This window comes from Tasmannia lanceolata, unplaced genomic scaffold (assembly GCF_043159265.1).
Source record: "Tasmannia lanceolata isolate RefF3 unplaced genomic scaffold, GAP_Taslan_0.1 ptg000012l, whole genome shotgun sequence".
Lineage (NCBI taxonomy): Eukaryota > Viridiplantae > Streptophyta > Magnoliopsida > Canellales > Winteraceae > Tasmannia > Tasmannia lanceolata.
This window is the reverse complement of record NW_027518689.1, coordinates 47,961,289-48,105,467: the sequence shown is the minus strand read 5'-3', so window position 1 is coordinate 48,105,467 and position 144,179 is coordinate 47,961,289. Positions and strand designations below refer to the sequence as shown.

The 144,179-nt window shown below is 37.9% G+C and overlaps 3 protein-coding genes across 3 annotated transcripts in view; all 3 read right to left on the bottom strand.

Annotated features, from left to right (window-relative positions):
* Nucleotides 1-70,198: 70,198 nt before the first annotated feature.
* Nucleotides 70,199-73,906, bottom strand: LOC143888395 (non-specific lipid transfer protein GPI-anchored 11-like). Its single transcript, XM_077392789.1, has 5 exons — nucleotides 73,442-73,906; nucleotides 72,354-72,398; nucleotides 71,611-71,649; nucleotides 71,449-71,487; nucleotides 70,199-70,488 (listed from the first exon to the last, which is right to left on the bottom strand). Exons 1-5 carry the CDS (start codon nucleotides 73,782-73,784, stop codon nucleotides 70,355-70,357), a joined length of 600 nt encoding a protein of 199 aa, XP_077248904.1. The 5' UTR covers nucleotides 73,785-73,906; the 3' UTR covers nucleotides 70,199-70,354.
* A 14,298-nt stretch (nucleotides 73,907-88,204) lies between these two features.
* Nucleotides 88,205-139,607, bottom strand: LOC143888394 (mitochondrial import receptor subunit TOM40-1-like). Its single transcript, XM_077392788.1, has 11 exons — nucleotides 139,140-139,607; nucleotides 134,463-134,544; nucleotides 134,279-134,378; nucleotides 134,060-134,155; nucleotides 133,885-133,935; nucleotides 129,493-129,558; nucleotides 123,290-123,391; nucleotides 110,231-110,299; nucleotides 110,002-110,085; nucleotides 89,065-89,160; nucleotides 88,205-88,708 (listed from the first exon to the last, which is right to left on the bottom strand). Exons 1-11 carry the CDS (start codon nucleotides 139,315-139,317, stop codon nucleotides 88,652-88,654), a joined length of 981 nt encoding a protein of 326 aa, XP_077248903.1. The 5' UTR covers nucleotides 139,318-139,607; the 3' UTR covers nucleotides 88,205-88,651.
* Nucleotides 139,608-143,783: 4,176 nt separating this feature from the next.
* Nucleotides 143,784-144,179, bottom strand: part of LOC143888898 (chaperone protein dnaJ 20, chloroplastic-like) — a 435-nt gene continuing 39 nt past the window's right edge. The window contains exon 1 of the mRNA XM_077393283.1: nucleotides 143,784-144,179. This exon is cut by the window's right edge and continues 39 nt beyond it. Coding sequence (XP_077249398.1) covers nucleotides 143,784-144,179 — 396 coding nt within the window.

Genomic DNA, 144,179 nt, shown 5'->3' with positions numbered 1-144,179 from the left:
CATTCTTTGCTAAACCTCAAAAGGGCGAACTACGCGGATCTGATCCCCCATATTTGAGGTACGTAGGCAGTCTGGCTAGACTAGATTCGGTCCAAATCGTGTAAACTTTTGATACTTAGCCCTTTTGAACCCAAGCCCAGTTAGAAAGTCCTTCTGGTGAAACAAACAAAGGTTCAAGGCAAATGAAAGCAAAAACAGAAACAAAAAAGAAAAGAACGAGAGTCTCAAGACCTACTAGGTTGAAAACCTGAAAGGGCGATCTAGAGTTATGCACTTGCTAATTCAATAACTAAAGAGGATTGGCTTATGCAAAATTGAGGGTAGCGGTCTGATGGGTTAAAAATTTGAAGAGGCAATCCAGTCAAAGGACAAAGATTTTTCATAAAGAGTGAGTTGATGAGATATAGAAGGAGTTTCTCAGTTAAGAAGAATTTTAAAGTTTGAGCAGTATGAAAAATCCAGACAAAGTTGAGACAAGTGGTCTACTAGACTAGAGACCTGGAAGACATTAGTTGTAACTTTCTACAAAGAGGAGACTCGAAGAGATGGAGAAACAATCACCACATAGGGCATTAAGATTGAGCAATCCGAAAGGGGTAATAACCATGATAGAAATCCTGATGGAGGAAATTAGATCCACTTGATATGGTCTTCGAGATTACTCCGAGGGTGATTAACCTTACCATAAAAAAATAACACATTTGATCTAAGGGTGAATAAAAATTAAGTCAAATCCTTTGAATATCGTAAGTCTTCTTTGAAAAAGCCTTTAGGAGTTTGTCCCTTGTCACTGGAGAGAATGGGTGTATACCTTCCAAAGTAAAAAAAAAATCCATAATAGATCCAGGTTTAGGATTCAAAGAAGGGCAAGTGGCATATTTTTCAGACCTACCCGAGTCATCAAAGCCTTAAGCATTGAGCGGCTGAAAGAATTCCCAGATTCAGCCTTTGTGGAGATGATTTTACCATATACCAAAGAAAGAACCTATGCAAACTCAAATTTTTCACGTTGGTTCTCCTTTCTTAAGACTTTGTCATGGAAGCATATCATACTAGGGGCATCTTTTATGACTTACGTCATAAAAGATATCAAACACAAGGATAACTGGGGTAACTATTCTTAGTAAATAGAAATAAGAGAAGCTTGAACACACTCTTTGAGTTGAATTCCTTGATCAAATTGTCTCTTTGGAGTCAAAGTTTTATAAACTTTAATTCCCAGCGGAGTTTAGAGCCTACTCCTGCAATTTTCAAACCTCAACAAAATGCTTCTCACATGTTAAAGAGAGTCAATACCTAAAAATCTCGTCAATCTACTTGAGTTTTGCTTTCAGCAACGATCATACCCCCTAATAACTCTTGGCCAGAGATAACTAATCCCTTAGTGAAATCAATAAAAGTTGTAGATTTTTCTTTAATCATTTCTTTAGAGTTTTAATAAGGATAGAAATTGACAGCTCTGTGCTTCAGAGTCTGGTCTTTTCATCCATCAATTGAGTTTTTAATAAGGATAGAAATTGACAGCTCTATGCTTCAGAGTCTAGTCTTTTCATCCATCATTTTGAGTTTTTAATAAGGATAGAAATTGACAGCTCTGTGCTTCAGAGTCTGGTCTTTTCATCCATCATTTTGAGTTTTTAATAAGGATAGAAATTGGCAACTTTGTGCTTCAGAGTTTAGTCTTTTGTTCCACCATTTTGAAAAGTTTTTTAATAAGGACGGAAATTGATGGTTCCATGTTTCACGGTTTGGTTTTTCTTCCATAGTTTTAAAAAGATTTCAATGAAAGAAGAAATTATTATATTCTGTGTTACACAGTTTTATCCTTTCTTCCATCATTTAAAAAAAACACCCTTTGGTTTACATTTGTTTTGACGAAATTTAAAAATACAACTATAAAAAAAAAACTCTTTGAGTGATTAGTGTGTACTTATTTGATTTGTACTCTCAGAGTGTTTGGTTTTTGTTTGCTTTGGCAAGTTTTAATACAATAATAAATATAAAAAAACTCTTTGAGTGTTTTTAAAAAGTAAGGGATTACTGGATTTAGTGTTGCACAATCCGGTTTTTTCCTCATTCATTTTGGAGAAGAGTTTTAATATAGAAGGAAATTACCGGGTTTAGTGTTGCATGATCTGGTCTTTTCCTCAATCATTTTGAAAAGAGTTTTAATAGAGTAGGAAATTATCGGATTTAGTGTTGCACGATCTAGTCTTTTCTTCAATCATTTGGAAAGGGTTTATACCCGAAAATTTTAATGAATCATTTGAAATTTTCAGCAAAGATCATGTTTATTTTAGTTATTCTCGATATGAGATGACTAACCCTTTTTCCCCTCTCCCTGACCGCTAATTAGGCTATGTCAGGTGTGTTCCGGCTGTCGATTCCAGGATAAAAACTCGATATATCATCATTCCATCCAATTTATGTGACTTCTAGCTATGCTATGTTACAACCATTTTCCTCCTCTCCCTGACCGCTAACTAGGTTATGTCAGGTGTGTTCTGGCTGTCGATTCCAGGATAAAAACTCGATAGTAAAAAAACAAATTAACTCTTTGAGTGTTATGGTTTCGTTGTGTGTTTGAGACTCTTTGAGTAGTTGAGACCCCTTTGAGTCTCGCAGACTCTTTGGATAGTTGAGAATCTTTGAGTGTCATGGTTTCATTGTGTGTTTGAGACTCTTTGAGTAGTTGAGACCCTTTGAGTGTTACAGACTCCTTGGGTAGTTAAGATTCTTTGAGCGTTATGGTTTCGTTGTGTGTTTGAGACTCTTTAAGAAGTTGATTTGAAATTCTCTGAGTGATTGATTTGTATTTATGACTGGTTTGTTCTTGTTTGAGTACTTAGTTCGTTTTGTTTGGTTGGTGCTCTTTGAGCAATTATTGAGTCTACTTTAGCGTAATAAAAAAAAGGAAAAGCCTTTGGTTTATATACTTGTTTTGGGAAAAATTTTAGCGCCAAATATATATATATATATATATATATATATATATATATATATATATATATATATACTCTTTGAGTGATTGATGTTTCCTTATTTGAGTGATTAGTTTGTTCTGTTTGGTTTATGCTCTTTGAGCGATTGTTGTGTTTGTTTTGGTATAGCCTTGATTTAGAAATAAAAGAGTGTTTGTGTTTTGTGCTTGTTTGCTCTAATAAGTGTCCTCGTGGACTGGTTTAAATAGTTGAGTCATGAGTGTTAGAGAGAGACTGAAATACAATGTGACAACCCAAGAGGGGGGTGAATTGGCTACTTAAAATTTTGGGGCTTAATTAATTGGATTACTAAAATCCATTTACAAATTAAGCCTTAACAAGTTAACCCTTGATTAATCAATAAAGATATTAAGATCTAGGGTTTGGATGTTACTTTAAGCATGCATTCACTAACCCTTGTTCGTTTAAAACATAGACACAAGTTGGGTTAGATATTACCAATCACCACAATGTGCAAATGAGAAGGAGAAGAAGAAAGCATCCACAAGGCACAAGTTTTATAGTGGTTCGGTCACAACTTGACCTACTCCACTCTTCCAAGTTTTCCTCCTTGGGATTCTTCACTAACCAATAAGATTCTTCAAAGGGCGAATCTCAAAGCCTTAACCAACTCCTTCTTGAAAGGGATCACACCCTTTTCTGAACGAAGCCTTTCCGAGGACACCTTCCTCGACAATTGATTTACCTTCTTTCCGGGCCAAATCGGAGACCCTCAACTATAGAATGAAGAAATAAAATAAAATAACTCTTAACATCTCTTGATAGCCTGATTACAACTTTCAAAGCTCACAAACTCTCCAAGGAATATATACAAATGTAAAGCCTATGGAGATCCTCTTAATAGAATGTAAAAATACAAGTTCAAAGAGGTTTAACCATTCATATAAAAGTTTAGGTTCAAGAAGATGGGATTTGATCTTACAATAGGTTATGTAGAAAGGTTTAGATAGTGTATATATAGCCCACAAGAAAATATGACCGTTTGGGGGTAAAACTGTAATTTACAGGGTTGAAAAAGTCAACATGCGAAAACCCCAACGGATCTATTTTCCAATCGTGGCGATTGACCGAGGCACGGCGGTCGCCTGTCCTTATCGGGCTCATCTTTTGAAATTCAAAATTCATACCGGCGTGGTCGACCGGCCCAATGGCGGTCGCCCGGCGAGGGCTTACTATTTGAATTAAATTTTTGCTCAAAACACTATCTCGGTCGACCGGACCCATGGAGGTCAACCGCCCATACCATACTGAATTGTTTCTGTCTTAAAAACAGAAATGCATCCGCGGTCGCCCGCCTTACCCCGGTTGACCGGCCCAATAGAATTCGAGATGGCCTGGATTTCCAGGTTCCATCCCGCGGTCGCCCGGCCTAGCCTGGTCGACCGACCCTGAGTGAAATTCCATTTTAACTTTAAAATCCAGGGGCTTTAAGCTATGGTCTTTGGGCTTTAGTCCAAGGCTTTCAAACACATTTTTGGGTGTGTTGATGGTTTTCAAAGATGTAAAATATTAAGTATAAAAACCATTTTGAAAACCTTTTGAAAGTGCATTTTATATAAAATCAAGAGGACTCCAAATACATTCTAAAAATAAGAACCTTGAGTCTTCTATTAATGTCTTGGCTCCTTTGCACTTTCTTGGACTTGTTTGGCTTGAGTGAACATCTTGACCTTGTCTTGGTTCTTGTGACATCCTCCAATTTTCACTGCATGTTGTGAGGTGCATGAGGTGTCACCAATGACTTGTTCAACTTCAAGCTTCTTCTTGACACTTGCTTAGGAACTTGTGGGATCTTCATGATGAGCATCTTTACTTGAGCATCATTAAATGAGGATGACTCCAATGTAGGTGCAAGCTCTTGGTTCCTTTGATTCTTGATCCACAGGTCATGTGTTGTGAAGAGTGTGTGATGGCAATTATGACATGAAATTTCTGTATACAGCACAACATCTCAAAGCAACACATTAGTCTGACAATGCTAATCAATTTGTGTTTGCTAGCATCAAAACAAGAAGGTAAGGTGAATGATTGAACCCATGTGCACCCTTGGGCTTACAGAGACCATCTAATTCAGGATGTCATGGTTGCCATGATAGGAGGTGGTGAGACGCTATCTCCTTATTGACTTTGAGTTTTGTAGTGTCATTTTGTGGCTTTACCCTTGTGAATGCCATTTTATAATTAAAAACCAAAAAATTTGCTTGCTTTATTTTCGAGTCGATCAAAATGTGTTGTCTGTTCAGCTTTGGCATTTGCGCGTCAAGCACGCTCTACCAAAGAGGGGCATCTGTAGACACCCCATTTTGATCGAACCCCTAATAACTTAGTTTGAGCTAAAACCCTACCAGGTTAGCGTTCTAGAGTCCCAAAATCATCCCTAGCGTAGGTTAGGATCCCAAGTAGGTACCTTTAAAATTTCATCAAAATCCGTTGAGTTTTGCCTAATAAACGAGCGTAGGTCTTAGTATAGTGTAGCGTGGTGTAATAAGGAGGGTGGAATATCCTATAAGAGAGTGTCAATCCCAATCCCATATCACATGGCAACATGAGTCAAATGTTTTTTTTTTATGCTAAATGAATGGAACTCGTACTACATGTTAACCTAGACATCTAAACTTCTAGGATCACTTCTAAATCATGTCTAGATCTTTCAAATTCCATGATTTTCCCATTTTAGTAGGCTGCTTGGCCTCATTTATAGAACCCTTCTTAAGTTGTACCCCCTACTAGTTGGAGACCAACTTGGTCTGTTAGTTGCCTTAGCCCTACTTATTCATTACAAGGGCAATGATAAGGTTACTTGGAGTCCACCTCTATATCTAGGAGACTTGCCTAGTCTCGCTAGCACCCTTGTATATCTTATTTGCATTTAGGAGTCATTCTTTGACTTATTTGAACCCCCTCATAGAGTGTTAGTCATAATTTTACTTATTTACCCTCATTTTGGTAGTGTTATTGGAGAGTCTTTGATTTGTTAGAACCCCCTCCTTAGTGGTTGTTGGTTAGGACTTTGTCTTTTAGAGTTGTTGCTACTCCTCTTTATATGGACTATCTCAATCTTATTAGAGCCTTACCTACTTGGGATCTTATCATATTTTTTTCATAGTTGGGACACTAGTTTACTCGTTTTGGAATCATTTCACTTTTAGTGAGTTTGTTTGTTTGGGATTTTTCTTTACCCTAAAGGTTTTGCCCTAGGGTGTTGCTTTGTTTGTTCCCTTTGGCCTTTGACTAAAAGGGTGAACACATTTTAAAAATCTAAAAACCATTGAAACATTTTAAAAATTCAAAAAACACTAGAAAAATTTAAAATCCAAAAATATTAGAAATTTGAAACTCAAAAACATTTGAAAACTTTAAAAACATAAAAAATATTGGAATATCGGAGATGTCAAAAAGTGAAATCCCACTAGGCAACCCAAGACGGGGGTGAATTGGGTTTCTTTAAAAAACTTATTCTCTTTAAAAACTCTTTACCAAAATTATCCTAGTTTTCACTTTTCTCAATTAAGTTAGTTTGATTAATTAAGCTTAATAGTAATGATTTAAACTTTATTCCCTAGTTGATTTTATAACTTGATTAGAATGATAAGAGGCTTAATTAGCAAGAGATGAATATGCAATTTCAACTTAAGTGCTAATCACTCACTCAAGCAAGGATATGAATATTAAAGCACCTACACGAGAGAGTAAGAGAGATGTATACCAATCACCAATCAAGAGGAGGTAGAGAGACAAGAGGCTTTGACAAAATGGCTTTTATAGTGGTTCGGTCTTAAACCCAAGACCTACTCCACTCTTCTCAAGTTTGCTCTCCTTGAGGTATCTACTATCTTCCAAGGAACTTAAATACGGCGTTCCTTTCGCCTTGTACAATCCGAGTGTCCAAGCTCCGAGGGTCTTAAATACGACGCCCTTTGTTGCCAAATACAATGAAGAGAAGAAGATGTTGCTCACTTGCCTCTAGATAGGCTAATACAAAGTAAAGCTCACAATGCACTCTCAAAGATGATTACAAGTAATGCCTAAACCAATCTCAAATGATTTTCTCAAATCAAGGCATAAGAGGTTGGTGAGAGAAAATTAACCCAAAAATAGTTTCAAGTAGTTTTCTAGGGTTCTTTAGAGTTGGAGCATATTCTTATATTGTTTTGGACCCTTTGAATGGATATATATGAAGTCCCAACTCCATGTGACCGTTTGGGGGGTAAAACATTCAAAACTGGGTCAAATAGTCAACTAGCCGTTGGCTCTCCAACGGCTATATTTTTTTGAACAAATACACTGCTCGGAGATCCGAGGGTATTCTCGGAATTCCGAGCTCGGAGCTCCGAGGGTATTCTCGAAGTTCCGAGAAACCAAACAGAGATTTAATTTTAAGAGCCTGGAGCATTTCTCGGAGCCCCGAGAATATTGTCGGAGTTCCGAGACTGGATTTCCAGCAATCAGTGTCCAACTTCAAAAATTCATATCTCATTCGTTTCTCGTCGGATTTCGACGTTCTTATACTCTACAGATATGAGAAAAATGAGACTTATCTGTTAAAAATATTTTCAAAAATATTTGAAAATGTTTTAAATAAGTTATGATAGGATTTAGTTGCTGGTCCAGGTTGTTCACTTGGAACTCTGTTTTGTTCAATATTGTGTTGAATGCCATATGGGATCCAACATGTTGGTGCACCACCATGGCCATTCACTTATCCATTTAAGTTCTTAAAGGGTGTGTTAGTCTCTTTGAAAAATATATTTTTAGGAGTTTTAGGTGTGCCTTGATCAAGAAAAAATACAAAAGAGAAAGGTGATACATACTACCATTCTAAGTACTCTCTTGTTCTCTTGAGCCAATCTTCATTTGATCTTCAATGGTGTGCTTGGCTTGCTTTGGGATCTTCAAGGTTGAGCTTCTTTGCTTGACACCTTCAAAGGATGATGCCACCATTTGGTTCAAGCTCCTTTGCAGGTTGTTGATCCACAAGCTTTGGCCTTCATTTATCTTCCTTTGTTTGTTCAATGCTTTGAGATGGTTGTGTGGAACTTCTCCTTGGTTGATCCTCCAAGGTATGGTTTGTCCAAATATGCTCTAGCTCCTTTGTCCTTTGTTTGGTTCATCTTCAAGCATATGCCATCAATGGTGTGTGCTAGCATGGATTGACATGTGAATTCCCTATGTATAGCACAACACTCAAGGCAAACAATTAGTCCATAAAAGACTAATCAATTTGTGTTTGTTAATCATCAAAACAAAGTGATTGAATGAACCCATGGGGAACCCTTGGGCTAACAATCTCCCCCCTTTTAATGATGACAAACCAAATTGATCAGAGAGGTGGGAGGATCCTCTTATGAGGATTAGATAAACAATATAAGCATAACTACTCCCCCTCAACATATGATGAGTTATATTTAACAAATTATAATACAAGAATGGATATGATTATGGATTTAATCAATTACACAAATTATAGTACAAGAATGCATATGATTATGGATCTAATCAATTACACAAATTCTCCCCCTTTTGACATTAGCAAAAAGGAAGGATTAAACATTTAAGCATAATACAAAAAGCATCAAAGATATTCTGTGAGACTAGATGCTCCCCTAGCTTCTTATCATGATTAGCCAATGAAATCAATGTATATATGGCATGATAAGAGACAACCAACCTAGGAAAGGAATAACACAAAACAAATCAAGCCTATGTTGAAAAAACAAAGAGACATTCTAATTTTAGCTTAAATTTTTAGGGTATATCATAGTATATAAATAAAACCAATATAAATTTACCCTATGACCTATAATACATTGATAGATTAGCAAGTTAAAGCTTATATTTTACTTATCATGAAAGAAAATAAGCAAGTTTAAAGTTTAGCATGATAAGCCCCCAATTTGTTTGAATTCATATTAGAATCTTATCATGAAGTGGTGTGTAGTTATTATATCAAGTAAAACCTGTCATGATAAGCAAGAATAGGTATAATGAAAGTTAAGAACTCCCCTTTTTGAATTGTCATGCATATGGTTAACTTTTAACACATTTCATGACAAGATAGTGAGGTATATCATGGGTATATGAGTGAAAAATTAAAAACACACATGATAACCATTCAACTTCATAGAAATTAGGATGAACAAGTGTAATATACTTCTATGAATGAGAATCAATAGTGATATTAAGGTTTTAGCAAAAAATTCAAAACGTTGATCATGAAATTCTTCTTTTTTTTTTTTGTTAAAGATATGCAAGTTAAAGCACAAAAATGTGGGAAATATCAAAATGGACAATCCACACAAGTCATTATGGTACATACGATTCTAAATATAACACTAGTAAGCTTTCCCCCTTTGTCTTTGTCATTGGCCTTAGGTGAAACCTATATGACAAGGCATGACATGCCTCAATAGGCTAAAGGTATGAAAGTGAATATATGGCCAACAAAGAAACTTATCATGATTATATATACTAAATAACTTTAGAAACACATGATAAGGATGTCTAATTATAGAAAATAAGATAAACAACTCTAAGAAAGATCTTATGAAAGAGATTCTAGGGAATACACAAGGTAGACTACTAGAATAGAAACTTATCCTTTGAATGACAATTACCACATATTAATACCAAAATGATACCAAATGAAATCAAATAGATGATCCAAGATAAGTATGAGGCCTAATGGTTATGACCTTAAAATCTAGGCTATGAGCTTACTTGTCTTAAACTCAAAAAACACAAACAAGCACAAGACAATGCCAAAAGACACATATGGAGCAACCATACTCCAAATGAGTGAACTTTTCATATAAGAGATGATATACACATTAGAATTCATATGATAAGCCTCTAGGGACAAGATCTAACTTTTAAGCTCCCCCTTGAAAAAGAATCATACAATGTATGACTCCAAAGGGTGTCCTAACATAGACTCCAAGAGATTTTGGATATTTTTCTTTGATACCAAATAAGACTCAATCCTTGGGCAACAATTGACACTTACACTTTTAGTGTCGGTTTATCATGATAAGAATAAAGCCATAGTCTAGCTCATCATAATAAACAATCTTAGCACAAAAGAATTGCAATTTAAGCTCATGCTCCCCCTAAATGTGATACAAATTTCTACAATTTCAAAATTTTCTTGCCTTAAGTATATATTACATAAACTAGATAGGAAGATCACACAAGAACATATACCTATCCATGTTTGAGATGGTGGCATAAGGCCATATGATTAAGTGTTTTAATTAGATGAAGGTACCGTCTCCATCTTAGGAACTAAGAAGGCTAAGGGTACCAATTGAGTGGCTTTTAAGCTTAATGTTTGACATCTCATACATATGGGTACCATACAAAACAAGGGATGATAACTATAGATTACTTATTTATACCAATCAATGCTCAAATCTATAAAACTTAGACATATGGACCATTAAGGAATCAAGTCTAAAAGATATCCATGGCTCATGAGTGGGAGTGTATCTCATGAGGAAGGTATGATCAAAATCAAGGCTTCCATGGATAGACAACAAGGTTTGGACACAAAGAAGACATTACAAGGAAAATACAAGGTCCAAACACCTACATCATACATCCACAACCATTTATGTAATGACAAGGCATTTAATTTCTTTGTTTTGCTATAAATGATATATAAATGACTTTAAGTACCAAATAATCTAGCAAAAGCCAATTTTGTCCAAACTATAGTTCAAATATGAAAGATATACTCTTATGGGTTTAACTTGAACTCATGGGCAATGAAGAAGTTGATATTCATGTAAGATCAATCATGGTTTTCACATCAAGTGTTCTATTGTGATTTTACATGTGGATGACTGCTAAGTGCAAAAGGATCTAAGTCTTAGTGAGTGCACTTAGAGTAGTATATATAGATACATAAGAATCAGACACTATAAGTCTATAGTATCTATATGTGTTTCTTTTGAAAAAGATGTGATCATTAAAACACATATGAGGCTAGATACAAGGAAATAATAATGTGACATCTAGCATCCAAATAAACACAATTGATATAGCATTTAATCTTAAGGCTAACTAGATACATGAGAATCAAGCATATTGTATCTAGAAGCATAGTTTTAATACAATTGAACAATTTTAGCACAACATAGACTAGATATCAAATGGGATATCTAGGGAACCTTTTCTAATAGATTTTACACTTAAATATAACATGTCAAAGTCTTGTTGTAAATAAGTTAAAGTACATAGACTTTGAATTCTAAGAAGAGATTTTTCATTTAAGTACAAGCATGTATAGATACATGGAATGAAAACAAGAATAAGCACATTGTATCTATTCAACCAAATTTCTCAAATGATATTTAAGTTATAGCACATACCCCAAAATCTACGAAGCATGTATAATGCCTCAAGTAGGGGGTTTTGGAACCCAAACCATCTTGGGCCCAACTAAGTTTGTGTGATGTAATGAGTCTTTTCTAACCCACACAAACTTAGAGCTTTTTACAAATCTAAATCTACATCTAGATTTGTAATGTCCTAATCTACCACAATAATCACAAGACATGGAAGAATAGGTAGAAGGACTAGATGAACATGATGAACTACAAGAATGCATATGGTGACGATTATGTTTAGCTTTTTCTTCTTGTAGGCAATAGTTTTCCAACTCAAATTTCTCATTCTCGATTTTCAAATCAGTTATTTCCCCTTTTAAGTTTATTGATTCAAGAGATGAGAAAACTCTATTTCTATCTTCTTCTTCATTGATAACTTTAAGTTTTTCGAATAAATCAAGATTTTTCTTTTCAAGTTCAATGTTATATTCAATTAATTTCTTTTCTTCATTTTGTAAATTTACATATTCATTTTGAAGATTTTCAAGTTCATTTGAAATTGATTTGAGAGATTTTTTAAGTGATTGATTCTTTGAGGTTTGTAGTTCAAATTGATCATTAAGTTTAACATAGTTATTCACAAGATCTTCATTTTTAAGAGGCACAAAACCATCTAACTCATCATCACTTAAATCACCATTTTCTTCATTTTGATTTTCAAGAGCCATCAAGCAAATATTTTCTTTGAAATTGTTTTCTAATTAAATCCAAATTTATTTAGCATTTTTGCATGAAGAAACTTTTTCAAATAAATATGAGGGCAAGGAGCAACATAAGGAAATCATGGCTTTTGAGTTAAGAGAAAATAATATTTTATCATAATCACTAATTCTCTTAGATTTGGAATTTAAAACAAAGCCATTTTCAATTGATTTAAGCAAGTCTTTATCTAGACTCTTTAGATAAGACCTCATATGGATCGACCAAGATCCATAGTTGGTTCCATCAAAATAAGGAAGTCTAGAAGCCATTAGGTTGCCAATATAGACCTTTTCTCTTGAAGAAATTTGAAAGTTCAAAAATCTATATAAGAGCCTTTAGCTCTGATACCAAATGAAATCCCACTAGGCAACCCAAGAGGGGGTGAATTGGGTTTCTTTAAAAAACTTATTCTCTTTAAAAACTCTTTACCAAAATTATCCTAGTTTTCACTTTTCTCAATTAAGTTAGTCTGATTAATTAAGCTTAATAGTAATGATGTAAACCTTATTCCCTAGTTGATTTTATAACTTGATTAGAATTATGAGAGGCTTAATTAGCAAGAGATGAATATGCAATTTCAACTTAAGTGCTAATCACTCACTCAAGCAAGGATATGAATATTAAAGAACCTACAAGAGAGAGTAAGAGAGATGTGTACCAATCACCAATCAAGAGGAGGTAGAGAGATAAGAGGCTTTGACAGAATGACTTTTATAGTGGTTCGGTCTTAAACCCAAGACCTACTCCACTCTTCTCAAGTTTGCTCTCCTTGAGGTATCCACTATCTTCCAAGGAACTTAAATACGGCGTTCCTTTCACCTTGTACAATTCGAGCGTCCAAGCTCCGAGGGTCTTAAATACGGCGCCCTTTGTTGCCAAATACAATGAAGAGAAGAAGATGTTGTTCACTTGCCTCTAGATAGGCTAATACAAAGTAAAGCTCATAATGCACTCTCAAAGATGATTACAAGTAATGCCTAAACCAATCTCAAATGATTTTCTCAAATCAAGGCACAAGAGATTGGTGAGAGAAAATTAACCCAAAAATAGTTTCAAGTAGTTTTCTAGGGTTCTTTAGAGTTGGAGCATATTCTTATATTGTTTTGGACCCTTTGAATGGGTATATATGAAATCCCAACTCCATGTGACCGTTTGGAGAGCAAAACAGTCAAAACTGGGTCAAATAGTCAACTAGCCATTGGCTCTCCAACGGCTATATTTTTTTGAACAAATACACTGCTCGGAGTTCCGAGGGTATTCTCGGAGTTCCGAGCTCGGAGCTCCGAGGGTATTCTCGGAGTTCCGAGAAACCAAACAGAGATTTAATTTTAAGAGCTTGGAGGATTTCTCTGAGCTCCGAGAATTTTCTCGGAGTTCCGAGCTCGGAGCTCCGAGAATAATTCTCGGAGTTCCGAGACTGGATTTCCAACAATCAGTGTCCAACTTCAAAAATTCATATCTCATTTGTTTCTCGTCGGATTTTGACGTTCTTATACTCTACGGATATAAGAAAAATGAGACCTATCTGTTAAAAATATTTTTAAAAATATTTGACAATTTTTTAAACAAGTTATGTTAGGATTTAGTCGCTGGTCCAAGTTGTTAACTTGGAACTCTGTTTTGTTCAATGTTGTGTTGAATGCCATATGGGACCCAACATGTTGGTGCACCACCATGGCCATTCACTTATCCATTTAAGTCCTTAAAGGGTGTGTTAGTCTCTTTGAAAAATATATTTTTAGGGGTTTTAAGGTATGCCTTGATCAAGAAAAAATACAAGAGAAAAAGGTGATACATACTACCATTTTAAGTAGTTTCTTGTTCTCTTGAGCCAATCTTCATTTGATCTTCAATGGTGTGCTTGGCTTGCTTTGGGATCTTCAAGGTTGAGCTTCTTTGCTTGACATCTTCAAACGATGATGCCACCATTTGGTTCAAGCTCCTTTGCAAGTTGTTGATCCACAAGCTTTGGCCTTCATTTATCTTTCTTTGTTTGTTCAATGCTTTGAGATGGTTGTGTGGAACTTCTCCTTGGTTGATCCTCCAAGGTATGGTTTGTCCAAATATGCTCTAGCTCCTTTGTCCTTTGTTTGGTTCATCTTCAAGCATAGGCCATCAATGGTGTGTTCTAGCATGGATTGACATGTGAATTTCCTGTGTATAGCACAACACTCAAGGCAAACAATTAGTCCATAAAAGACTAATCAATTTGTGTTTGTTAATCATCAAAATAAGGTGATTGAATGAACCCATGGGGAACCCTTGGGCTAACAAAAAGATTTTAGGAACATAGTAGGAGAGCGCGTGTTTCCGAACTACATTGACTTGATCCTTTCCCATGAGGTACGTTGGCAGCATGGGATTCTCGTTCTAAGTTCAATCAAACCTTTCAAAATAAACATTTCAAACTTTGTAAATAAATCATTTAAACTCTTTAAAAACTATAAAAATCATCCAAAACTTTGTTTTCGAAAAGCTCATCCTCTAGAGTTAGGAATTTGTCCTAGATAGAGAGTTTTAGGTTTAGGAGTTTGTCCTAGATAGAGGTTTTTTAGAGTTAGGAGTTCGTCCTTGATGTGCTGTATGTTTTGGTTGTTGTATGTTTGTGTTAGAGTTAGGAGTTTATCCTAGCTACGAGCGCCTCCGTCTGGTCCGTTGGCGGTTCACATCGCCAATTAATGACTAGAATAGGATGCGATTAGTCTGCCCATTATTTTTCTTATGGCATAGAGCCTAGTTATATATAGGATATAGGAACCACCTGCATTAGCTTAGGGCTAAAATTTGTATTTAGTTAGGGCATATAGGGTGTCCTAAAATTCACAATTCACTTTAACCTAAATAACGTTCCAAAAACTTTAAAAATCAATCTCGTCTTTTAGGTTGAGTCTAGTTTAGTGGTATAGATGTCTTAGGCATCATAGTTTAGAATAAGCGCGAAGAACTACGTTACTTTGATTCTCGTGGAGGCGGGGATACATAGGCGGCTTTGAATGAATACCAGACCATCCAAAGAATCGGGCAAAAAACGTTTAGAGTCTAGGGTTTATTGTGTTGTGTTGTGGGTGGTATCGAGTCGTGTTGTATGTTTTGTTGTGTTTTCTTACTTTCCTGTACAGACCTCATACCTTTAGCTGTAGTATGCATGTGCTTGTCCACCAGAACTTAGACACCTATTAGGCATGACACTCATAACTTAGCCATGATTAGGTGACACTTCTTTTATTTATTTTGTACGTGCTTATTATCCCCGGATCATGCATGTTTAAGTAGACGTTCGCTCGGGGATATTTGTTCCCATTTCACCTGATCTTCACCCAAAACTCTTCAAAGCTAATAAATAAATGGAATAAGAGACCAAGTGCTCGCACTCGGACGGATTGAGATGCTCTTAGGACCTTCCTCATCCGTAATCAAGCACGGACCCATATATATTTCTGGTTATCCATTGTACAGAAGATTTATTTTTTGGGTTCCATGGTCTATCCATGGATGGTGACTCTGAGTTATTTTAGGTACGTCTTGGTTTCGAGCCCTGGCTCCGAATCAAGAGGTATCTCTTTCATTTATAGTCACTCGTGCTATACAGTGAGAGTGGCACCTGTTTTGAGAGTTCTTTGGTAGAGCTCTCCTTCACGTGGATGATCCAAAAGGATCGACCGGGGACTCGTTTCCTCACCGCCTCCTCTCGGATCGGGGTCCACACCGGGGTGGTCTGGACATATCTAAGGGAAGATAGACTTATCCGAGCAGAGCTTCGCCGTCTTGACTATAATGATAGTTAAGACGGGTCGAGACATGAAAAGCAGTAGAGCCTAACGAGGCTGAGACCAAGACGGTTTGGACAAGCTTGTCTGAAAAGACGGATTCGATTGGGCAGAGCTTCGCTGCTTTGACCATAATGATGGTCAGGGAGAGATGACTGAGGGGTTAGAACTTCAAAGAGAAATAATAACTTTCGAAAGATGGGACTAGAATGAGGGTCTTGAAATTCCAAGGGTAGGCCCGAGTACTTACTCTATTGGCAACTAATGAGGAGTAAAAAAATTAGGTTGTTAACAAGTTTTAATCTTTTGGAAACTCAAACCCAATTTTGAAGATAAAGAGATCAAGAATGAAATTTAAGCGCACAAGTTAAATCCTAAGTGCAACGCAAATGTAAAGCAAGAGATAAGAGAGAGTGCACTCGAGATTTAAAGTGGTTCGGTCCTCCTAACGCGAGGCCTACTCCACTCCACCAACCAAACCCGTTGATGGCTTCACTATTTGATCTTCTTAACTTCGGCGAAGATCGGTGCCGATTACAATTCCAGTTGCCTTTAACCTTGGTGGCAATCCTCACCACGGAGAGTGGGCTCCGCTTCTCCGAACACTCGCCCAAATACAATCGTCTTGATAAAGAAAGAAAGAACAAAAAAATCCCTCACAAGGGTTTACAAGGTTTGTAGAAGATGTACAAATTTAAGCCTATGATCCAAATCATAATCTTAGAGGATGAGAGGCATAAACAAGCTTGATTCACTCTTAGGATATTCCAATAGGTTTTTTGAGTGTTAGGATTGATGATTGGGAAGTATAGAATACCCATATATATAAAAAAACCCAAATATGACCGTTTGGTGGCATAGTGGTAATTCTGGCAAAAACACCGACGGCTCTTTTTTTCTTCCCGAAGTAGTGGTCTCGGAGTTCCGAGAAATTCCTCGGAGTTCCGAGAATTTCTCTCGGAGTTCTGGGAATACAAACAGAAGTTCAGAAAATGTTACTGGACCATTTCTCGGAGCTCCGAGGAATGTCTCGGAGTTCCGAGAAGCCTATTTCCAGCAGATTTTCAATTCTGTTTATTGGGCTTCCAACTTTACACCAAGTTGGGATTGTTATGAGGGTTCCAAAGTGTTGGAACACCACAAGGACAATCTCTTAAACATTTTTAGGGTGTGTGAGATTACTTTATTTATGCCTCTAAACACCTAAACTAGGATTGGATCTTTACATTCTAAAACGACTTCGATCTTCAATTGCGATGCTTCAAGTCTTCATGCGTCTTGGATCTCCGATGTCTTGGCCTTCCGAATGTGGTCCAATGAGAGCTTCTTGGCCTCAATCCAAGCAATCTTGTCTTAGCACAATTATGATCTACAACTTAGACATTCAAACACATTAGTGACCTTAAATCACTTGTGTATTGGAATCATCAAAAGAAGATGGGAATGCCAAGGTGGAAACCATTGGGCTTACAGGTCTTTTGGTTAAGCGTGTTAACCGTAAGACGAACGTTCTTCCAGGGTACAATGGTTGCTTATCGAAGGAATATGATGATATGAGTTTCCAAACACAACTCTGGACAAAATGAAAGGTTTATAACAACCCCCTAGTTTTGGGTGAAATGACCTGCGACTGATTGCGCAGCGAGCTAGGGTAATGCATCCCTAACAAGAAAAGGCAACCCGGGGACACCTTTCTAGACTCGCTCGACGTGCCCTAAGTGCGCCAAAGGTTTGGAGTATTCCTATTTGGGAAAACGCTCACATCTCTCGAGAGTAACTGGTTTTGGCGTTGCCTAACTCTAAGCTCAGGATGCCCTATGCAGGCATGGTCACATCTACGTCCGTATGCTGGGCTTATGCATTGTGATGAAGGCTTGAAGGCCCCTCTTGCCGAAGTGATCAAACAACCCTTGACAGGTGGTCCCCAGCGTGGCGGGAAGTTCAATACATCATCGTTTTAACGCCACCACAAGGGCGACATGCAAAGAGGTGGTGCTTTCACATCAAATGGATGCGTGATCAGCGGCAATCCGAATGATGAAATCTCAAATATTACCCATCCGTTCCAAGTACTAGTCACTCCCAAGGTTAATAGGTATGCAAAATATGGTGTGTGAATGTGTTTGCATAAAAATAGGTAAGCCTAGGTGCCTCCCAGGGCATTTCCGCGCAATTGGCGGCAATTTTGAACATTGGCTCTTGCAATCCCTGCAGAACAAGCGTATGTTCTTGTTTTATTCCGCACGTTAGGAGCATCCGCAACTTGCGAAGTGTTCGCAGCTTGCGGATGCCTTTAAAGGCTACATCGAGTTAAGGATAATCCTAATAACGGCGAAAAAAGCCAAATTATTTGGTTGAATTTTTCAAAAATACCAAGTTAAGTCAATATAGAGCTATAACCTTTTTTATTTTCAATAAACAAGTCTACTGAAAGAAATTATCATGTTAAACCCCAGCCGAGTCGCCAGTTTGTGGGAGCCAGTTTTTTTCCGCGCGCGTGAAGTGGCTAGGGATCACCACATCAGATACTCTGGGAGTGTTAATTTGATCTGCGTTTCTTACGGACTCGGAACCGGGGTCCTAACTTCGCAAGAAAGAGTAACTCAGAGTCGCCACCTAGGTTAAGGCCTAGGACCCGTGCCTATTCTTCCAATGAAATGAGTAGCGGTACTCGAATTTCGTTGGAAGGATAGTAACCAAAGGGGTTCTTTTGCTCTGGGCCTAGAACCTTATATTTTTGCTCTGTTTGTTTAAGGCATGGCCTTTACAGATATCTGGGTAAGGGTTATGGTTACAATCGGGGAAGGTGTTAGGCACCCCTCTTGCCCGGACGAATCCGGGTTTTGCTGAGATTTCGGCAGAACAACGGTGCTATTTAGATAATAGGGCTGTGAGTTCTCTGAAATTCGGCAGCGCAACGGCGCTGTGTTGACAAAGAGGTTTAGGGTTTGTCGGAGAATCGGCGGCGTAACAGCGCTATTCTGAAAATGGGGCTTCGGGTTTACAAAGATTTGGGCAGAACAACAGCGCTATTATTGAAAAATAGCTCGCGGTTCTGATAATTTAAGGATGTCACTCCGAACCTTTGAAATTTTGACAGAATGCCGACGCTCAGTGTGAGCTACGTAGAGTTTCTCTACTTTCTCTCTTCTAGAAACAAGTAAAGTAGGTTTTTCACTAGAAATTTAGCAGATATTTGGACTGGGCTGGCTAGAAGGGGCGTGAAATATCAAAGAGAGGGAGAGGGAGAGAGAGAGAGAGAGAGAGAGAGAGAGAGAGAGAGAGAGAGAGAGAGGGATTTTTCAACAAAAAAAACTCACCCTTTACTCTTAACCCCCCCCCCCATTTATAGTTTAGCGGGGATAAAATTTGGTAATTTCTGCCAAATTTTGCTTGGGGCAAAATTGAATTTCGCCCCCAACAATATTTGGTGTCCCCAGGTGACATCATATTTCAGTTGGAACGTGTAAACACCCCATTTTGCTCCACTCTAATCAACAAAGAAATTAATGTTTTGTTATCAGTCTTTTTCAGTGTTTTCCATTCCCGTGTCCGCTCCTCTTGTTTTCTCGATCTTTTCGGATATTTCTGTCATGTTTTGAGTCGTCCTGATAATTGTTGAGAGGGGTTGTTCACAAGAATTAAAGCAAGAGAGAATTTAGACCCGTTTGGTGGGCCCGCATTGAACATCTGTTTTGATTCGGATCAAACAAGGGGCCCGCATATTGTTTTAATGAAAAATGAGTTTCGAGCCTACTTCGATCCAGTGCATAAAAATGCCCATCAGGGGAATAATCAGAATTTCAAGGAGGTTATTTTGACAACCGAATTCTGTTGTGATCATCAAGTTGAATTATTCGGATAATTCTCGAAAATGATTTTGAGGCACAACTTCATAAATTAATGGTTTGGATCATCTCGTGAAACTGATTTAGCGTGGCATATCCCATATATATATTGAGGCCTACAAATTGGACAAATTTGATCATCTTACGGACATGATCTGAGAGATACGGTTGATTTACATCAAATGAAAGGCTTGGATCAGCCCACTAAAATGTACGGTTTGGATCATCTAGAGGATCGTCATGTTTGGGGCAATGTGAACCATTAACAGGAGGTTCGGATAAGCCTACAGAAATGATTTAGAGGGGCGCAACCAATTTGCATTATGTTGCATCAACGGGACAGTTCAGACCATTCTATGGAAGTGATTTGGGGCGTCCAATCTATTTGAGCCGTGACCCATAAATTGGACGGCTGAGATCATACAATGGAAGGGATTTGAATGCGAGTAGTGCAGTGCAAGAAGAATTCACTCGAAGTGGGGCCCACCATTAGTTGAAATTTTCAACTTTCCATTTATCCCGAACGATTTTTTAGTCTGGCATGTAGCAAATGGTATTGCCAATTCCTTTCACTTGCTACTTATGTCTTTGCCCTGCTTTGAGAATATTTCTTTCTTGGGTGTATCAGCGGTGAAGGCAAATAACTCAATCGTGTGGATGAGGTCATCCCAACGTTTTTTTGAGGAGGTGCTTCTATTAGTTTTTATTAAAAAAAAGAAGGAAACAGCATCTTTGGGATGTTAATTGAAGCTCAAAACGTCAATTACTTGATTTAGAGGGGTTGCAAAAGAAGGCAAGAGAAGAAATCCTGGAAAGGTAGGAAAGATATCAACCTTTCCTTGATAAATAAGGTGACGGCAATGAAAACGGGGGGACTTTTTTGGTTAAGAAAAGAAGGAAGAACGACGCTCTGTGCTCGCTGGCTCATCCCTCCCCATGCTCCGCGGCTCTCTCTCTACTCTCTCTCTGATCTCACAGCCCTCCTGAGTCCTCTACCTCCACCACCTCTCAAGCCCTCAAGAGCCCACTCACTCTCATCTCCCTCACCTATCTGCAACTCCCTCAACAGGAGCTTGGTGAAAAAAAAATAAAAATAAAAAAAATACAGAGAACAGAGTCTCGGTTCCCATTTCTGGTTTGGTGTAGAATCGAGCCATTCCTCGATCTCTACTCTGCCAACAATCATCTTCGATTATCCTCTAATCCATAGAGCTTGGCTAAGTTGTGTGTCTTGGTCCTTCCCATCTCCTTGGATTAGACCAACGAACATTCTAAAAAAAAAAGAGAAAGAAACAGAGTATCAATCTAACCTCCATTACCAGTCAACTCTCCCTCTTGTTATATCTCTACAAACCACCCAGAGCAGCAGAGCTTCTCACCTTTCAATTTCTCTGCCTCTGTCTCTCGTCTCTCTGCTCTCAGCCTCTCGTCTCTCTATCTCTCTGCCTCTCTATCTTACTCTATCTCTATCTATCTGTGTCTCTCTTAATCTCACTATCTTTGTCTCTCAACCTCTGTCTCATCCTCTCTCGATCACTCTCCCTGATTGTCTGTTCCTCTCGCTCACCCTCTCTTTCACTCTCTCAATCTCTCAATCTCTCTAACTCTCTCTCAATCTCTCTAAATCTCGATACCTCTCTAAATATCACTCTCACTATTTCTCTCTATCTCTCAAACCCTCACTCTCACCCTATCTCTCTATCTCTCACTCTCCCTCCTTATCTCCCTCTCCCATCCGCCGTGAGGAAAAATAAAGAACAGCAAAAACAAAGAAAAAAGAAGAAGAATAAAAGCGGAGCGGATTGCACGTCGGCGAGATTTTTCGGAATTTTTGGCTTTTGGATTCGGCGAGGAACTCTATCATAGGTTGGTACACTATCCTCAGATTTTTCCAATATTATTTAGTATTTTTTTAGATTTTTGCATGATTTTTAAGCATTTAAATGATTTTAATTCAATATTAAATGTGTGTGCTTAAAATCATGATCTGTGTGAGTGTTTCAATTCCATTTCGTCTCGAAATTTAATACAATGATCCATCTAAATAGAGTAAAATAACTATCGGATCGGATCGGGCATTGGATCAAAGGTTTTTTAGAATTTGAGTGAAGAGTGGAATTTTATTTAAAATAATGGCTGAGAAATTACGAAATTCGAAAAAATAGCCATCTCAGGATGATCTATTTTTTGGAATTTTAAATTTTTCTGGTGTTCATCACATCAGAACAAGATTAAAGGAAGTTTTCCGGAGTCGTAATTTTCTCGAAAATCGTGTTTTAAAAATAGAAAACTCTTCAAAAATATCTTTTTGACGAAGAAAAATAAATTATATACTAAACGGATTTCAAAATTAATGAAAATTCGTAGGTAAATAATATGATACTTCTACATTCGACTATGAATTTTTAAAGATTTTTGGATTCTGTTTGATATATTATTTAATGCTTTCTTTGAAAATTTCCAGATTTTGTAAGAATTTTTACTGACATCAGATCAGCATTAAAATTCGTACAATTTTTACAGTAGTCTTATATTTCATATTTCTTGCTGCTGTAAAATGTTCAATTCATTTGAATCTTGTTTCCTATGGGATGTAGTGTTAATTCATAATCTGGTTTTAAAATTGAAAAATCCGAAACTGGTAGTAAATAGTCTTTAAAATTCATGAAAATCTTACAGAATGCTATGTTTACTCATATCTTTCTACTGTAGAAATTTCATTGAATTTTGATTTCTATTTCTAGTAGTTTCTGTGTTATTTTTGCAATGTGGTCTTATTATTGTTAAATCGCAATTAAATATGAGCTTAATGTAAAAATCTGCAAAACTCTTTCAATAAGCTACATCCCATCATGTATTGTTGCTGTAGAAGTTTCAATTCATTTCGAATTCGGTTGCAACAATTTCACTTGTAAAATCACTCATATGTTTAAAATTGATAAATTCCATTGAAATTCGAAATTAATTAAAAATCATTATCAAAATTTCTAAAGAACCTTAAATTTTTGTCACATATTTACTCATCAATCCATTGAAACAGAAATCTTAGGATCTTTAGATTTTCCTGAAAAAATGACCAATGCATCCATAATCGTATCCCAATTGCAACCGATCTTTGACAATTTGAATATTTAAGCTATAGTATGTTGTTGGCTCCGAGGTTACTGTCCACGGAAATCTTATGGCAGGCAATAAGATGCTATAACCTAAGTATTAAATTGCACAAGGAAAGAGCACACGATTCCCTTCCGTGGATGCTATTCTGGGCCGAAATTGGTGAACCCTAGAACCATTGGTAATCCTTGAATGTCCAGAAACTAAAAATCCTTGAAATCTGAAATTCATTAACCTCGAGAATTTAAATCGATTTGTCTTGTGTCTTTCGGAACCGTTGGATAGCGGTTTCCATCGTAAGAACCATTAGAGCCCAATTTAGGAACACTTACGTCATGTCGTGTCCTAGGTTTTAGGGAGTCTTAGGTTTTAGGGAGTCCTAGAGTTAGGAGTCCAGCCTCATCACGGACGCTTGCTATGGATAGCAACCATGCCATAGGTCTAGTTACACTAGTCACCCAATATTTTCTTAGGACAAGCCTAGTAAACTAGGATGTAGGCTAACTTGCATTAGTCTAAGGAACAACTTGCATTTAGATAAGAATCATATAGCATCTTAGATGAAATCCTAGGATAATAAAATCCTCAACTTGAATTAAATAACTTCTTTTAAAACTGTTGAAACAGTCAATCCCGTCTAGGTCGGTGTCTTGGTTGAGTTAGGCATAAGTAGCTTAGCTTAGGTGCACCGAACTACGTCGACTCTGATCCCAGTGAGGCTTGGGTACGTAAGCAGCTTGGATGTCTGATGGCATACCAACCGTGAGTCGGCTCCACAACAAATGTGGGGTTTTGTATATTTATTTTATTATGAATTCTTAATTAAAATATGTAGGATTTCCTTAAAATTAGAATTTTAGGAGAACTTTCACTTAGATTGAATACAGACAAATTAAGAAATCAAGATACACATTTAGGATTCACATTGAAATTAGATATTAGGATGCATGTCACCTAGTTCGCACATTAACAGAGAGTTGAATGAGCCATTTAAAATAAATTTAAAAGAGTTAACTTTCGGAATTGAAGACCGATTATCGAGCAGGAATGGTTGATGTGGTGGATAACTCCCCATACCTTCCATTCTTGTAACCAGGTAACGAGTCTAGATTTCTGGTTAATTATGGGTCCTAGATCCCACATCTAGGTGGCGACTCTGTCAGTCTCTTTTGTGTGGAATTCGGATTACCTTAGTGATCTCAAGTTCACATAAAAGATGAATTAAAATTAACGATAAAAATGCACACGCCAATCGCGTGGGTACGAGAGACTAAGAGAGAGCATGGCGGCTCGCGCCCCCACCCCTCTCGCGGGATCGGGTCCCACAGAACGCAATTTCGTCCTTTGCCCGTCTCGAAAAATATGATTTTTCGTCTTTTATCGGTGAGTTTCGAATGTCCGTAACTCCTCCGATTGAATTCAGAATCACACGCGATCAGATCCATTGGATTCCTCATTCTGGGGAGTTTTCAATGAACCTAATATTGCTTGATTTCGGAAAAAATGAAGTGTCCTTTGGGTAAAAACGGAAGTTTCTGACCCAAAGTTAACTTACCGATTGGAATGCCGTGTGAAAACTGGTTTACTGGTTTATGCCGTAAATAGCGGATGTTGTGTAAAAACAGGTTTCGGTTGCCAAAAAAGTAGGTGATGTGTAAAAATAGGCTTTCTGGTTGTGAAAAATGGCTTTCGGAAATCGTTTCTTCAGTAAATACCCTAAAGAGAGATTGAGAGAAACCAACCTAGTGCTCTGGAACTCGTCATAAGGTTCTTCCTCGCGACACCTATCATTAGTACCACCTTGACAAAATTGGGTGTCTACATCCGATCGACCGATGGAGTCTGGTCGGCCGCTCCATCGGTCGGTCTGCAAAAAACTGGTTTTTCCTGTTTTTAGCTACAGCCTTAAAAATTCATCTCTCTCTTATTTCTTGTCTGATTTTGACGTTCTTGTGCTCTATGAACATTTGAAGAATGAGACATATCTGTTAAAAATATTTTCAAAAATATTTGAAAATTATTTGGACCAGTTATGATAAAATTAAGGACATCGGTCCACCATGTGCGTGCCAATTTGATGCCTTTTCATGTTTGAGCTCACTTTGGCATTTGGGCTTTGGTCCACTTGGTATGTGGTCTATTTTGAAATATTTTGGAAAAAAATTTAATGTGCCTTGATCTAGGAAAAAGTCTAAGAGAGAAAGGACATACATTCTGCCATTCTAAGCACTCCCTTATACCTCTTGAACCAATCTTCATTTGATCTTCCTTTCGTTGCTCGGCTAGCTTGTGGGATCTTTACATCGAGCTCTTTGCTTTGACATTTTCAAGGATGATGCCTCTAATATGTTCAAGCTCCTTTCATCTTTGTGGATGTTGATCCTCAAGCTTTGGCCTTCAATGATGTTCTTTGAATGTCAACTTGCTTGGGATGCATGAATTTGAGCTCCACCATGATTGAACCTCCAAGGCATGATGATAGAAGTTTGTTCTAGATCCTTGATAGTTAAATAATTCATCCTCAAACATTGGTCATGTGTGGTGGTGTGATAGCATTGGTTGACATGTGAATAACCTGTCTATAGCACAACACTCAAGGCAACTCATCAGTCCCTAAAGGACTAATCAATTTGGGTTTGTTAGTATCAAAACAACAAGGTAATTAGTTGAACCCATGGGAACCCTTGGGCTAGTAGGTACTTTTGTTGAGAAGAGATACATGTATGAAGGAATATTCAAACTTAATATCAATAAAGTGAATGTCTTTGCTTATGTTCTTGACTCATCTTTATCTTTATGGCATAGTCATTTAAGACATGTAAATACTAGAAAAATGAATGATATAGTTAAGTTAAATGTAATTCCTAAATATGAAAATGACTTAGTAGATAGATGTAAATATGCATGCAAACTAAGATAGCTCCAACATCATTTCCTATAGTGGATAGAAATACTAACTTATTAGCCTCAACACAGAGTGATGTTTGTGATATACAGTGTCCCCACAAAGGGAGGTAAAAGTACTTTGTTATGTTTATTGATGTCTATTCAAATTTTATGTATGTATATCTACTTAGTCATAAATATGAAGTTTTAGAAAAGTTTAAGATTTATAAAACTGATCTAGAATACAAATGTGAAACAAAGATTAAGTGCCTTAGATCAGATAGGGGTGGTGAATACCACTTTCCTCATTTCTGTAAATCTGTAGGCATAGTGAATGAAACTTTCACCCCTTATACACCACAACAAAATGGTTCAGTGGAAAGGAAGAATACGACTCTTACTGAAACGATTAATGCTATGCTTTTTAATTCTGGTTTAAATAAGAGTTTTTGGGATGAATCTCTTCTTATAGCTTGTCACATATTGAATAGGATACCAAGTAAGAAATCGAATATAACCCCTTATGAGTTAAGGAAGAAAAGGAAACCCCTTAAAGTTTGAGGCTGTAGGGCAATAGTTAGAGTTCATAAACCTAAGTTAAGGAAATTAGGTGAAAAGAGTATAGAATGTATCTTCTTAAGATATGCTAGCCATAGTAAGGCTTATAGGTTTCTAGTTACAGAACCTAATGATTTTATAGATTTTAATATTGTTATTGAATCTAGAGATGCTATTTTCTATGAAAATAGATCTACCCCAATTCCAAAAGAAGTTCAACCTAGTACTTCCATAGAACCCTCTCTAGAACCTCAAATAGAACTTAATGAACATAGTGAATTACGAAGAAGTAAAAGAGATAGAATGGAAAGGAGTTTTGGCCCTGACTTTGTTACCTATATAGTAGAAGGGACAAGAGAAAAACTCCATACTTCAATCATATTAGATTTGAATGTTGAAAGCGACCCACAATCCTATGAAAAAAGGCATAAAATCACAAGATGCGGCTTTTTGGAAAGAAGCTATCAATGATGAAAATGATTCCATCATGGGCAATAAGACTTTGATTTTGGTTAACCTACTACCTTGATCTAAACATATAGGTTGACCTACTACCTTGATTTTGGTTGACCTACTACCTTGCAAATGGATCTTTAAGAAGAAGATCAAAGTGAATGGAACCATAGAAAAGTTTAAGGCAAGGTTAGTTGCTAAAGTGTTTACTCAAAGCCCTGGTATTGATTACTTTGGCACTTATGCACAAGTTGCTAGGATTTCTACCATTAGAATGTTGATTGTACTTGCTTCCATATATGATCTTCACATTCACCAGATGGATGTTAAAACTACATTCTTAAATGGTGAACTTGTATACGGAACAACCTGAAGGTTTTATCTTGCCAGGACAAGCAAAAAAGATTTGTAAATTAGTCAAATCTTTCTATGGAATTTAACAACCTCCAAATCTATGGCATGAAAGATTTGATAAAGTCTTAGTGTCAAATGGTTATAGAATACACAAGTCAGATAAATGTGTATATAATAACTTTAAGAGTGATAAAGGTGTTATTATATGTTTATATGTTGATGATATGCTAATATTTAGTACTGATATTGAAGGTATTCGAAACACTAAACTATTTTTATGTCAAAATTTAAATATGAAATAGGTAAAGCAGATGTAATCTTATGTCATAAGAAATGATAATGGTTTGATTCTAACCCAATAACATTACATAGAGAAAGTTCTCAAAAAGTTTAATCACTTTGACTGTTCACCTATTTCAACACCTTTTGATCCTAGTGGGAGGTTAGATCCTAATACTGGTAGGACCATTTCCCAACTAGAGTATGCTAGTGCTAATGGTTGTCTTATGTATGTTGTAACTTTTACTAGGCCTGATATTGCATTCGCAGTAAGTAAACTTAGTAGGTTTACCGGTAGTTCTAGTCTTTCTCATTAGAATGCAGTATATAGAGTATTGAGATACTTAAAGAAAACTATAGACTATGGTTTATGTTATAGTGGGTATTCCTCAGTAATAGAAGGATACACTATTGCCAGGTAGATAACTGAGTGTATAGACCATACATCGACCAGTGGGTGAATTTTCACTCGTGGTGGTGGAGTAGTCTCTTGGGCCTTTAAAAAGCAAATATGCATAACAACTTCTGCTATGGAAGTAGAATTTACTGCTTTGGCTTCATTTTGTGAAGAGGCGGAATAGTTTCAAAATTTGTTATTGGAAAATCCGTTATGGCCTAAACCAATGCCATATATTTATGTCCATTGTGTTAATCAGGCCACACTATCAAGGGTTATAATCATGTTTACAATTGTAAGTTTAGACATATAGGAGTTAGACACAGTCCTATAAGGGAGTTACTGACTAATGGAATAATGACTATTGATTTTGTGAGATTGAGCCCAAATTTGGCTGATCCACTGACTAAAGCTCCTGCAAGAGAACGGGTGTGTAAAACATCAATAAGGATGGGGTTAAAGCCATTAACCGATAGTCACCATAATGGAACCTCAAATCAATGCTTGAATAAACATCAAGCCTTGAGTTCAATGACTCCAAGTACATCATATGTAAGTGTTGCTAGCACTTTAATAAATTTTATATTTTATTTGCCATCCCAAGGTAAAGTGCTTGGTAGCTGTAATGTATAAAGGGAAAGGTTGAGCATTTGGGCTTTTAATACGCTTATAACATGGTGTTAGAGTGTTTTAGTTATAGGGGCACTCTTTATAAGTCTACCTATGTGAGTGTGGAAGTAGTGCCGCTTCCTATGAGACCTGGCTAGTATCTAGAGCATTCATGAAACCAAGATATAGACATAGGGCCAATATATATGTCCAGCTAGATGAATAGAATCGTCAGTTCCAAGATACGTATACTATGCAATTCTAGTTAACTTTGATATGTTTTCACTAAGTGAAGATTCAAATTGATAGATACCTTCATTTATGCATAAGGTTTCCAAGCCTGAAGAGAATACTTTATGTGATTTTTAAATGGTGGGGGATTGTTAGAGATTTTCAAAATCTAGTATTTTGAATCAAATCATAGTATTTGGAAAATGTTTTCTAAGTATTTTTTGAAAAGGAAAAGTTCAACCTTTTGGGCTAGTTCCGATCGATCGCGGATTGGTTCTAGAATTTCCAATTTCTTTCCATCATGGTAGTGCTGGGCTCGGTCGACCGCTTGACAGTGGTTGGTCGAAAAGTAAATTAAAAAAAGTTGAAGCAACATTCGGCGGTCGATCGACCCAACCACGGTCGACGGAGTCTGTGCGAAAATAGATCCGTTAAGGCTAAAACGGATAGTTTTTTCTTCAGCCAATTTATAACTTTCTTCCTTCCCTTTTTGCTCCCCAGCGGTCATGAATGTTTTCACAACCCAATAGATACTCCATGATTGATCCTAATAGATTGAATCACGAAAAGGTGCGATCTAACGGTCATAATTCAAACTAATTTGGAAAGGTTCTATGTAGAGGTGTTTTTCACACTGAAAAGACACCAAAGGCTCCATAAAAAGAGCAGAAATTTGTTATTTGATAAGAAGAAGAAATTCTACACTCACTCTATCCCCAGTCTGTTATTTTAAAAAAAGCTCTTATCTATTGTGTTCTAGACACTGTTATTCTGCAAAAATAGTGTTTGGAAATTTCTCTAGTGCTTGAAATTCACAAAGGGCATTTCGGGTTTGATTCCACTTGTGCGAGGTGTAGTCAAACATTTGTTGGATTTTCTTACAAGGCTTCATTGTATCTTGGAGGGAATTTGCAGATCCCCTTTGCACAGTTCTGGTGGGTGTGAAATTTGTCTTAAGGAAAACATCATGCCTTGAAGAAACTCTATTTACTGTTTTTCTACCACGCAGTACCATCCTTTTTCTTTCAACATGACCTAGCTTACTCATTAGTTTAGCATTAGCATAACTTTAATTTGTTTCACTAGCACTAAGCATATGGGGTAGCTTGGTCATTTGCGTATTTCCATTCCCTTTTTGGACTTTCCCTTAAAATAGGGGTTGTTTTGGTTGTTTTTTCATTGTAAGGGTACTATATAAACCCACCACCTTCCTCACTTTAAATTTAGACTTAGAAAATTGTAATTTGAAATTTTGAAAGGAGAGAGACGTTTGTAAAGGGGAAATTCCTTCCAGATTGGAAGAACCTTTCTTGTGATTGGAAGAGCCTTTCTTGTGATTGGAATCATGTAAGAAAAAGAGGAATTTTAAGCTTAGGTTACAAGCTATCCTCCTTGCTGAATTCTACTCCTTGTTCTGTCAAGGATCTTCAATTACATTGTATTCGATTCCTGCATAGACTTGCTGGAGTCTTCATTTTACTTGAAGGAGTTTCATTCGATGTTGAAAAACAGATTTTTGCCCAAATCTACATCATCATCTTGTTGTTTGGCATGAAGAAAGCTCAAATTCAGATCCTTTGAATTTGTTTCAATCGTGAAATGGTCTAAGCATATCAAATTGCCGCATGTACATTATTGTTACTGTACTTGGACACTTTGATTGGTTGTTGAAGATGATCTTGGAGAATTTCATTTCCAATAGCAATTGTTGCCTTCAGGAGGTAAAATTCTACTGCCCTGAGTTTGAAATCCATTTGAGGGAAATTTAAGGCAAGAATTCCACATCGGCCCACAGTTAGCATGAGTCGTAGCTGCTCTTGGGTTATTGCACAAGAAGGTTGTGAAGAAACGATCCAAAACAATATCATACGAGTTTCTTTTTTAATCTGGTTGTGCAAATCAATTATTCATCCTCCTGGTCTAGATCTACACTAGAAGATAACTAATTATCCAAAGGAATTCCTGTTTTTAATAACAGAAACATCACAACTATTCCATAGTGTGTTGGAGTGTTATTCTCGGCCAGATCTGAATCCATTTGTTGATTCTACCATATATCTGTTGTTGTCACACACACCCTTTGTTGATTCTACCATAGATATATTGTTGTCTCACACAGATTTGAGTCAACTCCCAGGCTATTGAGGAGAATATCCTAATAGCTCAAAATTTTCACTACTTGGGAAATTCAAAGAGTATATTCACTCTCGGTGGGATATTTGATCTCTACATATACAAAACTAGAAAAAAAGGTTCAGTTTTAATGGCTACACCTTTATATGTCTGGTCTCAGTTTCCTTATGTTTGCACTTAATTCATTTGAAAAGTTATACTGCATGTTGAGTCTCCAATCTTCTGAACCCTCAGCCTAAGCAGAAGCTATTGTTTGGATTTCCATTCAAGGACCTATTCTAATATAATGGGTCCTTAAGAACAACAACCATCAATCTTGTGGCTGCTCTGTATGGACTAACTTCATTTGTGCAGAACTAGAAACTGGTTGTAACGTTCACCGTACATGTGAATTTGTTGAGTTTGAATCCTAAATGCATGTATCTAAGTTTATCCATGTAGCGATACATATGGACTAGGTGATCTTACATGCTTGTAGAATTGACAAAACAAAACCGAGAGTCCCTGTTCCATAGTAGAGTTATACAAGAAATTATATGATGAAATGGTGTACAAACACATTCTCATCATCCCATCCTTGATATTTGATCCAACAGCATGTCACTTTTTTATAAGTAGTTGGATCAAAATCAAGGGTGGTACTTCCATTGTACCACCGTTATATGTCTGTACGCCCACTTACCATATAATTTCTGAGAGTCAAATATACTGAAGGTTGCTTTGGTGGAAAACAGTAATTAAATTTATTTTCTACTAAATCCCATTAACAAGGCAAACTATTCCAACATCTAAGAATCAGTGAGCAACAGGTCACCCATTGATGACATTAGGACATAAATCAAGGCCTTTTTAATGTCATTTTTGTGTCCTCTTATTGACTGAACAGCATGCATCCTTTACTGCACTTGTGAGTTTGCTGAGAATTGTTTACAAGAGCTGATATTACCTTGTTTAATCGACCAGATCCAGAATGGAGCTATTGTTTGAATACCTTGTACTCACAATTCCAGCTTTCTTGAGCAATCTGAGTCTAATATTCCTAGCCAGACCTAGTTAAGAGACGCCTCTAACAATTGAGTTGGTGAGGGCTTTGTTAAACTGTTGAAGGCTATTCAATTGCTTGTATTGAGATTTCAGCTTGGGGTCCAGACAAGCCAACCACTATTAGGCCTGATAACTTCGGGATTTTTATCCCAAAATTCTTATTCTCAGCCACCGTTACACTTCTTTTTTTAGCAGCCCTTGCATCTTACGCTTCCGTGAGTTTGCTTCCATCAAAAGTGGTGTCAGAGCAGGCTAGTGAGTCTACTTAGTTTTGCTCATCCTTGACGTCTAGGTGTGAAGGTCTGTTTGAGCAGATTTTCAGTGTCGTTAATGTGTCTATGCTGCCTTGGGTTGTTTGACAATCGTTTCAGCTTCTGTGATTTTGTTCCGGCTTTTGCTTAATTGTTGTCTATGGCTCACAGGATTGTTTCGACAAAGATTTTTGTGGTGGTTGTTCGTATTTGGTTTTCTCATTATATCTAAGCTTGGTTATGTTGATTAGTTGCTACTTTTGAGGTTGTTTCATAATGGCTTCACTTGTGGTGATTTGTGTCTGGAGTACATAGTGCTTCTGTTGCATGTCCGCTTCATTTCCATAGTGCTTGGCTGATATTGGTTATGGTTGAGTGCTGTTTTGCCAGGCTCTTGGGAATTGCAATCCGCTTCTAGATCAACTCTTGGAGTACGAGAAAAGGTAAGATGCCATGTTGGAAGAAATTAATCAGTGATGGGATAAAATGTCTACCCGACACAACCAGTCCCTTCCATAAGTAGACTAACTTTTCAAGAAGGGGAGTGGGTTGAGATTTCAAGGAGATCCATTCCATTGCTAGCTCACACTCATCCTATGACCGACGTTGAGACTTCAACATTGATGCCAACATTCTTGAGTTTTATTGGGGAATGGGGGCTATGGAAATAGTGGGGTGGGTGCATGAAGTGGAAGAAGAGTTTAGTTTTATGAGTACCGGTAAGGGAACAAGTGCCTAAGGTTTTGGCAAGATTTAGAGACTGGATCAAGACTTGGCAATAATCATTGAATCACCGTCGACAGGAGCTAGATGAACTTCAAATTTAGACTTGGGAAGAATTGAAGAAGGAAGTAACGTGGGAAGAATTGAAGAAGGAAGTGACAGGACAATTTCTTCATTATGGATATCACCATAGGTTGAAATCATTGCCGAGGGTTTCCAGACCTTTACCTCCACCTACGTCTCCACCACTACTACCTACGGTACTTTCTTACCCTTTTCCTTTGATTTTTGCAACTTCCACTTGCTACATGTATGATCGTTACGAGCAACACTTCAAATTTGCCGTGCAAATTCATGAAAAGGAAAATAAAGAAGATTAAATTGATGAGGAAAGTGAACATGACAATCCTTCCTAAATTGAAAGACAAGAGGAGGCCGAAGATGTCATTGTTTTGGAATTGGATTATGAAGGCATCGAGCTAGATGACGTTAGTGATGAGTTTGATGAGCCGGAACTCGGAAGTGGATTTTACTCATGTCAGTGAGGAAAATATTGAGGACAGCATAGGGCAGCAAGTTCACTAGGAACTTGAACATAGCCAAGCTACTTCTGAGATTGTTATTGAAGATGGGTTTATCAAGCATGTTGAGCTTGATGACAATGTTGGTGTTGAAATGTACACTTATACTATTGAGTATGGGGATGGATGTCAAAATGAAGACAATAAATTTGAAGACGGGATTGCACTTGGAAGATGTCAATGAGCAGGAAAGCATTAGAAATCAGCCATGGTTTCCACATTCAGGAGCAAAATTGCAGCCATGAGTTGAGAGCCAAAATTGTACGGGACCTTGTGGTGTTTCACAAGGTTAATTTTGCATATTTTGACCAATGAGATTTACCAGATTGGCACTACACAGGGATTGTTTGCTACCTATTCTCTACAACATTAAGTTGTCCATCGCCACCATTCTGGCATGAGAACTTCGATGTTAAAGAGAGAGTCAAAGAAGGGCAATTGCTACAAAGATACCATCCTGAATCGTGCATGGATCTTTTCATTTTTTTGCTGGTGGAGTTTGATGATGACGTGGCCGGTGGGAAACTCGAGAGGAGTTCTTTCAAGAGGGGGAGTTTGAAGCAGGAGCATCCCTAGGGATTTCCGACATCAGCCTATCTTCTCATTAGTCTAGCATTAGCATAACTTTCTTTTGTGAGGTAGCTTAGTCATTTGCTTTTATTCATGCACTTTTGGCCTTTTCCTTCAAATAGGGGTGGTTTTGATCTTTTCTCCACTGTAAGGGTACTTTATAAACTCACTTTCGTCTGTTTTTCATTTAGACCTTGGAAATTATTATTTGCAAATTTAAAAAGAGAGAGGTTTTATAAAGGGGAAGCTCCTTCCATCTTGGAAGAGCCTATCTTGCTATTGAAATAGTGTAAGCAAAAGAGAAATTTCGAGATTTAGGTTCCAAGCTGTCCTCCTTGCTGAATTCTACACCTTTTTCTATCAAGGGTCTTCAATTTCATTGTAATTGATTTCTGCTTCCCCTTAATGGAGTCTTCACTTAAAGAAGTTTCATCTGGTGTTGGAAAACATATTTCTGCCCAGATCAACATCATCATCTTGTTGTTTGGCATGAGGGAATCTCAAAATTGGATCATTTGAATTCGTTTCAATCAGTAAATGTTCTAGCATCAATTTTTTGGAAGTAGATTGTTGTTACAGTGCTTAGGCATGTCGATTGGTTGTTGAAGATTGTCTTGTGAAATTTCATTTCCAATTACAATTGCTTCCTTCAGGAGGTAAGGATTCTACTTCCTTGAGTTTGAAATCCATTTAGGGCCCGTTTGGATACCTCAGATTTTGTATTTGGATTTGGAATTGAGTTTTCAATACAAAATGAATAGATCTACCAGCTCATGTTGAGGGAGATGGAGAGGGCGAAGGAAACTGCCAGATCTGTGGATTTCCAATTTCTTCTTTCCACAGCTTATTTGGAAATCTAATTTTTTTCACTGTCAGTCGCTCAATTTGAAATTCAAGGATTTGATCGGGATCCAAATGACAACGCAAAAAGGGCTGCCAATGTGAGAATTCCAAATCAAAATCTTCTCGGCATCCAAAAGGGCCCTTAAGGTAGATTTAAGGCAAGAATTCCAAATCTGCCTATAGTTTGCATGATTCAGAAATGTATGAGTTTCTTTTATTTAATATGGTTGTTCAAATAGATCATCTGTCCTCCTGGACTAGATCTACAGTAGAAGATAACTAATTCACCAAAGGAATTCCTATTTTTAATAACAAAAATGTCACCACAGTTACATAGTTCCTGTAATTGTTATTCTCAGCCTCCTCTGAATCCCTTTGTTGATTCTACCATAGATCTGTTGTTGTCACACACAGATCTATGTCCAACTCCCAGGATATTGAGGAGAATCTCCTAACAGCCCAGATTTTTCACTACGTGCTAAATTAGAAGAGTAACTTTACTCTCGGTAGCATATTTGATCTCTGCCTATATAAAACAAAAATAAAAGGGTGAGTTTTAGTGGCTTCACCTTTATATGTATGGTCTCGGTTTCCTTATGTTTGCACCTAATTCATTGGGAAAGTTATACTACAGATTGAGTCTCCAATCTCCTGAACCCTTAGCCTAAGTAGAAGTTATTGTTTGGATTTCCACTGAAGGAACTGTATTATACTATAATGGATCCTTGAGAACAACAACCATCAAGCTTGTGGCTGATCTATATGGACTGACTTCAATTATGTAGAACTAGAAGTTGTTGTAACTTTTACCATATGATGGGGGTAAAAATAACGGCCTAAATACAGGCTGACACGTCGTAGAGGGTAATTAAGTAATCTCACCTAATCTGAAAGTTCTAGAGTGCGCCCTTCCCCAATCGCAAGGCGAGACCTGTCCAGGGGCGTTAAGGTAATCTCATCCCTAATCCCCCTTTAGCCTCCAACTATAAATAGCCTTTTAAGGCAGAAAGGTAAAGGTTCCAATTCTCAAGATTAACTATTCTTGTGCAAATTTCTATTATTTGTTGTTGGTTACTGGCTTAAGCATCGGAGAGCCTTCCCGAAGCACAAACTCCGGGTTGGTCTTCTGAACGTTCGTTCACATGTGCAGACAAATTCCAACTCTTCCAACGCCACATCAGCAGATCATCGATTTTAGCCGCCACACCATACATTTGCGTTTGCCGTGTCAGTTCCTATTTATCCATGGAGTGATGCATACGGATTAGGCGATGTTACTTTCTTGTGCAATTGTCTAAACAAAACCCAGAGTCTCTGTTCCATGGCAGAGATATACTATATGGACTATTGCTAAACCAGGAACTGACATTGTTCCGACTTTGGTAATTTATAATCTCTTATTTCCAATACTTAATAAAGAAAAATAGAAAACTCTAAGAAAAATAGAAAAATCTAAGTGATATAAAAAATAAGAGAGTACCTTCCTAGAAATTGTTGTTCAAAGTACATATATTTTACTAAATTTTGGTACATAATAGGTGAAGGAAGAGAAAAGATGGCGGTAAAAGAGGATTAACAGTACACTCATCACTCTCTCAAGTGTAAAATCATTAAATTCTATGGGTAGTCACCAATCATCTAAACAAGAAATGACATTTGACGCAGGGAGTGTGGAGCAGCAACACCAAGATGGAGATCGACACAACCAACACTAAAATAATCTCATGGGGGCTTGAAAACCCATGCCACTGTTTGGAGAAAAACTCTAATATAACACATGAAAGGAGCAAAGCTCCTTCACCCATGTGAAAGAGCCAATGCTCTCTTCACAAGAGATGTCCCAAAAATAACTTTATTCAATCTATCTTTCTTTCCTCATGCCATTACATAATATAAAGATCTAAAACCTAAGAATAGCAACCCTAAATTCTTGCCTAACTATTATTCTCAATCTTCTAACTAAAGCAACATAAATAAAAAGAAGAAACATGACTAAAACTTTCCTAAAATAGCAATCCCGCAATACAACTATACCATATCCTAAAACTACCTATAACTTAGCCAAATCAACTCCAAATAGCATAATCTTGGGCTCTTTAGATAGGTAATCGAAAAACCTTTCTAAAAACACCAAAATCATGCTAAAAGAACAAGATTTGACGTCCCAAAAAAACTCCAGAAATAAAATGACGAAAATAAGAAATAAAAAAGAAAAGATTTGATCAACGCCGCACGTTCTGCATCAACATGTGTAAGGCCCATCCCTCTCTTCCCCCCACACACACAGACTCTCTCTCTCTCTCTCTCTCTCTCTCTCTCTCTCTCTCTCTTCTCTCTCTCTCTCTCTCTTTCTCTCTCAACATTAAAAGCATTAAATTTTTAAAATGGAATAAATGCAAAGTGTGGTGATAAAGGGCGGTGAAAATTTGAGAAAATTTGGATGATAGAATTTTTTTTCTAATACTTTATAGATTCTAATATTTTATATAAAAATAATCCACCAAAAATATTAATTATATGAAATACCCCAAATACGCCCATTGAAAATATCGTTCCCCTTAGGATATGCGAGGCGTTTTTGTCCGTTGAGAAATGTTAGTGGTTAGGGATTTTAAGAAAGCATATAAATACTCTTTTTCATGGATTTTGGGACATTAACAGAAACCCAAACATTTTCTGCAGCCCCTAATCGTGTAGTGCGTGTGGAAGAGAGAGAGAGAGAGAGAGAGAGAGAGAGAGAGAGAGGTTTTGGAAGCCTTTTTTTAAGGAACTCAAAAAAACTGAAAAAAGTTAAAAAAAAATATTTTGAGTTTTCATAATTTTAAAAGAAAGATCAAAATGTTGTCTAAAGGTCTCAAAAGAAAAAATAAGATCAACTGTTTGACAACATGAAAAAACCAAAAGCTCTGCCCTCCCTCTCTATCGATCCAAGGGATGGAAGGGCAGAGGCCTCAAGACAGAGTGGACGAAGAGAGGAGATTCTCGAATGAGGAAAATGATCCAATTACTTCAAAAGAATTGGTTCGCGATCCATGGTAAGGACCTTCTCCTAGTCAATTTTGTTCTTGAGAAACCCAAAAAGTTGTGTTTAATTAAAGAGTTGTGAATTTTGGGTCTTCGATCATGTTTGGAGGAGTTCCTATGATGGATCTAGAGTTTCTTGGGTTTGATGGTGTCATTGGATCCCCAAAAACCCGAGATCATCATGTTTTGATCATGGAAAACGAATATTTGTAAGTTTTTACCTAAACTTGGATTTTGGTTTTCATCTCCATCCGGCAAGTTTTCGGTGTTTGGATAGGGTTTAATGGGTTCCTTTTGTCATAAGGAATCCAACAAATCGAACCTCAGACGAATCAGAGGTGTAGAGATCAAGTTTGGACCTCCCCACATTGTAAAAACTCGGAAAAGCAGAATCTGTGTCCTAGATAGTTGACTAAGGGGCGACAGTCGACTATCCAGCACTCTAAAATATCAGTGGATAGTCGACTAAGGCCGGATAGTCGACTAAGCAGTGCCCAAACGCACTGTTTTGCATTTTTGGTTCTGAATTCTTGACTTTTTGTTATTTCTTTGCATTTCTTTGTTCCCTATCTATATATAAGTAAAGCAGAATCCTCTAAGCTGTGGCTGGGCCACGTGTCAGCCCCTCCTCTATCCCGCAATTTTTAAAGATATTTTTGTTTTCATACCAATTATCTTACGAGAGAAAGAGATTTGTATTTTCATTAAAAGCGATTAAATCTCCTATTATATCTCTGTTCTCTCTCTTCGCCCTCTATCATGCCAATTAAATCTCTTATAATCTCTCTCCCTCTTTATCAAGTTTTATTAAAAGTATATCTAACGGAATTGCAAAGTTGGAATTCTAAAAGTCTTCCATTTAGGAGAGGAAATAGCTCTCTCTCTCTCTCTCTCTCTCTCTCTCTCTCTCTCTCTCTCTCTCTCACACACACACACACACACACACACACACACGTTTTAACTATTAAGCGATGGACACTAGCAATTCCCTAATAATATATAATAATGTATAATAATTAATGAATTAATGAACTAATTAACAATGTAATTAATTAATAACTCGCATCCAATGCAAGTTATTTCGGCTCCAATTTGTCTTCGAAAAATTCTCTAGTTGTATCTTGTTAACTATTAACAAAGATATGTGTATGTATATATATATATATATATATATATATATATATATATATATATATATATATATATATAATGGATCATATCCGTCCGTGCAATTACATAAAATGCGGAACCCTGATCCGTTTGGATGTTACCGGGTTATTTGAGTTATGAGTGGGATCATCTCAGGGATCTGACGGTCGATCCTGCAGAACCCTATGGTGGGCCCCACTGTGATCTCGCTTTGTAGTTAAACTACACTCGTATTAGGTCAGTGACCTCCATTGAGACGTAACCCTGAAGATGACCGTCAGATCTTGTATGTGGAAGTCCTTTCTTCTTGACTACATCTACTGAGTTGAGTGGTACAAGGAGTGGACACCTCTTACCCCCTTGGCCCACTCTTGGTATACCATTCTGGTCAAGCGGTGTTCAGCCTTCAAATGCATTTGTAAAATCCTTTGAAAAATATTTCAGTGTTTCATAAAATATTTTGATAAACCTTTTATCAAGTCCGCCAGGCCATGCTATTCAATAGGCCTACCGCTCTGACAAAATTGTAGATATAAATCCCTAAATTTTAGGGCGAATAATCCCTTGTTGAGTATCACTATTGGTCTCGAGGGTTTGCTCTAAGATATACCTCTATCCGAATTCTAAACTAGAATCACTATGAGATAGACTAAGACCATAGAATGGGTCGACAAACCAATAAGATCCCTCAGGTCTAAGGACATGTGAAGGCCCTGTCTGGAAGAACAACTTTATACTCTCTTGTCCACAAGTTGTTCTTTGTTTGATCCGATTCGATTGCGTGATCCAATCGTCGCACCCACTCTTCTTGCTTAAGGTCCTATACCCAGATGACCAAGATAAGCCACCTCATGACATGTGCATGTATGCAAGACTGGTGATAGTTGTATACAGAAAGAGATGTCCGGTGTATTTCCCAACTGCGAACTATTAAGGCTTGCATAGAACCGAGATGCCATATCTCCTTGTTCCCTTGGATCTGTGAATCCTTTGGGCATGGCATTTCTACTACGCTACCTAAGGACGAAGATGTATCATAAAATAAGCACATCACACACATTCATTAATATAATTACCCATTCATGTCATGAAATAAATATTTATTGATTAATAAATACCATTCTACTGGCTTTTCAGGGCATATACTCTAACATTATTCCCTTGAATGAAGTACGCAAGCTTGTCGAAAATTTACAGCAGCATATGCAACAACAAACCAACAATTTGACTAGAGAAGTTGAACTTCTACGTGCTGAAGCAAACAATCCTCCCCCTCATTCTAGATCCGGAGGAACCAATGTTGATTCATCTTCTACATAAAGTGTTCAATCTTTTCCACAAAGAAGGCTCCATCCATTCCACACACATGGTGTTTGAGAACCGGATTCGGAATCACCACTAATCTATGATGAATATTCAGAAGATGGATATCTATTCTTTCCTAAAATTTTCATTGGTGAGTCATTGACTTTTGAGGGTGATAAAATGATCAACTATTCACTTAAAGAAATGATTGAGGTGCCGTATAGAATATTGAATTAAGAACTCAAAGAAATTGGATTGGACAACACATCGGGTGAACCAATGGAGATTGAAGAGATAGGTTGGTGGAAACATAATATATCTATTTCTTCACCCATTTATATTGATCCATTTTGATTCGATCCGACATTGAAGCCTATAGTGTATATTCATAAATTCAAGCATGTTCAAGAAGGAGATGGATTCTATTTTTGTCTTTGGAATAATGCAATAAGATTTGATCCTCAAGAGTTTAAGATGATTAACATTTTTTGACACTTCAAAACTAGAGGACAAGTATTCTTGAACAATAGTTTGACAAACTTCAAGATCGTGCGGATGGTCTTTCACTTGACACCTTATGTTGGAAATTCAACCGATGATGAAGACTTAAATTCAGAGGCGAATTCTTTCAAACAAGTGGGGAATGATGCAGCCCCTATCCATGTGAGAGACAAGCTGGACCATCCAACAGCGTTAAGGAGTTAGCTCACATTCAAGCCAAACACAAGGCCCAAGTCCAACTTGAATCCACCAAGCATAAAAGTCAGCCCCAGCCCAAGATCATGGACACACCAATTCGGGTCTGATCCAGTTGCATTTCCCATCATAATGATTCTTGTCATTTTTGAAGGACTATTTTGGACCTTTATATGGACAAATAATGGAAAATAGCAAACTAAAAAGTTTTAGATCACTGAATTTTGTTTCCAACGGATATCTAAGATCTTCATTTGGCCAAGCAGTTGGAAAGTTATGATCATTTTAGTAGACTGTGTCGGTAGGATTTTAACTAGTCAATGTGTTTGAGTTCCTAAGTCATTTATGAGTTTTGTAAGTCCCTAAAATAGTTGGTGGGCTAGCTTGAATGTCTTTTCTATTGTATTTTCTCTATAAAAGTTCAGCAAACATCTGTAATGAAGTTTTGAAGTTGAATATTGAATGAAAATTTGCCTAGAGCATTTCCCTTGAACCTCGAAAAGTTCATCCTTGAAACCTAGAAGAGTTTCACTCCTTCCTTGAAGAGTAGGAGATTTTCCCTATCATTTGCATCCTTGAAGAGTTGCAACCATCGATCTAGAAGAATTGATGCTACCTATTTTCCTTGGCAATCTTGAAGAGTAGCCATTGAAGTTGTTATCCTACCCAGAATTTTATCTTTGCTGGACAGCACACTTCCATCATACTTTTGAGTACTTTACAATATTTTTCTAAGAAAACTTTCTTCATCAAAGTTTTAGATCTGTGAGTCCTTGAAATTTTGGCTTTGGAATCAGGTCGGAGGTCACTCCGACCTGTATCTAAGGAGATACGCTCATTTTACTGAACTTGTGCAAATCTGTTTTCCTGTATTAAGCAATTAAGTGTGTATCTGTCATTCTCCCGATCCTTAGTCCAAGAAGCCTAGGAGAGGCTTGCATCATTATTTTAAGAAAAATTATATTTTAAAGCTTCTATGAGTCACCCTAAACAAAACAATCATCAACTATCAACAAGTAAACAATTAATTGACCAATTAAAGAGAATTCATCTCAATCTGTAAATACACTCTTGGCTTACTCTTGCTAAAAAAGGTTCAACAGAGATCTAACCTTCAACAGGGTCACCTTTTAGCTTGATTTCCCAAAATTAAAATCATTACAAGTGTTGTAACACAGTTCAGCAATAAACAGTTAGAGGCTTGATCTTAATGATAGAGATTTGGTTTCTCGGTTCATTGATACTGAGATTGACAGGTAGATTGTACAAAAATTTTGGGAATTTCTTTTTCTAAATATCAATAATAGTGTCTGTGTATGAATCTTTCTAAAATAGATTCAACTTTTTGGACCAGCTCTTATATGATATAGAATCTGACAGTGGAACTCAGCTCAAGCAGGATCTGTAATGGAGCTAGGGTCTTGGATCTAGACGAAAATATGTAGGAAACAAAGTCCCTAATTCCAAATCTAATAGCAGTTCTTAGGCAAATTCTTTGGATTCCTCAGAGGAGGGAGTTTGGCGCAGATCTGCACATTTCTTCTTGGATTTGGTAATTCTTTTTGCTAACTCTGAACTTAGGTGAAGGGATCTAATGCCAGGACATCTAAAGGATCAAGTTTGATATCAGTAACGAAAAGAAATTCAACAGAATTCCAGATCGAGACTACCAAACCCAAATGAACGGCTAAACTCCAAATCATGCAATGATCAGATCCTTCTATAACTTGTTCTTGCCAACATTTTCCATTACCAATTCAATATAATTGAATTCCAACTAATAGAAGTTCATGAAGCTTACCAAACAAGAAGAATTTTTTTTCGAAATATGGTGAAAGATCTAGGAAATTACAATCAACAGTAGTAAAGCAGTACAAAACCAGCAGGTGGACTGTTTTCTGCTTCTTTATTGATGTTCTTCAATTTCCATAAAATACAATGATCCTCCAGATGAATCTAGGCGAGGGGACGCTGGGGGGATTTCGCAATGGAAGGAAATGAATTTAATGACAACATGCCTTGATCTTGGATCTCACAAGATCTCAACACCAAAACAGGTTGAAAAGCTAGATGTCCTAGCTTGCAACAACCGGTTATGGAGATTGTCTTAAGGGAATACTGGTTAACGATTGCCTTAAGGAGGAATACTTACTTGCAGAGGAATTAAAAGTGTGTTGATACACTATACCAGATGATGAACATATTAAATTAACTTTCACCTTCTCAAGAAGCGTTCACCATTTCTTTTTTCCACTGAAAACCAAATTTAACTCTCCTTAATCTGAGATATAACCTCTAGATGAAAAGAATAAGAGAAACCAGTGAAATAAAGGCAAAGGCCAGGTTAACATTTATGAGATTAAGAATAAGGGAAAGAGACAAAAAAGTTAGGGAAAGATGAATGGGAACAATATGGAATGCACTATGAAATCTGATGCGAAAGATTTATTAAGAACAGTATCAATACCATTAACTTTGGTAGGATTGGACTCTTTGGATCTGAATATGCTTAGAAGATGAATATGAAATTTGGTTTGAGCATGATGCATGGAAGATTAGAGCCTACTCTTGTGTGTTCACAGAATTACTTGTATTCTTGAGCCACCGAATGCTTCGTGGATTGAGTTAGTGGGCACTCATAACGTGTCTTGCACAAAGAGGACCTTCTCGAGTTGTGGAGTAGAAGGAATACTCATACAAATGATGCAGCTTTATGAATATGACATAGCTTGTATGGAAATAAGCATACAGAGGATGTACTTTATGAACTTTCTTGGTCAATGAGAGTGAAAGAATACATTTTAGCCGAAGTGAAAGGGAACATTGTCCTAGTGAGGATTTTTACCTTGTGGATGGAAACCTTGTTGGAAGTAATAAAGTCCATTATAGAAAATGAAGTTTGGGAATTACTTGAATCATTTCTAATAGGAACCCAAAGGTATATCCTCATTCAATAGAACCATGGACGTTTTCAATTTTGTTATGACTGATATAAATCATTGTATATACACAATGCTAAGTAAGAGGAATATTATAGTTCTAGTACTTTATGTGGGCAACAACTTGATTGCTAGAAGAGACTTTGATCTATTCGCAGAATTGTAGATGCTTTTATCACAGAATTTTGAAATACAAGACCTAGGTGGGGCTACATACATCTTAGGCATTAAGATATACAGAGATAGAACCAAAAGGTTGCCAGCACTTTCATAGAAAATGTATTTTGGTACTGTAATAAAGTGCGGGAAGACTTAGTGATGAGTTATTTTGTGCTAAAACTCTTAAGATGTTCCATGTGCCTCAGTTGCGAGAAGCTTGATGAACGCTATGGTATGTATGCGACCTGATCTCTACTTTGTAGATGGAATGTTCAATAAGTACCAGCAAAAACACAGGAGCATTACATTGGAAGTTTTTGATACAGGTATTTAGAAATCTCTGAGATTAAGAATAAGGGAAAGAAACAAAAAAGTGTAGGAGCAGACAGAAAACAACTTGGGTAGAAAGAGTGAGGAAAGACTTGATAGCTAGGAACATAATAGAGAACATGACTTTGGATAGGACAGAATGGAAGAAAATGATCAACGTAGAAGAATCGAACTAGAGCCAGGATTAGAGCCGGGTAGATTCCTTTCACCTTCTTCATGAAATATTTCTTAAGGATTCATTTAGCCGACCCCAACTAGTTTGGGACAAAGGCTTTGTTGAGTTGAGTTGAGTTGAGTTGAGGTACCTAGAAATCTCAAAGGTACTAAGAAATACACACCAGTTTACAAGAGTGTGGAAATAATACAGTTGTAAACAGTCAAAGGGAAATTAAATATTGTGGAATCAATTACGCTATGTTGTAATAATCAATCGACGATAATTTTTACTAATAACTAAGTTTTAAAGTGAAAGCATTTGAAACACATGCTAGGAAAGTGGGTAAGAAATTAGAGGAAATCGGACCTTTAGGCCAAGTGGGATAGGTTGGGATTTATGGCAATTTATGTGACCTTACGTGATCATTTCACTTCTAATAATCTAGTGCTCTGCTACTGTAGTCTAAGATACATCATGTGATTGATGAAATCTTGAAAAAATCTTCTTAGTTGATTTGGACCTATATTTCCATCCTGAGCGAGATGTCAAGAATTTGTATTGACCTAATTAGTGTCAGGACAGTTCCATGGAATACATCGGATAGTGATGTGATGATAGAATATGCACATGTATGAGGGATCCGAAAGTGATTCGAAGGAATTAGGCTAATATACATTTTTTCTGAAATGCATTGAATTATGTGCATTAAAATACGATAGTGTGTACGCAATACACTTAACTAGAGAAGCCGTTGTGGTGAACTCTTTGGTATGAGACACAGGACGCTATACAGTACAGAGTGACAGCTAGTAAGGCTTTTCACCCCCGGACAATATCGCTATGTGCAGCAGAAAACAAAATTGCATAGAACAAAATTTTTACGATCAATCTTGCCCTAATCCCAAGATCCTAGGGTATAGATGATCTGATGGTGATTAAATAAATATAAAGGAAAACAATTTACCTTACTGTTGGAAATGATATGAATATCAGCTTGATCTACTCCTTGAACGGTTACGATCTTTCTCAATGGCACAGTCCCGCAAGTTGAACCGTTGGATTCTTTTTGACGGTACAAAGGGATGAAGAACAACTATTGTTCTTCAAATTGAAGACACCCCATTTTGGTCGGGCCCTAAAACCTCCTTGTTTGAGCAAAACCATTCCAAATCAATGACTTATAGCCCCAAATTGAACCCTAGACTAGGTAAGGATCTCAGGTAAGTACCTTTAAAATTTTGTTGGAATTCGTCGTGGTTTGCCTAGCAAACGAGCGTAGTTCATAAGATAGTGTATATGTAGTGTAGCAGAAGGGGAGTGATTTATCCTGTTCGGGGGTTGTCTAGTTAGTGTCTTTTGCAGTAAGGGGGTTGTCCCAGACAATTAAAAGAGCACGAATTTATTCCTTAATTTTTCATTAATCATTTTTTTAGGGACCACCTAATCCATCCAAAACCAAGTGTAATAATACCATTTTAGGGGCTGTCCAAAGTAATTTGAAGGGCCAAAAATTAAGAGATTCATCTATAAATAGAGCATCAAGGCTCTTATGTTCAGGATCTTCCTCAAGAAGCTAGATTTTTTTTAGAGATTTGCCGAGGGAGAAAAAAACTGTGCGAAACCGTAGCTTGCCTTTGTCTTCTCTGGTGAAAGTTACTGGATTCCGACTAAACTTCCGGCCAGAAGCTCTGGCCGAGTTCATTTTCTCTTCTTTCTTCTTCTTCTTCTCCTATACACCTTTACATCTCATCTCCTTTGCTGAATTATCTTTTCTAACCATAGCTCCTTGATTTTCAAAGAAAAAACGTACCTAATTGGTTGACAATCTTAGTTCTTTCCCTCGTGTTACCTTATTTTCCACAAAATCTCTTCTTCTATTATTCATCTCTGATCCTTATTCTTCATATCAGCCATGTTAAGCCCTATATTCTTTTGCTCAAACCCTAGCTTCTTTTGCTCAAACCCTAGCTGAGTTTATAAAACCTCAGATTTTATCTTCAAGCTTTAAGATTTTTCATTTTAGATCAGGTTACAGCTTTTAATAGCAAAATTTTCTACAATTTCTTTTTTCTGATTGAGCATCGAGGATTTTTGGAGATAAAAAAAGAGAATTTAATTTGAGTTTGTGAAGAAAAAGAAGGAAGAAGGAGAAGGAACACTGTAATCTTTGCAAATTTTGGTTACATTTTTCCTTTCAGCCGAGAGACTCCTATCAGGATCTGCAACACACCGTCATTAAAGAGCTTAGGAGGAAGAAGAGGCTGTAAGGTGAAGCTCGGATTCATGAGTTTCGCTGTAATTCTATCCTCGAATTTCTCTATTAAGGTCAGTTCAAGAGCACTCATTCAGGCAATACAACCTCCATCATCATTTTTACCTCAATCTCCGGCAATCACCAACTATTCCGGCAAGGTCTGCCATCTCCGGGTATTATGTCCTGTAGGGATATACTACTTTTACCTACGGAATAATCCGTAGGGGAACTGTTGAACATTCCCTACGTAAATTCATAACTTCGTAGGTAAAGGTGTGGTTATGCTTACTAAATATCCAGAAAATCCGTAGGGATAATGTATTTTTCCCTATGGTGTTTCATAAAATCTGTAGTTAAAATGGTGTTTCTCCATACGGAATGTCTAAAAACCGTAAGTAAAAGGTTTTTTCCAATTAGCTTTCCTTACTAAATGTTAAAAAATAGTAGGGAAAAGAGGCATTTACCTACATCAAAAACAAGTAGGCAAAAGGTGTTTTTCCCTACATATTTTCAGAAAAAAAGTAGTAAAAAGCAATTTTAGCATCCACAAGAAAATCCACAATAGAAAATTCAAATGTGAGAACTATATATGTGCTTTCATAAAAATTAACCATCTTTTTTGCCCTTGAGTTCAAGTTGATTCTTCAAGTTCATTTCTTTCATTCTTGAACTCTATTTAGGACAATTTTGGTAGTTGCTAGATCTTTGTATATTCAACTTAGGAAAAATATCATTTCCAGCAAAATTATGTGTTAAAAGCCATGTCTAAGGAAATTCACTCAAATCCTTTCTTAGACATATCTTGCCCTAGGTGAGTAAGTGAAATACTCAAGAGGGGGGGTGAATTGAATTTAACTCAATATTAGGCCTTTTGAAAATTACCTATGAACTCTAATTGGAATTTTTCTTCACTTAATTAAATATTTGGTTAGTGCAAATATAATTGAAAGAACAAAGTGAAATGCCAAGCCAAACAATAATGGAAATGCAAGAGTGAGAAATGACACACCGATATATAGTGGTTCGGCCAACGGCCTACTCCACTCTACTCAAGGTCGCACTTGAGGGATTCCACTATTGGAGACCTCCACGATGCCCGGCTCCGAGGCGGTTACAATTCCAAGGGATATTAAACAAGGATGCCCTTACACCTTTACAAAGACTCTCCTTCTCCGCCGAGTTCTAAGCGGTTGCTCTCTAGGGAATTAAAAACGGAATGCCCTAGCCACTTATACAAGATATGAAGATTGAATAGCTTGGCTTCTTCTTGAAAGCTTGATGCTCTTTGTAGATCCTTGATTGCTCTTCAATAAAGATTTGCAAGTGATAGCTCTAAAATATCCAAACTCAATAGGTTCACAAGTGAAAGGCAAGTTTGGGAAAAACCAAAAATCTTAAGCTTGAAGGGGTTGCAAGTTAGCTTGAGTGCTTAAGAGGGTTTTTCAAAAATCAAGAGAGAGGAAATAATCCTCTAGATGTTGTATAAATAGTCTCTCCTCAAAATATGATCGTTTGGGGGTGTAGATAACAAAAATCAAATTTTAAATCAAAACCCAACGGCTCTTTTTTGAGCTGTTGCAAGGTTCTCGGAGTTCCGAGAATTCTCGGAGTTCCGAGAAATATTCTCGGAGTTCCGAGACAACGGCCAGAAGAAATAAAATTTCTACTAGACCATTTCTCGGAGTTCCGAGAAATTTTCTCGGAGTTCCGAGAAAATGTCCAGACGCTACTGGACCTTTTCTCGGAGTTCCGAGCTCGGAGCTCCGAGAAAAATCTCGGAGTTCCGAGAAGCCTAAAAATCTGCAGTTTTTGATTTTTATTGCTTGTTTGATTTTTAGCTTTTGGAACTCAACTCCTATGATTATTTTGGAATGTTTATGAGGGTCCCAACATGTTGGTCCACCACATAACCATTCACTAATCCATTTTAAGTTCTTAAGTGTTCTTTGAAAAATAATTTGAAAACACTTTGAAAACGTTTTGCCTTGACTTGAAAATCTAAAGAGAAAGGATGTACAATGATACCTATGCAATCTTCGATTCCTCTTTAGCTTTGGTCTTCAAATGATCTTCCATCTTTGGATGCTTGCTTGAGTGATGATGTGAGCTACACTTAGCTCCTTTGGCTCTTGTTTGGTACACCTTTAAGCATGACCAAGTTGAGTGTTGGTTTCTTCAACGATCAATCCTATCTTAAACACAACACTTCAAAGCAAATTGATTAGTATTCAAAAACACAATCAATTATGTTTAGAATCATCAAAACAAGATAAGAGAGTAGACCCTTGGGCTTACAATCTCCCCCTTTTTGATGATGACAAACAAAATTGATTATGAGGTGTGTGTGGAGTGACATAGTAGGCAAGTGAATACTGGAACTCCCCCTCATTATATGCACACATATAAATGATACAAGTTATAAGCAAGTGGTGCATATAGTCAATTGAATAGATAATCAATTTCAAACTTCTCCCCCTTTTGTCATCGACAGAAAGGTGTAAAAAAAAAATTAGGAGAGGATAACTCCCCCTAAATCAATGCTTATGGTATAAAAATATATAACCAAGTAATGCACATATACCTGTTCATGATCGAGATGTTGACATATGTCAAGATGTTAGGTATTTTAATTAAAGTGAAGATACCTCTCCAACTTAGAAAAACTAAGAAGGCTAAGAATATCAATTGAGTGATTTTTAAGATTAAAAATTTGACATCTCATTCATGCAGATACTACCAACCAAAGATTATATATATAAATACTATATAGATAAGCTGGTTAAAGGCATAAAGTATTTATTTGGCAATTTCTTTGATTTGATCCGTACTCCATATGTTTAAGGCACTTCGGATATAACAAATTCTATCATCACTAAGGGGTTTTGTAAAGATATCCGCTAATTGATCTTCAGTGTTGATATATTTTAAGCAAATATCCCCTTTTTGTGAGTGATCTCTGATGAAGTGGTGCCTAATCTCAATGTGTTTTGTTCTTGAGTGTTGTATGGGGTTCTTTGTTAAGCTTATAGCACTAGTATTATCACATTGGATGAGAATATTTTCCATTTTGATTGCATAGTCCATCAATGTGCTTTTCAGCCATAGGACTTGAGCACAGCAAGCTCCAGCTGCCACATATTCTGCTTCTGTTGTGGACAGAGCTACTGAATTTTGCTTCTTGCTAAACCATGAAACAAGTGATTTACCCAAGAATTGGCAAGTCCCACTAGTGCTTTTCCTATCTACTCTACATCCAGCAAAGTCTGCGTCTGAATATCCGATGAGAGTGAAGGAAGATGATCTTTCATACCACAGTCCTAGACTTTGGGTTCCTCTTAAGTACTTGAAGATCTTCTTAACTGCTGATAGGTGAGATTCTTTAGGATCCGATTGAAATCGAGCACAGAGACAGACAGTAAACATAATGTCTGGTCTGCTGGCTGTCAAATAGAGCAAACTACCTATCATACCCCTATACAATTTCTGATCCACAGATTTGCCAAATTCATCTTTTTCTAGCTTAGCAGAAGTACTCATGGGAATTCTTGATGTCTTACTGCTATCCATGCCATACTTCTTTAATAACTCCTTTGTATATTTTTCTTGACTTAAAAATATTCCATTTTTGTAATGTTTAATTTGGAGTCCTAAGAAGTAGGTTAACTCTCCCATCATGCTCATTTCAAATTCATTTTTCATTAAGGTTGCAAATTCATCACACAATTTTTGATTAGTTGAGCCACAGATGGTATCATCCACATAGATTTGGACAAGGAGGATATCATGATTTTCTCTTTTGATAAACAAGGTTTTATCCACCTTTCCCATCTCGAATCCCTTTTCAACTAAGAAAGTGCAAAGCCTCTCATACCAAGCTCTAGGAGCTTGCTTTAATCCATATAAAGCTTTATCAAGCCTGAAGACATGATTTGGATGTTTGAAGTCTTCAAAACCTGGAGGTTGCTCAACATACACTTCCTCTTGGATATAGCCATTTAGGAAGGCACTTTTGACATCCATTTGATATAGTTTAAATCCTTTATGAGATGCATATGCCAAAAGTATCCTAATAGCCTCCATACGGGCAACAAGAGCAAATGTCTCATCATAATCTATCCCTTCCTCCTGATTGTACCCTTGGGCTACAAGCCTAGCTTTATTTCTAGTGATAATTCCATTTTCATCCAATTTATTTCTATACACCCATCTCGTGCCAATGACTGGATGATCACTAGGTCTAGGTACTAGCCTCCACACTTTGTTCCTTTCGAATTGACTTAGCTCTTCTTGCATGGCCATCAACCAATATTCATCCTTTTCAGCTTCCTTGATGGATTTTGGTTCTAATTCGGATAGGAACGCCAAATTGTTACTCACACTACGATAGTATGATCTAGTTCTTACTGGCAATGTGGCATCACCTAAAATTTGGGATTCAGGATGATCTACCAATGTTCTCCTATCCCTAGGCAATGAGTCATCATTTTCATTTTCTACTCCCTCACTAGGTAATGTATGACTTGTTGATGCATGAGGAGGAGCACTCAATTTTGGAAAAAGATGTTCAATGGGTTCATCCTCATCATATGGCATTTCTTGAGGTGTTGGCTCTCTTTCATCAAATGTCACATGCATGGATTCTTCTACAACTAGGGTTCTTCGATTAAATACTCTATATGCCTTGCTATGTGACGAATACCCTAAGAATACTCCATCATCCGACTTCTTATCAAATTTGTGTAAATTTTCTTTAATGTTTAAAATGAAGCATTTACATCCAAACACTCTAAAATAGCTTATATTTGGTTTCAAGTTTTTCCAAAGCTCATAAGGTGTTTTCTTAGAAATTGGCCTTAAATATACCCTGTTTATAATATAGCAAGCGGTGCTAACCGCTTCCGCCCAAAAATATCTAGGGAGATCATTTTCATGCAACATAGTTCTAGCCATTTCTTGGAGAGTTCGATTCTTTCTTTCTACTACTCCATTTTGTTGAGGTGTTCTAGGTGCGGAAAAATTATGTTTTATGCCATGTTCATTACAATAAGTGTCAAAATGTACATTTTCAAATTCCGTTCCATGATCACTTCTAATGTGGGAGATGGCAATACCTTTTTTCATTTTGAATTTGATTGCACAATGTAAGAAAGTTTTCATAAGTTTCATCTTTATGTCCTAGAAATATGACCCATGTGAATCGTGAGTAGTCATCCACAACTACAAACACGTACCTCTTTCCACCTAGGCTACTAGTCTTCATTGGTCCAAAAAGATCCATATGAAGTAGCTCCAAGGGGTAGGAAGTTGAAATCATATTTTTAGGTGCAAATGAGCTTTTCAATTGTTTTCCTAATTGACAAGTTCTACAAATGTGATCTTTGATGTATTTGAACTTAGGCAATCCTCTAACACTTTCTTTTGAGGAGAGGGTCGAAATGAGATCCATTCCGGCGTGACCCAACCTCCTATGCCATAGCCAAGAATCCCCACTAATGGCATTTAGACAAGTCACATTTTGGAGTCTAAGATCATCTAGTCCAATTGTATAAATGTTATTGTCTCTAGACCCTATGAATTTTACTTCTCCATTTATCTTATTTTTATTAAAGACAACTTCAAAACCATTATCACATAATTGACTAATGCTAATAAGATTATGGGACAAGCCATCAACAAATAGTACATCATGTATGGGAGAGGTAGAGTTACCTATGGTGCCTTCACCTTTGACTTTTCCTTTCTTATCATCTCCAAAGGTAACGTCTCCACCATCCTTGAGCGATAGGGATGCGAATTGAGTAAGGTCTCCGGTCATATGTCTAGAGCATCCACTATCAAGGTACCATGTGTTCTTCTTGTTATGGCTTTTAAGGCATACCTACATATGAATAGGCAAGTGAGATCCCTTAGGTACCCAAATCTTCCTAATTTTGCTATGTTCATTTGTTTTCACATTAGAGTTCAACTTAATCTTATCTTGTTTAGCATGTAAGCAAGCAACCTTGTAATGACCTTCTAGACCACAATAAAAGCAAATTTTGGTACCGCTAGAAGAAACCTTTTCAAGTTTAGTTTTATAGTTGGATATTGTGGTGTTCCATTTATGTCCAAGTCCACTTTTGTCACTTGACATTCTTTGAAGATTTACAAGCCTATCCAATTTTAATGAACTATTTTCAAATTTTTCAAAAAGTTTCTTTAGTTCATTATACTCAAAAGATAATCTACCATTTTCATGCTTTAGATTGTTGTTTTCATTTGAGAGTTCTTGTCGGTTTTTATTTAAGATTTTGATAGAAGCATTTAACTCATGAATTTCTACTTTGTATTTTTCATTCTTATCATCTAAAAATTCATGATCCTTTTTTAACCAACCAAATTCTTTTGTCATGTTAGCAAGAGAATTTTCAAGTGATGCAATTTTATCAAATTGAATTTCAAGTTCATCATTTGCATTTTGTAGGGAATCAAGAACTTCTTTTAAAACAATAACATCATTTAAAGTGTTTACCTCATTGTTGTCGTTTGTTGAGGCCATGAAGCATACGTTCCTTGCTATCAAGCAATCTTCGCCATCATTTTGTTCGCCTTCGCTTTCAATTTCTTCATCCCACGTGGCGGTCATTCCTTTCTTGCCTTCTCTTCTCTTGAAGCGGTTGTTTGAAGTGGGTTCATTGTTGAGTGGACAATCCGGGCGAATGTGTCCAAGCTTCTTGCAACCGTAACATCGTGGTTGAGAAGATCCATCACCGAGTTCTTCTTTCTTCTTGAATGGAGGGTTTGTCCTTCTATTTCTCATCCCTCCCATGTTCCTTTGCAAGAATTTGATCCTTCTTGTTAGGAGGGCAACTTCATCTTCCATGTCTTCTTTTGCATCTTCATTTTCACCTACATTACAAGCAAAAGCAATTCCTTTTCCTTTTTCGATTTTAGTTTCGATTTCGGGTGCTTTTGTTTTGAAAAACATTTCATGGGTGATCAAGGACCCTATTAGTTCATCTAGGTTCAATGTGTTCATGTCCTTGGCTTCGGTGATTGCGGAGGTTTTGGATTCCCAAGACAAAGGTAGGGACCTAAGGATTTTAGTCACTAAATCTCTATTGGAAAATTGTTTTCCAAGACCCCTTAATCCATTTACAAGATTGGTGAATCTAGTGTACATGTCGGCAATTGTTTCATCGGGTGTCATTTGAAAGAGTTCGTATTGCCGAAAAAGATGGTCCATTTTAGATTCTTTTACTTGATTGGTTCCCTCATGGGTGACTTCTAAAGTGTCCCAAATTTCCTTAGCCGAATTCAAATTTGATACTCTATTGAATTCTCCGGGAGATAGAGCACAAATAAGAGAATTCATGGCTTTGGCATTATAATTCGAAGCTTGTTGTTCGGCTTCGGTCCAATCATTTAAATTTCTTGTGGGTAAGATGTATTCATTATTAATTGCTCTTCACATTTGATAGTCTTGGGTTAAAAAGATTTTCATTTTGGTTTTCCAAAAACCATAGTTTGTTCCATCAAAATAGGGTGGCCTAGTGTTTGAATAACCTTCATGGTGTTGAGGGTAGTTTGCCATTTTAGAATCTTTACTCTAGACCGGTTAGGGTTTTCTAAAAATTAGAGACGAGGCTCTGATACCAATTGAAATACTCAAGAGGGGGGGTGAATTGAATTTAACTCAATATTAGGCCTTTTGAAAATTACCTATGAACTCTAATTGGAATTTTTCTTCACTTAATTAAATATTTGGTTAGTGCAAATATAATTGAAAGAACAAAGTGAAATGCCAAGCCAAACAATAATGGAAATGCAAGAGTGAGAAATGACACACCGATATATAGTGGTTCGGCCAATGGCCTACTCCACTCTACTCAAGGTCGCACTTGAGGGATTCCACTATTGGAGACCTCCACGATGCCCGGCTCCGAGGCGGTTACAATTCCAAGGGATATTAAACAAGGATGCCCTTACACCTTTACAAAGACTCTCCTTCTCCGTCGAGTTCTAAGCGGTTGCTCTCTAGGGAATTAAAAACGGAATGCCCTAGCTACTTATACAAGATATGAAGATTGAATAGCTTGGCTTCTTCTTGAAAGCTTGATGCTCTTTGTAGATCCTTGATTGCTCTTCAATAAAGATTTGCAAGTGATAGCTCTAAAATATCCAAACTCAATAGGTTCACAAGTGAAAGGCAAGTTTGGGAAAAACCAAAAATCTTAAGCTTGAAGGGGTTGCAAGTTAGCTTGAGTGCTTAAGAGGGTTTTTCAAAAATCAAGAGAGAGGAAATAATCCTCTAGATGTTGTATAAATAGTCTCTCCTCAAAATATGACCGTTTGGGGGTGTAGATAACAAAAATCAAATTTTAAATCAAAACCCAACGGCTCTTTTTTGAGCTGTCGCAAGGTTCTCGGAGTTCCGAGAATCATTCTCGGAGTTCCGAGAATTCTCGGAGTTCCGAGAAATATTCTCGGAGTTCCGAGACAACGGCCAGAAGAAATAAAATTTCTACTGGACCATTTCTCGGAGTTCCGAGAAAATGTCCAGACGCTACTGGACCTTTTCTCGGAGTTCCGAGGGAACTCTCGGAGTTCCGAGCTCGGAGCTCCGAGAAAAATCTCGGAGTTCCGAGAAGCCTAAAAATCTTGCAGTTTTTTATTTTTATTGCTTGTTTGATTTTTAGCTTTTGGAACTCAACTCCTATGATTATTTTGGAATGTTTATGATGGTCCCAACATGTTGGTCCACCACATAACCATTCACTAATCCATTTTAAGTTCTTAAGTGTTCTTTGAAAAACAATTTGAAAACACTTTGAAAACATTTTGCCTTGACTTGAAAATCTAAAGAGAAAGGATGTACAATGATACCTATGCAATCTTCGATTCCTCTTTAGCTTTGGTCTTCAAATGATCTTCCATCTTTGGATGCTTGCTTGAGTGATGATGTGAGCTACACTTAGCTCCTTTGGCTCTTGTTTGGTACACCTTTAAGCAAGACCAAGTTGAGTGTTGGTTTCTTCAATGATCAATCATATCTTAAACACAACACTTCAAAGCAAATTGATTAGTATTCAAAAACACAATCAATTATGTTTAGAATCATCAAAACAAGATAGGAGAGTAGACCCTTGGGCTTACAGTAAGTATGTTTATACACCTAGTTATCCTTTAAACCCATTCTTATGTGCTTAATGATTATCATTAAATGCATAAGAAATTTTGATGGGTTAAATTGATGTATTCCAAAAAGCGTAAAATGAATATCCTCTCATGACTAAGATAAAACTATCTAGTCATAGTACTTTATTTTGGAATGCATGTCTCCAAGGTGTTCATCACTTGACATTCTCTAGAAGTCCTTGGATTATTCTCTATAGTCCTGCATGAATATCTTTGTTTGTGTAAAGAATTGAAAATGAGTCTAGATTCAATGTATGAAACTCAATTGAGTAAAATTAAAAATATCATAGGAATCTAGTACCATTGTTGGGCAGTTTCTCATTGTAGTAGTTATCATGTAACACATGGTGATGGGAACACTTGTATCCCACACATCTTGGTTTTTTAGGAGCCGTTTGCACTCTGTGCTTAAATCACCTATCTTATATATAGTGGTTTGTGGATGTAGGCATAGATGTTTGGACCGTAATCCTTGTGTCCAAACATGGTAGACTATCCATGAAAGCTCTCACTTGCATGAGCCATGGATGTCTCTTTTAGACATGGGATTCTATTGATCCCTCTTATAATGTCTAAGTTCTATAGATTTAGGCTTAATTGATAATCTATATAATCTATAGTTATTTTCCCTTGTATGCTATTAGGTACATGGTAAAGATGGTAAACTTAAATTTAAAAGCTAATCAATTGGTATTATTAGTCCTCTTACCTAATAAGTTGGAGAGTGTACACTCATCTTTAATTAAAACATCTAATTACTTTGGCTTTTAGCCAGCATCTTAACCATAATAAGCCATATGTGTCTTGTGTGTTATAGATACATATATATTATTTGCACATATTTAGGGAGAGTATGGTTTGCTAGGTTGTCACTTCTTTTGGTATCATATGACTACCTATAGCAATCATGCTTCAGTAGCCCAAGAGTGGTTTGAAAATCATTCACCTTTAAATCCCTTGGTGTCTATGTGGTTGGACAGCCCTTTGGATTCATACATTGTATGAGTCACTTACAAAGGGAGAGCTATACATGCTCAATGTCTGTCCATCCACCTTATCATATGATGTGTGATGTGCATCACATATGATAAGTACACTCATGTGGAGCGACATTGCTCTATGTGTGTTGTAGTTGGGTCTTGTCCTATTTTTTAAATTTGAGATCATCTCTCATCTTTTGACAAGATCCCTTTTGCCTGTACCTCAGTGTCATTTCTTCTAAGGCCTTATACTTATCTTGGATAGACTTATATGTTTCTATCTCTGCCAATGATAAGTATCTTTTTCTAGAGTTTGAAAAATCTCCAAAACTCTTCTTCATAGAATAGTGATTGAGATGATCATCCTATTTTCTATGAAGTAATCTCTTATCATGTGCTCTTAAAGATAAGAACATCTTTAATCATGATAAGATCCAATGGATGTGCTTTTACATTCTTATCTATAGCCATTGTGTATTGTCAGGTCTTGCATTATAAGAATTATCTAAGGCCAATGACAATTTCTTAGAAGAGGGATGATTTAAATATTTTTGAGTTTGTCATGTCCCATCACCTCCTCCAAGATTTTAGCTTCGGAGGACCCCACTCAGATCTTGCCCTTCACAGCTTGTCTGTGGTACTTGTCTCCTTCCATCGTGCCAGATGTAATAAGATGGTAAATGTACTTAATTTTTCTCTGTCCATCTCTACATTCTTCCACAGTGAAGGATGAACAGAGACTAAGAAAATTGAAGACTCTGTCTAAAGGCTGACATATGCACTTCATGATCATCCTCTCAAGGATGACCCTTTGATGAAGGAGAAGAGTTAAAACAAGTACCCAATCTCTCATCCGGAATGATTTGTCAAAAGATGCTCCCTTACATAGAAGAAAGAGTCAAGCATTGATCTAAGCTCTTCTAAATATTCATCAGTAGAAGAGTCCCGAATCGAAGAAAAGAAGTTCAATTTTACTTCTTTCGAGAGATTTTCAAATTCCACTTTTATCATTTCTTGAAGTGATAAAAGAAATGTGGTATTAATCTTCCATCTTGATCATGTATATTGAGCTTTATGGTCCTCATCTATGTATATATGATCTTTTGGTTGCCATGGATATGTACCTCATTGATTTCATTCTCTTATCCATGTGTTTATTAGACCATCTACCTTAAACTCATATTCTATGTCTAATAATCATCCATTCATATTCAAAATGTGATTAGTTTATGAATGGAGCAATCCGAATGGTTAAAGGTGATTAATTAAATCATGGATTCTATGTGCCTTGATCTATTACATTTAAATTAGATGCACCATGTCAGGGGGAGCTTTCACTTTGATATGTGTAAATCTCTATGAGCAAGAAACAAGTCATCTAAAAAATGTTATATTATTGTTCAGAGCATATCAATGCTCTGGAAGAAATTTGTTTGCTTATTGTCAAGAGATCCCCTACACAATGCAACTTGTGAACTTGAAAGTTTGTCTAATACTTGAGTATATCCTTGCTAAGGTAGTGACTTATCTTCTTACAAGTTGCAAATGAAGCCCAAGTGTTTAAATCGTTCACCTTTTAAACCATTATGCCTGGTCATGCCCTATCACATAGGTTTCACCTAGGGCAAATGACAAATAAAGAAGGGAGAGCCAAATGGTTGCTTTTTCATGTTTATATAGACCATTGTGATATGCTCACATAGTCTATTGCCCCCATAATTGTGCTTAACTTACATATCTTCTTTTTTTAATCTGCTTATCATGCATTTCACTTTGTTTTCATTTTGATAAGCATCATACGAGCTTCATTGACACATCATATACACTTTGAATAACTCTTATGAGTTGTTCTTCATCTTGACACCCCACTTGCACTCACACTTGCATATCTCTACATTTTTGCTGTTGCCAAAAGGGGGAGAATTTTGGAAATTGATTAGGTAGTGTAATTGTATATGCACCACATGCTTTATATTCTTTATTATACTAGTGCATATAGTGAGGAGGAGCATTGCCTCATTGTTTATAGTGTTTAAATGCTCATTCATATATTTGTTTAATATCTCCTGCCTCCCTAATCAATTTGTTTGCCATCATAAAAATAGGGAGAATGTAAGCCAAATGGTTCCCAAGGGTCAATCATTCATCTTACCTTCTAGTTTTGTTGCTAGAAAACTAAATTGATTAGCATTTATGGACTGATGTGTTGCTTTGAGGTGTTGTGTTGTATACAGGATTTTCATGTCATAATCGCCATTACACAACTCTTCACAACACATGACTTGTGGATCAAGGATCAAATGAACCAAGAGCTTACACCTACATTGGAGTCATCCTCATTTGAAGATGCTCAAGTAAAGTAACTCAACATGAAGATCCCACAAGTTCCTAAATAAGTGTCAAGAAGGAGCTTGGAGTTGAACATGCCATGGTGACACCTCATGTACCTCAACATGCATTGAAGATTGGAGGACAAGTCACAAGATCCAAGACAAGGACAAGATGTTCACCCAAGCTGAAGAAGTCCAAGAAAGTGCAAAGGAGCCAAGACATTCCAAGAAAACTCAAGGTTCTTATTTTTAGAATGTATTTGGAGTCCTCTTGATTTTATGTTTAAATGCACTTTCAAAATGGTTTTTATAGTTAACATTTTACATCTTTGAAAACCATCAACACACCCAAAAATGTGTTTGAAAACCTTGGACTTAAGCCCAAAGACCATAGCCCAAAAGCCCGTGGATTTTAAAGTTAAAATAGAATTTCACTCAGGGCCGGTCGACCAGGCTAGGCCGGACGACCGCGGGATGAAACCTGGAACTCCAGGCCATCTTGACTTTTATCGGGTCGGTCAACTGGGATGATCCGGGCGACCGCAGAGGCGCTTCTGTTTCTACAGAAGCAATCCAATTGGGTCTAGGGCGGACGACCGCCATGGGTCGGTGGATCGGGATAGGTTTTATGAGCCAAATTTTTTAGCAAACAGTTAGCCCTCGCCGGGCGACCGCCATGTGGCCGGTCGACTACGACGGTAAGAAATTTGAAAATAGAATAGGGCGCTTGATAGGGACTGGCGACCGTCGTAGCCCGGTCGACCGCCGCGATCGAGCAAACTAGCCGTTGGGGCATTTTCTGCTTGACTTTTTCAAGCCATTTATTTACAGTTTTACCCCAAACGGTCATATTTTCAAGTACACTATATATACATCATTAAAACCTATCTCTACAAGCTTTTGAACATTTGAGAAAGATCAAATCTCATTTCTCTTTGAGCTTCAACATTTTATTTCAAAAGCTAAAAACCTCTTTGATCTTCCATTTCTAGATGTTATCAAGAGGCACTCCATAGGGCTTTTATTTGTTTATTTCTTAGAGTGAATGTGAGCTTCCAATTTTGTAATCCGCCTATTAAGAGGCATTAAGAGTTTTACAATTTTATTTGTTCTTCATGAGAGAGTCTTCTCTTCGGCCCGTAAAGAAATGTGAAGAAAATGGTCTCCTATTCGGCCCGTGAAGAAAGGTGAATCATGTGTGAGGGTTTGATTCCCTTGCTAAGGCTTCATGCGACGGGCTTCACTTTGGCCCTTGAGAATGGAAAAGCTTATTGTAAGAGCTTCGAGATTAGGCTTAAAATCTCACCATAGTGGAGTACCCAAGGAGCCAAACTTGGAAGAGTGGAGTAGGTCAAGTTGTGACCGAACCACTATAAAATCTTGGTGTCCTCATTGTGGTGTGCATTATCTCTCTCTCTCTTCCTTTCCTTCTCTTGCACGTGTGTAGACACCCCATTTTGACCTGACCCCAATTTCCCAAAAATTGAATAAATCCCGAAATTTGAGTCCCGAGACCAAATTCGAAGTCCTTCAGTATCAAGTTTCAAGTTTGCGAATCAATTCCGAAACCAATTCCCGAGATCGAATGAAAGTTCTAAAAACCGACCTCTAATTGCGAAAGAACCTGGAAAATCCGAAAATGCCCATTTGGAGACCATTTTTTCGAAATATTCTGAAAGCCTGAGTGATCCCCAAGCCCCATTGATATCATCCATTCAATTGCCCTTGATCTTGTCCCTTTAGTTTTTCTGAGAACTTGAAAAAATTTCTCCGAGCTTTGATATTAACACTCCTTCGTTTACATCCCTAAGCTCCAATTCTTACCCGCAACTTCACTTTGATATTTTTACTGACTCGCATTGTCCGTTTGTACACAAAAATGTTGCCCAAAAGGTTGTTACCGTTCTCAAGAACGTGCCTGTAAATTTTCAGCAAGGGGGTGAGATCTCCAGCAAAGAAGTACCAATACCAATTCTCATATGTAATTAAGTAAAGAGGAAAAGACCAAACAAGAGTGTGACTATCAAAATGAGGATGTGTGGAAATTGACACACCCTTTTGCTAATAAAAGACCCGAATTAGGGTTTGTAGAGGAAGGAGGGGAGGTTCTTTATGTTGGCTTCTCCCAACAAGGGAGCCAGATAGGGGCAGCCACCAAGAGGAGAAACAGAGAGAGAGAGAGAGAGAGAGAGAGAGAGAGAGAGAGAGAGAGGGGGGGGGAGACCAATAGAGAGAGGGAGAAGAGAAAGGGGGAGCCGTCATCTTCGTCTCCTCCGGCCGGAATCCGGCAAACCCATTTCTGCAACTCCGGTAACTTCGCCGGAATCCAGCCTTTGCCTCTAACCATCCCCCATCCATTGCCATCATCGCCTCTACCTCCTTCTCCACCCTCTCTACACCACCATCCTCAGCCACCTCCATTTCTACAGCCACCACCCTCAAACCCATTTCATTCATCTTCCCCGACGATCCTCGCCGGAATCCGGCAAGCCCCATCACTTCCGACCACCATCTCCCTTTTCTACCATCACCCAAACCCACTTCATTTTCCCACCATCTCTGTAAACCACCACCACCTGTACACCATTCACCTCCACCACTGTCTCCTCCTTCAAAAGCCTATCCATTAAACCCCCCAAATCCAGCAAGCCTACGGCCATAGGTGCCGACCAACTCCTCCCCACCCAGATTTATCCCCCTCTAATCCAAACCCTCTCCATACCGCCAGCCACCATCCGAACCACCACCAAACCCTTTTCTACTTCCACCTCCATCTCTTATCCACCATCTTTTTCACCCACTAAACCCACTTGGATTTTCTTCCATTTGCAGCCACTTCCCCTTTATCTCAAAACCCATTTTAAAACCCATAATCAACCCCAATTTCCTTTTTCACCACCATTTTTTCTAAACCCATTTCTATCCTTTCCAAAACCCATCATTATCGAACATTTTCATTTAGTCTTGGTTGCCATCGCTCGCATCATCAAATCGAAGGAAAGAAGAGACAAAGAAAGGGGAAGCACAAGTTTCTATCCTCTCAAGTATTTTTCCCAATTTTCTCCTGTTTTGCCATTGCTTGTTTGACTGCTCATCTTTGTTTTAGTTTCTATTCAAATGAAATGGTGTTTTGTTTATGGTACTTTTTAACTCGGTCTTGGTTTCGATCCTCCGATCATATTATACCCACCGATTCTGGGCTGTGATTTCAACCTTGATTCTCGTTTTAGTGTTCCATGTTACCAATGGATTTCAATTTTGACACTCTGTCATTCTAAACAAATTTGGTCATACTTTGAGTCATAAACTGATTTTAGTTTTAATGCTTTATGATTACAAAGGAATTTGGTAATGCTTTATGTCATAAGCTGACTTGGAATTTGGTAATGCTTTGTGTCATAAGCTGATTTCAGTTTTGATCCCATGTGACTACAAACAAACAATTCAGTCTTGTGTCTTAGTTTGCATTGATTTTGTGAGTTAATGTGCCTATATTCCAATAGCAAATGCATATTTACAAGACACAATGATATAATTTGATTATCAACTCTAATTTCACCCTTTCTGTCGGTTATTATTCATGTTGTGTCTGTTTGGAACCACGAGCAGCATAAGATAAGACTCAAAATTGTTGGTATAACCCCTTGCCCTTCTTGTCCTCATTCTTATGCTAGGATTTCTCATCAGGTTTAGGGATTCTCCTTTTGTGGGGCCTTTGCTTCTTATAGGGTTCAAGGGTTCAACCTTGTCTCCATCTTCTGTTCTTTTCACGTTCCTTTAGATATTCATTTCATTTTGGGACCCCATCGATTTTGGGAACACTTCGTCATTTTTCTCGGGTTTAGGCGACGATGGACGGAAACCTCCTGAGCCAAAACCCCCTTTCAATCAAAGGGATAAAAAACAACAAAAATCTAAAAACGTCAAAAACATCAAAAGCATTTTTCGAAAAAGCTGTTTCGAACTACGTTGGCTTGATTCCTTTTCACAGGGTACGTAGGTAGCTTGGGTCCACCCAAGTTCAGTCAAAGCTTTTTAATAAATATTTTCAAACATTTTCAAACCTTTCAAAACAAAAATGGACAAGGATGATGATCGCCAGGTCACTCGGAGTCCCCTTTTCATTCCATTTCCGATTTCGATATTGGTTTTCCGGTTTTCTGACGTTTTATTAGGTTTTGGGACGGGCGATGACGTAGCCTGGTCCCTTCACAAGGATTGTCCTCGCTGAGCCCGACGATAGGTCATGACGATCGCGAGACTTGTCCGATCTTTAGAAGATTAGGATCGCTGGGCTTGATTCCTTTTGAATCGCCCTCTGAGCCTATCGTGTGTTCCACTTTCTTTTTCCTGGCAGTTTTCGGTTCTCGCATACCGATGGTTTTCTGATTCTTTTCTTTTCTTGCATCTTTTAGCTTGTCGTGTACTTGCCTCATATTTCTCATGCGTCGTTTCTAGTTTGTTTGCTCCTCAAGCATGTGATTGATTGTTATTTTCTTAACCTTCTCTCGCATAGGTTTGCATGTTAGTGTGATTATTTCACTACTTTCCTTATCTCATTATATCTATCATTGTCTATTTAGTTATAGCTCTGCATGTGGTTGTTTACTGTTTTCTTAGATGTGATGAGTTAGGATTTGTTTGCTTTCTTTGCTCATCCCCGAGTCATGCATGTTTAGATAGATGTTTTCTCAGGGATGATTGTTCCCATTTCACATGATTTTCGCCCAAAACTCTTCAAAGTTAATTTAAAATGGCATAAGAGACCAAGTGCTTGCACTTAGGCGAATTGTGGGTGCTCTTCGGATCTTTCTCATTCATCACCAGGCACGAACCTTTGCATCTCTGGTTATCCGTTGCAACAGAGTATTTTATGGGGTTCCAGGGCCAGCTCCCCTGGATGGCGACTCTGAGTTATTTTAGGTGCGTCTTGGTTTCGAGGCTCCTGTCTCAGGATCAAGAGGTATCTCATACATATACATCGCCACCCATGCTATGAGTGGCATCATTTCGAGAGTTCCTTGGTAGAGCTCTCCTTCACATTATGGAGGTCTCAGAGGATTGACTGGGGGATCTCGCGTCCCTCGCTCACCGTCCTCTCGGGATCGGGGTCCACAACGTGTGGTGATTGGTAATCTCTAACCTTACTTGCCTTAATTGAATAAGGGTTAGTAAATACACTTGTGTTAAATGTTGTAAACCCTAATTGCATTCTGATATCCATTTGAATAAGGGTTAGTAAATGTGCATGATTAGAAAGTCTAAATTCTAGCTTTTATTGATATACATATTTGAACAAGGGTTAGACTAATTAGTGCTTAATTAGAAGATTAATTTTTAATCTCCCTTAATTAAGCCTAAAATTTCTAATTGACCAATTCACCCCCCCTCTTGGATTGTCACACCTGTATTTCAGCAGTCATATAGGTTCCCTTTAGCTAAAATGGTGAAAATGTATTGAAAATTCAAAAACATTTGAAAAATAAAAAACATCTGAAAGTCAAGAGTCATTAGGAGAGTAGTTAGAAAAGTCTGTTTCCGAAGTACATTGGCTTGATCCTCTTCCACGAAGTACGTAGGCAGCTTCGGATCCTTATCCCAGGTCCAGTCCAACCTTCAAAAACAAATCATTTAAATCCTTTCAAAAATATAAAAATTCTTCAATCGAATTTTTTACACATGTTTTTTTGAAAAGATCTTCCTCTAGAGTTAGGAGTTTATCCTTGATGTCTTAAGTGCTTTAGAGTTAGGAGTCTGTCCTAGCTAGGAGTATGTTACGCCTCTGTCCGGTCCTTTGGCGATACTATTCGCTAACTGATGACTAGACTAGGATGCATTAGTTAACCCATTGTTTTCCTTAGGACACACAGTCTAGCCGCACATAGGATATAAGAACCACCTGCATTATTTTAGGGCTAAAAACTTGCATTAGTTAGGACATATAGGGAGTCCTAAAATCCACAATCCACTTGAACTTAAGTAATCGTACAAGAAGCTTTAAAAACTAGTCGAGTCTAGTTGATCGAGTCTAGGATAGCAGTCCTAGATGTGTTAGGCATCGTAGTTTAGAATAGGCGCGAGAACTACGTGGCCTTGATTCTCGTAGAGGCGGAGATACGTAGGTGGCTTTGGATGAACATCAAACCATCCAAAGATTCGGGCCCAAAAAAATCGTTAGAGTTTAGGGTTTGTCGTGTCGTATCGCGTGTGGAGTCGAGTCTTGTTATGTATTTTGTTGTGTTTTCTTACTTTCATGTATAGATCTTATATTTTTTAGTTGTAGCATGCATGTGTTTGCCCACCAAAACTTAGACATCAATTAGGCATGACACTCATAATATAGCTATGCTTAGGTGATATTTCTTTCCTTTATTTTGTGGGCTTATTATTTCCATCATTGGGTCATGCATGCTTAGATAGACATTTTCTCGGGGATATCTGTTCCCATTTTACATAATTTTTACCCAAAATTCTTCAAAATTAAGGAAAATGGCATAAGAGACTGAGTGCTTGCACTCGGGCGGATGGGGGTGCTCTTCGAACCTTCGTCATTCGTCACCAGGCACAGACCCTATATATACCTTTAGATTTATCCATTGCACAGAGTACTTTTTTTTTGTTCCATGGCCTATCCATGGATGGCGACTCTTTCTTATTGTAGGTACGTCTTGGTTCCGGGCTCGTCCCCGAATCAAGTGGTATTTCACATCATCGTCACTCATGCTGTGAAATGCACTCTTTTGAGAGTTCCTTGGTAGAGCTCTCCTTCACATGTGGAGATCTCAGAGGCCTCTGGGGGCTTATCCCTCACCTTCCTCGGGATCGGGGTCCACACAAATACTTCTGATATAGATCAAAAGCAAAGGCTAAAATGAAAATAATAAGGAGCTTTTTTCGTTCTCTTGAAGAAGAAAAAATAAGAACTAGAAGTTCGAAGTGATTTAGAGAGACAGAGAGAGATTGGTTTTGCAATTTGGGTCACACGAAAATTCAAAACTTATATTTATATTTGTTTAGAGTTTTGTGTTATCAACCCAATCTATCTCCTATAAAATCTCAAACTTGTATCACTTAAGCACACTTGTTTCAAATTGTGACTAAATACAAAGAACCTAGATGAGCGATTAAGTTGGACTTTTTTGCCCTATAAAAACTCATCTTTCTTGTTGTATTTTTTATTTTAAATCAAACTCAAATTCCTATTCTTTCTCTCTTTCTCTTTATCAAGTCAAACTTTCCTAGTTTTTCTCTAACTGGATTTTATCTTTCTTTATTTAATTAAATTCAAAAATTGAATTGAGTTATACGAGTTGGGGGGATATTGGTTGGTCATGCAACACCAACTCTTTCCCTAAAAAATCTCCAATTTGCATTTTTACTCAATACCAATTTCAATTTTGAAAATTAAATAAAAACTATTTATTTATTGCATCACATAAATACCTCCCATTCAATAGGATAAAAGCTCCATTTATATTTTCCAAAATTCCCACAATACCCTTTAGTTAATGTTTAACTAATTTGGTATTCCATATATGTCATAAGGTATATATACGAAAAGAACTACGTATATCCTTTCCCTTATATCCAATACAACAGATCCGATCTGTTCGTGCAATCTAGTAAATAGGGACCCTAATCTTAGAAGGAAGTAAACAAGTCATATGAGTAGTGAGTGGGATTGTCACAGGGATCTGACGGTCGATCCTGCAGAACTCAAAGTGGGCCCCACTGCGATATCGCTCTATAGTCAAACTATGATCGTATTAGATCAATGGCGTCCATCAAGACTTAACCCTGAAGATGACCATCAGAACATCAATATCCTTAACCACATGTAATGTGCAAGTCCCTACTCTGATCCATATCTACTGAGTTTTGTCCTCGAGGGGTGGACACCTACCACCTCCTGGGACAACTCTTGGTATACCTTCCAGTCATGCAGTTTGGGCTCACAAATGCAAGCAAAACCATATCAAAAACATAAAAGTGTTTTAGAAAAATATTTGATAAACCATTTATCAAATCCGCCTGGCCATGCTATTTTATAGGCCGACTGCTTTGACCGAAATTGTAAATGATATCCTCTACAATTTAGAGGTGGAGAATTCCATTTCGGGTATCCATATTGGCCTCGTGGGTTTGTCCTAAGATCCAATACTACCTTAATGTGATCCCGAATGAGAACCATTATAAAGACCAAAACCCTAGAACCTACCCAGAGACCCTTAATGGCCTCATGTCAAAGGACATGTAAAGGTCATGTCTGGTAGAACAGGCTTACAAACTCCTGTCAACAAGCTATTCTAATATTATCATGTTGAGTTCGTTATCTAATCGTTGCACCTGCTCTTCTTGCTTAGTTTCCACTACCCGAGTGACTGAGATAAGCCACCCCACGACACGTGCATGTAGGCAAGACTGGTGTTGGTTGTGTACACGAGGAGATATTCAACCAGAAACTTTTAGAGGCCGTTCAGATACTTGGATTTCCTCAAAATCCTGGATGAGAGACGAGAGAAGGAGACCGTCTGTCATTTTCTGATGTCTCACCCTTCTTTCTGTCAGCAAGATGGGGGAGAGATTTCTAAAACCCGGATTTCTTACTTAAGAACCAGGATTCTAAAGTGAAGCGAAACATAGAGTCTTCTTCTTCTCTTGTCTCCCACCCCTATTTTGAGGAAATCCAAGATTTTAAAATCCGTGTATCCAAACACCCCCTTAAGGTCTGCAAAGAACTGGAATACCATATCTCCCTACTCCCTAGGATCTATGAATCCCTCAGTATGGTATTCCTACTTTGCTACCTAGGGATGAATAGTTGTCAGAAAATAAGCACATCACACACATTCGAATATACAATTCCCAATAGATTTCATGAAATGAAACTTTTATTTGTACATAAAATACATGATATATACATGTATTGGCCTTTGGGGCACATACTTCAACAGTGACGAATGCTTATATTCGTTAATCGATCAGACCAAATTGGAATTTTTATTATCAAAATATTTTTGAAAAAAAAATAGTGATACATTTTTTGCAAAATTATAAATATTTATTTTCTCAATTATTTGTGTCATGAGAATTTGAAAATTGATTTACAATTTGGTTGATAATGTCGGAGACCATTTTGAATCGAAGGAATCAATAAATAAATGGATGACTAGAAAAATGGAAAAATCTCATGTTTAAACTCGATTCAGAATGGAAATTTAATAAATGTAATTTATTGGGAAACTATCTTATAGTTATGTAAAATATGGCTTTATTGTAATTATCGATTGATATTATTGTATTGGAAATTATGCGTCTGGTAATCACCCCTCATAAATTGGGAATTGATCAATGAGGCCTACATTTAGGGTATTAGGGTTTTAGGGAAGCCTATAAAATCCATTAAGATCTAACTCTTTGGAAACATCATGAGGCGATCGATCCACATGGTCTTAGTCTCATCCCAAACTAATATCCAATGCCTAAGATAAAAGACTACAAAAATCAACGGCTTAGACTTTCTTAGCAGAATCCTAATTTCGGAATGTTGGATCAAGGGCTTGAGGTTATCCCCTCCAGTGTATTTATGACAGTTCTTTTTCCACTAAAAGTGGATGGCCGGGGTAAGAAGAGGGGGCGATTTCCCATTTCCAAATGGACTAATTTTGCATATATGGTGCCAAAGTGGCTGTTATGAAAGATTCCAAAGGCCACCGTCATCTTAGCATATTCAATTAAAGTGGCCCGGCCACTTCTCTTATGCGGTGGGCATGTTACCTCAGTGCTCATCTTTAAATGACAAAAGGTAGGTGAAAACAGTCGGGAAATTTAATTTGCTCTTCAATACTTTGGCTGGTAACATGTGATGGTTGCCTCCGGAATTAAATTCCACCTCCCCATTCCACCTACACGCCTACAAATCTACAATTGACACCGTGAACCAATTTAATGTGGCCATGCTTTATCCCTATTCCTTTAATGCTTCCATAAACAAGGATCTGTTTGCAAAGCTAGCTGAAGTTAGGGTTCTGCTAACGTGCACCACAGGACATCGCAGAGTAGTGGTAGTGTGTGTGTGAGAGAGAGAGAGAAAGAAAGAGAGCATCATTCTCGTGAAATCCATACAAAACTCAACCGAGCAAAAATTTCAACTTTTTCGTGGCATTTGGCATGGATTTCTTTGGAAGGAGACAAGGGTGAGTGGGTGACACATCATCAGACATGCGATTATTGCATTTGGCATGGATTTCTTTGGAAGGAGACGAGGATGAGTGGGTAGCACATCATCAGACATGCAATTATTAAGCAAGAGAGATCGATCCATGGTAGTCTCTACGGATTTCAGTGCTATATTGGCAACCAAACAAGGGGTTTTGGTGATGTAGCACCCAAATGCCAAGCAAAACCCCTAAGCCATCCTGGATTCTGTGCAACCAAGCACACCTTGGTTGTACAATTTCTGTGGTTTTGATTCAAACTGCTAAGAGACTTCTTCTCTTGTCACTCTCTTTTCTACCCATGTGTGATAACTTTGTCGAATTTAGCACTCTTCTTTCTCTTCTCTCACATAGATAGGATGTGCCCAAAAACTAAGCTCTATACGATCATTCTAACCCTTCGAACTATGAAGACAAAATATGGAACTATGAAGACAAAATATGGACAGATTTGTAAAGGTTTATACACGTCTATTTTTACCTCGTAGGATTGAGATGATCGTATGGAGCTGATTGTTTGGGCACACCCTATCTACGTAAGGGTCCATCAAATGAATGCTTTCGATCATCCCAAAAGGCATTTCACGGATGGGCTGTTGCACGTGAGAGCAGCCAGCTCATGAATGAAGACAAAATCTGCTGAATAGTGAGCCTGTGTGGCAATACAAAAAAGTAGTATAAAATGATGAAAATTCCCTCTCCGGAGGATTAAATTATTAAATGAATGCCATCATTATAAACGTGCTGTGTAAGATCAAATCCACCAGAACCTCATGAGATTATTAATTTTACAATCAGTGTCAAGGCAATCACACATGTAAAAATGTAGAAATTAGGCAATCCTCTAGACTATATTCCTAAATAAAATGGCCTAAATGGAAATCCATGAATCAGCCCTTTATAGTCTAGAAGATGATAGCAATGGCACCCAATAAACCAAGGAGGAAGACGAGGCTAGAGACCTTGAAGCTTGAAGCTCCTTCATTATTCGTGGGCGAAGGGGCGGCCGGAGAACCAGGCGCCATTGATGATGTTGTCCCTATTTTTATCAAAGTTAGTTTCATAAGATATAAAAAATAATGAAGGAGAAATCACTAACTATCTTTAATTTTGCATAAATTGTATGATGCCTAATTTTCCTCTTTTTCAATGAAATTTGCAAACATACTGGAATTTTTTCCATAGAATATTATTTTTCATGTAAAATTCTTTCCCCATAATTTTTTTCCCGAGATCCAAACACCACCTAAGTTTTGCCTTCAGATGTTCTGGAATATCCTGAAATTGGCCATGCGTTATCCTTGTGGAAATGGCAAAATTACCCTGGCTCAATAAATAGAAATTATTCTTATTGGAAATATGTAAGATGGATTTTACTAACTCATTTCTCATGACATGTTGTAAACTTGTAATAAGGCCTAAACGCTTTATATCAGCATGATCAAGACCGTTCATCTAGTAGACCCATCATGGAATGGTAGAGCAAAACAAATTAACAATCAGTCTGATTCGGACAATCCTAGAGAATTGATTGGAGGAATTTTTATTTTTTTTTTGCCATTTGAATCTTGACCTTCCATTTGTATCGCATTGATCAAATGATTAGGATTGTCGCACTAGAGGGTTATTCGATTTCCAGTGGGGCCCACAATGGAAATCATGCTGAGAAGATGTTGGTGGGCCCAACTTAACCTGAACTAAAAACTAAGGCCCTGTTTGGATTGATGAAAAACATTTCCGTAGGAAAAAATTTTCTTTCCTGAATTTATAGGGAAATGATATGATTGTGGTTAATTTAGAAGAATACTGTCTATAGATTGAAGGTCAATCTTAAGTTTAAAAAAAAATGTTTGGTTCAAGTTATCTTTTTTCATGTGTAAAAAATAAGAAAATTTAGAAATATTTTTCGTTTCCAAACTTTTCCCAAACATTCCTGCAATCCTAAAAAGAGCAAGAGGACATGAAAAATAACTAATTATTCTAATAATTATGACATTACCAGGAGTCATTCCGCTAGCTGATGGAGAAATTCCGCTAGCTGCAAAAAATAAATTAAAAAAAAATTAGAAAATTTTAATATATGGATATAATAAACACAAGAAATACATAAGATAGAAAGATAAATGAAATTCCATAATTATTCTCATAATTACGGCATTACCGGGAGTCATTCCGCTAGCCGATGGGGAAATTCCGCTAGCTGCAAAAGATAAATTTAAAAAGTTAGAAAATTCGAATATATGGATATAATAAACACAAGAAATATATAAGAGAGAAAGATAAGTGAAATAATTTAGGCTTGACTATTTAATAAAATAATTAAAACGGAAATTAGGAGCAAAAAAATAGAGGCAAAAGCTGCATAGAGACAGATATGCCCTTCCCATACCATAAAGGATTTTGTTAGAAGAGATCAGTGGTGTTTCAATCATTTTCTTCATATACAGTGGGAAATGATAAATGCGCCCCTTTTCATCACTATGTATAAATGACTGCAGAGGGCTGATGTACTTCACTTCAGAAAGATTCAACAGATTTGATTGCCATGTACAATGCTGCAGGGTGTCCCTAGTGATGAAAAGGGGCGCATTTATGATAGCCTCATATTGACATATTCCTTGTAAATTAATAGTTGATTAAGGGCATAATTGTAATTTCATGTTTATTTTTATTTTTATTAATAACTAGGTTTGAAATGATATCCAGACACTGTTGGTTTAATAATGGCACCTCTCTTTATGTACAATTTTTTAACCAGTTGTTAAATTTTATCATAATTTTACAATTGGAAATAGTATTTCCAGTAGTTTCATCCCTTTTGTTCTTTACTAAATCCTATAATCGTGGTTTTTAATCAATGCTTAATCAAGGGCTAGGATCATTCAATCCTATGAAATTCATTACCTGGGCCTGGACTTAAGGTCGGACTGCTGATTGGAACTCCCAAAACTGCAATGAATCATTTTAAAAAGACAAATATTAGAAGATAATTTGACATGTAAATGAAAGAAAAACTAACATGATTACCAAAATTTCGGGAAAATATTAAATAATTAAATTGTTGAATTTCCTTAAATTTCGGACAAAACCTCCGAAATTTCGGCCAGGAGCCATGAATTATAATAAATAAAACAAATTCCCTACAAAATGAATGGCGTGAGATATAAGAAATGCCTTTCTCCCACCCATGAGCAGGTATTCTGAATGTGCCCCAGTCGGAATGAAAAAAAAATTCTGGATACAAGGGTTTTAAAATCCAGATCTAGATCTTAGAAGCTAAAACTTGGATTTTATAAGCTAAAACCTTTTGATTGTAGAGTAAAATCCAGGATTTTTTACAAGGGACCATCCTGGATTACAAAATCGATGTATCCAAACGGCCTATAAAAAAGAGAGAATCGGAATAAGAATCAGAATATGATGTGGATTAGGATTCGGATTTCCGATTCCGGCAATCCAAACTCAGGTTTACAAGCATTCAACCCTTGATGACCATCCTAGCAGCGCATTAGAAAACAACATTAAAAATCTAACTAGTACCCCCAAACAAGTACTAGCTCTGGTGGTCCAAACGCAAAACCAAACAATCACCCCCACATATTTTATCATGCAGAGGCAACCGATCTGGCCTATAGCGTACTTTAGAGCATGGTTTTAAATTTCGACCGGAATTTCAGGTTTGGTCAACACCGAAACCGAAATTGGCAAAATTGGATAAATTTCGGTTTTTTATATTTCGTCCGAAATTTGGAGAAATTCAACCTCAAATTCTCAAATTTATTAATTATATAGCATTTTTCCTGAAATTTGTTATTAAATAATATATTATCTTGAAATGGTATACCCAATTTCGGCAGAAATTTTGATTTCGGTGAGGGCAGAAACGCATTCCGAAACCAAAATTTAAAACCATGCTTTAGAGAAAGACTATGTGATGAATTAATATGCACTAAGAAAGAGAGATAGAGAGAGTTGAGATTAAGAAAACTAACGTGAGCAGAGGCTAAGAGGAGGGGTCGAGACCCGGCAAACGTTAGGAAGGCCGAGAGCTCTGGTGAGGTTGACGCTAAAGCCTAAGCCGCTGGAATTGCCAAGAAGCTGACACAAACAGAACGGAGAATTAGCGACAAGGCCGGCGAGGCTGGGGCAGCAACCCTTGTCCGGCCTAGTCTCATTGCTCCCGGGCGTAACATAGGTCAAACAATCCGACAAGTTGAGGAGAACCGAAAAGCAGTCCGGCGCTGGCGCCGGAGCTTGCGCGCTTACGCCGGAAAATGTCATAAAAAAGGCAAATACCATGGTTACAAAGATCAAAACCATCTTTTGAGCACTCATAATTTGATGGTTTTTGTACAAAAAAAGAGAACTATTACAAAGGCAACTAAGATTCTTCTCCTTTATCTTGTTTTCTGTAAGGAGTTACAGAGTGGCTAGTATTACTATCAAGATAGTTATTATATAATGAAAATGAGAAATAGCCCACCTAACTTATGTTGTTCAAGATTGGAATTTACTAAAAGGCCCCTGGTTCAAAATAGAATGATGATTCTAAAGTGGCTAGACATTGACTAAAAATAGGAGTTTTCTCACTAGAGCGCACTTGAGTTTCTCTTTCACAGGGTTTTATGGTTGTATAGTCCTGGACCCCAACGGCGCATGTTAGTACAACCCACCCTTCATTGAATGCTTTTCTTTATTTCTGCAGTTACTTGTAGGATTCAATTCGTGTAATGAAGAAGGGGACGTCTTGGTCAGAACTGTCGACCTCCATAGCTGTAAAGGCAGTCACGAAACTAGTTGTTCTGCCTTCAGTGATCTTAAGTAATCTATTAAACTGACAAAAATGCCCTTTCCAATGTGCTTTACAAAAGCTCTATGCAACTCCCTGTCACTCCTTCACCCACGGTTCTGGGTTTTTCCACCTTCACCAATTTTGTTCTCCAGCAGCACTAACCTTGCCCGACCCACTCCGTGCTGGCCCATCCCTTCCAATGTGAGATCTCAAGGAGAGGAGGAATCCACATATATGGCCCAGCAACTTTTCCTTCCATTCCAATGTGAGATCTCACAATCCACCCCATTGGGGGCCAGCACATCGTACTAGAGGGAGGTGCCACTCTGATACCATTATGTCACGCCCCGACCCTATTATGTAAATATTATCCGGTTCTGGGTTCTTCCAACTTCTCCGATTTTGTTTTCCAACAGCACTAACCATGCCTGACCCACTCCACGGGGCCACCTGTTGGAGATGCTGAAAACATGTCTACACAGGAAGAGGGAAATCCACATATATAGCTCAACAACTTTTCATACCTTTCCAATGTGGATCTCACAAGGCCGGCATAGGTTGTTGGGCCTGGTTAAGTCCAACTCTAGCCCAAACCAAGGACAAAAAACCTCAACTCAACTGTTATAGTGTGAGCTCTCACCAATGTACAATCAAGGATTAGATGAGAGGTAATTGTTGGGTATATAATATAACCCTATTATGTTCTAATATAAGCCCAATAAGATAATGGACCGGTGTAGTGGGCCTATTTGGGCTAGAGCCCATTAACCTATTAAAACCCTAATGTATCTCTATATATAGGGGCTGGAGGCAACAAACTTGGTATTCCAAACTAGATACCTTAGGTGTAATGCTTCAAGCAACCTCTTGCTTGACCTAATTCCTCTAACAATCTTGAAGCAGTAAGAAAAAACCCTAAATACGTTTTTGGCTTTTCGTGATCTTTGCTTGGAATTGTTTTACATCGAAGCCAAAATTTATTCGTCTTTGCAGTGGGTTTTGTGTTTTCCAAGTGGGTTTTGCCTCTCTCACGATCAAAAAAAAAAGAAGAAGACGTTTGTTTTCTTTTCCTTGGGCGTGGGTTTTATTCCTTATTGGATTCCGAATTTGGCCATGGGCTAGGTTTCTTCTCCCACCAGCCTTTGCTTATTGGCCAAGCATCTTGGTGGGATTCCATTCCTTTTCTTCTTCATGACAGTTGTTCTCTCCATCAACAACCTGCAAAAACGTGAAGGGAAGAGACGAAAATAATGTCTCCATCAAAGCAGCCCACTCAATTGAATTATTGAAGAAAGTATTTCGGGTTTCTCTCCTCCCATCTTAGATTAGCTGTGGGTTTTGTTTCCCACAGGATTAGTTTGCCCCTCGGTTTCTTCCACCTTGCAATCGTTTGTGAACGTGGGTTTGATTTACCTAACCGGCGATTGGTCGTCCCCTTCAAGCCGCAATCACGCCGGTCACGATCTCTCACAAACAAGGGAAGAAGAACACCTTTTTTTGGGTTGGATGTTTCGTTTGTGGTTCTCTCTCTCGAACCGACCCATCTAGGTCTATTAGGCATCCTTGGTGGCGACTTTCTTGTGGGTTGAAACTCATTTCATTTGCTGTTGCACGAATTATGGACAAGATTATTTGGGTCTGCATCTCGTTTGGGTCCGAACCTTTATTGGAGTTTGGACAAGCTACTTTGTGCCTAATTTTGTTGGCGCAAATTCTTGTGGTTAAAATCTTGTGGAGCGCAATAAGGTTCCCCTATTGCCGTTGGTTTCTCTCTTGCGACCGGTTCACGCAGTTCAGTTCTTGTGCACGGTTCACACGGTTCAGTTCTTACCATCGGTTCTTGGACTTGGTTCTCGCTTTTCGCCAATTAGGTGCATTATTTCCAATTTTTATTTTCTTCTAAAAAAATACAATGGAAAAGAACACTATTCTGTTTAAGATGGTCAAACTTTAATCCTTTGGTGGGTCTGAGTTTAATTCATGGAAGTGAAAGACTCAGTTCGGTTTAAAATATATGAATTGTTTTTACACCGTTTTGAGTACCTTTGCTGAGACGGATGAAGAAGTTGATGAATTTCAATGGCTTAGAGATGAGGATTTCTGCAAAGACTACTTGTTGAATTGTCTTTCAGATCGTCTTGTAGAAACCTATAGTAAATATAACACTGCTAAAGCAATATGAGACAATTTAGATGCTCAATCCAAGGAGGTGGAATTGTCCAAGACCCATCTTATAGACAAATTTATGGATTTCAAGTTTCAAGAGGACAAGAAAATCACTCCTCAAGTTACTGATCTAGAGAATTTGATATCTAAGTTGCATAATGAAAAAATAGTTGTGTGTGATTCGTTTCTTGTAGGTGCAATTATATATAAGTTACCAGCTGCATGACACTCTTTCAAAACCGAGATGTATCGGAAAAAGGTGCAAGTGCGACTTGATGATCTCAAACGATTCATTCGAATCGAAGATGAGAATCGAGCTAGGAATAACTTGGAGATGGTTAGACAGCAACAGTCTGCTGCTAACGCGGTAATATATCCCAAGAAATTTTCTAGGAAATCCAAGTCACCTAAAAGTGAACATCCCAAGTTGGAGGCCAAAAAGACTATCTTTCAGAAAAAAGAAAGGCAAGTGCCACAACTGTGGGAAGTGGGGTCACTTTACTGCAGAGTGTAAACACCCTAAGAATGCTCAATCTGACACACCACAAAAGGAAGCTCATATGATGGTGGGCAGTGCTGAGCCTACGAGTTTTGTTGCCATGTTAGGCAATTGCAAGGCCAATACTTCTTCAGCCTGGTGGTTAGATACAAGAGGCACCTGCCATGTTTGCAACTCGAAGAAACTACTTACGGATGTTGCTGGCGTGAAAGAGACTGTTACAGTGGCTAGTGGAGCCGAGGCAGAGGTGACTCACACTGGAACTGCGAACCTGGTCCTTTCTTCAAGTAAAATACTAACTTTAAAAAATATTAAAGTAGTTCCAGCTATTCAAAAGAATTTAATCTCTATTAGTCTTTAGACAATGCTGGCATGTGTTCATCTTTTTTGGGTGGTAGAGTAACTTTAACTGTTAACTCTTATTATTTTGGTTGTGCTTTCTTAATCGATGGTATGTATAGATTGAGTTTAGCAAATGAAACTGTTAGTCAGGTTAGTTCCACTTTGATTGATCCTAAGTTGTTATACACTAGATTGGGACACGTAAACTATAGGAAAATGGACACACTTGCTAAAACTTATAATATACCTTTAGATATATCGATTAGATTTGACAGATGTGAAGTGTGTGCACAAATCAAGGTCACTAGAAAACATTTTCGTTCGATTTCTAGGAGCACACAACTTCTTGAGTTAATACATTCTGACCTCTATGACTTTAAAAGTTTCACTACTAGAGGTGGTCGGAAGTATTTAATCACTTTTATAGATAATTTTTCTAGATATTGTCATATTTATCTCCTAAAATCGAAAGATAAAGCTTTTGATAAATTTAAAATTTTCAAGAATCGTGTTGAAATCAATTGAACTTGAAAATTAAGCGATTTAGGAGTGATAGAGGAGGAGAATACACTTTGACAAAGTTCAAGGAATTTTGTGCCTCTCAGGGCATAATACTTGAAACTACTGCTCCTTACTCACCTCAATCTAATGGCATAGCTGAACGTAAGAACAGGACGTTAACTGAAATGTTAAACTCTATGTTATTGACAGTTGGCATGCCTACTAGCTATTGGGGAGAAGCAGCTTTAACTGCAAATCACATCCTGAATATAGTACCACACTCTAAGTTGTCCTCTACTCTTTATGAGTTATGGCATAAACATCATTGTAGATATGACACTCTTAAGACTTGGGGCTGTATTGCTTATTTGAGGATACAAGACCCTATGAGACCTAAGGTAGGACCTAGAACCAACACTTGTGTTTATCTAGGTGGTACAGAAGATAGTGTTGCTGATCGATTTTTGGATCTATCTGCCAATTTGGTTATAGAATCTAGAGATGCAGTATTCTTTGAGAATAAATTTCTCAGAGATCATGGTTTGAACCTACCTGGCGATACTGAGATGGTTACATAATCGCATGTAGAGTTTGAACATAATATTTCTGACACCCGTCCTACATTGATTTCTGAATCAGAACCTTTAAGAGTTTCTACAAGAGATAGAGTACCCAAGAACTTTGGTGAGGACTTTATGACCTACCATTTAGAGAATGATCCATCATCCTATAAGGAAGCGACACGATCTAGGGACTCTTTGTTGTGGGCAGAAGCCATTGATGATGAAATGAGCTCTCTGTTACAAAATCAAACTTAGCAGGTAGTCGATTTGCCAAAAAGGGCTAAGACTGTGGGCTGTAAGTGGATTTTGAAGAAGAAACTTAATCCTAACGGATTCATAGCTCGGTATAAAGCACGTTTAGTAGCTAAGGGCTATACTCAAGTAAGTGGGATAGACTACTTTGATGTTTACTCACCGGTTTGTCATTTGGCAACGATAAGAATTCTTCTTACTTTGGCTTCTATTGAGAAGTATGTTGTGCATCAAATGGATGTAAAAACGGCTTTCCTTAATGAAGACCTCACAGAGAAAATCTATATGAACCAACCTGAAGGGTTTGTCATGGAAGGTTTCGAGAACAAAGTTTGTAAGTTACACAAATCTTTGTATGGTCTTAAACAAGCCCCTAAATTGTAGCATCAAAAATTTGACAAGGTAGTAAAGAGCTTTGGTTTTCAGACCAGTTACTCAGATAAATGCCTTTACTTTCGTTCTGTGTCGAATAAGGTTGCGATTATTTGCTTGTATGTAGACGATATGTTGATTCTTGGTTCCGATCTCTCTGTAGTGAGTGACGTGAAATCCATTTTGGCTAAAGAATTCGACATGAAAGATCTTGGTGTGGTTGACACCATTCTTGGTATGAAAGTAAGTTTTGAAAGGCAAGGGATTACTCTTAGCCAAGCCATTATATTGAAAAACTACTTTCTACATAGGGATACAGTGAGTGTAAACCGATTGAGACACCATTTGATTATACCAAGAAACTGATCTCTAATGAAGGAGACAGTGTGAATCAGTTAAATTATTCTAAACTGATTGGTAGTCTCATGTATGCTATGAGTTGCACTAGGCCAGACATAGCCTTTACAGTTGGCATGCTGAGTCGTTTCATCCTGGCCATGAGCACTGGGATGCCCTTATGAGGCTGATGAGATACCTTAAGGGTACTCAAGGATATGCTCTATGTTATAATGGCCATCCTCCTATCCTGGAAGGATATTCTGATGCATCATGGGGCTCAGAATTAGGAGACAGTAAATCTACCAGTGGTTATATTTTTACACTAGGTGGAGCCGCTGTTGCATGGAAGTCAAAGAGACAGACTTGTATTGCTCCGTCATCTATGAAATTGGGACTTTATGCTTTAGCTTCTGCAGGAGATGAAGTAGAGTGGATAAGAGATCTGATCCTGGACATTCCATTGACCCATTTAAAGATTAACTCTTTAAGTTTGTTATGTGATAATCAAGCTACAATTTCAGTTGTGAAAAGCTCACTCTTTAATGGTAAGAAGAGACATGTCAGGTTGAAACATGTCACGCTGAATTATCTTATAGAATAAGGTATTATCACTTTGGTTGATGTGAGATCGAAGGATAATAAGGTCGATGCTCTTACGAAGGGACTGAACAAAGATCGAATATTCAAAACTGTGGGGGAGTTGGGGTTAAAGACTGTGTAGACGTGTCTTAACCTACATCCATATTATTTTGAATTTTTCAAATCTCCCTATCTTGGCTAAGATAAGCACTTGATATATTTCAATGATGTTTACAGTTGTCTTTATGTCATTCCACATTTGATGACACCCTTCTTAGGAAAGGTTGTTTCATTACAAACTTGATGATACAGCTTAACTCAATTTGGATATGATGCCTGTAACATTTCAAATGGAAACTTGGAATTGTTATTTATAAAAGAAACTCTTTAGGTCTTGTTCTTGATTGAAACTTGACATTGATGCTTATTGATATTGATATTTATTTTTTCAGCCATAATAAAATTGTACTAAGTTCTTCTGATAGAACTAGATACTTTTAGTAGAATGCATAAATGATTGGATTTATTTTTTAATAAAATTCATATTTTGTAATTTACAGGAATTGGCGAAAATGGAGGAGATTGCCTCAATTTGGATCTTGATAAGGATGAGTTACTTGATGAGTGAATCCTTAAAGAACAGTGGGAACTATTATTTTCTTTTCAGTTGATTAAATAGTTCACCTACATGTGAAACTGCTTATATTTGAGTTTAGATTATTTCTAAAACTCTTGGTTATTCTTTAAAGTATTTTTGTTTTCAGTTGGATTACAGATCTTTATTGATATGGTGATATGGATGATTCAATAATTTTGTTTGGACATCACATTAACTATCTATTGGATTGTGCTATATGTAGAACATAAGAGGAGATTGTTGGGTATATAATATAACCCTATTATGTTCTAATATAAGCCCAATAAGATAATGGACCGGTGTAGTGGGCCTATTTGGGCTAGAGCCCATTAACCTATTAAAATCCTAGTGTATCTCTATATATAGGGGCTGGAAGCAACAAACTTGGTATTCCAAACTAGATACCTTGGGTGTAATGCTTCAAGCAACCTCTTGCTTGACTTAATTCCTCTAACAGTAATTTGCAATCAAAATTAGGGAATTTTTTTTTTAGATTTTAACAGCAACCCTACACAACCTGAACCTTGGATCAAGGAGGATCAACCCTTACCCAACTTGCCATTAAAACTCACCCTAGCCCAACCCAATGAATTGGGTCCAATTGGAACGATGGAACCATAGAAAAAAATATGTATAATCCTAAGATCTTGAAACCATAATAAAATTAAGAGGACATGGTCCGGTTCGTGTAAGGTTGGGTTGCCTAGGCCTCAAGATCTAAACCCTAACCCAACCCAAAATTGTCAGGTTGCGTTGCCCAAGGCCTAAACCTAACCCAACCCAAAATTAAGTCGGGTTTGGGTTGAGCTAGACCCAAGTTGCACCCCTATTAAGAATCCACTTCAATTGATCGAGGAAGGAAACTGATATTTCCACCCATTTTGTTTGTCCTTTTTCTGAAAATGAAAAAATAAACAAAAGGAGGTGGAAATGCAGCTATTTTATAAGAAAAAACATAAACAAGAAGGGTGAAATGGTGAAAAGGGACGTGGAAATATCACTTCCGGATGAGGAATGATACGATACGTTGAGTCACACCTTTGGAGATTCTGTGGCAGAAGAAACCAAAGCTTATAGGAAATACAGAAACCACTTGAATTATATTTAGAATAAGTTTCATGTGTGTATGACTGTAAACTTTGCTTCTATTCCCACCTAGGGGGGTTTAATTTAATTTCCTTAACACATTTGTCTCGTCTAATGGAATAAAATATGGCTTATTGTTCCTATACTTAGAAAAAAATGTTGTTAAAATCCCTTCCAAGATAAGCAAAACCTTCTTGCTTTTGAAAACCATGTACCCAGAGAGAAATCACTACAATTTCCTGAATACATAATTTCATGTTTCCCTTATTAAAAATGATAGAAAGGAAATCTCTTTATAGAAGCTATAGGAAAGAAATCGGTTGTATTGTCTGCTTCTTTGAATTAAATACACAAACCCTATTTCTTGTTTTGTCATTAGAGAGGATAGAAAGCAAACAAAAGATGATGCAGTGAGAGCAAAGAAGGGGTCCAACCCAAAACCACTTTCCAGGAAGTCCAGCAACACCTGATGACTACATCTTTCTTGTTGGAAATTAAAACTTTGTAGGAACATAGAAAGTATTTATTCAGCCTTGCCAGGATAGGAAAAGTTAGCAATTTCTCGAAGCCTTTTCCTAACAACCAAGTTGTTGTCGTTGTGTAGGGATCATGCGTATAATGTGTTAATGTCCGTCTCGAACACAGCGACCATCTAAGGCTCCAGCTGTTTATCTTCTTGAGAGAGAGAGAGAGAGAGATTTAATGGGATTCAGGTGTCGTTATATCAGAAAAGACAACTTACTAGACAACCCAGAAGTTTAGACATTGAGGATTAATGATCTACAAGAAGCATAGAAGCATAGAGAGGAGAAAAGGAGATGTTTATTAGAGTTTCATCTCAGCATTTATAATGCTAACCTAATACACGGTAGAAGACAAAAATACCATTCAAAAATCCCCCTCAAACGGGAGAATAAATATTGATCATGCCCAGCTTGCTGCATATATAGACCGAAAAGGACCTATATTCACAACTTTTGTAAATGAATCACTCAGTATGTGTGTTAGGGAAACGAGAATCTAAGAGTTTGCATAGGTAAAAGGAGAAGACAAGAGCTTTGACCCAACAACTTGCAACTAAGGCAATTTCTAGATAACCATGGAATTGAGCCGCAGTGCAGAGGCTCCGCAGCAACAGGAGCCACAAAGACGATTGTAGAAAGATATCAGGATTATACTCAAACAATAGCAGTGGTGCCAAAGTTATAGTGGTTCAAAATATTTACAGAAACTACCACTAACTTTGAAAGCTTCGTTCTCCCGATCCAGACTTGAAACTTTAAGATATTATTCTATATTCAAACAGGAACAAAACAATACCAGCCACTCTCCAGAAAACTTTTCCAGTCGCCTGCAGTAAGCAGCTTGCATAGGTAAGCTACGTATGCAAACTTAGGGCTGCAACTTGGGTCGGGTTTAACCCGACCCGCATTGACCCGACCCGAAAATAGCTTGGGTTGGATTCATGTTTCTCGAGTTTCAGGTCAAGCAGTAGACCCAAAAGCCCACATGAATCTCGGGTCAAGCCGGGTTTGAAGGGGCCAGACCCGACCTGAGTTACTTAAGTTATAGTATGTATTTTTTAAAAAAAACTTTGTTACTTTAAAAGTGAAAACTTAAAAGTAAAACTCACGCACTCACACAATCACAGGGACTCTTTCCGTCTTCTGTTCGTTTCCCCCCTTTAGCTCTAGGGTTTCAAGTTTCAACTAATTAGTTAATGCACTAAATAGTTTATTGTTTATCTCATATGAGCATATTCATTTTCATTTGGTAATGCATCAATTTATTCTCTTTGGACTAGTTATTAGTTAATGCACTAAAGAACTTGAGTTTTTCTACTTCTATGAGTTGAGTTGCCTTGCCAAACAAGAGTTTTCCTTAAAAAATTATGTCAACATAAAAAAACTCAACCCAACCCGACCTGAGATTTATCATGGATAGGGCCAGGTTTGAGAATCGTGGGTTTTTCGGAAAAAAACCCGACCCGACCCGACCTGAGATATTTCTCGGGTAGGGTTGGATTCTTCAAAACCCAACCCGCCCGACCCGAGTTGCAGCCCTATGCAAACTCTTAGATTCCCTTTTCCCATATTTTTTATGGGAAACGAGAATCTAAGAGTTTGCACAGGTAGCTTACCTATGAAAGCTGCTTACTGCCGGTGACCGGAAAAGTTTCCCAGAGAGTGGATGGTATTGTTTTGTATCTCTCCGAAAGGCAAATCAACCCCCCTAATATTTCAAGTTGGGATCCACTATTGCATTTTAATCATCTTGGTCATAACCAACTCCATAATAAGTGACTGGATTGTTAGCACTATAAATGGCCACTTGGTTATCACACATCATACTCTTGAGCATATTGGTATTCTTATTTGTATTCTTATTAGATCATACAAATAAGAATACCAATATGATCCAGTAGATTTAACCCTCATCATCTCACACGCAGTGTGAGCCATAGCTCTGTACTCAACCTCAACAGTTGATCTAACCTTCACATTTTGTTTCTTACTCCTTCAAGTAACTAGATTTCCTTCTACAAAAGTACAGACACCTGAGGTTGATCTTCTATAAAAACTCGTTTCCAGCCTAGTCTACAACAAAGTATCCCACAATGTATAATTCCTTAAGTCTAAACATAATATCTTTTCCGGGCAAACTCTTTAGGTATCTGAGTAGTTGCCTTGGAGCATATGAAAACAGGACCATTTTCGGGAATGGTTATACTTTCACCTTTGGTCTATTCATGAGAAGTTTCGACTCATTTAAAGAAGTACGACGCAGAACACACTACCTCGGGGTGACTAATGAGGTGTCTATAATTATAACTAATTTTTTGACAAAATACTCATATTTTTTATATTTTAAAACATTTAGTACACATGGCAATATTAGAATGGATGTTTTGAAACATCTTGACTAACACAAGCGAAGCGAGGTTGGATATCATTCTCCTTTTTTTAAGAAAATAAACGTAGGCAAAGTGTACGGATAAAATAAAAAAGGAAAGGCGCGGGGGCGGGGCGGGGCGGGGGAAGGGGGGTGGCGTGGGTGGGGGTGTTCAAAGTGCAATCAGAAACTAGTTGTTCAAAGATTTGAGGAACGCTTCAATAGGGCATTGTTTAATTTTAATAGAAATGGGCACCCGACTATGGCATAGTGGGTCCCAGCTTTGATTGATTTGAATTATCCATTCGATAGGCTTGATCGGATTGCGGTGGAAATCTTATGGCCAAAAATCACCCCAATCATACAATCTTAACATCTAATAATATGTTTTTTTTTGTTTTTTTGTTGTAGATGTGAACTATCACCTATATGAAGTTTTTTATTGTCCATTTGCAAAGACAAAAGCACACATTTTTTGGATGTTTTGCATGATTGTGGGGTCACATAAGATTCAAAGCTATGCCTAGTAATTGGACTCTTTAACAGTCAAGGATGGGAGTCACTTTACCTAAGTCGGCACGCCTCATTTTATTACACCAAGGTGGAGCCTGTGCTTTAATAGATAGATTTGTACTTGATACGAGGGGGTGTTTGAATGGAGAAATTTTATCTTGGAAATTTTTCCATGGGAAATGAGTTTCTAGTTTTTGGCCTTTTGTGTGGTTTAGTAGTTTATAGGTTTCATTGAAAGAAGAGAAAATTTTCTATTTTGCGAAAAAAAATTATATTTAAAATAAGTTTTCCAAGCACAAGGAAAGCCATTTCTAGGGCTGCAACTCGAGCCGGGTTTTACCCGACCCGCATCGACCCGACCCGAAAATAGCCTGGGTTGGGTTCAGGTTTCATGGGTTTCGGGTCGAGCCAGGTTGAGCATTCAAAAGCCCGCATGAATCTCGGGTCGAGCCGGGTTTGAAGGGGCCCGACCCGACCCGACCCGAGTAACATAAGTTACAGTATGTACATTTTTTTTCTATTGTTAGTTAAAAGTTAAAAGTGAAAACCCACGCACCCACTGTTATTGCGTGTGAGTGTAATTTCTGCTTCTATGAGTTGAGTTGATTCAAGTGTTTGATTTAGCATTGTTTGATTACAGCATTGTTTGATTCAAGTGTAATGTGAGTGTAATTACATCATTGTTTGATTCAAGTGTAATGTGAGTGTAATTTCTGCTTCTATGAGTTGAGTTGCCTTGCCAAACAAGAATTTTTCTTAAAAAATTGCATCAACGTGAAAAAACCCGAACCGACCCGAGATTTATCATGGGTAGGGCCGGGTTTGGGAATCGTGGGTTTTCCGGAAAAAAACCCGACCCGACCCGACCCGAGATATTTCTCGGGTAGGGTTGGGTTCTCCAAAACCCGACCCGCCCGACCCGAGTTGCAGCCCTAGCCATTTCCCATGGACAAAAATTTCCATGCATCCAAATAGCCCCCTAATCCGGCACTATGAAAGCTTATCTTTTATCTTCCACATTGCCACAGATTTCTAGTAGCCTCTTCTTACAGTGACAATTCATTTCCATGATCTCTTTATCATCTTCTTTACTAGAGAAAAACCGTCCGATATTTTATTTGCTTTATTAATGTAGCTAAAAAAGGCACAAGGGACTATTATAACAAGGTTACTGATATTGGTACTACCATGTTTCAAAAGTTGCACTAACTAATCTTGCCTTTTTTATTTAAAAAGCTGTCAAAGGAAAGGCAAGCTGAGTTCATGCAATTATTAAAACATGGTAGTTCTAATATCAGTAGCCAGTATGAATGGCATGCTATATCTACAAGCGAAGATACTATTTGCCACACCTCCTACCAATTGTCTTTGAATGTAGGGATTTGCTAGCGTTCATCACAGAAGGCATTTCTGCATTCCTATCTTGTTTTGATGATTCCAAACACAAGTAATTTTGATCACAAATATGTTTTTTGTCTTTAGTTGTAGATCTCTTTGTAGTTTGCAAATCAAGAATGCTTGGATGAATGCCTAAAAGCTTAATTGGAGAGCATTTAGAGCGCCAAAGAATTTTGAGATCCAAAACGTGAAGGTGACTTGAAGCCTTAAAGTTCAAGAGAAGATTAAAGTATTTTTTTTCAAGTCATTTTAGATTGTATACTTCATCTTTGTTTGAGAGATATTAAAGGCACTTGACAAGGTTTAAACATACTCTATTAAGGTCCTAAAACATGATAAATATCTTGGGACAAGCTTTAGATGATACACCCAAAAGATAGACATCATTGATACTTGCTTAGTAGTTCACTTAGTGACCACATATCTTAATTTGATAATAATTGGTCCAAAACATTTTCAAAAATTTTTGAAAATATTTTTAATAAATAGATCTCCTTCTGATATCCGTAGAGCTCAAGAACGTTAAAATCCGTTAAGAAATGAGGGATATATAAATTTTACAAACTGAACTAAAAATTGCATTTTGCTGAAATTCCAGCAGCCCTACGTCCAGCTACCGACCCACATCGGTCAACCGCCGCTAGTGCGCTGGAAATAGCCGTTGGGGCACAACGAATAGTTCTAAAGTTGCTCAGAATTACAGTTTTGCCCTTGTAACGGCTAGTTTCGATTTTTCACTATATATATGAGTTCCCCTTTCATTCTAAAATATGCAAGACACTCTTAAATGCATCTTAAACATCATAAAACGTGAATCAAACTTGTTTTAGTACCTCTCTCATCGCTAAGCAAAGTAGTGGAGTTAGGCTTGTCTTTGTACATCTTTTATTCATTTTTTGTATTCATCTTTTGTAACCCTCTTGAAAGGATTTTATGTTTCTTTCCTCAAAGATCATTGTAACTTGACGAGTGTGCATGAAGTCACGGAGCCATCTCCACAGAGGCAAGTTAAGTAGACGCAGAGCCTTTTCTCCGGATTGTAATTAGTTTAATCATCACCGTTAAGGGGTTGTTAGTGAAGGCATCAAGAAGACTTCTTTGTGGAGTGGAGTAAGTCCATAGACTGGACCAAACCACTATAAATCCGATGCACACTAAATATTTCTCTCTCTCTCTCTTTTGTATGTGCATTTAATTTTAAGTTTATTTTGTACTCAACGGATAATTTTTCCATTTGTTTTTAATTCCGCACTATTTTGGAAAAAGTTTTTATAACCCAATTCACCCCCCTCTCTTGGGCTTCCATCCCCCCCTAGGATTTCAGATGGCATGTTGCATCTGCAAAGGACGCTAGCAAATCCCTTGAATGTAGTAGTAACTATTTGAGGACTTCAGGGATGCGGTGGAAAGGGTCTTCTGTACCGGTATTCAATGGGATGTGGTGTCTACAAATGGCTAGCAGTTTTGAGGTCAGCATAGTTTATGTTTACTTGGGGATAACCCGTTCCCTGCATTATCAATAAAATTTATTATCTTTCAAAGCAAAAAATACTGTCACGAATTAACTAAACCATTCATTATATGATCCCACCCACCCACCCACCCCCCCCCCGGGAAGAGAAGAGGTTGTGCCCAAAAAATGTGGGCCGTAGGATTATCGTAATCTTTCGATTTATTGCCCATTTTCATAGGGCGATATAATGAAATAAAAAGATATCATTTTGATAGCTTCAGCCCCACATACAGCTAGGCGAGGAAAAACCTTACAAGACAAAGAAAGACACCATCTAGTTAGGTTCAGTTAATATGCCAAAACAAGGAGAATAAGCGCAAGACACAAAAGCAATGTGATATCTAAACCCAAGCAGAGACAGTCAATAACAGTTTGAAAAGATTACGAGAAGGCTCATAATCAGCCATTGCAACTAGCAAGGAACATCCATCTTTAACTGACCTTATTATGAGTTAACATCAACCAATAAACCAAAATCATAGCATAAAAATGCCAGGTTATCTAATGGCAGTATAGCTTTTCGCGGTCACAGGCCCAAGAAGCAGTCTTCTTGATTGTCTTGAAACCAACTCAAAGTCAACTACAAGACTAAGCTTCTTTTACCATCTGCCCAAAGAATAGCCGCTCGGAAAACTTGATATGTTGCTCTGACTGTTAAGCCTAAAACAAATCAAGGGAAATGGACAACGTTGAGCGAATGAATACAAGAAGCAGGCAGAAGAGCAATAAACATTGTTATCGAATAAGAGGAGCTTCTTCTATTCTCCAATTGTCATTCCGAACCCAAACTTGTAGTCTTTCTTCTTATGATCAATCTGCAAAACACCCATATGTGGACGGATCAAAGCTCGAAAACATAAAACAACACACGTACTTGTGGCTGCACTAGAACCATGGCTTTAAATTTCGGCCGAGATCCGAAATCTATACCGACACCGAAATTTTAATATTTACACCGAAATTACCTGGAAATTTCGGTTTCAGTTGTGGCCGAAACCGACACTGAAACCGACATTTAAAACCTTGATTAGAACTAAAAAAATGCAAATTTGAAATGTAGTTTTATTTTGGATGATATTTCTCTCATCGGATCCGATCAAATTACAAGGTGGAAAATTAGGTAGACTTAAACCTATGGTTAATTATATCAAACTATCAAAGGTCAGCTCACCTCAGCAGAAAGAATAAAATTGACACCCATATTTAATCGTTCTTCCAGGTAAGCGGCCACAACTCCGTTGGAATCAAACTTCCCCCTTAAACGACACTGCAACATTCAGAAAGTAGTCATGTATAGAATTGAAGATAATTAACAAAACTAAGCGTGCGCGCACGCACACACACACACACACACACACATATATATATATATATATATATATATAATAACATGATCATATTTAGTGAAAGATTGCAGGTTCTAAATTCTTCTAGTCCAAATGTAATCTTGACATTCTACATTTTTAAATGTAAATATGGACCAATGTCGTCTGGAATTAAGGGTGCAGATGCTTGTGTATGTACATGCACAAGAGATTTTGAGATAGGAAGTCGTTCACTTTAAATACATGCATGGGTACAGAAGGCTACTTTTGTGTATTGGAACTGAAACGAAACAGGCAAACGCAATGGTTTGACTTCAAATAGACAGTAACTTCGAATAAACGTCATTAATCAAGACAAAAAGTGATATTATACTTTTAAATATAAGTAGGCTAATCCTTTTAAGATTCAACTGAAACTACAAGACCATGTCGTGGTTGCTTCAACATTACATGGGAAATTGGTTGAGTGGGAAAAAAATAATCAAAGAGCACGTCGAGCAATTTGACAATGCCTGGAAAATATGACACAAGGGACATTATTTTCGTATACTACATTCTAACGAAAGTACGAAACTATGGTCAAAGAGATAATTTCTATCATGGTTTATATTTTTGCAATGCATTTAGTGTTTGTTTATTCATGGGGTTCTTTAGTCATTCTTTATCAATTGCAGAATTTTTTGAAGTATGGTGCTAAAGCCAACCCAAATTAGTTATGTCGGAGTATCAGATCAATCTATAAAATGAATCTTTAATCCAGTGTTCAGCATGGCGTTAGTCGACCTGGATTGAGCTTCTTCAGAGGGTGCATGTAACACAGCTTTAATTGCTCAAAAAGTCAGGTTCTACACCAAAAAACAAACCTAAGTATTATCTCAAGCTTCTTTTAAGTTACCCAGATCAAACAATAATACCTTGAAGTAGTGATGATGAGTCGAATCACCACCTCAATTAGTGGGTGATAGTTGATACAATTCAAATCCCATAGCTATTAGCTGTCATTTCCACACCTAGGGAATATGTACTGCCAGGGCCTATTTAGAAATATCATATAGTTCTTTTCCAGTCCTCATCTGAAGCTGGTATGAGGAGCTAATACCAAACCAAGGGAATCCCAAACCATTTTGTTGAATCAAATATGTATCAGGATTCTTTTGGAGTTTTATCAGCATGTCTCCCCTACCATAGATAGCACAACACAGATTCTATGCTCCAGAAGGTAAGAGAACAAGATGCCATGTACTATTTGAGTGTAGGGCATCCATCTCAGCATCCATAGCAACCTTCCAGCCAGGATGAGCCAAGATGAGCCACTGCCTCTATAACTGATTTTGGAATAGAAAAGGTAGAAACACTGGAAACAAAAGATCGAGATTTGGGTGAAAGAAGATCATAAGATACAAATTGTGAAATTGGATGAGCAGTCGTACGAGAACGAGTACGACTTGCAACCAGAGAGTCAAAGAAAATAATAGTATTACCTGAACCTTGATCATTAGACATAGAAGGAGAGTTGGCTTGTGGAGGAGATGAAAGCTGAAATACCTGCCTAGGACCACGGCTGCATACTTTCGTCACCGGCAAAACAGGAACTACTGGAGAATCTATCACAGGTTCTGCTGAGGAAGAATCCATGATAGGTTTGGCGGAAGAGGAACCAGGAGTAGGGGTAATAACATCAGGTTCGGGTAGAGGATAAAGTAAACTTGGCGGCTCAGCCGCAGTAACCTGAGAATCAGAGAAATAAGGAGTATCCTCAAAGAATGAAACATACGCCAAAATAAACGTTTGGCGTAGGCGAGGACTATAGCATTTGTATCCTTTTTTAGTTCGAGGGTAACCCAAAAAGATACATTTCTCAGAACTTATCCTAAGATAACTTGTGAACAAAGCAAGTACAGCCAAACACACAAGGTAGTAAAGGGAAAGGATTACCGAGAGGATATAGGACAGAGAAGGGGGTCTGACCAGAAAGTACAAAAGATGGCAGGCGATTCCCTAGAAAACATGTTGTGAATACGGCATCACCCCAATAGACCTTCGGTACTCGCATTTGAAACATGAGTATGCGAGTCATATCTAAAAGATACCTGATTTTACGCTCGGTAATCCCATTTTGCTGCGAAGAATAGGCACAAGTGGACTGATGAATAATACCATGAGTCAAGGAACTGTGCGAAACCACTACTACGAGAAAAGTACTCCTTGGCATTATCAGTACGTAAATAAGAAATAGAACATTTAAACTGATTTTCAATTTCAAAATAAAAAACTATGAAAGGCATTAAACACATCAGAACGTTCTTTGAGAAGAAACAACCATGTAGTACGAGAAAAATCATCAACAAATGTAACAAAATACCAATAACCATATAAATAAGTAGTTCGTGCAGGTCCCCATACATCAGAATGAATAAGTTCAAACGGTATGGACGATCGTCGACCACCGCACGAAGGAAAAGACACTCGATGGTGCTTTCCCAACTCACAAGACTCACATGAAAACGACTCAATAGACTCAGTAATAAAAGGAAATTTCCGTAATTTGTCTGCAGGAGGATGACCCAGACGACAAGGCCACTGATAAGCGTCAATAGAAGTGGAGCACAGTAGGTACAAAGTCTAGGTAATATAAGCCTCCTATCTCACGGCCCAAGCCAATCCTCGTCCCAGTCTTCAGATCGTTGAAAGTGCAATAAGAAATAAAGAATGAAATAGAGCACATCAAAGATTGTGTCAAGTGACGCACAGATAATACGTTAACTGGAAAAGACGAAACATAAAGGACAGAGGATAATGAAAAACCACTAGAGAGAGGCACCACACCGACGCAGTAGAACGTGCCGACTGGAAAGAGGTAAGAAGTTGAAGATTACCAGTCATATGATGTGACACCCCTCAATCAATAAGCCAGAATTCAGAAGATGGACGAGAAACGAAACAAGACAAGCTACCTGGCTGGGCAAAGGTGGCAGTAGGCTGCTTGCCTCTATCACGTAGGCGCACAAGGTCCTCATATTCAGCACGGCAGACTACCATCTGATCAGGAGGCAGTACATGGGCAGAAGCAGCAAGAGCAGAACTAGAGCCATTAGTTATTGCAACCGAGGCAGTAGGTCTCGAAGGGCGAAGCTCTGGGTGCAAGTCATAACAGTAATCAATGTTGTGTCCCTCCAACCGAAAGTGAATACAAAAGCAAGACCCACGACCACGACCATTCCAAGAGTCCCGACCACAGCTACGTCTAGGGGCATTGCGACCACGGCCACGCCCCCAACTACCACGACCAGATCCATGGCCACGATCAGTACCATAACAGTTAACAAGGGCAGAGCTATCAAGAGTAGTATTTGTGGTCGGAGGAGCCCTCATATGCCGAACCCGAGAAAATGTCTCCTGAAGTGATGGTAAGCTACCAGAACCAAAAATCTGCTGGCGGAACTGTAAGAAATCGGGTCCTAAAGAATCCAGATATCGAACGACTCGCCATTCCTCCAGCGGCGCTTAAGAAGAACTGGATCGACAGTGAAAGGCATAAGCACATCCAACTGTTGGCAAAGAGCCCGATACGAACTGAAATGCTCAGAAAGAGACAAGGTCACCATGCAGAAATCCTAACCAATCAAAAAACAGGTCACACAATCGGGTGACATTATAAGCACCAGAATATAAGGTTGCAGCATACTCCCAAACTTCTCTGGATGAGTCAAGAAACATCATATTTCCTGCAACCTGAGAATCCATACAACTCCAGAGAAAGGATCTAACCACAGCATCCTCTTGTTCCCATCTCTCAAAGGTGGGATCCTTGACGGCCGAAGGAGTACTCTCTAGAAATCATACTTTACCACGAACAAGTAGGTAAATATGTAAGGCACACCTCCAAGGAGGATAATTCTTCCCATCCAGTCCAATCGAGGTCATCTGTAAAGGGGCGTCCGCATGAGTAGCTGGGTGTCGAAGAAGAAGAAGCCCAATCAATTTTCAAAGTCATTATTGACGGCAAGGATGTCTCAGAGGGTTCCATAAACAATTACTGAATGGGATAAACGGCGAATAACAAAAGGAAAAACGAAATCAAGGTCAACCAAGTCACCAACCACCACCTAACAAGCCACCACAAATATAACCGAATCGCAATCCCAAGAAATTACAAGCACCAACATAAAGAGACTACCCCCACAGAGCGTCAAAAAACAAAGAAACGACAAACACAATCCACCAAGAACCAGCCACAATGACGAAGCAACCAACCATCAATCCACCAACAATACTACTAACCATCAAACCACCAATACCACCACCAACCATCAATCACAACTATGACAAATCAATCCAAAAGAACAATCAATCCCACGCACCATTCACATAAACCAGCAATATCATCAAAACAACAGGGGCTCACGAAGAGCATCGATCACCAATCACAATATACAAATTATCACCACCAACAAACAACCATTAATATCACCACGAATACGACGGAACCCCCAAACTACCTAGAAACAAGCAAGAAACAACTATCCATCTACACTGCAGTCATAAAAGGGTAAATGAACACGACTCAGAAGGGTCATAGGTGGAGAAAAGAAACGAACACAACTCAGAAGGGTCATGGGTGGAGAAAAGAAATGAACATGACTCAGAAGGGATGAGTTGGGGGGCTGGGGGGGTTTTCCGAGAAGGGGATGGGGGGCTACGTCAAGAAGGAGATGGGGTGGGGCTTTACGGAGGTGGGGTGCTACGGCAACAAGGAGTTAGGTAAGGGTTAGGTTAGGATAGATTAAATTAGGGTTAGGTTGGGGATAGGGCTGATTAGGGTTAGGAAAGAAAAGGAAAAAAAAGATGTGCTAATCTACCATAATAGCTCTGATACCATATTAGACAACCACATGGAGAATGGAGAATGGAGAAGAAGCGGTGAATAGAGAACTTGGAATCCACGAGAGAAGAGAGTCGTTAAAACTCTCTCACGCCCCAATTATATTTATACTTATAATAAGATAGTTACAGAAACACCCCTATTCATCTAACAGCCTCCATTTCAGCTCATCCTGAAAGATGATATGGTCATACTATTCTTGAAGGCGGAGCCAATTGCTAGATCTATTTAAGAGAGCAGTCTATCCTCATTTAAGCAATCTAGCTTATTAAGACTGCTGGATAAAGAGAATTTCTGCAAATCGATTTCTTCAAATATCTCCTTAGCCAAAGATTTAAATTTGGACTTAATGCACCTGAGTTTATGACTCAGATGAACGTCAACGGTCAACCGGCCCAACCACACCTACTTAAGAAAACTAGATTTTGAGACTCAATCAAAACCCGGCCATTCTAGCCAAAGCTAATTCGAAACAGAAAAGGGAAGAACCCCCGGAACTTAGAACAGGATCCAAGAAGGGAGGCCTATGGTCCAAGATCAGTTTGGGAAGGGCAATTTAAATGGTTCTTGGGAAAGCAGCACTCTACTGAGTGAAAGTGAGAAATCTATCGATACGGCTTTTGTTGTTGTTTCTTTCCCATGTGAACCGTGCTCTAGTCAAAGAAAGATCAATTAAAAAGTTCCTTCTCACAAAATCCGAAAGGAGACCACTCTACGATTGATCCTGGTGTTCCCTAATCAGTCGCCCAAAACTCTTGGTGACACTACGTAAAGTCACCCCAACACAAAGGATATTCCATGTAACATGGATGGCGTAACGTTCACTCCACACGGAGTCATGTTATAAGGCTTCAAATGACCATATAAACCAGAGTAAGCCCAAAACAAATTATCCTCAACTCTTCTTAGTTTTACGGATATTGAGTAGTATCTGATCCCTTCCTCCTCTAATTTCAACTTAGCCTCATTCCAAACAACTACAAACCATGGAAACAGGATTCTTCCCTGGGAGCCTTCGATTCCCGCTTTCGATTCCCGCTCTGGCAACCTTGAGTAGGATTTGTCCCTGGGAGCCTTCGATTCCCGTTTCGATTCCCGCTTTCGATTCCCGCTCTGGCAACCTTGCTACAAACCCCCAACCAATCCCCTAGAATCTAGGGCATAGAATAGGAAAGATGAGGAATGACCTATTTCTCTGAGGATTTCGAGCGAAATACTATCAACTTTAGTCTCTTGGAGGGTAAAATCCAAAAGGTTTGTTTATAAATATTACCTCCTTGTTGTCAGCCTTTTTATTGGAAGAGCCCAATCATCTTACATTCCACATGAGTCTTCATGAGAAAAAAAATTGATCACTTAAGACCCCCTCATTGAGCAACCATAGCTCAAGACCTACCACCCGGCGCCTTACTATCAGAGCCTCCTTTATAATTAACCTTGAACTCAAGTCTGACAAGCTTGTCATCCTGACGAGATGTCATACCACTCTTGGCCTTTCGAGTGAGAAAGGTTGTTGCAAGTCGCTAAAGCTCCACATACAAGAAGAAACCCACGGTTGCTTCCAGGTCAACAAAAGAGAGCAGCATGACATTATGCATTTCAATTACATGTTTTTCAACTAACTCGCTTAAGCCCATCTCCCAAGATGGGACTGAGTCATTGGTCCGTAAAATAGAGAGCAAAACTATGCCAGCCTCCCTCTGAGCAATGCCATTCACTGGGATATTGCCAACCTAGACCGAAACTGAGACCCCCCCCCCCCCTCTTCCCATAACCCACCCACCCACACGCACGCACCCACTCACCCATCCCTCAGGGGAGACAGGAGCAATAACCCTAACCGATCTAACCTCGTTGGGAGAAAATCCAACACTTAAACTTAAGGTAAGATCTTCACATTTAAATATGGAGGATAGAGACATAATATGATCAAGGTTCGAAAACAAGAGACTTGGGAACTCTCACGACAGAAAATGTCTAACTGGCCCAGATAAGAAGAGGAGCCACCGTCAGAAACTAGAAAAGAATCATGCACTTCTCGGGATCTGAACGATCATCAGAGAGCTTAACGGTCATCCACATGTTTTCGAAAGCCTTCCTACCTCTGACCTTGGATGATAGAAAGTTAAACCAAAGAAGCCATGAGGAATCCAATCTGGTCATCCACCCAGCTTCATTTACCTGCATTGAATGTGAAATCATATGAGGGAACACGAGAAAATGTTCATTTCTCATCATAATTTGAATCCCTTTCTCCAGGCCCCACTCGACTTCCAAGGCAAGGGTAACAGTGTGATTAACACCGAAAAACTAATCCCAGGAGGTCATCGTCACCACCTGCCAATGCTGATCTTCAAAAAGGATATTGGACGAAGCTCTTCCCGCAACAAACCCTACTTCTAGTGCACCCTCTCAGTCTCATGATGCCCTACCCGATAGAGAAGACCCCTGCACTTCCCCACACGCCAAACTTGGATAGGAATTGTCTGTAGCATAGTTGTAAATACCGTTTCGTTTCGTCCGGAATGGAAGAAACGAACCAGTTTCGTTCAAATTCCGGAATGAAATTGACAAAATTTTGTTTCGTCCGAAATTTCGTTCCATTTCGTCCATTCCGGACGAAATTTTCCGAAATCCGGAATTTCGTCCAGAATGAACGAAATTCTCCATTCCGGCCGAAATCGTCCATAACGGCTAGTTTGACTTGCAGAATTTACGACAATGCCCCTGCAACGGCTCTTTTTGATTTTTGACCATTTTAACCTCAAAATGTGACCGTTTATAGCTGTTGGGAAGGGTATTTTAGTCATTTTTAAATGCACAATCAATAAAAAACTCTATAAATAACATTTTCCCTACCTTCTTCTCCTCCACCTTCACATAAGTGATTCTCCTTCTCTTCTCTACTTTCACTTACACTATCTATTCTACTAAATTTCCTACAAGTCTACCCTCTTCTTCAACTCAATCCAAGTCTATTTTGGAGCAAAGGGAAGGCATACATTCAACTTACCACTACAAGAAGTCAAGAACTATTTCCAAAGGCTTATTTCAAGTGAGTGAAGGCTAATTTTTTCTTCTTCTCTTCAACTCAAGTTCAACCCCAAGGTTCTCTTTATTTCTTTCCATTTCCTTTCTTTTATTTCTTACTTCCTTTGTCCCCTTCTACTTCATTTTTTTGTAATTTGTTTCAATTTTCTTTCTTCTAATTCATTTTTCCCCTTCTTCTACTTCATTTCAGAATGAGTGGGTCGGGTTCGGGACTTTCTGCAGGAGCATCCTCTATTGGTTCGGCACCCACTAGATCGGATGACCCGGCATGGTCTTACGGTACATTGGTTCCGGGTCAAAGAAATAAAATAACTTGCATATTCTGTGACAAAGTCATATCGGGTGGAGGTATAACCCGCTTGAAAGAACATTTAGCGGCTGTTCCTGGTGAAGTAGCATCATGCAAAAAAGTGACTGAAGATGTAAAATATCGAATGAAGCAACTTTTAGATGCAAAGAGAAAAGAAAGGGCTAGAATGAGCATATCCAGAGCAGAGATTGGAGGTTTTTATGGCACACCAGACGAAGAAGAAGAGCAGGATGAAGAAGACATTGGCACACAATTGCCTCAAGTCCCTCAGCGAAGAGGTAAGGAAGTTCTTGTAGAACCGAGTGGTACAAAAAGGAAGAAGAAGAAGGGAATCACAGGAGGGATCAGGAATTTCTTTGCACCACGAACAACCCCTGGAGCCCAGCCAAGCATTAAAAGTGCTTTGGCTACTAAAGAAACAATGGATAGAGCAGACATGGCGGTTGGCATGCTTTGCTACGATGCCAATCTCCCTTTCAACGTTACCAATTCACCTTTCTGGCAACCTATATTTGACGCTGTGAATGCCGTGGGTTCGGGTTATAAGGCACCTACTTATCATGCTTTAAGGGGTCCCATTTTGAAGAATACAGTGGATGAGGTAAACAACTACCTGGAGGAAATTAAGATGTCGTGGAGATACACTAGCTGTAGCATTATGGCAGATGGATGGACAGACACCAAACAACGTTCCCTAATCAACTTTTTGGTGTACTGCCCTAAAGGAGTCATATTCCTCAAATCCGTTGATGCATCTGGCATAGTGAAGAATGCCGATGAATTATACAATATCTTTGCAAAGATTCTCGGAGAGGTGAATCCGGAATATGTGGTGCAATTTGTAACTGACAGTGAGCCAAGTTACAAAGCTGCTGGGAAAAGACTAGAAGCCGCGTTTGGTACATTCTTCTAGACTCCGTGCGCAGCTCATTGCTTAGATCTCATCTTAGAGCATATGTGCAAACCGACTGTATTTCCTCACATAGCAACCACAATTGAGAGGGCTCGAACGATTACAAAGTTCATCTACAACTATGGAAGCCTCTTGAATTTGATGAGGAAGAAGTTACAGGTGGGTAGGAGTTGTGCCGCCCTGCTGCAACCAGATTTGCTACAAATTTCATTAGCATACAAAGTCTGGTGTTGAATCGGAAAGCACTTCAGCAGATTTTTGTGTCTGATGAGTATAGTACTAGTAGGTTTGTTCAACACCCACTGAGTGAAGGGTAGTTAGTATTGTGTTGGATAAATCTTTTTGGGACCAACGCAAGTACATTCTAAACATCAGCGAGCCTTTATTGAGAGTGCTGCGCTTGGTAGATCGGCAGGACAAACCGGCGATGGGTTACCTATATGAGGCTATGGATAAGGCCAAAGAGAACATCAAGGAGAGGTTGAAGAGAAAATCAGATTACAATCCCATCTGGAGGATCATCGACCAAAGATGGGATAGGCAACTCCACAGTCCCCTCCATGCAGCAGGATATTTTCTTAACCCTGCTCTCTTTTTCACTCCTACCTTCTCTAGGCACAGTGAAGTAATCAGAGGCTTGTTGGCATGCATCACTCGACTGGTACCTGATGAAGGTAAACAAGACCTCATCACCAATCAGATTGAGGATTATCGAGAGGCTAAGGGTATGTTTGGAATGAAGCTTGCAATCCGCAACCGAACGAAGTTGGGACCAGGTATATTTGAGTTTTTTGTTTAATTAAGTATAATTCATTTTAACTTTCAATTTCTCAACAAATAATGCTTTACTATTTGTTACTTTACAGTTGCATGGTGGAATCAATTCGGAGGTGACGTGGAAGAATTACAGACCTTTGCGATCAGAATCCTTAGTCAAACCTGCAGTGCGACTTGGTGTTAAAGGAATTGGAGCACCTTCGAATACATTCACTCTGCAAAGAGAAATAGGTTGGAGCACCAGAGATTAGATAACTTGGTGTTTGTCCATTACAATCTTAAGTTTCGAGAAAGGTATACAACGTAATATAATGTTTTCAACTCTCACCTCATCACTTTAAGCTTTTAAGTTTAACCTTTGACATTGATTAAACTTAATGTTTTCCTTTCCAGGGACTTGTTGAGGAAATCATCTACCACTAGTGACCCTTTGAGCATAGACCATCTGGATCAGTGCTCAAAAACTCCTTGACTCGACAAGGAACTCCCCCGAGTCGACTCCTTTTTGCCTTGGCCGCGTTCCGCATTGCACCACATCCGCATTCCGCATTTTGCCCTACATAGTCATTAAACTCCTTCGACTCTCCCAAGTTATGACCGCGTCAACCTCGTCAACCGCATTCTTGGCCGCGTCCGCGTTGAGTCGACAAGGATTTTTCCTGGCTGCGTTCCGCGTCAAATCCGCGTTTTTAAACACTGATCTGGATGTCATGATGGATTGGGTTGCAGAAGAAGAAGATGTCATATTCACACCGGAAGACATTGGGTGGGAAAATCTTGAAGCACCTACTGTTGTGGTTGGGGCCGGGGACGACGACGACGACGACTTTCTCATGCCTCTTGAAGAAGATGTCCCTACTGGTGGTCCAGGTGGTGATGACAGCGGCGGCGACGACGACGACGAAGAAAACATTGAGTATGATCATCCGGGTTATGATGACTGAGAGTTGTTGCTACTAGCTATTGTCTATGTTTCACTTTCATGTATCTTTTTTATTTATGTTTTTCTATGTATCAGACTATCAGTTGCACTTGTGCAAGACTTTATGTGTTTAAGACTTTAAGTAATGAATATGCCTTTTGGGACACATATTTTGGACTATTTATTAGTTTTTCATCTTTTTCATTTGATTTTTTATTTTTTTGGATTTTTCTCATATTTTTTAATATATTTTTTGTGTGAACGAAAAGTTTCGACCGAAATGCACCGAAATGACCGAAATTTCATTTCGGTGGCCAAAACGAAATGGCGACCGAAACGGAATTTACAACTATGGTCTGTAGCCACATCCATGTCGATGGATCTTTGGATGATGGGCCATTGACTCGATGTGCCCTTCCGATTATTCACTGATTCGCAGCATTGCCTCTGGATCCCCTCCTCTACTGAGTCTACGACTATAAGTTAATCGAATATGAGTAGATCACCCAGAAATGTTTATTTAAGATGTACGATTGACATGCTTCTTTATCCTCCTTCGTCAGCCGAAAAGACGTGTGTCCAAAGAACCCCATCAATTCTGGTTCGCTACATTGACTTCGAGTCCCCTCCTCTACTGAGTCTGAATTAAGCGAGTACGAGTAGTTCACACTGAAATGTTTATTTAAGATGTATGATCGACATGTGTCTTTATCCTCCTTCGTTAGCCGATAAGACGCGCGTCCAAAGCACCCCAATGATTTCTTTTTCCAATTTTCTTTCTTTTCTTTTTCTTTTTCTTTTTTTTTCCAAACATGTTCCATGTTTCTCTTGGCTTGAGGAAGGTGCGGCACATGTGACCAGATATTTCTCACCCCGTCTTCTTCGACTTTCAAAACAAAAGATTCTAGACTCGCCTCCACAATTGGACCAAAGTAAGACCTTCGGTCTTGATTTCTCTCTGCATTCATAAACCTACATTTGACAGTGTTCGAGGAGGCGAACTGGTCAGACATCTGCCACACCACGTCAGCATCATCCCTGCCAGCTCAGTTACTAAACCCATCGCCACTGCTTCCACCAGCAGAGATCCGATTAAAGTGTTCCTTCACTGGTCTGGATTTATCAACCGCCATCGACCCTTTCATCTCACTTCTTACAATAATAAGAAATCAGGAATCGTTTACTTTTAACTGCACCGTCAAGCTATAAGAGCTTGCCACTCTATGGTCATCATTTTGACTCTTGGACAGTCGATATACTTCTAAAGATAAATACTTTATTTATTTCAATCACCTTTCCAAAAAATATATATATTGGATCACTCTGAAAGTTACCTCCAACCATGCGTGTAGAGGACCCCCAATATCATTATCCATATGGATGCTTCTCCAGATCTACAAGCAAGGTGCCACGGGTATAGAAGATCTAGTACCCCATCTCTAGCATCTTCTAGCATGCCCACCCATCGTGCTGATGCAAGAAGCCTCCATTTCATCGTCAAACTCGAACACATATGCACCGGGCCGTACATACCCAAACACTTCTCCAACTAGATATTTCATGAGGCGCTTATTTCTCTTCCTCCACTGCAAATGGATCTACTAGTATCACATGTTCCTTCCCCTGGTAGAATACCTTAGCAAAAGGGTGATTCTCCTCATTTGATTACACTCAAATCTACGACCAAAACCGACATGTTTTCATTTCCATGACAGTATATATATATATATATATATATATATATATATATATATATATAGAGAGAGAGAGAGAGAGAGAGAGAGAGAACATTTCCTGCGCTTGAGCACAAGTACCTTCCCTGCGCTAGAGTTTTAAAATCAATTCCTATTGGACGCAAACAAGTGGATCCTGCCGATATACGTTTTGCAAAATGAAGACCATTCTCGATTTGGTCTTCACTCTGCTAAGGTACATCGAGACAAGAGAGAGAAGCCGCGTGAGAGAAATCCTCAACCGAAGAAATCTTGCGAGATCCAGAACCCTCATCAGGTTTGTCTTTGAGCTAAATCGATTTGGGTTTTCATCTCCGTCTTCTTCTCCCTCGTCAGGTAATATGCCTTACGTTTTTTCTTTCTTTTCTTTTTTTGGTTTGAAGAGAGAAACAGGGTTTGAACATACCCTTAGTCGAAAAAGAGAGGGCTAGGGTTTGATTTTGCTCTCTGCTTTTCGATTGGGGTATGTTCAAACCATGTTTCTCTCTTCAAACAAAAAGAAGAAGAAAAAACATAAGGCATAACCAAACAGGGTTCTCTCTCCAAATCACCGTCGATTTACGGATTCCCTCTTTCAAATGACAAGGAAGAAGATGAATAAGGGGAAGCACGCACCAGACGGAGTTGGGTTCTTCAGCTGTGATTTAGGGAAGCTCAAGAAATAGGGTTTTTTTTCGCTATGCCATTTTGAGTCGAGGAGCAGCGGACTCGACTGTGCTTTTATTATTATTACTCAAGGAGTCGAGGACTCGGCTGTCATTTCGAAGTTTTGTTATTACTTTTCTCTTGCTTGCACGACCCACTACATACAACGAATGAGAAACGGACTTTACACTCGAACGCAGATAGCCCAACTGCGCTCGAGCGCAAAACTCTTTTCTCTATATATATATATATATATATATATATATATATATATATATATATATATATGAGGAAATGGTTTGTGAGCAGCTGCTCAGATAAGCTTATCTGAGCAGGAGCTCACAAACCATAGGGGGCCCACTTTTCTTTTCTTTTTTGGGGTTGGGGCGGGGGGTCCAAAGCATTCATTTGGAAGGCCCTTCCATGGATAGGGTGTGTACCAAAAATCAGCCCTATAGGATCATCCTAGCCCTGCCATTTGTGGAGGGAAAAAATGGGAAATGGGCAGAAACATAAACACACAGTGTCTGTCCATTTTCCCCTCCACCTTTGATTGGGTTAGGATGCTCCTATTGATCTGTTTTTTGGTACACACCCTATCCATGGAAGGGCCTTCCAAATGAATGCTTTGGATGCCCCAAAAAATGTGCGCAGCCGCCCCCCCCCCCCCCCGCTCTAATGGTTTGTGAGCTCTGCTCAGATAAGCTTATCTGAGCAGCTGCTTTTCTATATATATATATGGAACACTATGTCACATCCAAGACCCAAAAGGTACGAAAGCCTTTTTAGCCCTCCTTTTGCTGAATGAATTGGGATTACTCTATTGGGCCAAGTCATTTCGGGGGAAGCGGATCATTTATCATAAAGTGAATGAGCTTCAAGAGAATTATTCGGACACGTATCTCTTCAGCCCTCTTTTTGCTGAAAGTGGATGAGCTTCAAGTGAATTATTTCAGACTTCTTGCAGAGTGGAACCGAGTTTTTGGTATGTGAAGATGTTGTTAGGTGTTCCATTTTCCCCATTGAGGTTGAGCCTAAACTTGTGCTCAAGAGACAGTTGTCCATACACTGGGTAAGGGTTGTATGGGTTCTCGAGAAGAGAAGAGAGGAGTCGTAGTGCTCACTCCCCACCATATCCCCCTAGATCGTCTGGATCCCACGAGTGAATTGAAAGTTAGACCTACATTGGATCTCACCTATTCTTCTCACTTTGATTATAAGTCCCGTTGAAGGAGAACATGGGCTTAAGCTTCAAAACAATACGTAACAATGTGGCCTAGAAAAGCAATGTTACATCTCCATTGTCATCCATTATAATATATAATATCAGCAATCCCCACCAGGTTGCCAATGATTATTAGAGCAGCATAAAACCCTTAGAAAAGTTCCATCTGTTAATTACCATCTTGACATAACATATACTACACACCATTTCCATCCAACACTGACGAAAATCCTCTCCTATATTCCATAGCACTCTGTGAATATCACTACCTAACACATGATGAAATTTTTCATTTCGCTTCTGCACCCCATACGCCAACTTCACATTGGATTTATATATTCAATTCGTAGTTCTTCCACATGAGACAACATCATAAAAAAAAACTCCATAAAAGGCTAGAGTCTATTAGAAAAGCCAAACCAATGAGGAGTCAGGATCACAAAACCTCTACCAGTGGGCACAAGCCACGCATCAACCTCATATCACCACAAAATACTACATATAGAAGGACCTAATTGAAAACTCCCAACAAGATCCATTGCCAAAACTCATTATCCATCCCAACTGTTTGTATTATGCAACACGTCTATCCTACCATAAACTTTGCGACGAGACCTATCACGTAATCTTTCAAGTTCCTCCATAACATACCCCAACAAAATTAATGCCTCTGTCGAGATAAATTCTGTACAATTCGGGACACCATTGCCAAAGGTCCAAAACCAATTATCAGTCCCAACTGTCTAAAACAAACAACAGTTATATCCCACGATAAACTTCCCAAGGAAACATGTCACCTAATCTTTCAAGCTTCTCAACTTACCTAAACCACTTCTATCAAGAGAATTTCTATACAACCCTAGATACATTGAAAATAAAAAGACATCATCATACCATGGGACCTCCCCCTAATCCTATTGCCTGCAAAAACCTTGTACCTTTCGTGAATCTCACTGCCATCTACTAACCACCTTTCAAACCCCAAAACCTCACTCTTTGAAACAACAAGATCCCCAAACCACAACTTGCACCCCCCCCCCGAAAAAAAAAAACTTCTAAAACAAAGGTTTTAAATTTGGTTTTTGGTTTCGGTTTTGTCACCATGAAAACAGAGATTTATCGGTTTCAGTTGGAAATTTTGGTGGAAATCCTATAAAATAATGGATCGGTTTCAGTTGGAAATTTTGGTGGAAATCCTATAAAATAATGGAAACGTATTGAAACATATGCAAATGATAGAATTTTAGATGAAAAATCAGGAAATGCTAACACAAATACACACTTAGAAACCACAACATAGGCAATGCAACCATTCATAATGGTTTAACAGCATCGACACCTAGAGCAATGCATTGTCGAGCATGATTGATAATTCAATGCATATCCCGTTTCACATATAATTCAAATAAATATGTATACATAATACATACACGGATACACCACATTTCACATACTCAAGAGTCACGACAACCATCAAATATTCAAGACAAGCAACCATAATGGTGTAATAACATGGAACACCTAGTGACATGCATTGTTGCACATGTCCAATAATTCAGTACATACCACATTTCACATGTAATTCATATCAATATATGTATACATATTACATACACCACATTTCACTTTATATTCATACAAGTATAAAATGACATAACATGCACTGATATAGTATACCACTAATGAACTAATTATTTTGGTTTTGGTATGCGTTTCGATTTCAGTGTTGATGAGGTAAATCTGGATACATTTCAGTTGTTTCATGTTGGTTTTGGTGACAATTTAAAACCATGCAACCAACCTATTTCCAAAGGCACTCTCCCTCCACAGTCTGTCCCAAGCCTCCCAAGTCATTTGCCTAACAAAGCCCAATTGACCACTTTCAAATTGTGTATCCCAAACCGCCAAACTTGTACAAGCTACAAAGTTCCTATGGAACTTACAGCACTTATTTTTCCGATTCCATAAAAAAATCCTATATAAGGAACTCCAGCCCACCCAAAACAATCGTCAAACAATAAAAATGAACAAAGTAAATTGGAATGTGGGATAAAGTCAACTTGATCAAACTATATGTTCACCAAGTGGAAGGAGATTACCTTCCAAGACCTAATTGCGGCTCAAATCAGTCACAATGGGTCCTATAAAGACTTTAACGGGTTGTACATAAAGGAGAACTCAAAGTAAGACTGAAGTATTCCCCTTCAACACTCAACGATCTAGCAACCTGCCACCCCTAAGTTCGCACCCATGTTCACCGTCACATTAACTCTATACCCCTAAACCACCTAACAATCGCCTTACATTGAAATCCCTTCACTAATGAAGCATGGCAGCACCAAAAAGGTACTGTCAACAAATTGAAACTTACACTAATGCTTCAATTAATCTACTTAAGAACCCTCAATTAACCCCAACCAACATGCCTTACCCATGAGTCTACCAAGAGATTTTTCTCGCAAACATATAAGAGGAGGGAGTGAGCCCCTTAACACAAACCTCTTGAACATCTATGGAAAACTTTAGGAGGGCAATGCAATACAAGGGAACATATGCCTTCGTCCACCTACACTCTCCCTAAACTCCATATGACCAACTAAATAATCTAGAAACCCTAGCCTACATAATTGTATGTGTGTAAGTCTTTTCCACGTCCAGTTTGCAGATAATTCATGCACAACCACATACAAAACAGGAATTGCCATAATATAGGCCATTATTGCCCAGTAAGGATTGGCAATCCTAAAAAGAGTATCTTGGAATGGGTAGCACTCAAAACATTTCGAGATATAATCAATAGCACCTTTGTGAAGATTTTATAAGCAGTTCCCATCAAGCTAATTGGCATGAAGTCTCCAAGATCTACTCCTTTAAGAAATAGGGGTTATTAAGGAAGCATTCAACTCCATGCTTGAACAAGCTTAGTCATGAAATTCTCAAAAGGCGCCATTAAATCCCCTTTAAAAAGATCTCATCTTGCACGGAAAAAGGCTAGCCAAAACGTGTAGTTCTATCGACACACAAGTGAAAGATAAACAACGACACCTTCTCCTCAAGCCCCTTCAAGTTCATCCTCGTTAGGGACATGCAGGCTAACAACTATAACACTCCTGTTTTTTGAAATGAAGCTCCGGACCTTCCAAAGCAGATGGGGCCTCCCCGTCCCTCTAGGCAAGGACTCACTCAGGTGACTTTCCTAAACGAACTCAACTCCACTCAATCTCATATTAGATGTGCTATCTGGTTGCGTTCTTTATCAGCTCTTTGATTGAGAGTATAGTTTTTTTTCATCAAAGAACGTAGATCCCTGTCTTCATTTGAAAGAGCTCAAGTTGAAGTCCTTGACTTATCAAATTTCACGAGCCAAACCTTCAGTTCGTATGATTTCTCTATAAAGCAATAATATACTTGTAAATTCCCACAAGGCTATTAGTTCTACAACCATTTACCATAAGACCACTCATCTAATTGTGGCTTCTCATCATGTTAGCAATGACATGAAAGAATTTTGTATTTCTATACCATCTTTAAGAAACTTTACTCTTATCAACAACACATCTCTTTTTTCACCAATTTCTTCTTTAATTAACCTTTTACCTCAACTTGGTCATCTTGTCAATTAAGATTTACAATCTCCTAGCGAACATACTTTATCTCTCACAACATTAGTAAAATATTTGTCGTTCAATTTCTTAATTCTTAGTTTCGCATGCAATATGCATTATATGGTCTATTGACACTTCAACCTCACATGAGGTCCACCACTCATGTTGTTTATAAACACTAGTTCTTGAAGCCACATGATTTCAAACCAAAACAAGTGTGGACAAAACAATTCCAATTTCAAAATCAAATCATAGGCCATCGAACAATGACTTCATCCAAATCTTTGGAAAGCTCTATTAAGGACGCGAAGAAAACGTTTCAGCCATACCTAAAAAATAAGTAACGGCCGCAATCACATTTGCTTATTAATCACTCACTGATTGACTTTAATAAAAGATATGTAACTCTTTTCATAAGGATAGAGTTTTCCTCATCAAGAGACAGAATAGTAGTTACATCTCCAACAAAACATAAACCATTATGTGTAACCAATATTGAAACTTACTCTCATGATATTTAGACAAAGGAAGATGATAAATCCCCCACCTGCGCCTGCGCACAATTTTCCCCTCTCTATCACCCCAAAAACACGCCATCTTCATCGTCAACGGTGGTCTGAACGATGCCCCGCTCTCCAAAGTTCTACACCTCACCTCCTAGGCTGGTTTCCACTGGGCAATGCGTAACCCAAGGTAAATGATGATTTTTTTCAATGCTTTCAAACAAATCATACATATTTAGTTCAGAATGAAATCGAGGTCCTTTCATAGTTCACCCCCACGATAATGTTGGACGACGGCGACTGACACATAATCTGCTGGTTGAAGCGGAGTCATCATCTTGCTGCGGTTTCTTTTCAGATTGCAAAAGATGGAACAAATTTGAACCTCTTAAAATTGGTCGCTTTCCTAATTCTATGCACCCATAAGTTTGCAAACAGAGAAGATATTTGTAATTATTCAATTTCAAGCGCATCATATGCATGATGTAATCTTTGATTTTATCTCCTTGTTCTATGTGTCTCTTTTATTGTTGTTTTTTTAATAATAAAAAGATCGTTCACTCGCTGTGGAAGTATATCTTCACTCCAGCCTTTGATTGTCACCATCCAAATCTATAGCCAAGGCTTGACAGCTACATTAATGTGGCAATCAGGACCATTTGATCAACAATTTTTTAACTGCTGAACATGGACGGTTCAATATTTTTATTCACTATGAACTACCATCTCAGATCACGAAAGGGACGATTAGAACCATCTCATTTAGGAGGGGATGGCCAAATACCCATGTAGAAGTGATCTAGAAGTATCACAACAAATCCTGACGTGTTGGAATCTAACACATGTACGACACGGGTATTTGGCCATTCAGAAGAATCCATATAACATGGTCTATCGTGAGATAGGCAAAAGCAATTAGACAAATGAGATGTGTAAGAAATGATCGAGGACCCTCATTTTCCCTGTTGTTTTTGAAATTACATACCCCACCACCATCTCTGTCCAAATTAGATATGTGAAGCCCCATTTGTTTCTCTTTTCCTCTTGCATTCAGAAAAAAAAAAGGTGCTTCCCATTTTCATGTCCCGCATTCTAAAATATATGGAATACACCTCAGGAGTAAGAACATCATATGATTTATTACCATTCAAAAAAAAACATCATATAATTTGTAAAAGAAGTGAAGTCACAACAATTGCTAAATGGATTTTTCAAAGAAAAAAAAAACAATTGCTAAATGGACCGGAACACAAAGGATAAAGTTACTATTTGTGTAATAACATCTCCATATTTGCAGCTTATTATATTCAAAGAGCTCATGGTCATAAACAGTTATAGATGATTTGTTTGCAAACTAGGCATGAATGATGTTTATGCTCTAGCTTGGAGGAGAATGTTGATGTTCTATGGTTACTTGTTCTTTCATTTTTGTGCAAAGGGTTATGCCTTGTGTTTTCACCTCATCGTGGCATATTTGTAAATTTTGGGACTTTTCATATATTAATAATATTGAGAACAGGACAAGAGGTTCTATCCTGAAGGGCATCATTCCTCCCCTACATTAAACCCTAGAGATTTTACAACCTTGACCATAAATGTTTGGCAACCATCACAGTGGAACCCAATTCCCTCTTTATGAAAATTTTGTTAGAAATAAGCTACAAGTATTAACCTAAAATTATGTGCAATACAATAGTTCTAAATTCATACTTTTCAAAGATATGAATTATAAATCTAATCAATAGCAAGCCCTAACTCTATAAATATCAGTTTGCAACTCTGCAAAAGACCAATTCGCATACCTTGAGATTAGTTCATTAATGTAGTTAATGCAGAATCGCAAATCAGTTAAAAGACAAAAGAATCAATCAAAACAGGAGGGTGAATCTGCCCAGTTGGTATTTTGAATCTTTTGAGATAGGAGTAAAATCAGTGAAGTGCTAGCTAACTATAAAGCCATGAATAAAAGTAGCACTGAACCCCCCATGTGTTCTTGCTAGAGTTCTAATTAAGAGAAAGAATGCTGTGAAGCTGTAAATCTATGAATAAAAGGAGGATTGAACCCTATGTGGCTCTTGCTAATGTTTTACTAAGAGAGGGTAGAACTATTTGCTCAAACACAACAAGTACTTAATAGTTTCAAAAAATGCTAGAAGCAATTCCCTCCATATAATTTATAACGTACAGAAAAAGTATTAGAAAGAAAAAAGGAACCACCTGTCTAAGGATGTAATCATAACCAAAACTTGTGGTTGCATCTCTTGTCATGTGATTGTATAAGAAATCAGATGCTAGCGAAACCTGAAAGGAAGATGGAAAATGAGACAATAGTGTACAATTTGAGGGCAGATGGATCAATATAATTTTATATTTTTTTTCTAAATGATGGAGAAACGATATCAAATTTGAATGTCAATAGTAATTCTTCAATTGCCAAGTTTCTCACCTTTTCAGATACCTTCTGCACGTAGCTTAGAGCAACTATTCCAGTGCTAGCAATTTGCCCTGCTGCAACCTGTAGGGGACAAACAAATTCCCTTTACAGTGTTAACACATCACCTATTTTTATTATTGCATCCGACATACTTGATGAAGATAAACTCCAAATATGAAAACAACTAGGTTAAATTTTCCACAGCCTTCTTATCCACATTTTGATAACAAATTAAAATAAGTTATCTTTTTTATTTTAAGGACTATGGCAACCAAAACAGATGCATAATACCATTAACAACTACCACCTTCTCAAGTAAACAAGTCCATTTCACTAGGAATTAAAATAATAATGATATGAAACATTAATAACACCACCAAAAATCCTAAATTGTTCTTACATGTATACGTCATATGCACATAGTTACCAAAAATGGGAAGTTGGCAAGGGGGAAAGGATGCCGCCAAAAACTTTTCCTACAGTTTTTTAGGGAAATGATTTTAGCACTCCACTCTTTTGATATGTGGCGAAAGCTTCTTGTCTTTTAGTGTTAAAAGGGTTATTTTAAGTCAATTTATAAGAAATTTAAGTCATTTTCTTTTGAAATAAAAAAAATACTCATAAGAACTTTCCCGGTCTCATGCCTGTAGGCCTCTTGGATAGGCATAATTTCCTACTTTCTTTGTCTCAAATTAACCGTATCAAATCATTAAACCCAGAGTCTAATATTGGTCAACTGCTGTTATTCAAATCATCCAAAAACTGAAATTTGCAACCATAAAGTTATAAGGATGTAGATATCAATGAAAATTAAAGGACTCAAATAGTAGTTGTATGTTGAAGTTCACTGTCTATGCGTGCAAGTACATTCATCAGATATTTAAAACAAACTACCTACGGCCCCAGATTTTATAAAAGAACCAAGTTCTCATTTTTGTACCCTCCATCTGATTTTGATGTCTCATCATTCATAACATAATATCAGTTTCCCAAGTATAAGTGCAAAATATATGGTTACCTAGCCCAATGACAAATAACAGAAGAATTAACTAACCGAACTTTTTATTTATGTATAAGAAATATTCCGTACTGCAGCTGGTTTTGAATGCTACTGTTATCTTTCTTTTTCTTTTTTTAAATAGAAAAAATACTACTGCCAACACTTAAAATAGCTAGCAAAAAGGGGCCTGTGTGTGTGCGCGCGCGCATGGGTGGGTGGGTGCGTGGGTCAGAAGGGGAAAAATAGTAAAGGGAGGAGAACCCTACTTTCAAATCAGTCCTCATAAGGCTTGCACTTGACAGTCCTATTGAATCAGTCATGATAAAACTCACTCTGAGGAAAAATTTGAAGAAGAAAAAAAAAAAGATCAAGGACAGAATTAAATAACAGATCTGATGTGACTAGAAAGTAAAACTTAAAAATTGAGGGGAAAACAACAGCTCCAAGGTTTGCAATCAGTTTTGGTAAAGCTTAAAGCTGACCTCGCTGAAGAAGAGATATAGATAGTACAACATAAATATGCCAAATCAGACAAGGCCCATATTTCATTATGAAACGAAAAAGTAAGGCCATTCCATTTCGACAAAAAACCAAACCCAAGGATAATTCCACAGACCCATTGTATTGTGTCCGACACGATAAGAGAGTGATACTCGTAATTGCATACTTAATGGATACTTCTGTTGGTCTAAGTTTCAAACAAATGTGGCACTTGACAGTCCTATGAAATCAGTCATGATAAAACTCACTCTGAGGAAAAATTTGACGAAGAAACAAAAAGATCAAGGACAGAATTAAATACCAAATCCGATGTGACTAGAAAAGTAAAACTTAAAAATTGAGGGGAAAACAACAGCTCCAAGGTTTGAAATCAGTTTTGGTAAATCTTAAAGCTGACCTGGCTGAAGAAGAGATATAGATAGTACAACATAAATATGCCAACTCAGACCAGGCCCATATTTCGTTATGAAATGAAAAAGTAAGGCCATTCCATTTCGACAAAAAACCAAACCCAAGGATACTTCCGCAGACCCATTGTATTGTGTCCGACACGATAAGATAGTTACACTCGTAATTGAATACTTATGGATACTTCTGTTGGTCTAAGTTTCAAACAAATGTGACTCTTGGAAGTAAATATCATGCTTTTTGCTTATTAGTTCATATTTGCAATTGTAACTTTAAGTATGTGAGTCTTATAGATGCTATTTTAAATTTATTATTAGTTCCATCTTCTCAGTTTAATCTAGTTCAGTTTTTTTATATTATATTTATAGATGTCTTGGGTCTAATCTCATGTTACGGAATGCTTTTATTTGTATTTGTGCCCTACATCTTGGAAAATGCTGATATGTATTCCATGCCCCTTGTCCATGTTCAAATTTGTAACTACATATGGGTCTCATAGACTATATCAGCCACAAAAAATAACAATTGAGTGTTGTCTCGAAGTTTGTGGACAAAATTTAAAAGTAAATTATTACCATATTCAAAGACCTTTATAAAGAATCCCTTGGGGTGTGTGTGTGTGGGGGGGGGGGGGGGGTTGGGGTTGGACAAGGTCTTCGGGTGCCACATCAGCAACCAGAAGTGTTTGGTTGCCAAACCCCGGTTTCAAATCTCGGTTTCAGTTTCGGTCATCAATGAAACCGAAACGTTTAGGTACAAAATTTCGGACAAAATCTTGTAAGAAATTTCTGAAACGTTTCACCGAAATTTTACCAAAAAAATTTATGAAACGTTTCGGCGAAGTTTGGTACTTTTCCGACTCAATGTGGAATTCATTTCGTTTTCCAACGAAACCGAAATATTTCAGCTGAGACGAAACGTTTCGGCCGAAATTTAAAACCATGTGCCAAACAACCCAAATGCAAAGTTAACCACCTGGATTGTAGGGTGTTGGTAGACCCACATGGCATCCCAAAAATCTACGAGCAAATAACTTAAAAATGCAGTTTTTTAGTCGTAAACTCCTTGGATTTATCAGGTAGCTCCCTCCCTCCCTCCTCAACGCAACTGCAATCCCATCACAGCACCATTTTCAGTCTTCTCATCTATTTCGACAACAGGCATGAGGCATTCATCCTCTGTTTTCAGTCTGCCCGTCTTCTACGACCATTCACAGCTCCTGCTGCTTGCCATTTTAGGGATATCATTATCGCAACTGAATCTCAACCCGTCGCCACATGTTTTGCCACTGAGAAAGGAAGCTTCTGAAAAAACCCAACTACCTTCTCTCCTTCTGTTATTCCTTCACAGTAAGTAAAAAAAACATGAAAACAAAAAACAGACTCTGAAATCTTCTTCTTCCATTTCCTTCTCTTCTGATCTCCAACCATTTCAAAATGCCAGAGCTCAGTAGCTATGAGTGAATGTAGGGAAGTTTTGTAAGTCTCTCCGCAGCATATCCAATTACCGTCCCCAACTACTACCATCTTTCTGTAAGTCTCTCCGTGGCATCTCCCCCTTTCAGATCCTTTTCCTGCTTCCACATGAATGCTTAAGAAAATTTATATTTTCTTCTGACCCGATTTTCATCTCCCCTTCGTCTAGGTCTTTTCGACCAGTAGAGGGTGCAAATCTCTTTAATGATTTATAATATTTTTTAACTAGGATGGATATAAAACTATTAATAGCCATCATTTGCACAAAACATTCTACGTACATAACATTATACACATACAAGATTATCCATAAATAATTTTAGAGGGAATCCAAAGAGTTCCTAACTCTCTTTTGGATAATTTTGTCAGCCTAAAATACAGACCATAAAGTTGTATGGAACTTAACTCGATCGCAATGGCTGATCTTTAGGTACACACGCTTTCCTTCTACCAGTGCCAACGGAAATCCGAAGTTGCAAACCCTACAATGACCAGCCAACACAGAAAGTTTTTGGGAATTTGCCTATTGGAATCCGTACCAACAACTGATTAAAGAACCAACCAAAAACAGCATCTTCTTTAAACTATAAGCAGAACGTGTATTTGAGACGGAAAAGATCTCAATAATACACCAGCTGCATAATCAAAGCTACATAGGAGAAACCGCAACCTGAGAAAAACATATGGTTCATGCCACATTACCTCTCTTGCCAATTCAATCAAGATGGAACAACCATGATTATTTCAAGTTTTCAACCTTCCTCCCAGTCTACTCCATCCTTGTCATCTCCAGATGCATCAGCTTGAACATTTAAATCCTTCACTTTGTGGGTTTCATTAGCATTGCCAGCAGAGCCTCTTCCCATTCTTGCTCTTGCTTTGCCTTCATGCCAACTTGATCCATTATATATATGAAGAATGATAGGGTCAAGTGGCAATGCTGAACCGTATTGGTCATTAGAATAAAATAGTCAGGTTTGCAAGAGTCTAGCCTAGAAGTCAATTCAGCTCTTTTGATAATACTCAACTCAACTCAACTAAGCCTTTGTCCCAAACTAGTTGGGGTCGGCAAATGAATCCTTTAGAAAATTTTCATGAAGAAGGTGAAAGGATCTACCCGGCTCAATTTGACTAAGTCTACTCCTGACACTAGTTGGGTTCGTCTACATGGATCATTTTCATCCATTCTATCCTTTCCAAGGTCATGTTCTCTGTTATGTTCCTAGCCCTCAAGTCTTTCCTCACTGTTTCTACCCAAGTTGTTTTCGATCTGCCCCTACCTCTTTTTACTCCATCAACTTGGCATGAGTCACTTCTTCTCAATGGAGCATTCAAAGGCCTACGTTAAATATGCCCAAACCATCTTAAGCGGTGCTCTCTCATCTTCTCCTCAATTGGTGCGACCCCCACCTTTTTATGGATGTCTTCATTTTTAATTCGATCTAACCTTGTGTGGCCGCACATCCATCTAAGCATTCGCATCTCCGCTACACTCACCTTATGCACATGCTAATTCTTGATGGCCCAACATTCTGAGCGGTACAGCATGGTTGGCGTCACAGATGTCTTATAAAACTTTCCCTTCAACTTGGTAGGTATTTTACGATCACACATAACTGCTGAAGCATGCTTCCACTTCAACCAACCTTCTCTTATTCTGTAGTTAACATCCTCTTCAATCTCTCCTTCCTTATGTAGGATTGAACTAAAATAGTGAAAGATATCCCTCTTAGGTACCTCCTGTCCAGTCACATTTACTACATCGTCGCCCCGCCTCCTCACATTACTAAAGTTACACTCCATATACTCTGTCTTAGTCCTGCTTAGTCTAAAACCTTTGAATTCCAAAGTAGTTCTCCGTAACTTTAACTTAGCATTAGCTCCTACTTTGGTTTCGTCAATTAATACTATGTCATCTACAAATAACATACACCATGGCACCTCGTCCTGGATACCCTCCATAAGTTCATCCATAACTAGAGTAAAAAGATAAGGGCTTAGAGCTGATCCTTGGTGCAGTCCTATTGTAATTGGAAACTCACTAGACGTGCCATCCGTAGTTCTCACACTAGTTACTACTCCATCGTACATATCCTTAATCATATCAACATATTTAGTAGGCACTTTTTTTCCTTTCAAGGACCCATCATATAACACTCCTGGGAACCCTATCATACGCTTTCTCCAAATCAATGAAAACCATTCAGCCCTTCTGATAATGAGTTTGCAATTTTCCGTTCACTCTTTGCATGAAGTGCAAGAGAAAAGTCACTTATCTTTTTCATAATGTACATCGACTACAGCAGTCCTTCTATTAGTTTTTGTTCTTTGTTTTTATCTTCTTGCTGGGTGAAGGAGGAAACTTATCTTGACCAGAATATCCATTGATAAAGAAGAAAGGACCGATGAAAATCAAATACATTGGCCCATGAAAGTTTTGGGACGTGTTTCTAGTAATAAGTGGGCAATACAATTGAAACATAATGATCGTTGATCAAATGGTAGTGTATTCGATTACAATGGCCAAAAATCTAATAGGTGGGCCATACCTTTGAAAGATACTGGTTGTTGATCAGATGGTAGAGTGCATTAAATTACCATGGCAAAAAATTTACAATGAAGAGAATCTTGACCATCCAATTGAAAGTATATGTTGATCGGGCTATCTATGTTCCATCACTTCTATTTTTCTGTCATTTTCTAGGCCTTTGGATCATGTCATCAACAAGGGCTAATGGAGATTTCGAAGGCATGCTCAAGTTTACGGATGATTGAACATAATTCTATGCAGGTGGTACAATGATAGGACCCACACATAACAAGTACAATAAGATCTATGGCTTGCAAGCCAATTGAACAAATAATCATGACTGTCCAATCTTTTTTCCTCCTTATGGCAAGGAGAAAAAATCCCAGCAGTTTGATATGCGTCTTGCAAGTGAGTGATTTGAACATAATTGATCCAATTGAATTGCAAGAATTATTTCAGAAACATTTTTCGGTTGTAATCCAATGTGGGGCCAACATTGCAAAAGCCAACATTGCATAACTATTTAGTTACATAAATAGTTGAGTTTGCAAAGGCACTTTATATCTTATTACATTTCTTGTGTTAAAATTTACTCAAATTCTTCGCTACTTTTCAAATGTAAGTTAATGTTCGCTCCAAGAGAATCGCCTAAGCACAACTAAGGATTGAAATTGAATCGGATGACAACGAGGCTATATCCCACCCATAGGGCTTGCATTTTCATTGTTGATGTATTTTTCAGTTACTAATGCTTATACTGTAGTCCACCACCATCTCATCCCTACCCTTACCCTTAACCTTACCATGCAGGATATACATTTAGTCCTCTTATTACATTTCATCATTTATTTCCCAAAATATAAATCATAAGTTCAACAAAAGAAAGTCCAATCCAATAGACCCCAATGAAATGAATAAAATCATCGAAAGGCATTGTTCTAGAAGAATATGTTTGATCTAAACTATAAACTAATATTAGCATTAACATTGATTCAAATCAACATTGACATTAGCATTAATTTCTTGATCTCCAACCAATAAATTATGTATCTTAAGAAGACAATTCATAAGATGATGAAGCACGATCTTCAAGTCGTGCGCGTAAAGCACTGAGCTCCCAGTCTAGCATTTTTTTTTATTCTTTTAGCTCTTCAATCACCACATTAGAGCCAGATACGCAAAAATTTAAGTCATATTTGTCATACCAGTTGAAAAAGTCGCACTTATACTTAACCTGTAATAATAACCGATTGAAGATATTAAATAAGAAAGGGCCAAAGTAAATCAAAAATTAACATGACAATGTCCAACATTCGATATTAGTATCTTACATGAACGGGGCAATTATAAAACTTTCTTCCTTTGTTTTTTAATGTTTGAATAGTGTATACGTTACATAAGCCATGTTCACAAGGGCATGGCATGTCAACTGGTTGCCTATGTTCCATATTTTCCCGTCAAAAATGGTGATGAATCCTTATTCAAAGTCAATAGAACGTATAAATTTAAGGGGGATTAATAAAAAGGATGACAATACTCCCACATTCAATTGCTCTTGTATTAAAAAAAAAACACTTTAACCGTAAAAAGTGACTATAAATGATGTGTTTGAAGTCACTGGTTAATTTGAAGCAATTTTTAGAAGCCTCACAATTAAATGACATACCAACCATCAAAATGTATATTTAAATTGAATCAGAAAAGGACGAAGATGCTCCCACATTTAATTGCTCTTGCATTTAAATTACATAGGCATGATGCAGAAGTCATAAAGTAAATTCAAAGCAATTTTTAAAGGGCATATCAACCATCAAAATGTCGCTAACCTCCTGGCTTCTTACAATACTACACTTGTCTTTTTTTTCTTTTTTTTTTTAATGGTACTACACTTCCTTGTCTCTGCATTGCTTATCTCCACTCTATTTTTTATTCTCTTAGGAGCACCCTTTGTTTTTAAATTTACAAGGATTTTTCACTCTTGTTGACCTCCTTCAACCTCACAATGACTAATACTGACATCTGTTACACAAGGTAGTGGTCTCTCAAGAAATTAGTTCTCAATTTTAATTTTTTCAAGACCACCTTCTAGAATATGCAATACATTATTGAAGATCGCTTCAAATAATCATGCCTTCTCTGAAACCTTAATAGAATTCTAATAAAGAGAGTTAAAACATTGCACCCTACATTTGAAGCGGTTATTGTCTTATATATTACGACTTTTGTTGAACACGCACTGACTCTTTGCTTATGTGGTCCATCGTCTTAAAATATAGTCAGATGAAGATCTTTTGAATTAATGACACTTTTAGGATAAGCATTGCATGCCTACAAAGTAATCCTTCACACTCTAACATATGACATGCAAAAAACTTCGGTTTGACTTGCTTGCATAATATTTTATGCGTTTTATTAACGAGTGCGCCGGAGGCACTCGTTAAGGTGCATTGAAAATGTAAATGTACACATTGTTTGAGAAAAAAGACTCAAAAGCCATGTAAATGTATTGTAAATTGACATCGCTTTTGAGTCTTTTTTTCTCAAACAATGTGTACATTTACATTTTCAATGCACCTTAACAAGTCTCCCCGGGGCACTCGTTAACAAAACCCATATTTTATAATGTGTATCCTTGCGCAAATCATACACTACAAATGTCATGATTTCTCCCTCTTCGTTACTACTTATTGCGATGCAAGCAGCTATTCAAAAATATTTAACTTGACATTTCTTAAAAATGTCTCTCGTATAAGCATATGCTAATTGTGATTCAAATGGTGATCCAATCTTTAATGTTGGTGTTGTATTCAAGGTTCTAATATCAATTTCCTCTTCTGCCTCAATTCTATTCTAATAGCAATTTCATATTGTTTCACAAACTCTTTCAAAAAAAAATTGTCGTGGCTTAGTAATCAAAGAATTTATGCTTTCCCTTAGCCAAAAAGTAGACAGCCATGAATAAAAGTATCATTTAAAAGCATTTGACCCCATTACAAACGATCTTCGTATAATGATTGAAGCTAATCTTTCTCATCCTTCTCATGCAGTAGGGTAGATTGTGAAATCGTCATCCTACAAATTTCTTCAACTCATTAGTTTATAAACAGTCATAAATGCATCTATCAAATGCAAGCATGAAATATTTATCAACTCTAGTTATTTGTCCCGATTGCTTATGAATTTTTTGAATAATATGCCACAGACAAAATTGGTGTCTAGTTTCTTGAAATACCTCTACAATCGCTGCTCTCATAGTTAGATCCTAATCAGTAATTATTGCATTCGAGGTTGGACACCCGTTGCTCTAAGCCATGTATTTAACATCCAAACAAATTAGTCTTTGTTCCCTTTCGATATCAAAGGCACAACCAACCAACATAGACTATCTATGATAATTGACACCCTCAATTGGAGCAAATAACGTTGAATATTTATTAGTCAAGTATAAAGGGTGGCCAGTGCACGAGGCTCCCGCCATTGCAGGGTCTTGGGAGGGCTAGATGTGTGCAGCCTTACCCCTGCTTTGCAAAGAGGCTGAGGCTATTTCCATGACTCGAAACCGTGACCAAGAGGTCACAATGGAGCAACCTTAGTCAAGTATGTGGTGTCAAAAGTGACCACGTTAGAAAATTAAGAATAAACATATGAGATGCACAAATTCTTCCTGGTCCATTTTTGGAGTCGTAAAAAATCTAGGATTCATAAGATGCATATTCATAAGATACTCATAAAGATTTTGTGCATCTCCTCTTCGAATGTTTCATTGTCTTTCTTTATCTACAAAGTTCATACAATAAATTTTCAACTCCACCCCTCTGTGCACCTAATGTAGCATAAATCTTAGGTTCTGGCATTCCGACTCGAGCCATTATCATCATAATACTTTTGTTAGGTGCCAAGCTATGTTGCATGGATTCTTTACCCCCCTCTGCCGAATCCATGTCGCCACGTCTCCGCATCCGAATCGGACATGGATTCATGTGGGACACACCCGGATTCTTGTCGTAGCCGTGTCCCGCATGAATCATGTTTTTTTCGAGCGAATCTGATTCATCGTTGTCTCTTTTGAAATGCAAATCCTTTTTATTTTCCCTTTAAACGTATTTTCTTATTAACTTTTTTTTATATGAAAGCACAACCCGTACTCTTTCAATAAAAACCCTAGCGCCTCGACCCTCGAACATCGAGCCCCTTCGTCCTTAAACTCTCTTAATACAAAATCCACCTCAACCCTCTACGCTCAAATTTTTCATGAATATATATATATATATATATATATATATATATATATATATGAGAGAGAACATTTCCTACACACTTGTGTAGGTAAGTTACCTACACACTACCTTAAAATACAGTGGGGGCCCACATTGTTTGGGTGATCCAAACAATTCATTTGAATGGTCCTCACATAGATAGGGTGTCCACAAAAATTCAGATCCATAGAATACAGCCTCACTGTCATCCGATTCAATCTCAATCCTTAATTCTTTAGATGATTCTCGTGGAGCAAACATTGAGCTGCATTTGAAATGTAGCTAAGAATTTGAGCAGATTTGAACATAAGAAATGTGATAAGATTTAAGGCGGCTTTGCAAACTAAACCAATCAGACTTATGTATGAAATGGTTTTGCAATGTTTGCCCCACTTTGGATTACATCCAAAATACGCGAGTGAAATAATTCTAGCCATCCGATTGGATCAATTATGTTAAATCATCCACTTGCAAGACACCTATCAAACAACTGAAAAAAAAATTTTCTTACCATAAGTGAGAACAGAGGTTAAACAGTCATGGTTTTTTGTTCAACTGGTTTGCAACTCCTGAATCTTACTGTACTTGTTATGTGTGGGTCTTAATACGGTATCACTTGCATATAATTATGTTCAATCATCCGCCAAGTGGGGCTTGCCTTGGAGATCTCCATTTTCCATATTGATGACATGATCCAAGGGCCTAGAAAATGACACAAAAACATAAAAGCGATGGCCGACATTCAGCCCGATCAACATATACTTTCAATCAAAGAATTGAGTGTATGATCATAATGAATTTTTGGCCATGGTAATCCAATACACTACCATTTGATCAACGGCCAGGATATGTCAAAGGTAAGGCCCACCTATTACAACAAACATGTCCCAAAACTTTCATAGGCCAATGTATTTGATTATGATCGGTCCTTTCTTCACCAACGGAGCTCCTGGTCAAGGATAAGCTTCCTCCTTTACCCAACAAGAAGACGAAAACAAAAACCAAAATCCAAGAAAACAAAAACCAAAAACCGAGAAAAGGAGTGTTGTAGGTAAAGGACTATTGTATAGCTAATGTACATTATGAAAAAGACAAGTAATTTTTCTCTTGTACTTCACGCAAAGAGAGAATAAAAAATAGCAAACTCATTATGAAAAGAGCTTAACTGACTTCGAGGCTGGATTTTTGCAAACCTGCCTATTTTATTCAAACAACAAATAAAGTTCCTCATATTTTCGAACGGTTAAATTGCCGCTTGACCCTAGCAAATGTGTGTGTGTGTGTGTTCTTAATCTTTTCTTAACCGAGTCCTCGCGCCTCCGGCTTGGCGCTAGATGGATTGGATTTTGAACAACGTGATCGAATTTGAAGCTTTGCAGTGCCAAAATCTGGTTTGGGTTTTAGTATTCGAAAAATCAAACTAATATGAAATTTGGTATTTGTTTCATTTTTTTTTCTTATAGGCAAGCTGAGGTTTGGCAGACCCCCACCAGATGTATTATGTATGAGAAATAATTGTTACACTCATACATAATGCTTCCCCTCAACGGCTCAACTCAAAAGATATAGAAGTATCGTTAATTTCTTCATGCTCGTTCCCAGTTCGAAGTACCATTGTACAATACTTAATAGCCGAGAAGGTGAAAGAAAAATATGAATATTTATTCCTTTACATGGGTATTTGTTTATTTGACGAAGCTTCTAAATTTATTTATTTTTATTCTTATTACCCTTTTCCACGGTTAGGAGAATCTTTGATCGAGCAGGTGAAAAATTTTGCGAAAAATTACAGGCATTCTACTTGTCTTTAAGCTGCTCTACTAGCCTTTTATAGGAAAACCAAACAACACTTTTGAAACTTTACTACAAGACTACTTAAAGACAACTTCACTGTTGTTTTACCAGGAGACCAATTGACAACCACTCTATGGGGACAAAGGTAAAACAACCAAACGGACCCCAATCTCTTGAAGGACCTATAACAAGATATGAGTTCCATCCCAAAGATGACCAAAGTCAGTCTCCAAGTGCAATAGAAATTCATAATGAGAGAAGTTTGCATGAATTGAAAACCTGAAGCATCTTCACAATGCAAGCCCAAAGTGAGGCCCAAAAACAAGCTAGGTGGAAGCATAACAAAAAGGAAAATCTTTTAGACCCTATGTAACATCACGAGGAGCATTCTGATTTCTTCATTGAGGTTCATTATGAATCTCCCTACTGAGAGAGGCACCACCACCTTGATGTTGTACCTTGTTTGTTAAAGTGCCATGCACGGTCAAACTCTTCTAATTCATTAAAGTGATGAACCTAGAGCAGATCAAAAGGTACTGTCGATTGTAATATAATCGTAAGTGAATCTGAGAACGAATAAGAATCGGCAAATGACTGAAACATTCAGCCAAAACCCAACACTGAGTGTATATTTTTAACCACAATCACAACAGCAAAGCAGCTCTCTAGAATCTTAATGAATTGGAACTTATTTTATGAGATTCAGGCGTAATCGTCAAATGCACTATGAATCAGAGCACAGGTCAAATATCAGGTAGTGATATAATAATTTAAAAAAAATAAGAGAGTTGAGAAATAAATGAAGACAATTCAAATGATTCATTTCAGGTCGGAGCTCAAGTCAGAGACTCCAGCGATGTAGTTATAAATTCCATCCCTCACCCAAGCCAACATCTTTCAGGAGTTACAGGCATCCACTATCTCAATTATATTCAACAATTTGAAACTTCAATATTCATCCTTCCACTCACAAAGAATGTATCAGACAACAGCATGGTATTCTCATGGAGCTAAGCTACTAGGTACTCAATGAACGGACAAAGGTAGAAAAATATAAAGAGAAAGCACTATAAGCATCAAGGACTTATGAGGAGGAAAGCAGTATACCATCTTATCTGTGTTGTATCGAGCAGCAAAACCAATACCGGATTTTCTTTGGTGACCCAACCAAAATGCCTCAGATCCCAAAGCCAAATGTGGAGTGACACTCTGCAAAACAGAAGATGCACTTTCAGTAAGATGGTACAGCAAGCCTTTTCCCAAAGTAAATGTAAACACCTTTTGGATGGCTAGTTTGGTTGGGAAATAAAATATGTTCTATGTGATGTTTTCTGATCGCTCACCCACCAAAATATAATCGATTGTGATAAAACAAGAAAAGTTTCATTAGATAGTTTATTTCCATTAACACATCCAATGCAATATTTTTCAATGCAATATATGATATTTATAGGGCGCACAATGAAAAAACATCACATAGAACCTTTTATTGTCCACCCAAACTGGCACATAAATAGAAGGAATAATACACATGTCTGTATGCAAGGATAAAAGTTTCAGTTTCAATGTGCGTTCCATCGTGACGGTCCTATAAAATTACGAAATGTATGAAAACACATGCAAATGATGGCCATAAGATGAAACTCAAGGAAATACTTGAATAAGCACAAATACCTACCAAAAAAACCACCACATAAGCAAGAAAACCACCCATAATGGTTTAACAACATCAAAAACCTAGTGACATGTGTTTTTTTTATGACAGACCTAGTGACATGTGTTGTCGCGCATGTCTTATAATTCATTACAAATCACATTTCACATTTAATTTATATAGATAATTATGCACGAATACATACACTACATTTCACACGTAATTTATATAAATATAATTATGTAAAACGTACCGATATAGTATACCACTAATATACTAAATGGCAAAGAAATATATTTTTAAAATAATTTTTAATAATTTATAAAAATCATAACAAAGATAGAAAATGTTGAAAAAATACAACATATATTTTACGTATAATGGGTCATGGCTAAATTTGCACATGCCTTGATTTTGTTAATTTTCTGAGATTTTGATGATTTTTTATTTTTAAAATAAAAATGCAAAAAATACGTGTAATATTATAAAATGTAGTATATAACACTACAATATTATGAATTGTGTTATTTGTATACTTTCCTTTTCTATTCTAATTTGTATGAACTTCAAATATTATTTTTCATTTTTTAATATTTTAATACAAGAAATTAATTATTTTTTATATTTAAATATTTCTAGCATTTCCTGAAGTTCCATATTTAGCATATGTTTCTATAAATTTTCTTGATTTTATAGGTTTTTCACCCAAATTTCCACCTAAGACCGATAAGTTTCAAAGTTTCGACTGAAAATAATGTAAGATATACATTTACGATTTCGGTTTTACTATGTCTTTCAGTGTGTGATCGAAACGGAAACATTTTGGTCGTTATGTGTTAGTTTTGGCAGAAATTTAATACCATGTGTGCGTGTGTGTCTATACTCAACTCAAATCAACTAAGCCTTTGTCCCAAACTAGTTGGGGTCGACTAATGAATCCTTTAGAAAAATTTCATGAAGAAGGTGAAAGGATCTACCCGGCTCAAATTGACTAAGTCTGATCCTGACACTAGTTGGGTTCGTCTACATGGATCATTTTCTTCCATTCTCTCCTACCCAAGGTCATGTTCTCAGTTATGTTCCTAGCCCTCAAAACTTTCCTCGGTGTTTCTACCCAAGTTGTTCTCGGTCTTCCCCTACCTCTTTTTACTCCATCAACTTGGCACGAGTCACTTCTTCTCACCAGAGCATCCAAAGGCCTACGTTGGATATGCCCAAACCATCTTAAGTGGTGCTCTCTCATCTTCTCCTCAATTGGTGCCACCCCCACCTTTTAACGGATGTCTTCATTTTTAGTTCGATCTAACCTTGTGTTGTCGCACATCCATCGAAGCATTCGCATCTCCGTTACACTCGTAGTATGCACACACTGCTTCTTGATGGCCCAACATTCCGAGTTGTACAGCATGGTTGGCCTCACAACTATCTTATAAAACTTTCCCTTCAACTTGGTAGGTGTTTTACGGTCGCACAGAATTACTGAAGCATGCTGCCACTTCAACCAACCAGCTCTTATTCCGTGGTTAACATCCTCTTCAATCTCTCCTTATGTAGGATTGAACCAAGATAGTGAAAGATATCCCTCTTAGGTACCTCCTCTCCGGTCATATTTGTCTTAGTCATGCTCAGTCTAAAACCTTTGGATTCCAAACTAGTTCTCCATAAATCTAACTTAGCATTAATTATTGCTTTGGTTTCGTCAATTAATACACTGTCATCTACAAATAACATACACCACGGCACCTCGTCCAAGATACCCTCCATAAGTTCATCCATAACTAGAGTAAAAAGATAAGGGCTTAGAGCTGATCCTTGGTGCAATCCTATTGTAACTGGAAACTCACTAGACGTGTCATCCGTAGTTCGAACACTAATTACTACTCCATCGTACATATCCTTAATCATATCAACATATTTAGTAGGCCCATTTTTCCTTCCAAGGACCCACCACATAACACTCCTGGGAACCCTATCATACGCTTTCTCCAAATCAATGAAAACCATATGAAGGTCCTTTCTCCATTAACCGCCCAATCAAGAAGATAGCTTCCATAGTCGATCGTCCGGACATAAAGCCAAACTGATTCTCTGGCACCTTAGTCTCTTTTCCTAGTCTATGCTCAATTACCCTCTCCCAAAGCTTCACGGTGTGACTCATTAGCTTAATTCCCCGGTAATTAGTGCAACTCTGAATATCCCCTTTACTCTGATAAATAGGTACAAATGTACTCTTCCTCCACTCATCAGGCATCTTCTTAGTCTTCAAAATATTGTTAAGTAATCTAGTTAACCAAACCAAAACCACATCACCCAAGCATCTGCAATTCTCAATAAGAATACCGGCAGGCCCCATAGCCTTACCTAATTTCATCTTTTTCATAGCTACTCTTACCTCTGATGTTCGGATTCTACGAACAAATCTCCGGTTTGTATCATCAAAAGAGTTATCAAGTTCTCCCATATTCACTACGGTTCTCCATTAAACAACTGATCGAAATAACTTCTCCACCTCTCTTCTTTTTTTTGAAAAATACTTCTCCACCTCTCTTTAACCTAGTTTTCTTTTACTAACAATCTTAGATTCTCGTCTTTGATGCATTTTATATGATTCAAGTCCCTGCTCTTCCTTTATCTCATCTTAGCAAGCTTGTAAAAATCTTTTTCGCCCTCTTTCATCCCTAACCTGTGGTACAAATCCTAATAGGCTTTGCCTCTTAGCTTCCCTTATTGCCTTCTTAGCTTCTTTTTTAGTAAATTTTTATTTCTTAATGTTCTCCTCATTTCTACACTAATACAAACATTTATAACGCTCCCTTTTAGACCTAATTGCCTTTGGAACCTCCTCATTCAACCACCATGTATCTTTAGACGGCGGCTCACTTCCTCTAGATTCTCCAAGTACCTCTCTAGCCACTTTCCTGATATAACTAGGCATCTCATTCCACATAATATTAGCCCCTTCGTCACGACTCCAAGGTCCTTCTTTAAGTAGTCTATCCTTAAACATATTTAGTTTTTCCCCTTTGAGATTCCATCACTTAATCATCGGATGTCTAACATCTCTATCTTTCCGCTTGCAACGTTTAATGCATATATCCAACACCACCAGCCTATGGTATGTGACTAAACACTACCCGGGTATGACTTTACAATTTTTACACGCAGCTATGTCCTCTCTCCTAGTGAGGATAAAATATATCTGGAAACAGTTGGTGCCACTGCTAAAAGTCATCAAGTGTGAATCTCTTTTCTTAAAAAAAGTATTTGTTAACATCAAATCATATGCCACTGCAAACTACAAAATATCTTCTCCTGCCTCATTCATATTGCCAAAACCCAGTCCTCCGAACCCTCTCAAAACCTCCACTAGTTCTTCCCACATGCTCGTTTAAATCTCCTCCTATAAATAACTTCTCTTCATGTGGTATTCCTTGGACTACTACATCCATATCCTCCCAAAATTGCCTCTTGACCGAGTCATTTAATCCTATTTGAGGGGCATACACACTAATAACATTAATAGTCTTTTCCAAGGTTTTAAATGTCAGTTTCAGTGTTGGTTTCGGCCACCACCGAAACCGAAATATTTCGGTGTCAATGGAAATTTCGGCCGAAATCATGTAAAAAAATTGACAAAATATTCGGTTTTTTTTTTAATTTCCACCGAAAAGTACAAAATTTCGGTGGAAATTTCAGCCACTTCGTTGGAAATCTTTACATTTTGGTGGAAATCTTTTACATTTCGGTAGAAATTTTGTAAATAAGGGTGCAAAACGAAATTAGGTTGAAATTTCGGATTTCGGCAAAATTTCTGGGAAATCATGAAAAAATCTGATTCAATGTAATTTCGGTTTAGGTCAAAGCCGAAACCGAAATATTTCAGCCGAAATTTAAAACTATGATCTCTTCACCTAATATTAATTTAATTAGAATAATTCTATCACCCTTCCTTTTAACATCTACAACCTCATTTCTTAGGCTCTTATCTATTATAATCCCTACACCATTTTAATTCATCTCCCTCCCTGTATACCATAACTTGAAACCCGTATTTTCTATTTCCCTAGATTTTTCTCCTACACATTTAGTCTCCTGAAGGCAAGCTATATTAACGCTCCTTCTACTCATCGTATCAACTAATTCCCTCAGCTTACTTGTTAGTGAACCTATGTTCCAACTGGCTAAACGAATCCTACCCTCTTGGACTAGCTTCCTCGCCCCTCACACCCGTCCAGCAAAGTCTGAGGACCCTTGCACATTTTTCACCACACTCGGGCGCGTCACTAAGAGAGTGACGGCCCAACACTAGCCTCCTCACCCCCCCCCCCGCCCCCCCCCCCCCCCCCGGGACCCGCCAAAGAAGGTGCAAGGACCCTTGCTCATGTAACACTACATCGCGTCGCTAAGAGGGTTACAGCCAAGAGAATTTCTGTAGGATTCATTTCATAGAAAAGTGGCAAAGTTTACGGCCGGCTGCCAACCCTCCTCCTCAATCCTGCCTCTGTGTGTACGTGTATGTATATCAGTATATGACCATTTTTGTCGCCCTAAGGAACCATGAACTGAAATAATATAGATCCATTTAACAAGATAAAATGTCAAAAATCGTTTCCTCGTGTCTGTCATAAAAGCACGTGTTATTCCCTGAATTGATGAAGGATCTTCAGCCGTTACATATTATTGAAAAGTTCAGAATCTTCAGGGAACAAATTGACCTAATATGATAATTGAAATTTGCCATTTGATCAAATTATCCGTGACTTTGCAATCAATAGTTTCGGTCGAACCTTGAAATTTTGAATGTTGGATAGAAGTTAAGTAGTTCTAAAATGTGCAAACCAATGTAAATTTGACATGGCACGGTACCCAGACATAAATCACAGGTATGGCTTATATGCTTAGATTAAAAATTGATCGAAGATAATGCATATACAAGTTGTATTTATGGACCAAGTTATAATGACTCAGAGAAATATGCACAACATTCATCCTCTCTAAGTGACTAGAATCTAGTTATACGATATGAGAAGAACCAGTGACTCAAATCCAATACTGATAACTGACAGGCTTGGATAGTATTGGGTGTAGAACTACCACTACGAGCAAAACCATCTGAAAACTGAAGAAGTTACAAGAGAAAGCCACTACATAGCAATGAGAAGCAAAAACTCAATAAGATTTGAATGTTCCACCTTTCAAAAAAAAGATTTGAATGTTCCAAGAGAAACTGAAAGTAGACCATAAAGCAGAACAAAAAGGAGGGTTAGGCCTGAGAAGCCAGGGGAAGAAAACCCTAATCATTTCCATTGCAGAAGAAGAAAACGTGTAAGTCTCAAAATGAGTAGGAATTGGGCAGGCTGAGTAGCAAAACATAGTAATATCCCTCCCTTCTCTGCATCTAAACTTTGACAAGAAAACGCACAGGTTCAATACAAATAAACCATCCAACATTTCGAGCATGCTGAAAAGTACTCCAGTTAGATGTGAGTTGACTTTTACATGTGATTTAGGAATACTGAATTATACCACTAGCTCAAATCCTTTAGCCCTCAAGTGAGACGACAAGGAAAATCAATATTTTGTAATTGTGTTTCCGAGAAGCTGGTGTAATTCTCAAATTGAAGCAAAGAATAAATCAGAATATTTAATAATTTACCTGGATATAATTGACACCATAGAATGCACTGTTCCCCATTTGGAACTGACTTCTGAAATCCTTACCCTGTACAAAGATAAGAAGAAGAAAAAAGACAATTTCATTTGTCAATAATAGAGTAAACCTGATAATAAAATACTTCAAGGACCTCAAAGAAATTTATTTATTGCAAGGAATCATTGCATCAACTCGCAAGAAAGTTCCTCCAGCCTGTATGGTTAAAAAAAAGTGAAACAATTCCATACAAAGAGATCCATAGGACTGAAGAGGACAGGTCTGCATACATGTTAGTAACATAGTCAATGAAAAGGCACTGCACCAAGTACATCAAATGCTTGCACAGGTAAGAATATATAACAAAAACCGATAAAAGCTTGGTAGACAACACATTTCCGATACTTTCTAGGGTGTGGAAAAATGAAGTCATTAACACATGGATATTTGGCCATAACTAAGCCTTTGTCCCAAACAAGTTGGGGTCGGCTAATGAATCTTTTAGAAAATTTTCATGAAGAAGGTGAAAGAATCAACCCGGCTCAAATTGACTAAGTCTAATCCTGACACTAGTTGGATTCATCTAAATGGATCATTTTCTTCCATTCTTTCCTATCCAAGGTCATGTTCACTGTTATGTTCCTAGCCATCAAGTCTTTCATCACTGTTTCTACCCAAGTTGTTTTCGGTCTGGCCCCTACCTCTTTTTGCCCCATTAACTTGGCACGAGTCACTTCTTCTCACCGGAGCATCCAAAGGCCGACTTTGGATATGCCCAAACCATCTTAAGCGGTGCTCTCTCATCTTATCCTCAATTACGGGAGCTAACTAATTAATCTAATTAAACTTCTCAACGCTGGATCCCTCCTCCTGATGGATGGATAAAGCTGAATTTTGACGGATCCTCTCTTGGTAATCCTGGTGTCGCAGGCATTGGGGGATTATGTCGTAATTCCAAGGGGGATGTTCTCTGGGCTTTCTCGGGCCCTATTGGAGTGGCGGATTCGTCAGAAGCGGAAGTAAGGGCTGCCCATTGTGGGCTCAAACTGTTGGATCCGTCTGTCTTTCATAAGGTGATAGTGGAAGGGGACTCATCTAATGTTATTCTCTGGCTTCGGGGGGAAGTCTCTCCTCCTTGGCGGTTTCTATCTCTTTTCGATGAACTCAATGATTTAAATCTTCTCTCGACTTTATCCTTTAGGCACGTGAGACGGTCAGCTAATTCAGAGGCTGACTCTCTCGCTAGGAGTGGTGTCTTTCGCCCAAGCTTGGAACAGTTTGATTATTTACCTCCTTGATATTGTATTTTGTTTTTCTTTATGTAGCTTGATCGAACCAGCTCGGTTCTTAATATATTCTCTTACCGCTTCAAAAAAAAAAAAAACTAATTAATCTAATTAATTAATTAATTTCCACACATAGTTACTTGGGTATATGCGCCCAAGTGCATGCACCATACTTATGGTGCATCTCCTCCCTACATCTTATGTAGATGATCTCAATCGTCCAATACTCAACTCAACAAAGCCTTTATCCCAAACTAGTTGGGGTTGGCTAAATGAATCCTTTAGAAAAATTTCATGAAGAAGGTGAAAGGAATCTAGGCTCTAGTTGGGTTCTTCTACGTGGATCATTTTCTTCCATGCGACTGACTGGTTCATGAAAACTCCTTAAACACCAGCTGGACCCAGATTGCCCAGGGACGCATCATCTAAGTTCAGCTTAAGCACATCGGGCCCCAAACTTTTCAAGTAGGATGGCCGGAGCTCCGGACGAATTTCAAGCACATCGCGCCCACACACAACCTCAACCACCCCCCCCCCCCCCCACCCCAAAAAAAAAAAAAAACAAAAAACTTAACCCAGAAAAAGGTGTGGCCAGGGGCGGACCTCGAGTATTATATCAAGGATAAAGCTACAAGAGGAGGAGCAACCGCCTTGCCTCGGAAGAGAAGAAGATGAAACATATGGAGGGGAGGGAGAACCCTAAACAGCACCTGTGTGACAAAACTACCAAGAAGACGATTCTGCACCTCCTTAGTCTCGATTGCTTTGAGGAAGGTTGGGGAAACCAAGGGCATCACATCTAGCAGCGGGCTGTGAACGGCATATCACTTCAGCCGTTGAAAACCTGATTAGATTTGGGGGCGCATCCATCGTTTGCTAACGCATCAGCAACTTTGGTTCCTTGATTGAACTGATGTTGAAGAGAAGCAAAAATCGCATCCATGAGATCGAAGATCTCCGGAAAGAAGAAACAGATTCACCAAGGATGGCTCCCTTTCTTGGTATAAGATCCATGAGAACCTTACTATCCAGTCACAAATATCTCCAACATTTTGATAAAACGACAAAATCCCAAAATTTTAAAAAATAGAACGATATTTTTATTTTAATCATTTACCGTGATAATATCGTGATATTTTTACAATAATTGTACTATAAATTTTATTTTATATTCTTTCTCAGATTATATATTTTAAAATAATTTAACTTTTATCATTTTTCCATATATTGACCAAAAAAATAAAATAAATTCATATAACTTAAGATTTTCTTTGCAAAGAAATTCCCAAGAACGATATTTGTGACTTATGATTCAACTACGAGGTTGCTAATGCCAAAGTCTTTACATAATCCCAGTCCATCTAGAAGCGCCCTTGATTCAGCCACCATGTTGGAAGCAAGGTTTTAAATTTCAGTTTCAGCTTCACAACAAATTTTCGATCAAAATCTTGTTAAAAATAGAAAATATTTCAGTACAAAATCACAGCCAAAATTCAGGTAAGATGATTTTTCTTTTTAGAAATTTTTTTTTTTTTTTTTTTTTGAGAAATATCTAAGAGGAATCTCATTGTTGTTCACTTTTCTGCGAGTGGAGTTGATTTTTGTCAGAAATTATGTATGGAAACTTTGCTTTTTATCTAAAAAGTTGTATGTTCCACATATTTGACCAAAACATTAACGAAATCCTGAAATTTCGGGCAAAATTCGAAAATTTTAGCAAAATCTAGTAACTTTCCATATCCATATAGATTTTGTTTCTGTAGCAGCCGAAATCGAAATATTTCAATCGAAACAAAATGTTTTTGTTTCGGCCAAAATTTAAAACCATGGTTGGAAGAAATCCCATAGTATAAGGCAAACGGAAATTTTACTATTGCATTCGCATCTGAAACGACGACTCCTCCCCCTGGGTCTCTGGTGTTTCCTTTAGCACGACTCTTCCTCCCCATCACAAGGCCCTTTCTCACAAGCTAACCTATGTGGACTCGGATAGGTATGGCAAGGACTAACACTACGCCCATACATCTTCCCAAAATTTAATCTCCTCCTCATTTCCCTCCTAAACCTAATATAAGAGAAAACTCTTACTTAACGCCAGACACCAATTGCCACACCCCCAAGACTTTTACTACTACCTAATGCTCTCACCTCCCAACCCCACCCCACCCCAACCCAAATTTACATTTAATTATCCTTTTCCAAAGAGCCTCCTACTCCATCCCAAATCTCCAATATCATTTGCCAAGAAGGGCAAAGTTGTGCAAGCATAAATTACCAATCCATCCGATCTTGGCTTTCACACTATGACACAGTTCACCAAGTGCTTCAACCTCCAGCCCTCCTCCTAGCCTTCCCATAAAAAAAAATCTTTGAAGCTTTTCAATTATTTTGGCCATCGACTGGAGATTTCCAAAGGAAATCGTATTGATAGAGAGAGGATGCCCAAAAGGAGTGAATATCCCTGGGACGTCTTCTTTGATCCATCTATCGTCACACTTGAACAGCAACCGTAACGAAAACGATGACTCGTTACTTCGGTACGCTTGATGCCTCACGAGGAAGTGGAAAAAGAGAGAAAATATGTAGGGAGATTAAATGAAACACTTAGTGAAGCATGCTACAAGTTTGATGTAGAAAAACTAGATGAAGGAAAGCAGTTCAAGCATGCAACAAGTCTGAAGAAAACCTCGAAATTAGATGGTGACAGGTAGATAACAGATTATAGTGGCCAATTTCTGCTTAATAGACCATTTCTGACTGACCCTGACCACAGCAGTCTAATAGAGCTGTCGTGTTCTGGATAAACAATCCAGCTAGCCAGATCAAAATTCTGTCACAAGAAAACTTGATAGAAAAAATATAAATAATGTTTCCTCTGCAGTAAAATAAGATGAATAGAGAAGCTACCACAAAAATGTGTGCACGTGTATGCTATCGTATAACAACATAGTTCCGACTGACATGAACATAGCAGATCTTATTTAGCAGCAAGTCAATCACATCGTGCTCCAGAAAACAGTGATAATCTTCAAAATCCATTGCATCCATCCATTGGATTGAAATCACCAAAACACATCGACCACAAATATGGGACCACATGTAAGAGATTTACCTTGTAATCAAAATTGAATGTTCCCTGGGAGAAATGTGGCTCATTTTGAAGCTGAAAAAAATGCAAGACAAATACTAAATGCACATTACATAATAAAATATATGAATATTCAGCCCATCAACAAAGAATATTGAGTTATCTGCCCTCCATGAATTTCCGAAGGAAGACAACATACCTGTGCATTGATCTTCAGAGTAAGGTTATCAGTAAGGTCGCACTTTACTCTTGCATTAAGCCTTCCATCAGTCAATATCCTCCCAAAGAGCATCAACTGTAGAAAGCTCATCAGAGATCCCATGCTTTAGTCAGATATCCAACAAAAAAAATCAGTCCCAAAGGACTAATGGTTCATAAGAAGTTGCTAAAGCTAACGATACTAGTGATAGCCACCAACCTTTGGGTCCAGAAAATTAGCCCCAAACTCATAGTGTGCAGTAGGGACTTTTATGGTTTCAGCTGACTGAGAAGGCACCTCTATGGAACCCATAAAGACACTGATAGGTAGTTGACATTTATAGATGTTAGAACCACAACAAAGGGATAACATGACCCCATAATAGATTAGAGGCTGAAGCTACCTATGACTGAGTGAAAATTTCTGATTGAGTCCCTTCGTAAAATCAAAGCGCATTCCCTCGAAGAGTTCTGGCTTCAAGGACACTGTAAAAAGTTGCATCAAAGAAAATCAATATTTAGCGAAAAGATGATTCACAGACCACCATCACTCACCTTTAATTCTTTTTGCCTTCAAGTGTGTCATAGTTACATAAATTTTACTCTACACCAAGACATCCAAATAAGGTGGTCATAGAGAAATTTTCCTCTTCCCTCGGATGAAAAAGAGGAATGGAAACATCTCATGTGGAAAAGATCTTGACATCAGAACAATAAAAATGGGCATCCGGGAAGAAACCCAAGAATATCTGCAAAGATATATATATATATATATATATATATATATATATATATATATATATATATAGAGAGAGAGAGAGAGAGAGAGTATGGTTTGTGTGCAGCTGCACAGATAAGCTATACGTGCATGGCTGCACAAACCATAGTGGGGGCCACATTTTTGGGGGGATCCAAAGCATTCATTTGGAAGGCCCTTCCATGGATAGGGTGTGTAGCAAAAATCAGCCCTATAGGATCATCCTAACCCAATCAAAGCTAGAGGGGAAAATGGACAGACACAGTTTCTGCCCATTTTTTCCCTCCACAAATGGCAAGGTTAGGATGATCCTAAAGGGCTAATTTTTGGTACACACCCTATTCATGAAACGGCCTTCCAAATGAATGCTTTGGATCCCCCCAAAAATGTGGCCCCCCCATGGTTTGTTCGGTCATACACAGATAGCTTATCTGTGCAGCTACACACAAACCATATTCTCATATATATATATATATATATATATATATATATATATATATATATGAGGAATAAGATTGTGTGGTCGACCGCACCTAAGGTTAGGTGCGGTCGAGGGCCCAACCACATGGGTCCCACATTTTTGGTGCTGATCAAAACCATTCATTTGCAAGGTCCCATCATAGATAGGGTGTGTACAAAAAATCAGGTCCATTGGATCATCCTAACCTCTCCAAAAGTGGGGGGCAAAAATGGGCAGATTTGTGGCAAACAGTGTCTGTCCATTTTGCCATCCACTTTTGGATGGGTTAGGATGATCCTATGGAGCTGATTTTTTGTACATACCCCATCTATGTAAGGGCCTTTCAAATGAATGCTTTGGATCATCCTAAAAAGTGGGCCCACATGAGTTTGGCGCCCTCGACCGCATGAGAGACAAGAATATGATTTTGTAAACTAAAGACATAGTCCACGATTTAAATACAATGTAGCACAATCGCACTTCATTTCACTCAATAACAAAACAAAGATAGAAACCACAACATCCAATGTACATTTGACAAATGGGACAAACAAAGATAGGAAGTAAACTCATAGTCCAAATGGCGCCATTTATAAAGCATGCAAAGCTATGATAGTTATAAAAAATAGCATGGGGCATAGGCTCAGTTACCAGCTTCATCCATCTAAAGTGTCCACAATGCCATCTGTAGACACTTAGTGGCCGTTTGGACACGCTGATTTTAGAATCCAGGTTTTTAGTTTGAAAACAGTGTTAAAGATGGTTCATGATCAAGCTGTTGTATGCTGTCCTGGCAGCGTTTCTTGGATTTTATGTAAGAAAACCAGGTTTTAGAAACTACTCCCCCATCCTGAGATTCCTAAAACCTGGCTTTCTTACTTAAAATCCAAGAAACGCTGTCAGGACAGCGCACAGCAGCTTGATCACGAACCCTCTTTTACACTGTTTTCAAACTAAATCCCTGGATTCTAAAATCCGCATATCCAAACGGCCCCTTATTTTTGTAAGCAAAAAAGAAAATTCAACTTTTATTAAACAACTAAACCACTGAATTCCTACCACAACAAATCAGGTCAGAATGATTTTCCATGATTTAAATCACAGTTGTCGATTTCATCTGGAAAACCAGAACGAAACAGTGTCATATTCCGTTTCATCATGCGTGTCTTCGCGTTTCGGCCTGTTTCGACCAGACCACAGGATTTCATTCCATTTCGTCCGAAACAGGGTGAAATGCCATGTTTCGGACGAAACACTTTTTTTTCTCTCCTCTTCTTCTTGCCTCTTCATAGTTCTCTTATCCAGTGTTTAAAAACGCGGATGCGACGCGGAATGCGGCCGAAGAAAAACCTAGTCGACTCAACGCGGACACGGCCAAGAACGCGATCGACGCGGCTTAGTTATAATTTTTTATAAAATATAAATGAAAAAATACAAGATGTGACGGATCAAATGGACGGTTTGGATCATCCTAAAGTATGGGCATTACACCACTTTTTGGAAAAATTCTGGACTATATGTGATGCATCGAATGGACGGTTTGGATTATCCTATGGCATGGGCAGTGCTGCACTTTATGAAAAAACTCTAGTCTATGCAACTACACACACTGTAGGATGATCCCAAGATCCAAACCGTCCATTTGATGACCCATCAAATCATACCCCCTGCAAAATAATACTTGTGGCGGCATTATCAAAATGACAGGTGAGAGTGAGAAAGAGAAGAGGGATGCCAGCTTTAAGACAAAACTGTTATGATGTTGACAACACATACTTCATGATGGAATAGCTATCAGGTAGAGTCACCTTTATGCCTCCAGCTTAGTCTACTATGTGTAGGCATGCAACACACTTACCTTGATAATTAAGAGAAAGTGATATATTATCTCCTTTTTTTTTTCTTGGAAAAAGATGGATTTGTGTTTGACTCGGCTTGTCGACCGAGATGGCATGGACTCGCCGAGTTCATGGCTCCATGACGCGGTCACCACCAATCCGCGTCGACTCGGCCGAGTTCCGAGCCGAGTCAACGCGTTTTTAAACACTGCTCTTATCTTCTTAGAATTGGGTATTTAAATGCCTCTTCATAGTTCTCTTCTCTTCTTAAAGTCATTTAAGTAAATGTCCATTTACTTAAGATTTACAAGTTAAATAGGGGATACCCCATTTGAATTTATTAAAAATAGTTTCAAGACACCATTCTAAAAGGATAAAAGGTCAACTTTCAAGTTCTAGTACAATAACTCTTCCAATCATTTCGGGCGGGGTCAAAATCTTAACTTCCAAACAATGGGGTATTTTTTTCAGTTTTAAAATTTCATAAATTCTATTATGTCTAAACATTATTAAATTCTAAAATTTTGGTAAAAAAATCTCATAATTGGTCTCTAAAAATTTTTAATTTAATCAGCATAAGCATCTCAGCTGACAGTGATTTTCGTTGGATCTTTACATGATTTATGTTACGATGGATTGCGTTGCAGAGGATGACTTTATTGCTCCAGCTTTTAGCAATTTTTTATTTTCCAGAGTTTTTTAAAAATTTTAACTATTAAAAAAAATTCTCTGGCCGTAGTCGTTTCCGAAACAAAATGCCGAAGCATTCCATTCCACTAACCAAAATGAAATGGCAAATGAAATGGAATCAACAACTAAGATTTAAATACAATGTATCAAAATCACACTGCATTTCACTCAATAACAGAACAAAGATAGAACACACAACATCCAATGTACATTTGACAAATAGGACAAACAAAGATAGGAAGTAAACTCATGGTCCAAAATCGAAATGGTGCCATTCATAAAGCATGCATAGGTATAATCGTTATAAAAAATTGCATAGGCTCACTCACCAGCTTCATCCATCAAAAGCATCCACAATGTCATCTGAATATACTTAGGCAATGTTTGGATACCTCTTGTTTTTGTATTTGGATTTGGATATGAGTTTTGGATACAAAATACATCAATCATCTTTATGCTTATGTTGTATGAGAGAGAGGGAGAGAGGGACATCTTGCTGCTGCTGCAGCAAGGTCGAGGAGCAGAGAGGGTGAAGGTACTTGCCACAAATATGGATTTCCAAAATATGTCTTGAAGAACATATTTGAAAATCAGATCTTTTTTCACTGTTGTAGCTGATTTGGAAATTTAAGGATTTGAGCCAGATCCAAATCTCAAAGGCCAAATGTGAGAAATCCAAATCTAAATCTCGTGGCATCCAAACGTGACCTTATTTTTGTACATGGAAAAGAAAATTCAATTTTCTAAGTCAGATAAACTCACATAAAATCAAACTACCAAAGCCTACCATGTTGCCATTGGGTTAAAACTTTAAATACAGAGTGCGGAAATTGCTGTTTAAAGTATACTCATAAGCATTAGCAACCTGTAAATCAAAACAATAAATCATTGAATTCCTACCGTAACAAATCAGACCAGACTAATGTTTACGATTTAAATACAATGTACAACATTCTCACTCCGTCGCACTCAATAACAAAACAAAGATAGAAACCACAACATCCAACATAAATTTGACAAAATGTGACATATAATAACCCTAAAGTAACCTAAACAAAATAGCGTAAACATTATATATAAAAAAAAAACTGTTCAGTTGCCTTCTTAATCGAAACATCTGATAATAACAAACGAGGGTTTCATGACAATTCCATTCATAGCCATATAATCAAACACCAGTGAAACCCAAATTTAACTCTGACCTAAATCACAACCCAAAATCGAAAAACTGAAAACCTAAAACAATCAATAAAGCTACCAAAAACACATGTGTTTCGAATCAAAAATTTCAAGAAACAGAAAATATAGAATCAAAAGAAATGATTTAGAGACCTACTCAAAGCCTCTCGCTGAATTTCTTCGTAAGGGACAGGGCAGGGAAGATTCAACCAATCGGTTGGCTCTTCCTTCTTCTCACTTTCTTTGGCGTCCGATGGAGGAGCAACGCCGCCAGCCGGAAGAGGAACTCCGGCGGCCGGAGGAGGAACGGCAGCATAGCTAACGGAAGATCCCATCTCTGTTCAAAAAAGGGTGAAAAGAAGGAGAGATGAGAGGTTTTATGAAGTATAGGTTTGGTTTTATGTAAATCTGTTTTAGGGCAAATGAGGGGAAATGAAGAGAGGTAAAAGCGTAGTTTAAGAGAAAGTTCGCCGTTCTGTATGGAGAAAGGAGAAGGGTTTTTTGTGTGAGGGCTTATGAGAATACACTCGAGTGGAGAGACTCGAGCGACTCAGGTATCGCCCAATAGTGGCGAAATTTAGGGTTTGTAAGAGAAAATAATGGTAGTTGCAAATAGTAATTTTGGAGCAATCTTGGGGCTTTTTAGATTGGACTGCGAATTAATGGACCACAACGGGGACCTGCCATTGGTCGGTAGCCAAATAGAACTTATGCAAGGTTTTAAACACATATAAGCTTATATGCGCTCGAGGGCCCAAACACAAGGGTCCCATTTTTTTTGTGGTTATCCAAACCATTCATTTGCAAGGCCCATCATAGATAGGGTGTGTACAAAAATTCAATTCCATTGGATCATCCTAACCCCCCTCCAAGAAAATGGGCAGATTTGTGTCTGTCCATTTTGCCATCCATATTTTGATGGGTTAGGATGATCCTATGGAGCTGATTTTTTGTACACTCGCTATCTATGTAAGAGTCTTTCAAATGAATGCTTTGGATCATCCCAACAATGTCGGCCCACATGAGTTTTGTGCCCATATTCCTCAAAATCAAAATAATATATACCCGAAACGTTATTTTTTTAGGCCAAAATTTCAAAATTTCGACCGGTCCAAAATTTAAGGAATTTCAACAGAAACATCTTGATTTTTCTAATTAAATAATATTTTTCTGAAATTTCGGTAAAATTTAGGCCAAAATTGTAGATTAAATAAAATATTATTTAAATTGTTTGGTCGGATTTCGGCCTCATCAAAACGGAAATTTGAAACCGTGAACCTATGTTGGATCTCCAAATACCCATATTGAACTACAAACGAACTATACTTGCATTCAATTTGGTTAGGTCATGTTTGTTTTCGATTTTGAGAAATGATTGTGAGTTGATTTAACTCCAAAAGAACTATGCTTGCATTCAATTTGGTTAGGCCATGTTTGTTTTGGATTTTTGAGAAGTGATTGAGGGTCCAAAACTGATCATTGGACTCTAATTTATGTTTAATTTTGAGTCAAACAATCAGTTTTGTACTCATTGGTTCCCAAAATCCAAAACAGATTATATCGGAGATAATAGTTTTACATTTCAGTAGGCCCACTTGCAATACCATAGTTAGCTGGTATAGCAGACATGATTTAACCAAAGATGCGTTTTTGTGAAGTGCCTAATTTCTTGTGAGCTTTTGCCTTACAGACTAGTGAAAAATCTCAACCGGGGCCCAACAAGTCAATTTCTTAGAAGGCATTTTGCTTACTAAGGAAATACAAATTAAGAACATCTGGATTGAATCCAACTCCCTTGCAGCGGACAACATCATCAAATGAACTTGTATTTACCCCTTGAGGAAACAAATTATGTCGCCAAAATCAAATAGAACCTGAAATCATTCACAACATGGAAAAGGTTCACACATTTGGAGAGAAGCAAATATCATGGTCGGTTGTCTTTCAAAAATTCTGTTCCTATTGTAACTCTCATTCTTCTTAATTTTGTTTCTGAAGATAGATATGTGAGAAGTTATGACACATTTTAACATTTTCTTGTTCATTAATAAGAGGTTGTTTCACCACCGTCGCGACACAGGGCAAATCAGTTCGTCGCCTTGGTCACACCACATGATCATATGTGCAATCCCAATTTACTCATCTAAGCTCATAAGCAAAGCTGCAAGTAACAACCACTTAACACCTTAAAATCAAACAAATTTCATTCATCAACTCTCTCTCTCTCTCTCTCTCTCTCTCTCTCTCTCATGGCCCTTTTAGGTTTATGCATCTAGGTAAAATCTGATGTTAGGATTTGGGAGGGCTAACCGGCATTAGAGTACTTCAACTAACCGAATGAGAATACCGACTCATCAAGCTAGCAAAGAAACTAAAATTTTGGTTTTGGGAGATGTATTTGACTTCTGAATTGCATCTCTTATAACTAATGGACCTTTGAATCCTTGTGCTATTGAACTTAAAAATATCTGGCAGGAGAGCTGATCTTTTACTATCAGAATGTTAGAGAAGTAGCTGTTCCACTGTGTACACAAGCAATTGTTTTTGCTCTTCAATCCTATTATTGGGGTAAAAGATTTGAACAAGACCCAACAAGTATTTAAAATTTAAAACCTGATCAACTATACATGCTAATGGGACCGATATCTTTGCAATGAATTTTCTGAAAATCTATTACAAGTCACACTCAAAGAGAGAAGTTCATCATTAGAGCATAGCCTTCGTTAATAGGGTATCAATCTTTGTTTCAAGGCAGATGTATACCTTCAAACGGATTATTGGACTCAAAATTACATTAATTTTGAGTCTAATAATCAGATTAATTGGGGGCTCACAATTGGTTGCCGCAATCTCAAACGAACAGGCCCTGTTAATTTCAGATTATGACAACCGATTGTCAGCCCTAAACCTATTTGTGGACTCAAAGTTACAATTAAATTTGAGTCCACAAATAGGTTTAAGCAGACAATCGGTAGACGGTAGTCATAATCTGAAATGAACAAGGCCTAAATTTGGGGAACATGGCCAAAACAAACAACACATTAGTTTTTTTTATGGGTAATTTAAGACTTGTACAAGTAGTCTTTAAGTAGAGGTATCATGGGGTTTTCTTGTTGCTCCGAAGGAGTATATATATGTTGCAAAGGGGTTTATCACTCACTCTACTTTCACAAATGGATCCAACCAGAAATCTTTCAAACTTACCACAAGTCTTGTGATAGATACGATCCGCGTACAAATGGGAAAAAAAATATGGCAAGGAATCTTCATTATTGAATCACTCACAATCCATATCATTACTCTTACACTTACAAATCTTCCTTTTGAAGATCCAATAAATTCCAAGGCCAAAGTAATATTTTGGTTTTTTTATTCCTTTAATTGACATAGACCTAAGTCGTCTAGTAGGATGATGCATCGGGGATGGTCGGGATAGCTCAGCTAGTAGAGCATAGGACTGAAAATCCTCATGTCACCAATTCAAATCTGGTTTCTGACACGTGGTTAATATATCGAATAAATACTCGTACAAATGAATCAATATGAATCGGGATCCATTTTCTATTTGTTAATAATCTAGATCATGATACATACTCATCCATCTAGGGATATATCTATATCTCCCTTCTTTTTTTCCTTCGACCCCAACATTAAGTGGTATAGCATAATTTTTTATAGAGGTTTTAGGGAGTTCTTGCCCAACAAATGAACATATGAAGTGGTCTCTAGATTTTAATTTTTTAATTTTTTTGAAAAATACTGGACTATATAGCCACACACCATATAAAATCTTTGTTAAAGTGGTATAGGCGTATAGCTGGAAACTTGGCAGTTGAAAGTCAAAGTGGTGCGTCAAACTAAGTATCTTTCATGCTGGCCATGACATAACTAGGGAACATAGATCGGGAGCATATGATCCATATAGCATGGAGCATGCAGTGGCATGCTTCATTTAAACCGCCACTTAGCTTAGAATAAACACAGAAAATCCAAGATGCTATATCCCTCTGGGACGTTTGGATACAAGGATTTGATAATCCAGGATTATAAGATCTTGGATTTTACAAACTAAAATCCGGATTGTACATTTTCAGGATTGTAGAAACCAGGGTTTAATTTACAAAATCCAGGTTTTAGCTTGTAATATCCAAACCGCCCTGGGTTAGTATGCATCTGCACCTATGATTTCTCTATTATTAAAACCACCCTAATCCTAACAAATCATGCTCGTCGATCATCAATAGCATTTTTTAAAATCCCTCACCAAAACCGACATGAAAATATCTAAATATTTTCTTTTCCATGTATACCAAAACGCATATCAAAACAAAAACACATAACCAAATCAACACATAACCAAACACCCAACCATAATTTCTACCAAAATTTCTAATGCTCTGTTTGGTTGCTTGAAGATGGCTGGGAGAATAGGAGAAACATCAACTGAAATCTAAACTACAATTTAAAATATTACGGGACCTTAAAACCCTCACAGTGACAATTAATCGGTTATTGAACTCTTCACTTTTCGTTCGTGGTAGTATTTTCCAGATTTTCAATAGGGAGATGATAAATCCGCACCCCATGTAGGATAATTGGCACACCCTTTAATTGTGAATTAATTGACGTCAAAAAGGAGGGTAACGTCGTCAATTCACGTAATAGGGTTGTGAATTATCCTGCATGGGGTGCAAATTTATCATTTCCCTTTTCAAAATTGGGTACTACATACCGAGATGATTTTTTTACTAACTTATGATACAAAAGTTTACAAGTGTACATAAATAAAGTAATTTGGGTTCTACCCCCTATACTGATATTCCCACCCCCACGATGATGACGTAGCACGAGTATTGGACCTTCTCATCAAGCCTGCTAATTGCGCCTCCCAATCTCCGAACCCATCTTTTCTCCCCCTTCTTTTTGTTAATAACACCCCCTCGAACCCACCGTTATTAATCTTAAGACGGTAATCGTAATCCTCCCGAAGCAGAGGGTCCGACAGGACCCGGTACGCCTCTCGGACCTGGATGAATTGTTGGGTGAACACATCTTTGTTCTCCGACAGACACGTGTCAGGGTGCAACCTTCGGGCCAATTTACGAAACGCGGACTTGATCTGGCCCGGATCCGCGTTCTCGCTCACTGATAGAAGGTCGTACATGCTCTGTTTCTGCGTTGTGGCCTTGGCCCGAAT

What these genes read in the sequence shown, in the direction of transcription:
- LOC143888395 (XM_077392789.1), bottom strand. Translation starts at nt 73,784, where the DNA reads ATGAGTGCTCAAAAGATGGTTTTGATCTTTGTAACCATGGTATTTGCC. An exon ending in GACCTTAAGTCCAGGCCCAG is followed by an intron (nt 71,650 to 72,353) that starts GTAATGAATTTC and finishes TATCTTTTGCAG; the next exon opens with CTAGCGGAATTTCCCCATCG. An exon ending in GGCTAGCGGAATGACTCCCG is followed by an intron (nt 71,488 to 71,610) that starts GTAATGCCGTAA and finishes TATTTTTTGCAG; the next exon opens with CTAGCGGAATTTCTCCATCA.
- LOC143888394 (XM_077392788.1), bottom strand. Translation starts at nt 139,317, where the DNA reads ATGGGATCTTCCGTTAGCTATGCTGCCGTTCCTCCTCCGGCCGCCGGA. An exon ending in AAATTTTCACTCAGTCATAG is followed by an intron (nt 134,379 to 134,462) that starts GTAGCTTCAGCC and finishes ACTACCTATCAG; the next exon opens with TGTCTTTATGGGTTCCATAG. An exon ending in ATGGTGTCAATTATATCCAG is followed by an intron (nt 123,392 to 129,492) that starts GTAAATTATTAA and finishes TCTGTTTTGCAG; the next exon opens with AGTGTCACTCCACATTTGGC.